The sequence below is a fragment of the Nelumbo nucifera genome, chromosome 2 (genome assembly GCF_055504915.1).
Source record: "Nelumbo nucifera cultivar China Antique chromosome 2, China Antique-T2T, whole genome shotgun sequence".
NCBI lineage: Eukaryota > Viridiplantae > Streptophyta > Magnoliopsida > Proteales > Nelumbonaceae > Nelumbo > Nelumbo nucifera.
In genome coordinates this window covers 89,828,315-89,972,493 of record NC_142650.1, presented here as the reverse complement: position 1 = coordinate 89,972,493, position 144,179 = coordinate 89,828,315, and the positions used below count along the sequence as shown (strand labels likewise).

Here is a 144,179-nt window from a genome sequence, read left to right as displayed (position 1 = left end):
AAGAAAATCTCTCCTAATTAGATTAGGAGGTTGATCCAAAGAAGACTATAAATAGGAGGTGAATTCCTTAGTTTTAAAAACAGTAATCTATAGAGTTCTCCCCTATTCTTTCTGCCCCTATCCAGTTCGATCTCTACTTGTGGAACTGATCAAGAAGTGTTCTTGATATTGCTTCTTAGTAGAAGAAGCAATCTGAAGTCGTGCTCACCAGCCTTTACTCAATTCTTGCTAAAGAATTCAGGTTCTTGCTAAAGAACCATCCTACTAATCCTGCTTCACTACACACTATGTCATCTTTAGTAGAGGCGGGTTTTGGTCTTCTCCTTGGGCATGAACACCTTCATTGGGAGTTACTGTTACTTGATATCAGATATATCCCTCACTTCTTATTGGTTTCAGATCTTGTCTAGTTTTGGATTCAAGAATGATCCTTGAAAATGCAATTTTCTAAAATAAGGAATGCGATTCCCAGCTGGGAGAGAGAAAAATTTTTGAAATTTGCCTAACCTTCCTGTAGGGTTTGGCCATCCATATGATGGATCTCTCATCCCTTCAAGTCTTAATGTAGAAGCGACACTCATTGGTGTGGCTCATTGTGACACTAGCAAGTGCACTAGCCGTTCAAGTAGTAAAGTAGTGAATAGAGTATCGTTCCCACGAGGATTTAGGAAACAATTACCAATACTAAATTGGGCACTTCTTATCTGATCAATAATAAATCAAAACTTTATTCAAGAGATAAAAATCCTAAAATAAAATCTATCTAAATTATTGACCCAATTTCCTTCAATTCAGGTTTTAAGAGTAAGCAATTAATGTTAATCTTAGAATTCAGCAATCAACCAAATTGAATCATTCGAATAGATTGTGATTGAGCCTTGGTTTGGTGAAACCCCAAGGTCATGAACAGCCTCTCTCAAGCGCATGTTCATCCTATGCATGAGTGACGGTTCTTCTATCTCTAGCAAGAATCTAATCACCATGCATGCATTTCTTCAAACACTTCTAAGGCATTAATTCAAATCTGAATTGATCACCAACTGAATTGTGCAAGTTATCTCTAACCTTGCATCCAATTCAGTTCTTGAATAGTAGATCTGAATTCCTAGAGTCTTTCTCAAGCACTCTTAAGAATTCCAAGCTTAGATCTATTCGGCCAATCTGAAAAATTGCAAATCTGAATTCTCTTTCAAGCAATTCAGATCTTGCAATCTCAGATCTGAGAATTCAGATATGAGTTTTGAAAGTTTAATTGGCTGAATTGATCTACAATTAACCCTTATTCAAGAAACTTCAAGAACAATTCACACCCATTCGAATGAATCAAAAAGAAATTGATTGTTGATCTGAAATTTTACAAACTTAATTATATCAAGAAAGAATGGAAGAGGGAGAAAGAAAAAAAAATTACAACAAAGAAGCTAAATTCGAATCAAAGGAAAATGAAACTAGAATGAAATTATTACAATAGATCTCTGAATCAAAAACCCCCAATTTCGAACTCACCTTCTCTTCTTGCTATCTTGACTCGAACTCCTTCAGCCCTTCTTCTTCTCCTCCTTGTGCCTAGCCCTTCTTCTCTTCTCTTCTCTTCAAGGTGTTCCAACCTCTAGGAGTGGGAGCACCTTGATCTCAAGCAATTGAACACCTTCCACCCTTCTATAGTTCTCCTTATATAGATTTTCAAGGGGGCTCTTGCCCCTTCTTGAAGCCTCTAGAATGGGGTGTATTACACCCCCTTCTTGAACTTTCTAGAGTTCTAAGAGTTGCCGCCCCTAGCTCTTTGGGCTGCTATTTGGGCTGCACTTAGGCTCCCTCTTAGCACATGATAACTACACTCTAGGCTGCTCTTTTGGCTTGAGAATGGGCTTTCTCTACTGAGCCAAATTTTACTCTTTGCTAGGCTTTCTTTTCTTGGGTTTTATCAAGGAATTAACTTGTTCTTGGGCCGAAGTGTGCTCTCTTGCTTCCATAACCGGGCTGGGCTGAAATTGGTCTTTTTGGACCTTCTTTTCTTAACTTTTGCCTTCTTTTTCTTAGATTAATTACCCCTGAAATCTTTTTTTAGCATTAAGCTAAATTAGGGCAAAATTAAATAAAATCGGCATAATAATCCATGCAAAGACCTCATAAATTATAGATAAATTGTATGTTCATCACTCATTTAATGATTTGTCTTTATTTCTACTTCTTTGGTTTTTCATCCTTCTTCTCAGACCTCTTATTGCCCTTACTTTTCTTCTTGTCAAATTTTTCCTCTTTCAACAAGCATGGCTACTGGCTTGTCCTTTCTAATCATTTTACTGGCCCAAATGTTCTCTGAAATCAACAACTTAATACCAAGATGTGATTCAATCCACTAAAATTTGAAAAATAATCTCTGATTATAGCAATAAAAGAAAACGGAGAAGAAGAAAGTAACAAAAAAGAAAGAAGAAGATGGAGAAGAAGGGAGAAGAAGAAGAGAGTTTGATGTTTTATCTCCTACCTTTCTAATCGTTTTATCAATCTCACTTAATTAGAACTAATTACAAGTCTTCCCTTAAGTGGGTGGCCATCTCATTAACACACTTAAAAGAAATAAAAAAATATTAATTGGCCTATAAAGAAAAAGGCCGATTATCAAACAAAACATGTAAGATGCACAAATAACAAGAAAATAATGACCAAGGCCCATTCGGCCTAGTCTCTCTACAATGATCATAAGGAGATCCTATGGTGCATAGGAGACTTCAACTTTACAAGGTTTGGGCATGAAAAATCCACTAATGGAAGATTAACCAGAAGTATGAGAGACTTCTCCAATTACGTTGCAAGGAACAATTTGTGTGACCTTCCTCTTAATAATGGGAGTTTCACCTTGATGCATCTTGGGTCATTGGCCTATTGCTTTACAAATGGAAGAAGTAAGAAGAAGTAAATCCCCTTTTCGATTGGAAAAGCAATGGAGTTTATACAAGGACTTCAAATAGAAGGTGGCTAATTGGTGGATGAATGCAAGGAGGAAGGCTGGGCGATTTCAGTTCCTCCAAAAATTAAAATTCTTAAAGAGGAAGCTAAAATATTGGGGTAGTGGGAATTTAAATCTCTAGAAGAAGAAAAGAGAAATTTTTTTGTTGGAATTAGAAGATCTAAACAACAAGGAGCAATCGAGTAAGCAACTAAAGAGGGAAGACTTATAAGGGAAACTTTAAGGAAAGGTTTTGAAAGTGTTGTCAGAAAAGAAAAGAAATATTAGAGGCAGAGATCTAGAATAAGATGGTTGAAAGAAGGGGATAATAAATCCAATTTTTTCCATTCCTGTGCATCTAGAGGTGCAGAAAAAAAAATCTGATTTCCAAGTTGAAGGTGGACTAGAGAGAAGTAGAGGATAACAGTATGATTTTTAAGACAATCATTAATTATTTTAAGACCTTGTACTAAAAATAAAGTCAAAGCAGTACTTTTTTGAGCAGTTGGGATAGAACCACCATGTCAATAGAGAAGAGAGACTAGATGGAAAGAGATTTCGAAGAGGAGGAAATTAAACAAGTGGTGTTCAGCTTTGATGGAGATCGGGCCCTAGGACTAGATGGTTTTCTCCTTTTTTTCTATCAAACCTACTAGAAAATAATTAAAGAATATTTATTGGAGGTTAATTTTTAAGGATTTTTACCATTAGGCCATTGTAAACAAAGGTAATAACTCGACTTTCCTTTTTCTTAATCCCCAAGAAAAATGGCAGCTTAGAAACCAAGGACTTTATACCCATTAGTTTGGTTGGTAGCTTGTGTAAGATTTTGGCGAAAGCCTTGGTTGGATAGAAGGATGTATTAGTTCAGCTTGGTTCTCGGTGTTAATAAATAGAGAACCTAAAGGTTATTTTAAAGTTAGTTGAGGTCTAAGACAACACTTCCTTCTTTTCCCCTTTTTTTGTTTACTCTAGTGGTGGACATTCTTAGCCATTTCCTTGAGAAGGCAAGGTCTTGAGATTGATAAAACGATTTGAAGTAGGAAGACAAACCACATATGTCTCCTACCTTCTTTTTTTTTATGACATTATTGTCTTGGAAGTTGATTTAGAGAATATTATTCACTTGAATAGGGTATTTCATTGTTTTCAAATGGTGTCTAGTCTACATGTCTCAAAGAACCATTCAACCTAAAAGCTTAAGCTGTTAGGTGAGGTCCTTGAATAGGTTGATATTCTCTAATACACCCCCTCACACGAAAGCTCATAGGGATTAAAGTGTGAACAAGCACAGGCCCACCCATACCTCGTGTTGAAACTTAATTAATTACAATGGGGTAATAAGGATTGAACACTAAACCACTTGGTCAAAGTGGCTCTGATACCATCTCAAATAACAATTCAACCTAGAAGCTTAAGCTGTTAGGTGAGGTCCTTAAATATGTTGATATTCTATAACAATGTGAACTTCTATAAAAGCAACTTGGTTGGGACCAACATTGATGATAGAGAATTGTTGACTAGATTCTAGGATGTCTTGGGTCGTAAAGTGGAGAAGTTGCTATAAATTATCTAGTTGCCTCTTGGAGGAAATCCAAGGAACACTCAATTTTGGGATCCAATGATTGAGAAGTGCAAAAATCACTTAGCTACTTGGAAAAAGAGCTACTCTCAAAAGGGGGGAGACTTACCTTAATCAAGGAATCCCTAGCCAACATGCCTATTTACTTCCTCTCTATGTTTCTTATCCCCTCAAGGGTAGTAGATCAAATTGAATACAACAAGATTTTCTATGGAATGGTGGCAGAGGAAAAAGGTGTCATCTCATAGGCTAGAAGCAAGTTTGCAAGCCAAGGGAGGAAGGAGGCTTGGGTCTTAGGCATCTAAAGGAAAGAAATCAAGCTCTTCTTGGAAAATGCCTTTGGAGGTTCCCCTTAGAATCAAGCTCTCTCTGGACATTTGTTATCAAAAGCATATATGGATTAAATGCCAACGGTTGGGATAGAAAAGTCCACTTGATCCAAGAGAATGCAGCAAACCCCTGCAAAGGTATTTCTTCTTGATGAGCTATTTTTATTTCTTTTTAGGTATCAGGTGGGGCTGGGATAAAAAATTAAATTTTGGACTGAACTTTGGTGGGGAAACCAATCCTTAGCTGAAACCTTTCCTCGAGTGTTCATACTCACCCAATTTCAAGAAGCCATTATAGCTAACTAAACTAACCCCTCTCTATCCAAGATTACTTGGAATCTCAACCTTAGACATCCTCTAATGGATGTGGAGATGATTGAAGTCTCCTGCCTTCTTCACTCCCTAAAGGATGTCTATATTTTCCCCTTCCCTTCTTCAGATAGACGAATCTAGATCCCTCACCCAGCTAGAGAGTTCTCAACAAAGACCTTCTTCAAGGCTCTTATTGTAGTAGAGAAGAATCCCTCACTCCCTTGGAAAATGGTTTGTTGTACCCTATCCCCTGTGAGAGTATCTTTCTTTATGTGGGAAACGAGCTACAAAAAATAAACACTTGTTATGTAATTCGAAAGAAGAACAAAGGAAGGCTATGTATCACCCCACATGTTTGTATCTTGTGCCTAAATAATGGTGAGTCTATTGAGCACATCTTCATTCATTGTACTGATATGAGGAAAATTTGGAATCACTTTTTGAATATGATGGGGTATAACTACACTTCACCTTAACATGTGCTAGATCTCAATAGACAGTGGGAAGAAAGGGGATTAGGTCAGAGAGGGAAAGTGCATTGGAGTACTTTAGCCCATGCTATAATGTGGGGAGTATGTGAAGAGAGAAACAATGGAATCTTTAAGAATAAGAAGATAACAACAAATGATCTTATCTCCCAAATGTCTTTCTTATGCAATAGCTAGATGACAAGCTTAGAGACTTTCAAAGGTGCCTATATGACATATCTTCAAAGGTGTTTACTAGAAGTTCTTTTCTCCTCTCCCTTGACTCTTTTAACTTCGAGTATTCCTCGGGTGAGGGAGAAGATGGGGTTAAGACTGAACTTTGTTGGTAGCGCGATAGGCAATCTAGGAGAAGCTGGGATTGGAGTTGTGTTCAAGAAGGAAGATGAGAATATATGGTGGGCTTTCAGTGGACCCTTAGGGATTGTGAACTCTACAAAAGTTGAGGTTTTGGCTGCTTTAATAGGCCTTTGAATTGCTAAGAGGCTAGGCTTTTCATCCCTAATTACTGAAGGAAACTTTGCAAATACCATTAGAAGGTTAGAGGAGAAGGATAGTGACCCTTGGTGTCTAAAGCATTACCTAGATGAAGCAAGAGATAATATGGATCAGTCAAATGTAAGCCTTAGATGGATCCCTAGGGCCCTAAATTCTGTGGCTAACAATCTAGCAAAATCAGGGATTTATAGGGATTTTTGTTTAGTGATTGTATGATACCCTTGTAATCTCCTAGAGAAGTCTTTTCCTCTCTTGTACATCCTTATATACTCTTGTTTTATTCTAATAAAATGTAACTCTTTTCTTAAAAAAAACAATTAATGTTCTCACAGAGCCAATACATCAAGTATGTTTAATATTAAATGTATCTTTCAAGGATAGTATAAAAAGCATGTTCTTACAAGACTTGTATGAAAAGCATGCATGCCATTTAATGTGTCTTACAAGACTTGTACAAACAAACATGTAAGCATAAATGTCTTGACCTATTTCAAATAGCTAGTTAATTGACTAAGCAATAAAAGGGTATTTTGAACCATATGCAAATGAGGACTTTAAGAAATTTACATTATTTGAGAAAAATAAAAAAAGGCACATACAAGTTACCTTTTTGATAATATTATACATTTGATCAGAAAAGTAAAAAAATGTAATTGCCCTTTTCTATGAAAAGGTTAGATAAAGCAAAAACTTTTAAAATGAAAAGGTCCAATGGTCAATATTTCCTAATGGCTATATTGATAGGTTACATTACTTGGGAAAAATAAACTTCAGCCAAGAAAATTTAAGAGGAATTTTGTAAGTCAAAGAAAGAAAGGACAAATATCAATGTCTTAAAAGAGGCAATGGTGAAATTTGAATCACTTGTCCTTGATGAGAATGAGAGGGACGCTTGGAGCAAACATGTGGTAAGGAAATATCTCCTCTCCTAGGAAAGATTCCCTCCTAGAAGACGTCCCCTACTTTCAAGGCTTTGTTCTCTTTTCGGTAAGTTACTTACCCAAGTAAATGCAATTACCTGGGTAAGTTCTTCTGGGGAAACATTTATCTAGGTAAGTGTATTTACCCATTTTCTTTTATTTTTCAAGTAAGTAAGGCAATGACCATTTTAGTCCTAGAAATCTATTATTAAAAGGGGCATTTTTATCCCATTCAAGTGTTTATAACTTTTCCCCTATGTAAGAAAGTTATTTACCCACCTAGAAAATGGGTATCACTTTCCTGGGTAAGTGACACCCAGGAAAATAAACTTTTCCTGGTTCCCACATAAAGCTGAAAAAAGAACAATGGATTCTTGGTCAATGAGAACCAAAATCCCATTGACCAACATTCCCCGCTCTCCAAATCCAAAAAAAGAATGCCCCTCAAGAGTATCCTCTCTCATAAGGAGACTTCCCTTCCTCTTAGGAGACATCCCCTCTCCTAAGTAGTCGTTCCATAGTTATCCCTAAGCTCTTGTGCTTACATAGTTTGAATTTATCTTGATCTGAAATTAATTTGAGCTGTAAATGTTATAACTACTCAAGGAGGAGAATATGTGAGTAGGGGTGTCAATTGGACTGGATTTGGTCCAATCCGATGCAGTCGAATGTGAGTCCATTATAAATGGACCAGGTCCAATTCAATCCTGTGAATGTTTTGGATTAATTTGGACCGGTCCAATTCAATGTCTGGACCGTCCAATCTGTTCAAATTCATTTTGATTTAGATTGGTTTCAACCCAAACCTGGTCCCTTGACACATATATTCTTATCTTATATCAACGGACCAGATATTGGCTTAATCCAACCCAATCCATTATAAATTTGTTACGGATGGACCAAGTCCAATCCAATCTAATAAATATTTTGGACCGGATTGGTCCAATCCAATATGTCTTGTCGATCCGTCCAATCCGTCCAAATTGACTTTGGACTGGGCAGGACCCAATCCAAAACCGGTCCATTGACACCCTTATATGTGAGCTCCTTTGTAATATTTAATCTGTGAAGAATTTAAGTTAGTCACAAGCTCTAGAGAAAGTTTGTAATGATGTGTTAGCTCCTTGTCAACCAGTAATATGGTGTCAAGTCCGAAAGGGAAAAGGCACTAGTGTAAAGTCCTGTGGGGCAGAGGTGTGGTTAGGTTTGGGTGACACCCAGTCAAGACCATCTAGGTTTGGGTAGGACCCATAAGACTACCTGGTGTTAGGTCTGGGTGACACCTAGTCAAACTCGTCTGGGTTTGAGTAGGACCTGTAAGATTGCTTGTGTAATGGTGTAAAGGTGACACCTTGAGGAGGCCAAACATGTATAAATCCTGTGTACTCTTCTTGGTTGTTTGTCTCTCTTTATTATCTCATCACCTACTCAAACTTGATCTTAGACAGTCATCAATACTCGGATTCAGAATTGTTTAGTCTAAAGAAATTAAGAGACATCTCTTGATAATTAGGAGTTATCTCTTGAACACCAAGAGATATCCCCTTCATCTCCGTAGGAGAGTCGACGCAAAAGAGTTATCCTCTAGTCTAGTCTCATTAAAGGTTCCTCACATAAAGGGCCAATTGGTTTAACACGTGAGATATCCCCTACAACCCAAGAGTTGTCTCTTGCTTTATGATAGTTAAAACCTCAATGATATATACCTGTAAGAGCTTGAACCATTCATTTAGAGAGAGAGAAATTATGAGGGATGAAATTGAGACTATAGCATATTGTATGGAACCCAATTTACCACTCAATTGGGTTGCAACCTAGCCCAACAGCAGGAGAAGTTTGGTTGTGGAGTCTACTCTAGGCATTTCATCGAACAAGCCACATGCATAGTGGATACTAGGGTAGGCATTGTTTAACTGACCCCCATCAAATGGGGTTGTCTTGTTGTATGGACTGATTTGAACACATCTACTCTATTAATTAGTATTTTTGGATTCATTGTTGTGTTAGCATTGTTTTCCCTCACACGCTTTGTCAAGCAACCTGCCTTGGTTCGGTTTTGTTGGCTTGCAAACCAGATTCAGTCAGCCCAAGTTATGACATTTTACAAAAGGGACCAATTATTAAAAGGGCATTATTGACTATAAAAGCTTAGAATTAGGTTTACAAAATTTTAAAACAAGCACATAATGTTACAAGTGAACGGAATGTGACAAACCACTAAATGAGGGGAAATTTATGTCCTATTATGTCATTTTATGTACAAGGATATTTTAAGTCATTTCATAAACTAGAGGGGTGGTTTAAGTATTTGTTAACGACCACAAGGATAGTTTAAATAACCCTATAAAATATAGAATGTGCAACACAAAAAAAATAGTAATATTTAAAAACTTCATACTTTTTTTGGACTAAAATTACACAAATAAAAGTGTAACTACAATGTGGAACTTTTTTTGGACTAGAATTACCCTTTATTTCCTTGTTTGAGAAAGGGTATAACAGTCATTTTAGTATAGCTTTAATGGCTAATATAGTGGCCATATTTGTGTAATTAATCCATTTCTAATTGTAAGGTTTGAAAATGCAACTTTAATTATTACTTTCCAGCACATTTTCACTAATAAATGTTACTAATTAGATCTATGTCAATATATTAACAATATAAACCCATAATTTTAAAACTGATTCAAAAACAAAATCATTCTTTATCCAAGTGGTGGCTAAGCAATTCAATAATCTGAATCAAATTGATCAACCTATGAAGTCATAGTTAGATAATAAAATTTTAAAATAGGAAAAAAATATAGAAAATTATAAAAAATTAGACACATTTATGATATTTTTATTAATCAAATTAAAAAAAATAAGTGTAGTAAACAAGAACTATTTTTATTGAAAATGAAAATGAACACATAATTTAGACTAACCAAAAATGAAATATAAAAACTAATAGTACATAGTTTATCTTTTAGGTTAAATGTGTTAACCTTTAATGTCAAAAAAATATAAGTAATAAAATTTAAAAAATACAAAAATAAGAAATACATAAATTTTGCAAAAAAAAACCATTTAGGCATATGTATAATATCATGTATTTATCAAAATTATTTTTACACACAAAAATACAAAAAACAAATTATAGAAAAAAATTGAACACATCTATAATTCTATATTTACACTATTATTAAAAATATGAATAAGATTGTTGAACTTTCTTTTGAGAAAAATCAAGGTTTTAAAAACCGTCCCAGAAACGAAACCACTTTGGCTTTCGATTGACAGTGGTTCAACCGTCCAGTTTGAGCGGGTCAGAGTCCACCGTACATATACATTATTATGAGAGGGGAGTGTGAGACTTTGAGAAAGAGGTGGCTAGTTAAAGCTGAGAATTGAGAAAAAAGAAAGAAAATAAAAAGAAGAACAAGAACAAGAACAATAACAAGAAGAAGAAGAGAAGGAAGCATCGCTGGAGGTGGTTGTCACCATGTTCACTATTGTTGTTGCAGAACCATTTGCCCAGAGAAGAAGAAGAAGAAGAAGGAACCACCACTAGCGGTTATCTCCATGTTCATCATCACCGCCGCTACAACACCATTTGCTCTCTTCCTACATCTCTCTCATCTCTCTAAATTTCTATCAAATACAAGATCATTTACTTCATAGGTGTATCTCAGATTTTAATATAAGATCGATGTTTAATCTCTCATCTCATGCATCGATTTTTTGATTTCTTCATTGGAGTCACAATTTTCTTTTTGTTATAACTTAAAAAGAATCAAAGAAATGAAAAAACTCAAAATCAAAATGGAAAACTAAAAGCCCTCACTAGTTTTGACCATTGGGAATAATCAAACAAGATTATGAGATATGAAATCTTCATTTTTCAATTTTTTAATTTCTATTTTAAAGCAACCTAAGAACTATTAACTGGGTCAAACATTTTAATGGTTAAACCGATCGAGTCAATGGTTTTCTAACCATTTCAGCAGACTTTTTTTAAATAGCAATCCAGGGCAAAAACGAAAGCAGTGACCTAACCAGTTCCTGAGCCAAATGGTTCAACCATTCGTTTTGGTTTGGTTTTTAATACAATGACTACAATACTCATTTTTAATTTAGTCCCTATTTAATTGTAAGGTTTAAATTGTAAATTGAACTACTACTTTTCACCTCATTCAATTCCATCTATTTAAATTTTACTTTTTTTGATAAATGAATAAAAGAAAAAAGATACACCGAAAAGATAAAAGCACTACAAAAAGAGGAGCCTAGCCAAGCAGGTAGGCCTGTCAAAGATACTTGAAACTTTACAATTTGATCTGTTTATCACATATTTGGATGAGGTGTTTATGCAATCAGATTTGGATTTTGCAATTTGCAACTAATTAATAATAAAAAAAAACAAAATATATAAAATATATAAAGTTTATAAAAATTTTGGATATTATTATTATAATTATCATCATCTAGAATTGTCATGTGTTAAGCACGTGCATACTTACTAGTATTCAAAAAATATGTAAGAATAAAATTTATTTTAAGAGAGGAAAGAAGAGTTTATCAAAACAATCCATTATTGCACAGTCACTATTTAGACCGAAATGATTTTCAAAAGTTCAAACCCAACTGGCAAGGCACATTTCAAAAGGTCAAACACAACCATGTCACTAGAAGATCCTGACATATTTAATTTAGGGTTAAATGGAAACATGTCATTTACTAGAACACACCACTTTATAGATTCATTAATTTAATAAAACCTACCATATTATTTGAATTTTACTCAAACCTCCCATAGTTTGTAATGGATTTATTAGTTAATCGAGCAACTAGCTATGAGAAAGTTTTTTTTTTTTTTAGGGGGGGGGATATAAAGGCATAACAAAGTTCATTGGCCAAACCGATTTACTTAATTGAGAAAACACAGGGGTACCCCCACAAGGGTACTTCCTCCTTAGACTAGCCCAAAGCTCATGAAGGAATTTTTTTGTGATAAGTATCATTGGCCTAAACTTAAAAGACCAAAGAAGAAACTATCTATTTCAAAGAAAAAGGTGTACTCTTTCAGCACAAAAGATGGCACTACATATGATTCAAGTAAAAGATCAAAGCCAATAACCTCACAATTAATAAGAGTAGAATGCATGCAAAACTTTCAACTAAGAGAACCAACAACCTTATTAGAAGTACCAAGTTTGTGGTTTAAAACAAAGCTGAACTTCTCTAGAAAGGATACTCAACCAGCATGTCGTGAGTTGAGCTTCTTTTGTGCTTTGAGGAATCTTAATTAATGCATCATGGTTAGAATAAAGTACAGATTCAACTCTAATGAGAGAATACTCCCAATGCTTCAAGGCTCTCAGCAAAGCATATAATTCCTTGTCATAAATTGAGTAGTTTAATTTTGCATCATTGAGCTTCTCATTGAAATAAGCAATTGTTCTCCCTTCTGGCACTAGTAGCTCTAGTGCCCACTTTAGAGGCATTACATTCCACCTAAAATGTCTTTGTGAAGTTGGGCAATACTAGCACATAGACTTGTTCATGGGTCTGCCTTGGGCTTGACTTTTTCCAAAATTTGAATGGGCCTAACGCGAGGCAGTATAAAGTTGAGCCCAAAGCCCAGTCTATGAACAAGTCTACTAGCACAAGAACTTCAACCAGTGTAGTCATCAAGAGTTGGAAAATTTCTTCAGCTTTCATGTTCCATTTGAGCTCCTTTTGCTTCAATACATCCATTAAATCTTCTAACTGCGAATCTGTTTGGGCTAAGCCAATTAAGAACAGCCTATATCTTCTCCTCGTCCACATGAATACCATATGCAGAGACCACATATCCTAAAAACACCACTTTATCATTCATAAAATAACATCTCTTTAACTTTACATAAAGTTGGTTGATATGGAGAGCTATGAACACTTTATGCAAGTGCTAAAGATGTTGCTTTGCATCATTGTTGTAGATCAAAATACACCACAACGAATTTGCCTATAAATTTCTTTAGGACCTGGTTCATTAGTCTCATGATGATGTTTAGTGCATTAGAGAGACCAAATGGCATAACAAATAATTCATAGAGACCATCTTTAGTTTTGAAAGTTGTTTTACATTCATCACTCTCCTTAATTTGGATTTGGTAATAACCACCACAAATGTCAATTTTAGATAAGACTTTAGCTCTAGAAAGTTTATCAAGCATATCTTCAAGCCAAGGAATACAGAATCTATACTTGATAATTATCTTGTTCATAACCCTGCTATCAATGCACATCCTCCAAGTTACATATTCCATTGGAGTTCAGAGAATACCACATGGTCTTAAAAACTCTCTAATTAGGCTTAGTCAACAATTCATTCACTTGTCTTTGCAACTCAGCATGTTCACTTAGGAACATTCTATAATGAGGTAAGTCAGGAAGTGTAGCACTTAGAATGAAGTCAATTTAAAGTTAAATGTCTTGAAGAGGAAGCAAATCATGTGGTAGTTCTTTTGGGGCTAAGATTTCAAACATGCCTAGAAGGATGGAATATCCTTTGCACCTCCCATAGTTTCCTTAACAACCACCAAAGCATAACCTATATCTTTCTCCTTGCAAGATCATGAAAACTTTTTATATGATAACAAGCTTACTTGGTAGGTAGAGATTGCACACTAGTGGGAGCATCCTTGAGAGGATTTAGCACATACTTCACCCTATTCTTCATAACAGAGTAAGTATTCTTCCTTTCATCTGAAGGGATGAGAGATCCATCATATGGATGGCCGAATCCTACAGGTAGGTTGGGCAAAATTTCAAAAATTTTTCTCTCTCCCATGTGGAAATCGCATTCCCTATTTTAGAAAACTACATTTTCAATGATCAATCTTGAACCCTAAACCATACCAGATCTGAAACTAAAAGATAGGAGAGGGATATACCTGATATAGAGTAGTAATAACTCCCAATGAAGGTGTTCACACCCAAGGAGATCTCCAAAGACTGCTCCCACTAAAGATGACACACTGTAGGGTGGAGCAAAATCAGCAAGGTGGTTCTTCAACAAGAACCTGATTCTTCACCAAGAATCTGATGGAGGGCGAGTGAGCACGACTTCATATCAGTTTTTCTCCAAAAACTGATATCAAGAACCTTTCTTAATCGCTCCTACAGGTGGAGATCGAACTGGCAATGGCGGCAGCAACAGGAGAAGGCAAGAGCAGAAGATGGCATTAGTCCAACTGCAGCTGTCTTCTCTCTTGTATCAGTAATCTGATTGGGTGAATGGGGTCCGCCATCCTCCTCTATTTATAGCCTTAAGGAGAGGTTCTTCTAATCCCATTAGGAGTTTCCTAATACAAATCTTGTATTTTGATATGAACTCTCTTTAAGAGATAAGGATAATCCCTTATCTTATCTGCAAATAAGGATAATCCCTCCTAATCCCATTATTTGGATCTGGACTCTCTGAGTGGATAGGGACAATCCCTTATCCTATCTACTGATCTAAATCCCAGAACCGCCCCTCTTTAATTAATCATATTAAACCAGTTCGAATTTGGCTTTAGGCCCATTAAGTCCTTGTGCTCTCTTATCCTCCAAATTGTTGCCCAGTTGGATATCCTTGTATGGTGTGGGACCCAAACATTGATCTACACATCAGCCACAGGGGTTCAGCCCAGCCTCTGTTACAAGGCCTGGCCGAATTCACTGTAGGAAATAGTGAACCCCTGAGTCCATCACCATGGGCTCTTAATGGGCCCAACATTTACACTAAATGGTCCCTGGGTCAAGCCACCTTATAAAATCCCAATGACTGTGGGCAGATGCAAGATTAGCCCATCAGGTATTATCCCCAATGGTCTTACACTTAACCTCTCAACCCATAATGATCAAACACTGCCCGACAAGAGAGGACCTCTCCCTCGGCTGCAAGGAACAATGCTGCACTCTCTACTCACATGGATCCAGGGAATTAAAACATTTTCTAAACATTTTGAAACCATAATATATATATATATATGTATGTATATCTCTATATAAATATATTTTGCAAAACAAATTTCAACGGTTGAAATCGGCCGTCGGCAGCTTTGGTTTCCATCAGAGAGAGTGAATCCCTGATCATTCACTTTGTCCAACAAAGGGACTGATCCTGTCACTATGATCACCCACTCAGATGAATTCTTGGACCGTCCCAACATACCCAAGTTTTGACCCCCTCTAAGGATCTCACTGATTGGCTTATCAAAGACAGCCCAATCCAACACCTAGTGCAGTATCATAATCGAGTCTAGGGGTCAGGTGTAACATTCCAGTTTTGCCCATCAATCTCCAAGGTCCAGGGCAATACTGGAATTCTGGTCCAGTTTAGGGTTTCAAGAAAACCCACACTGCATGCACCTCAGGTCTCACCCTAGCAGCTGAGACAAGCCACCCCAACCAACTTGGTGGCACATCAGTGTCAGCCTTGGTAGGATAAATCTCCCCAGATCTATCCAACGGTTGTGAAGATTCTAAACTAACACAAGTCTCATATGTGTCCAGTTTAAGGGTATTACACAGAAACACACCACAATAACATGAATCAAATATGTACTTTATTCATTTACATTAAATGTCCTAAGGTACATCATTCTGATTGGAGTTAAGGGCATACACTGTCTAACAGCTCCCACTTTTACTTAGGTCCAATCTGGTATAAGCTGGAGTCTCATACTTTTCACGTGTTTCTCAAACACTTTCTGTGTTAGTGGCTTAGTCAATGGGTCTGCTACATTTTCCGCTGATGCTACCTTTTGAATTAGAACGTCCCCTCTTCCAACTATCTCCCGCAATACATGGTACTTCCTCTCCATGTGCTTCGACTTCGAGTGGGCTCGTGGCTCCTTAGCCTGAGTGATAGCTCCAGTGTTGTCACACAACACTAGAATGGGTGATGTGCTTGATGGAACTACTCCCAATTCATGAATGAACTTCTTCATCCATACGGCTTCTTTGGCAGCTTCACTTGCAGCAATGTATTCGGCTTCAGTTGTGGAGTCCGCCGTGGACCCCTGTTTACTGCTTTTCCAGCAAACAGCACACGATCCTATCATGAAAACATACCCAGATGTAGACTTTCTATCATCTGGATCTGACTGGAAGTCGGCATCAGTATACCCTTGGATCTGTAGTGAGCTACCATCGAATGCCAGACAAAACTCTTTTGTCCTTTGAAGGTACTTAAGTATGTTTTCCACAGCAGTCTAATGCTCCTGCCCTGGGTTGGCCTGGAATCTGCTTACCACACTCACTACCTGAGCAATGTCAGGATGAGTGCACAGCATGGCATACATGATGCGACCTACGGCTGAGGCATAGGGAATGTCCTTCATGCCCTCAATCTCCTCGGGTGTCTTGGGAGACATGGCCTTGGAGAGAGTGACTCCATGCCTGAAAGAAACATTTCCTTTCTTGGAATTCTCCATACTATATCTTTTTGACTATCTTGTCAATGTAAGCAGATTGAGATAATCCTATTATCCTCTTCGATCTATCTCTATAGAGTCGAAGACCCAGTATATAGGAGGCTTGTCCAAGATCTTTCATGGAGAATTGCTATGAAAGCCATACTTTCACCGTAGTCAACATTCCTACATCATTCCCAATGAGTAGAATGTCATCTACATACAGAACCAAGAACGTAACCTTATCCCCACTGGATTTCCTGTAAACACAAGGTTCATCCGGATTTTGCTCAAAGTCAAACCTTTTGACGGTAGAGTCAAACCAGATGTTCCAACTCATAGAAGCTTGCTTAAGTCCATATATGGATCTATTTAATTTACATACCATGTGTTCCTGACCTGCAGCTATGAAACCTTGTGGTTGCTGCATGTAGATATCTTCACTAAGATCTCCATTCAGGAGTGCAGTTTTGACATCCATTTGCCAAATCTCATAATCATGGTTAAGGTTGTTCATAAGAAGGCCCAACCCGACCAAACCGACCAATCTGGACCGACCCAACCTGAGTCAGCCGGGTTTTCATCAGCACGGGTCGGTTTCAGGTTGTGCAAATTCCTAAACCGATGATTCGGGTCAGTTTTGGTTTTCACACAAGAAAACCAAAACCAACCCGAACTGAACCGACTTAATTCCTAGTTCAAACATGAAGTTCCAAAGCCCATTAGGCCACCTAGTTTTTGAATGGTTGCAAGAAACTTTGGATTAGTGAATAGTGATTAATGAACAACTTTTGTGATTAACTTTTCATTTAAATTTTATCATAGGAGATGGCTGAAATGATGTTCAATTTATGACTGTTTTTAAAATTAGCCAAGATTTTATCACAGGGATGAACTTAGAACCGAAACCGACCCAAACCAACCCAACTTGACTCAAACCGACCAGGTCAGTTTTGCTTAACACTAGGTCGGTTTCGGTTTCTATGTCAAGTAACCCGACCAGGTCGGGTCGGTTGGAAAAACCGCAATAAACCGACCCAACCCGACCCGTGAACAGTCCTAATCATGGTATGTTGCTACAGCTAGCAAGATCCTAATGGATTTAAGCATGACCACCAATGAAAAGGTTTCCTCATAATCGATTCCCTCTTTCTAAGTGTACCCTTTCACCACAAGACGAGCCTTGTAGGTCTCAACCTTACCATCGGGGCCCTTCTTCCTCTTATAGATCCATTTGCAACCAATTGCTTTTACTCCAGGGAGCAGATCTACTAGAGTTTAGACTCCATTGGTCTCCATTGAGTCCATCTCAGCTCTCATGGCATCTACCCACTTCAAGGAATCTATGTCCAACACAGCTTCTGTATAAGTCACAGGATCCTCCTCACTAGTCGTGGCTTCCACCAAATAGCTATCCTGGTCATAGCCGAAAACCCGGGTAGATCTTCTAGGTTGGTCATTACCTGGAACTTGTAGGACACCTCCCACTACCCCTGAGCTCTCCTCATCAAGAACAACTTCCTGACGATGATTATTCAGGATGTACTCATCCTCCAAGAAATGGGCATTTCGACTACAGAACACCTTCTGCTCTCTTGGGTCATAGAATAGGTAACCCACAGAGGCTTTAGGGTAGCCTACAAATAGGCAATGACTGGTCTTGGATTCCAATTTGTCCGCACTCATTCTTTTAACATGTGCTAGACAACCCCAAATCTTCAATGTCTTACACTTGGTTTCTTACCGGTCCAAAGCTCATAGGGAGTCTTCGGAACTAATTTGGTTAGAACCCGGTTCAGCACATATATCACAATCTCCAATGCATAACCCCAAAAGGATGTGGGTAACTCTGAGTGTACAAGAAGTGATTGGACCATATCCAATAAAGTCTGGTTCCTCCTCTCTGAAACACCGTTTAGTTGTGGTGTAGCAGGATGAGCTAGTTGTGATACTATCCCGTTGACCTTTAAATAGTCCCTGAATTCGTCAGAGAGATACTCGCCACCTTAATCCGATCAAAGGGTCTTAATTTTTCTCCCTAACTGTTTCTCAACCTCTTGTCTGAACTCTAAACTTTTCAAAGGATTCTGACTTGTGTCTCATTAGGTACACATAACTATACCGAGAGTAATCATCAGTGAATGTTATGAAAAAAACGTGCTGGTTATGTGTTCTAACACTCATGGGACCACATACATCAGTATGTATAAGGTCAAGCATGCCTATACATCTTTCAGGCTTACCGTTAAATGGTCGTTTTGTCATCTTACCCTGAAGGCAAGGTTCACAGGTTGGAAGATCTTCTACAGTTAGAAAATCCAAAGGACCATCATTTACCAACCTTGTGATATGATCTATGTTGATGTGGCCAAGTCAGTAATGCCACAGGCACGTGGGATTAACTATATCACAGGTTCTTTTCTTGGGGATGTCATCCGACGTAGTTTTGGCTATGCTAATTTCCAGAGAAGGATGAAGAACATAGAGACCATTCTCAAGTTCTCCGTATGCGAGGAATTTGTTATTTCTTTTGATAGTAATCGTACTACTAAAAAGAACAGAATATCCATTCGTACACAGTTTTGAAACAGAAATCAAATTTCTTCTCAAATTCTATATATAAAGACAATCTTTTAGTACAATAGTTCCTTCTCTGAAAATTAACTCTATAGGTTCCTATAGTTGTAGCTGCAACACTTGCAGAAGTCCCCAAGTAAAGAGTCACCTCTCCGTCACTCAGCCTTCTGCTTATCTTGAACCCCTGTAGTGAGTTATACGCATGAGTCGAAGCCCCAGAGTCAATACACCAGGAAGTAGAAGTTACTAACAAATTGGTTTCAATGACACAAGATTCGAAATTACCTTGTCTCTTGGATTCCAGGTACTGAGGACAGTTCCTCTTCTAGTGGTCGGCCTACTTGTAGAAATGACAAGCATCTGATGCTCTGTCTTTCTTCTGCACTTAGTAGCTTTCTTCTGAAACTTTCTCTTTGCCTTCCTCTTCTTCTTGCCCAACTTGTCGGCTTCAACAAGCATAGCAATGGGTTCATCCTTCCTTATCAGTTCTTCGGCCCTCTACAACATATTGCTGAGTTCCTAAATGCTAACATTTAGCTTATTCATGTTATAGTTCATGATGAATTGATTGAAAGAAGGAGGCAAAGAATTCATGATGGCATCCACTTTCGTGACATGGTCAAGCCGGATCCAAGAGCCTCAAGTTCATTAATATAATCCATCATCCGAAGGCAGTGGTCATGAACCTGTTGGTTCTTGGACATCTACGCGATCATGAACTGCTTCAAGACCTTCTGCCGAGTAGAACGATTCTGCTCTTCGTACATCATCCTCAGACTATCCAAGATATCCTTGGACAATTCGATCTGATTGAACTATCGTTGTATCAGATTATCCAAGGAAGCTATGATGTAGCATCGGGCTAGGGTATTTTTCTCTTCCCATTCCTGGTAGCCCCTCCTTCGGGCCTCAGAAACCCTATCACACGGATGTTCTGGGGCAGGATTTTTAGCTACTTTGTCCAACTTCTCTGAAGTGAGGACCAGCATAAGGTAACGGTACTAGTCAGCATAGTTTAGGCCCTTAAGTTTGTTGTCGTCCAACAGTTTAGCGAACTGTCCATTTGCCATTTCTGATAAAAAGCAAACATTAGTCCACAACCTAATTTGATTCATGTTATCCACATAGATATGGCTTTTAATCTATGTTCCATTCCCATTTGTTCATCTCTGAGATTTCCCTCCTATCTTAGTGACAGAGACTATGAATTATGTCTCTGGAAATGTGGGAAATCACATAGGGTGCATGGAGCCAACTGTTTCAGCTGCATAACCCCACCACCTTTCTGTGAACGATCAGATCCACTCATCATATGAGCTTTCCCTTTGGCCTATGTTAGACAAGGTTCATTACCATTTTAGGTTAAACCTTTCTGTCCAGTGAATGCTTACCCATCACATTCGTGCACACCAAGGTACCATGAGAGATTCTTCCATTTTAGGATAGGCCCCTCCCACATCAGTCTATGACGCCCCTATCATCTTATGAAACATTCCAACAGATCCAGCAACAAATGGATAGCCCAATTTTATGATGTGTTTCCTCATTACTGAATTCTCCATCTTCATGCTAATGATGGAAGGCCTTTAAAGAGTTCATCATATGAATCTCCCTATCACATCCCACATCAGTCTACGACGCCCCTATCATCTTATGAAACATTCCAACAGATCCAGCAACAAATGGATAGCCCAATTTTGTGTGTTTCCTCATTACTGAAGGACCCATCTTCATGCTAATGATGGAAGGCCTTTAAAGAGTTCATCATATGAATCTCCCTATCACATGCACCCATATTTCAAGAGGGAACAAAATTACGCCCTAATTTGATTTAGGTCAAACCAAAGTGGCTCCCACTGACTTTCATAAAGCCATATTTCGGTGGGCCCTAAACGGATAGGGTTCCGCACGATTCCTCTTGGGGAGGTGTGGGGCCCACCATGAAAGGAGATCATCCAATGATCTCAAGGACACCATGGCAATGATGTGCATTCAGCCATGGTGTGCGCAAGAGCCACTATCGTATCAGCATGGGCCAAGTACTTATAGCCCATGAACGTTGCACATCACACATCCATACATCACATGCAGGGATAAAATTGATCCAATCAATTAATATCTTTAAAACCCATTATAAAAACCCATAATTATCCACAATATTACTGATTAATATTATCTAGGTATATGGACTGAATTGCAAAGAGCAGTTCGGCCCATATAGCTTTTATGCAGTTAATGGGCTGAACCAATTTTAACACATTAAAACTGAGTTTTATAAGTGTGCGCCGAATTAGGTCTTGCAATTAACTATCAATCCCTTGACCCAAGAGTGAAAAATTAGGGCTGAGAACAGCCCCATCGAACCACAGATTCGGTCCAACCAGTTTGGTCAAATCTGGTTCGAATGGGTCTAGGGTTTGATTTTTAATTCAAGAATTAATTCAATATTATGATCTGAAATTAAATTACAAATAAAAGACAATCAAGAATCAAAACAAGGGTTGTTCGTAGATCTACTACCCCGCAAAACAAAGGTTAGTTCGCAGCTTGCAGTTTCTCAAACTGCAAATCGTAGATGGGCGAACCCTAATATGCAAAAATCCTTCCTTCTGCGCAATCAGCTTCGATCTTGATTGAAATAAAATAGAAAAACCCTAATTTTCTATTAATATTACATCAAATTGAATTCCTATACATTCAGTCTCGAAAATAAAAAAAAAAATTAATTACAGACCAGAATGTAAAAGAACTACAAAGCGCAGATTTCTTGCGCCATTAAAGAATTCACTCTTCACCGTACGAACAGCCTATAAATCAAGAAAAAGTACAAAGAACCATTCTAAATATAATTCAGATTTATAAAGATTTAATTTCAGATCAATAGCCCTTAATCTGGGAACCGATTTCCCAGAAAATCTTTTATCTACGCAAATCGGGTAGAACACCTTCTGCCCATTTGCACAGTTTCAGATCTGATCAGTTTTGGTTCAAGATTTGAACCTAGATCTGATACCACTGAAGGGATGAGAAATCCATCATATGGATGGCCGAACCCTGTAGGTAGGTTGGGCGAAATTTCAAAAATTTCTCTCTCTTCCATGTTAAATGTCATAAGGTACATCATTCTGATCGGAGCTAAGGGCATACACTGTCTAACACCATCATGTTAAACATTCCTGCCGAATTCCCATGGCTTGCAAAAAAGAAGATGTCCAGCATCCATAAGGAGTGCATCAAAGTAAAGTTCATCTTCATACCTTCCAATAGAGAATTTGGTCTTGCATCTTTCATCGACCAAGACTTTTCCATCTTTCTTGAACCAAGAAACCATGCAAGGGTTAGCATGGAACTCACAAGACAGGTTCTACTTCTCAATCATCGTTTTAGAGACCATATTCTCACAACCTCAAGAATCTATCATAAGAGAACACACTTCTTGTCATAGAACAAGCAATAGGTTTTGGAAATGTTATGCCTAAGCCACTCCCATATTCATGGACAATAAGCATATGAAGAAGCTTGAGTGGGTGTACAAAAGGATTGAGACAATTATGCTTTTCCATTCACCATGAGATTAAGATTAATTGGATATCTATCAAGAAGGTTCTCGACTTTGTCAAAATGGTATACCATTTTTATCTTTATCCTATATCACCAGCCTGGAAGTGTTTTTTAGTGAGAAGCAATGGAGGTATTTTTGGGTCAATTAGGGTTTAAGAGAAAATGGGCAAGAAAAAGAAAATAAAGCATTTTAGTGCCTTTTGTCAATTGACTTAACGGTTGGGGGGGTTTGTCTCATGGTTAAAATTCAGGGGGGTCTTTGTCACTAACCCCATAGTACAGGGGGTCTTTGCAATTTTCCCTTCTTATTATCATTACTATTGTTGTTGTTGTGGTCGTTGCTACATTTCTTTTACGTTTTTGTGTATGTGATTCAAAAGTTTTGTAGGGGTATTTTTGTTTTTTATTTTTTTCACATGCTTGGAAATTCTAAAAAATATGTAATTTACCCAAAATTCTTTTAAATATTTTTTATTTAAATTTTAAGTAACTTTTCTTATTTTAAATAACTTTTCAATTTAAAAGTTTCTTTTCATTTAAAGCTTCTCTAAATATGTCTTTTAATTTAAATTAGTGACCTTTCATTGAAGTGCCTCTTCATTTAAAAGTGTCTTTTAAATATGTCTTGCTTTTTCTCACAAGGTGTCGTTGGTTCTATATATACCCAAAGACATTTGAGACTCAACACACACAAGGAAGAATATCCTTCTCTCCTACTTGTTTTTAGCATTTTCCCATTCTCATACATTGCATCAACCCAATTGAAAGATTGTTGTAGTTCATGTGATCCAGTATTTCCAAGTGCACAATCACTAGAAGCCACAGGATGCCTATATAGTTGTAATTGTATGCACCAAGCTTAATCTGGAGGAGGCGAAATTCCACTTAAGGATAGAGTCATAAACACACCTCAACCAATAAGTCCATTTTTCTACTTTTTCTTTTACTTCTCTAACTTTTTTCTTGTTGTTAGTGGTTTTCTACTCTATTTTTTTTTCGACTAAATTATTTTCTTTCAAATCTCTTTGATTTCTTACAATAAAATTATTTTTTCTTATATTTTATATTTCTATGTTCACTTTGTTATTAATAGTTTGTATATAGACTTCCTACAAATTTCTTTTTTTTAACTGACACTTCCTACAAATATTTCAATTTAATATTAATTAATTCATTTGGCCTAGCTATGATCCATAAACCATTTTGATACTGCTCGATCCTAGGCAGTGCAAGAACCGAGGTCACAATCAGATGATCCTTGCCAACTGAGCAGAGCCGAGGTGGAAGGGTGAAGCTGCACAATTAGATCTGCGAACAAGAAACAAGTCAGATGCCCGAGGAGTTATCCCCAGGTAGGTACTCCGATGCTGAAGTCAGTAGAAGGCAGTGGGCAGTCAAGCCGAGCAGTTAGAGAACAGTGCTGGTCTGAGCAAAGTAACAGCATGAGAGTCAGAAGTTGGATCCCTTACCTTGAGTGGGAGATACCTTTTTATAACTGAAGATCCATGTCTTCATCGGATTAGGCTTCCAGGGTTGTCGGAATGAGGTTAACCGCCAAGGTCTTCGGAATAAGACCTAATCCCCAACAGAGTTGTCCCCATCTACTCTCGTGTCTAGGTCCTGTCTATCCACATGACGTGGAGTCATTGTGGCTAAGAAGGTGTAGTGGGGCCACGAAGGTAACGCGATGTTGACGTGGCTAAGGAGATAAGGTAGGCAGCGGACGTGGGGTAGTGTTGACGTGGCCAAGGAGATGGGACGGCCATGTAGGTGCCACATGGTGTTTCGAGCTAGCTTAACCATGACCCAAACACCACTCCCCCAGTTTCAAAGTCAAGGAGTAAAGTGCTCAACCGAGGTGTAGTGCGGAAGAGGTCTTTAGTCCTTGGCTGAGGAACTCAAAGTTGAAGTTTATTTGATCTTTTGGTCTGGCTCACGTGGCCCGAGGTTAGACCGATTTGTTTGGGCTGGTCCGGTCGGGTCGATTGTTGTATTGTCTTTGAAATGGGTTGTTAGAAGTGTCATTTCACTTCTCGAGGTTATGCGCATGCGAAGGACGGAGGCGCCAATTGGTCTTCTCGAGCTTGTCAGAGCGGCACTTTATCTTCGTCGTCGATCTTGCTTTGATCCAAACCATGAGAAGTTCTAAATAGGGAGGGAAGAGCATTTCTCCTTCGTCATTTGCGAGAGGAATCGCTTAGAGAGCTCGGCATGGGGTGGTTTGCAATGCTCAGTGTTTGCTTCAGTTCAACGGTTCTAAGTTCAGTAAAATGTCTTCCTCGTCCTTTTGTTCTTCCTATTCCTCTGATTCTTCTTCTAGTTTTAGTGCTTCCCATTATGAGTCTGAGCCAGGGTTTTTCACTGACGTCGGGGGTCAGGGGACCGCGGTCGAGGTCTTCGACGGGGCAGATTCTGGGAGAGTCACCGAGGCCAAAGAGGCTGAGGCTGGGCCGTCAAGTGTGGAGGTAGAGCTTCCTGCGCGGCTAGCCATTGATTTGGGACCACCCCTTGTTATTTAAATCCCGGGGATATGGCTCAGATCCGAGCTCTGTATTGCATTCCCAACGATCACGAGTTGAGGTGTCCGCAAGCGGATGGGAGGCCCACAAATTCTTGGCCAGGTGAGCTCTGTGTGTATGAGAAGAGTCTGGAATTTGAGCTGAGGTTCCCTCTACACGAAGGAGTGGTCGAAGTGTTTGAATGGTACCGGGTATTGTCGGTGAAGCTGATGCCAAACTCCTTCAGGTTTCTGATCAGCCTTATGTTGTATTACTTTGCCCACGATGTTGAGCTTACCCTAGGGATGGTGAGTTATTTCCTCTAATTGAAGCATCACCAGCAAGGCTACTACTATTTCTCGACCAGGCAGCACATCAAGGTGCTGGTCGAAGCCCCATCCTTGGTGAAGCACTGGAAGGAGGGGTTCTTCTTCATGTGCTGCCCCGAGGGTTTGCCCCTTCCAGCCGTGCTCCAGGTACAGAGGACTAAGGTGCCACAGCCCAAGTGGTCCTGGCTCACCGGGGAGGATAAGGCAGCCATAAACATGATTGAGGAGATCAACGTAGTGTTGTTAACATCCTCTCGATGTTGATCCGTGTTGGGCTAATGCATAGAGAGGCTGGTCCATCTTGTTGCTTCAATTCACTTATTGGTTCTCTTTCCAGAGCTTATAACTTATCCTACTAATTTCTCACTTTTGGTGCAGGTGTCATTATGGCAAGCGAAGAGGAGATTCTTCGTAGGATGATGGCTAAGCAACAAAGGCGCAGCCGAGTAGGTGTGAGGGCCCAGCCCCATTCTAAAGAAATTCCGCTGAGGTCCTTAGAGAGGGCATCCCGATAGCAGAAGAGAGCTAGGCAGCGGGGTGGCGACAAGGAATTCATGGTGGTTGACCCAGAGGAGGGTTATTAGGTTACCAATCAGCCATTCCCCCTTCTCTGCGGACGGACGTGCCTGGGAGTAGTAGCTCGGCTCTTCATATGACGCCATGGAATGTCCGTTCTGAGGATGGGCTCAAGATGGAGGGCGTGCCCGAGCAACTTCTCCACGGGATTATGACACAGGCCACTCGGCGAGAGGTTGCGCAAACAACTAGCGGTACGCTGTAGTGCTCACTCCTTCACCCAGATGCTTAGGTATGTCCGTGCTCATTTTTTATTTCCTATTTAGTTGAAGTTAATTGTGCTGACACAGTTTCTTTTGTAGAGTGCTTGTTTGGTGGTTATGGTGGTCGACCACCTCTGGGCTCTGTGCTGCCTCTATGATGAGGAGGACACCGAGCTTGTGGGTCTGAGAGCTTGGTTAGCCGAGTTCAAGGCAGCCGGTGAACGGACAACCGTGATGGAGGGGGAGATAGTTGAGCTGAAGTGCCAAGTTAATGAGCAGTCGAACACCATCCACCACATGAAGAAGCGCATCAACGATCTGAAGGCAAAGTGGGAGAAGATGTAGGAGGTTGCTGATAGGGAGGCTCAAGCAGTTGCTCGGTTCTGGAGCTCAAAGGAGTATCAGCATGAGATGGACAACTTCGCCGCAAGCTCCTTTGAGATGGGGTTCAACCATTTCTGGAGAATGGTGTTGTGCCATTATCCTAACATTGCTGAGGTTGTGCAGACCTAGGGCCCTTATGACACTACTACCCTGCCCGTCGAGGATTATGTCGCCATGGACGTGCCCGAAGAGAATGTTGGGGCCGAAGAAAACGATGAGGTTGTGGACCCCCTACCGAGGATTGAGTTGTTGTTTGCTACTGCTGCCACCTGAGTTTTTGTCTTGCTTTGTTCTGCTACCATTGTTGGGATGTTGACATTTTTCTGTTTTTTTGAAAACGGCTCAGTATGTCGAGCTTAAAATGATGTACAGACTTTAGCTATTTAATGGAAGTATGCTTTTTTGCTCCGAGCTTGTGTACTGCCCTTCTTCCTTCTTTTTTTTTTGTCATGGGCCTTGATCTTCTTACGGCCAAGGTTAAGTGTGGCCGAGATCTTTGGTCATCGGTCTTTGGCCAAGGTGTTATCCGAGTTGTCGTCTCCTGGAGGGATTCTCAGTTGTAGGTCTCGGGAGCTTTCGGCTCTTCGTGGGCTAGTTGTTCCTCATCTAGCTCTGCTCTTATGCTTCGTCAATAGTGTACAAAGTTCAATGACCGCCCTCTAGCCTCGGAAGGCAGGAGTGATCTCCATTTTAGGCTCTGGCCATCAGTCAGCCTTGTCAACTGGTCAGCTATATGCTGTCGGGCTACCTAAGGGCTATGCATTGCAGGCTCGAGCCATTACAGATCACCCAAGCCAATGCGTGGGAAGTCTAGTTGTTAGGAGTTCGGTTGGAAGCTACATGTTGCGTGGTATGTTGTGCAGTGTGTGTGTGTGTGTGCGGTGTGCGTCGTGCATTGGACAATCCACTTTGTAGGGAAAACATCTTCATTAATGTAGAATTACTGATAGTACATTCAGAGGTTGTTGGTGTTCCAGCTCCTCTATATAGGCCTTCCATCGAGGTCTTCTAGCCTATAGGTGTCGGGTCCAATCACTCTAGTGACTCGGTAGGGCCGTTCCCAGTTTTGTCCGAGCTTCCCTTCTCCTGGCGCGGGTACTATGACCTTCCGAAGAACTAGGCTGCCGGTCTTGAACTCTCTTCTTTGGACTTTGGTATTGTAGTACTTTACATCCTTTGTTGTTCTGCGACCATCCTGAGATGTGGTTGGTCACTTGCTTCTTTTACCAAGTCGAGCTCTGCATGGAGGTCCTCATTGTTTTGTTCTTCATCATAGAGCTAGGCCCGGAGAGTTGGTGAGCTTATTTCCATAGGGATCATGGCTTCATCCCCGTAGGTTAAGCTGAAGGGTGTCTCTTTGGTTGTTGTCCATGGCGTGGTCTTGTATGCCTAGAGAATGCTCGGCAACTCCTCAACCCACCTTTCCCTTGGCCTGGTCAAGTCTGGTTTTTAGGCCGTGCAGTAGGGTTTAGTTGGACACTTCAGTTTGCCCATTTCTCTGAGGTCGATGTACGGCCATAGTCCGATGATCGATCTTTAGGTCAGTGTAGAGTGCTTCGAACTTCCGATCAGTGAATTGTGTGCCATTGTCAGTGATGAGAACCCATGGAATGCCGAAGTGGTAGACAACACTTTGCTAGAAGAAATTTTGGGCATTATGTGCGGTGGTGCGTGCCAAAGCTTCGGCCACCACACACTTAGTGAAGTAGTCCATAGCAACTAAGAGAAACTTCTTCTACCTGAACACGGTAGGGAAAGGTCCAAGGATGTCCATTCCTCACTGTCCAAAGGGTTATGGACTAGTGATTGATCTTAGGGGGACTGCTAGCTGGTGATCGAGATTCGCATGTCTTTGGCACCGATCACATTTCCTGACGAGCTAGGCTACATCTTGCTTCATGGTCGGCCAGTAGTAACCTTGCCAGAGTGCCTTGTGAGCCTGGGTTCGGGCACCAGGATGATCCCTGCATATTCCTTTGTGTATCTCCCTGAGGACGTAGTCGGCCTTGGAAGGGGGAGACACATCAACCCGAGTTGTTGCATCGAGGTCAGTCCTCAGCAAACTAGCCAGCTTTGAGAGTGCATCGGCTCGGACGTTCTCAGCTCGAGGGATCTGCTGGAAAGTGAAATGATCAAGCCATTAAACAAGCTCTTGCACCTTTTTCAAGTAGCTTGCCATTGTCGGGGTCCGTGTCTCGAACTGGTCATGGAACTGATTGACCACCAACTAGGAGTTGCTAAAGGCTTCAATGTGTCGAGCACTAAGGTCTATGGCAAGTCGGAGTCCAAAAATCAAAGCCTTGTACTTGGCTTCATTGTTGGAGGCCTTGAACTTGAACCTTAGGGTTGGTCCGAGGAGGATAAGGTCAGCCCCACTGCCTTGCTTATTGGATGAACCATCCACATGGAGAGTCCATATTTGCGGTGCTGGGGCCGGGTCTTAAACTACGAACATACACTCCGCCAGAAAGTCAACCAAGGCTTGGGCCTTGATGGCAGGCCAGGGAGCATACTCTATATCGAACTCACTCAATTCCACACTCCACTTGATTAAGCAGCCAAATGCTTCCAGCCTTTGTAACACTTACCTGAGAGGTTGGTTGGTAAGCACACGAACATTGTGGGCATGGAAGTATGGCTTCAGTTTCCTTGCTGCAGTGGTCAGGGCCAGAGCTACCTTTTCTGGGTTTGAATACTGAGTCTCTGTGTTGTTGAGAACTTTGCTAGTGTAGTAAATCGGCCTCTGTGTTCAGTCCTCTTCCTTGACTAGCACCGAGTTGACTGCCTCGTCTCCGGCCGAGAGGTAGAGCAGGAGCTCGTCTCTAGGGCTCGGTTTAGTGAGGAAAGGTGCCAAGCTTAGGTATCTCTTCAGCTCTTAGAAGGATTGTTCATATTCTTTGGTCCACTGGAAGTCCTTGACCTTTTTCAAGGCCTTGAAGAAGGGCAGGCACTGGTCCGCGGATTTGGACATAAACTTGCTAAGGGCGGCTACTCGTTCGGTGAGGCATTGCACTTCTTTATGGGTCCGGGGCGACTGCATGTCAAGGATGGCCTGGATTTTTTCTGAACCGATGCCGAAGGCGCACTTGGTCGGATTCAGATTCATCTTTTACGTCCTAAGGGTGCCAAAGACTTCCCTAAGATCAGCTAAGTGGTGCTCAGCCTCTTTGCTTTTCACGAGCTTGTCATCGACATACGCTTCAATGTTGTGGCCACGTTGGTTCCTGAAGACCTCGTTTACTAGCTGCTGATAAGTAGCGCTGGCATTCTTGAGGCCAAGGTCATTGCTTTGTAACAATACAATCCATGGTCAATGATGAAGGTGGTCTTCTCCTGATCATTAGCATGCATCCAGATCTGGTTGTAGCCTAAGAATGCATCCATGAAGCTCAGGAGTTCGTGCCCTACCGTTGCATCGACAAGCTGGTATATCCTCGGCAGGGGGAAGTTGTCTTTGGGACAAACTTTGTTCAGGTCCATGAAATCAACACAGATCCTCCACTTCCCATTCACCTTCTTCACCATCACCATGTTAGCTAGCCAGTCCGAGTACTTTACTTCCCTGATAAAGCCATCGTCGAGTAGCTTCTGGACCTCCTCGTTGATGATCTTCCACCATTCTATGGCGAAGCTCCTCTTCTTCTGCTTGATTGGTCGGTAGCTTGGGTCGGCGTTGAGATGATGGGTGATGACCTCGGGGTCGATCCCCGGCATACCTATCACCGACCATGCAAATACATCAGCTTGGTCCCTAAGAAGTTGGATGAGATCCTCGCGCAGACAGTTGTCTAGGAGATACCAGACCTGGACCATCTTCTCGGGATCTTCCTCGGAGAGCGGCACCTGGATGAGGTCTTCAATAGGCTAGCCGCACTGTGTTCTTAGCTCATCGCACAGATCTATGTTCTCGGTTGTAAGGGTTTTTGCGGTAGGCTTTTATCCTCGGTAAGACGTTAGGTAACACTACCGTGCTACCCTCTGGTCCCCATGGGCCACTCCCACTCCACGTGGGGTCGGGAACTTCATGGCCAAGTGGAAGGTAGACATAGAGGCTTGCAAATCGTTCAGGGTCGGTTGGTAGAGGATGGCGTTATAGGAAGATAGGCATCACACAACAGTAAAACATCATGGTTGTAGAAGTGATCTCACCATCTCTGATCAGCAGGGGCAGGGTGATCCTTCCTGTTGGCATAAGTGACTCCCCGGAGAAGCCCATCAAGGGAGTGTTGACCGGTGTGAGATGATCTTTGTCGATGCTGAGCAGATCAAAGGCGTCTTCGAACAGGACATTGGCTAAGCTCCTAGTGTCTACTAGGATGCATCGAACTTCATAGTTTGCAATCTCGGCGGTAATCACCAGGGCATCATCATGCAGGGTTTGGACCCCCCTAAGGTCATCTTCGGTGAATGTGATCGGTTCCTCTTGTCGCTTTTTCTGCCCCCTATTGTTGATCTCCATCAAGCATGCGTATTTCTTCCGGACCGAGCTGCTCTCCCCTCCAAAATCCATTCCTCTGAAGATCACTGCTATGACTCCGATTGAGGGAGCTCGGCCTGTGGTCCGGGGTGCAGCTGCTCCTTGGGGGGTGTCTTCTTTTATGTCGATGAAGCCCACTAAGTAGCCACGCCTGATTAGGTCTTCGAGATGGTGCTTGAGGTCGAGACAGTTGTCAGTCTCATGGTCGTGGTCCCAATGAAAATCACAATACTTGTCACAGTTTCTTTTGTTGGCTTGGGTTTTCATCTTTTCGGGCCACTAGACATACTTATTGTCTTGCATCTACATCAGGATTTAAGACCGCAGAGCAGTCAACAATGTGAAATTCCTGAAGGTCGGAGGCGATGTGCGTGACCTCCTATCTTGTTGGTGGTCCTGTCATTTTCTTTCTCAGTCCACCCTCTCTATCTTTCATTCCTCGGTATCCCTTCTCTTCCTGTCAGGTCGTTTCTCCTCATCTCTTAGTTGTGCCTAAGCTTCCTCTGCATTGATGTATTTTTGGGTGTGGCTCATCAATGCGGTTAATGTCTGAGGAGGATTCTTGGATATGGAGAAGTTGAACGGCGAAGGGCGGAGTCCATGCTGAATTTCTGTGACAGCCACCTATTGGTTCAGGTTCCGGACCTGTGGTGCTTCAGTGTTTAACCTCGCCAGGTAGTCCCTGAGAGACTCTCCCTTCCTCTGCTGCACCTGCATGAGGCTGGCCAAAGTCTTCCGGTGCTTCTGGCTTGCTGTGAATTGCGCCAGAAACTGGCTCTCCAACTGCTCCCAAGATGCTATGGAGCACAGGGGAAGGGACGAGTACCATGTCAAGGTCGGGCCCTTGAGGGAGTGACGAGAGCTTTGCACATCAAGCCCTCAAATAAACCATATAGCATCATCTAGGCTTTGAATGCTTCAAGGTGGTCGTTGGCATCGGTATTCTCATCATACTTGTCAAATTGCGGTGCCCACCACCCTGTAACAGGAAGCTCATCCACGATTTCTTGAACGAAGGGCGGCTCCTTGACAGGCTGGCTACTTGGTTGAATGGACTAATCTACGGGTATCATCGCGCTCTTTTGGGCTTGGCTGCGCTCCAACTCGGTCAAACATTGTCGGAGCTCTCGAATCTTCGCATTCCCGTCATTTGGAGCGGCGACGTGTGTGGCTCTTTCCTTCTTGGGCTGCGTTGGGCGGTCCTTGGCTGAACTAGATTCGGCAATAGAGACCACCTAGGGCAGCGTTCGTTTGCCGAGCCTCTCCTTGGTTGGGATCCGATTAGTCTGGTGCGTCCTTCTATGGTTGTCGGGTTCACAAGACCAGGCAAAGGAGATGGATCTTCTTGCTCTGTCTTGCTTTTCATGGTCAGACCATGCTCCCTACTTGTCTGACCGACGCATTTTGGTGTCCTTGGGGTGTGAATCAGCCTTTGTACTCGTCGAGGCAATAGGGGGATGGTTTGAGTGGGTGGTGCCGCAAACCCCAGTGACTACATCATCACCAAGATTTAGTCAACCTTTTCTTGCGTTGCTTGGAATTGGATAGGGTCGAACACGTTTGGTTGTGGTTGATGGGTTTCTTGGCATCGGGGGCTGTGATAGTGGGATTCCCGAGATGGGGATCAGGCTATCGAATGCTCTGAGTGGTTTCTTGGCATCTTGATCACTTCTTGACGGCATAGCAAGAGAGATTTAGGGAAGGCTTTTTGTGTATTTTTCACAAACGACACCAATCTGATGCTGCTCGATCCTAGGTAGCGCAAGAACTGAGGTCACAATCAAATGATCCTTGCCAATTGGGCAGAGCCGAGGTGGAAGAGTGAAGCCATCCAATGAGATCTGCGAACAAGAAACAAGTCATAGGCCTGATGAGTTATCCTCGGGTAGGTACTCCGATGCTTAAGTCAGTAGAAGGCAATGGGCAGTCAGGCCGAGCAGTTAGAGAACAGTGCTGGTTCGAGTAGAGTAACAGTATGAGAGTTAGAAGTTGGATCCCTTACTTGAGTGGGAGGTACCTTTTTATATTTGATGGTCCGTGTCCTGATCGGATTAGGCTTCTGGGGTTGTCGGGATGAGGTTAACCGCCGAGGTCTTTGGGACAAGACCTAATCCCCAATGGAGTTATTCCCATCTACTCTCTTGTCTTGGTCGTGTCTATCCACATGACGTATATCGTTGTAGCTAAGAAGGTGGAGTGGGGCCATGGAGGTAACGCAGTGCTGACGTGGCCGAGGAGATAAGGTAGGTCGCAGATGTGGCGTGGTGTTGACGTGACCAAGGAGATGGGACGGCCTCAACCATAACCCGAACACATTTGAATGGTTCACCTTTTTAACCATCCACATCATCAGGTTTTGACCAAAACTAATGTGCCGGTTTGTACCTATTTTCAGTTGGGGATAAAGAGTTCAAATCAGCTTCCCACAAGATTGCCCCCCACAACGTCCCACATCACATCCCCGCCGTGTATTGGAAACATCTCCCAGTGATGACATCACCATTTTTGGTATTTTCATAGGGAGATGTTTCCAATACACAGTGGGGATGTGCTGTGAGACATTATGGGGGGCAATCTTGTGGGGAGCTGATTTGTCCTCTGGATAAAATAGACGTGGAATCCTGATTGTGTGACAAGTTGAAGAGGCTGCCGCCATGGAACTTGGCTATGGGGCCTTGGGTGCATTACCATGCAACCACGATCCGCATTGCAAAGAACAGAACATGGAGAATGCCAACCCATATCAGAGAAGCAATGAAAAATCAACAGAGTGTCGGGGTAAGGGTTCTGGTGAGGAAGGTCCACGTCCACTAATTAAGGGGGTGCCAATTCATTAATTAATAAGAAGAGAAATTTGGGCAACAGAAGTAGAAGTGGGAGGGAGATGATACTGCAGTGTCTGACCTCTCAAACTCAAACTGAATAACAATAGCGCCAGGATTTGTTCTCTGGTTCCTTTATTTTCCTTCTTGTTTTATTATCTCACAACTCCTTGCTTTCTTGTTCTCTCTCCATGGTGAGAAATGATTTTATATATCTGTTCTCTCTATAAAACCAGGAATCAACTTATACCCCTATCTAAAATTGCATGTATAAAGATGTCAATACATACTACGTGGACAATTTTTACTGTGCCAAAAAGGTATGGTACCTACAAAACTTTAACCAATCACAAACCTGACATGAATTTTGATGAATAGCTCATTTGATTGTCTAATGGATGAATGATGATTATGAATTGATTGAAATTTGTTTTTTTTTTCGCAGGTACCGTACTTTTCGGTACCGTAGTGAAACACAATACACATATGTATTGTAATTAATTTGAAGGTGAATCTAGGATGCGGGATATGAATGATATCCCACATATTACTTTTATATTACTTTTTCCGATATTTGTGTTTGACCCTTATTTTAGGCACTTCTTATAATTTCACGTATTCATTAAAACCTAACCCTAGTTTGGTTATAAGGCTCAATTTGTTTCTTAAAAAAAAAAAATCAGTTTGGAAGGGGTGAAAATACAAATGTGTAGCGTAAAACCTTAATTTTGTATTATTTGTATCTATTTGTACTATACATATTTGTATTTGTATTCTTTACAAACTGAGTTCAAGTTTTTTTCTTGCAGGGATATTTGTGTTTCTGTTTGTGAATGATCATGTAAGATGTAATCTTTTAAAATTAAGTCAAATATGTCAAAATGCATTGATTCCGACTTTTCTTTATTCCAAAAATATCTTTAACACACCTTTCTTTAGGGGTGTAAATGGATCGAATTTGAATTGAATCAGGCAATTAATATTGGAATTCAAATCCGATTAGAAAATCTAATGTCTGATGGATATTGAAAATCAATTTTCGAATTTGAATTCGATTAAATATTCAAATATTCGATTCGATACAAATTCGACCGAGTAATTCCTTTAGGTAATTAATAAATATATAAAATGAATATTTTATTTGTATAAATATATAACTTATTTATATAATTTAATTATTATATATAAATTATATAAAATATTTAAATATTTTATATATTATATATAAGACTTAAATAATCGGTCGAATTTAAATATTTATCAAATCAAATCAAGTCATATCCGAATTCAATTCAATTACGTAGAACCTCAAATTTAAAATCAGACTTTTGAATACCAATGACACCCCAACCTTTCTTTATACAAGGTTATGTTTAATGTTGTGTTTTTGTACTTTTTTTGCCCCCAATACTCTCCATGAAAGGGTGGCCACCATGAATTTTATTGATGTGAACAAAAAGAGGCCCAAGAAAGGAGGGGGATGTAAATACCTTTCCCATCATTGCAAAAAATAAGAGATTTGTACAGTCATAAACACAAATAAAACCATGCTTTCTTCCCACACCATTAAAAATCACTTGACTTTAAGACAAGGAAGATGAGTGGCTCCTTCTCTAATAGCAATTTAGGCATTAAAATTTTCATGGGCTTTTAAATGGGCTCTACCTCCATAAATTTGAATCTACTCATGGACCTTAATGTGGGTCCCTTCTACTTGGTCTCCAGCACCGTACTCTTAAATATGTACATGAGCCCTAACATTTGGGCTTTGCTTTTGCAAATCCACTAGCATGATAGAAGGGTCCATCTAGGACCCACTTTGAACTAAAATTCAAATTCAAATTTAAATTCAAATTGCAAGTATTAATTGTTTATGGAAATAATCCAATTAGAGATCATTTAAAGTCCTAAAAATGGAAATTCAGTCAATGATTGAAGAGACCAGAGCAGATGGTAAGCTTATTGATGGCTGAGGTTGACTGGCTCATTTCACAGACCGGGACAAACCGATTTCCCCCACACCTAGCACTGCCATTGCTTCAGGGCCCGGCATCCTCCACACCACCTCCCTAAGTAACACCCTCACCATCCAACAAGTCACCATCCTTAATGCCTCCACCACAGGTGCCACCACCTCAAACATTAGCAACATCTTCAACCCAGATAGCGCCACATGATAAACTATCTACAAAAGAAAAGGTTTTCACCCCACTACCATGTCCTCCTTCCCAGTTGTGCTAATCTTCCTTCAAAAGCGCTACATCCAACTACAGACTTGGAGGCCACCACCAGAGCCAAAGCCTAAGTATTATGATGAGAATTCCATTTGCATTTACCATCAAGGATTCAGACACGATATTGACGACTGTTGGCAATTGAAGTTCACGATACAACACCTCATTGATGATTTAAAATTCAAGCCTAATTTGGGGATTCGGGATGTTGTGCCACCTTTTCCAAAGGGGCTTCTTCATTAGAACCTTTTGTTATCATTTCCTACTTTGTTTTGTCTTTTTGCTTATGCTACCATTGTAATCACTCTTTTGAATGTATGAAAGTATTAACTTCGATCATTTTACTCTCTTTCAACCTTAAAACTTATTCATGATGAATCAGTGGGTTAATTAGGCTACACTAACCTCAAAGGAAAATGAGTGCTAACCTCCTTCCATGATGGTTATACAATTAAAGCCCTAGCTAGACCACGGACTTGCAGTAAGTCCTAGGGGTATGCCCTCGTAAAGTGTTGGCTATAAATCATGGACCTACATGCAAAAACTATTCAATATGAAGGGGATAACCTTATTGTGTTGAAATTTCCAATTTCTATTGAAAGCATCAAACCTCTATTGAAAGCACCTTCAACAACCTAAGCTGGTGTAGTCACAAGTCCGAGCCTATCAAGAGAAAACCTGTTCCAAGTTAGCACAGAATGAGACATTGTTAAATCTTGGTACCCTACTAATTAATCAAAAGAAAGGATTGGAAGCCATATTCAGCTGTTCAATTTCTCACTTGACCTCATCATCTCTCTTATTGTTAGTCAGCCCGTTGGTCCAATCAATTAAACCTTTTCTTTGATAAAATGACCTGATTTCTGCAAGATGAACTTTTCAATGCCTAAGAAAATAATTAAAAAATGAGAGTGAGAGAGAGAGAGAGAGAAATAGTATCTCCTAAAGCCAATCTATCATCAAGCAAACACGTATATAGCTCAACATGTATTCCCTTTATATGTGTTATTTGATCAGTAATGAAATGAAAGGAAGTCATCGTTGGCTATTTGCCTTGTTTAATACCTTTAACCTCATAATGTTGCAAAGTATTTCCGTTGGTTCCCTTTTCTGAGCCTTCCACATCAACTTTTGCTCAACCAAACATCTTCGAGTGGGTGAATGTCAAATGTTGGGGTATCCATGCAGTTGAAAGGACTAGGAAACCTAAACTTGGCTCATAGAAATTAAGATAGGATGAAAAGATTAGGAGGAATTAAAAGAAGAATTTGTTGGAAAATTTTGGGTTATACTTGATGGTCTCACCATCCCTCATCAATGACATTCACTCATCAGCTCCAACTTCCTGGCCCCCATATACATTTTGTCATAACTGAAAGTCCTCCTCGATCAGTAAAAGAGCACGACAAATATTGATGGAAGATGTGGATAGTACGTTCCATCACTATGCCTGCAAAAGGAGATAAAACAAGAAATAAAAAAAATGAGGAAAAGAGGAGAAAAAAGAAGGAAATGAGAGTGCTTCTTCCTATAAAGTCCTAATTAGCAATTCAATCAGTCAAATTAAGAAGCTTTTGGGCTTATTTACCCTTCATTTCTGAGTCTCGTCCCAAACCATGCTTCCTCCCAAATGAATAAGTCCTCAATCTTTGAGAAATCAATATTCGGTACCAAACAAACCATTATTTTTTTAGTGACGAGCGAAATCAATTAGAAAAGAGTATTAAAAACTTTGATTCCCTTACTTAGATCAATCCATGACCGTCTCCATTAGAAATGCCAATTCACCAACCCAAACTAGGGTAACCCTCCATCAAGGTATCACTTCTGCCAACCACATCCACTTACCATTTCAAACTGGGGTAGACCCCTTTACTAAAACAGTGCTCCTATCAATCTCATCTGCTTCCTAACCCAAATTGGGGTAGGCCCTCTATTACCACAGCAATGATTCCATCGACCTTAATCATTCTGCCTATCAGAACCAAGGTAACCCCTTTTACTTGAATGATCTCTAGCTTAATGAACAAACATTTCAGAAGCCTACATTTGATGCTCTCAAAGCATTGATTGTCACCTACCGAAAGGATTTAGTCACTCTTATTACATCTAGGTTCAGTGTAATGTCTATAGACTTATTTGCTCCATCTTGAGTTAGTATTGGTGGCATCTTAACCACTTCTTCTCCCGTCCATTACCCCTTGCCTGTTGCTTCTTTGTTCAACCTTGAGATTAAGAAAAGCAAAAAATAATAAAAGAATAAAGCAAAGAGAATAAAATCAAAAAAAAAGAAAATGAAGAAATAAAAAATCCTTTGTGACATGCATTGCATAATTCTCAAGCACAAAAGGGAAAGAGAAATTTTCAATCATTCATCACTATTACGAAAAAGAGGTTTTTGATCACCCATGTTTTAGGCATCAATCACAAAAGGAAAAGTTTTCCAAAGTCCCCCTGGGGCACTCGGCCATGATGAAAAAATTTTCAATCAAGCACATTATCGATCATTTTCTTAAGTCCCCCAGGGCAGTTAGCCACGTAGAGAAAATCTCATTTGGCATAGATTTTTCATTCACTTAGAAAAGTTTTACTCAGATAACACAAATTTGAATTCAGCATAATTGATCAATTTCCAAAGTCCCCCAAGGCACTCAGCCACACTGAGAAAGTTTTATTAAAGTATAGATTCCAAAGTCCCCCTGGCTACTCAACCATGTTAAGAAAAGTTTTATCTGACTTAGATTTCACTCATACAATTTTTACTCAAATAGAACAAATTTAAATTCAGCATAATCGATCATTTTCCAAAGTTCCCCTGGGCACTTGGCCACGCTGAGAAAGTTTTATTCAAGCACAAATTCCAATGTCCCCCTGGGCACTCAACCATGCTGAGAAAAATTTTATTTGACTCAGATTTCACTCAAACAAATTTACTCAAATTGCACAAAATTTTCATTTAGTACGGATTTTACTCATGCACCTTTACTCAGAAGGCATAGATTTTTACTCAGGCAGCCTTATTGGATTCATTAAGATAACACAAATTTTTACTTAAATAGTCATACTCAGATTTACTCAGACAACACAAATTTTTATTTAGGACAAATTTTACTCAGGCACCTCTACTCAGAAGGCATAGATTTTTACTGAGACAATCATACTCAGATTTACTCAAACAACAAAGATTTTTATTCAGCACAGTCTCCCATAGATAGATTTACTTAGATAGTACAAAATTTTCATCTAGCATAGATTTTACTCAGACACCTTTACTCATAAGGCATAGATTTTTACTCAAACATCATAGATTTTACTTAGGTAGCACAACGTTTCATCTAGCACAAATTTTTACTTTGGCACTTTTGCTCAAAAAGCACATATTATTTAGCATAGTCTTGCTCAGATTTACTCAAATAACATAGAATTTTCATTCAACACAGATTTTACCTAGGTAGTTTCACTTAGATAGCACCGATTTTACCCAATTTTACCTAGATAGCATAAATTTAACTTGAGCAAATCAATCATTTTATATTCATCAAACAAGTTAATTTGACCTTGTCAAACACTACATTCATTGAATAGAGCAACTCGACCATATCGATCTCTTCATTCATCAAACAAAGTGGCTCAACCATGTCGGGCTCTTCATTAATCAAACAAAGCGACTCGACACTGTCAAGCTCTTCATTCAACAAACAAAGTGAGTCAACCTTGTCGAGCTCTACATTCAACAAACAAAGTGACTCGACCATCTGAAGGAAGCAGTTAGGATCCATCATATGGATGGCCGAACCATGCTAAATGGCTAGGCGAAATTTCAAAAATTTTCTAATCCTTCTGGGAATCAAATTCCCTATGTCTTGTCGAGCTCTGCATTTTTCAAGATTAGTCTTGCACTGAACCAAACCAGATTTGAAACCAAACAAAGAGGGAGATGTATACCTGATACATATACCACAAATTCAAATCCCAAGGTGGAAGTTCATGCCTAAATCAGTCCTAAAACCAGCCTCCACTGAAGATGGCACAGTGTATTCCTAAAGCCGGTTCATCAATACAATTTTCAGCAAAATTGTAATAATCCAACTGCTTGAATCGAACTGGGGAGGTGAGCACGAAATTCCTCTGGATTTTTCTTGCAAAAATCAATAGAAAACTGATCTTTATCAGTCCCAAAATAGTTGTGGTCAAACGAGGGTTTATAGGAAGACAAAAACAAGAAGAGAGCAAGTCTATTCTAGTTCACCCTTTTCTTTTTTTATCTCTTTATAGAGCACTTCTCCAAATCAAATTAGGAGATTATCCACATCTAATTTAGATTTGTAATATATCAAGAGATAAGCCTTATCCTCTTAGGATGATGGGTGCTCCATACCCATTTCTAAACCCAGATTTGCTCCATGTCATAAGTTGTCATGTGACAGCTTAATTAATCATATTAATTATGGGCCATCAGCTATAAGCTCACGACCCAAGGCTATTGCATGGCCAACTTAGGCCTAATTTATATGGTGTGGGACCCCACAATGACCTCACATAAGGCCACATCTATTGTTCAGCCTCTGTGAAAAGGCCCTACCAAATTCACTACTAAATGCAGTCAACCCCTAAGCACATCGCTATGGGCTCAAAACGAGCCCAACATTTACACTTAAATGATCATTGAATTCAGTCATCCTATGAAGACCCAAGGATAATAGACTTAAGTAAGATAAAGCCCATTAGGTAATCAGCCCTGTAATGGTCTCTTTCACTTAACCTCTCGGCCCATAATGATCAAACACTGCCCGACAAGGAAGGACCTCTCCCCTGGCTGCAAGGTGCAGTGTAACACTCTCTGCTCGAATGGATTCTAGGAATTAAAACCTTTTACGAACATTTTTTATAAAGCATAATTTATATCATATAAATGTATTTTGCAAAACCAAATCTCAAACACAATTGAAATCCACTACCGGCAATTTAGGTTTCCATCAAAGAGAGTGTAAGTCCTATCAATCACTTTGTCCGACAAAGGGGTCGGTCCTATCACTATGATCACCCACTCAGATGAATTCTCAGACTGCCCCAACATACTTAAGTTTTGACCCTCAATGGATCTCACTGATTGGCATATCAAAGACAGCCTAATCTGACAACTAGTGCAGTATCATAATCAAGTCTAGGGGTTATGTGTAACTTTCCAGTTTTGCCCATCAATCTGCAAGGTCTAGGGCATAACTGGAAAATGGTCTGGGTTCAATATTTCAACCAAACACACACTACATGTGCTTTGGGTCTAACCCTAGCAGTTGAGATAAGCTACCGCAACTTCTTTTGCAGCACATCAGTGTCAACCTTGGCAGGTGGCGTGCTGTCGTAGGCTCCCAAAAATAAAACCTATACACCTAAAACCACATGCAGTAGTGCAAGTAAGGATCGTTCCCACAGAGAGTACCTAGCCTAGTTTTTGTGCTGCGTGAACAATGATTGAGGGGGGGTTTGAGTATAACGAAAAACAGATTAAAAAAAGAAAGAAAATCAAATGAGGAGCAATGCAAATCAAAGTACCAAAATTAATCAAAAGAACAAATCTTTGTCTAAGTCAACATCCACCATCAGAATTTCACTACTGATCATCAATGCAAAAATATATCAATTCACACTTTGAATATTCACCGTAGGAATTATTTACCTATCTCTCCTTAGTTGCAGTTAATTTGAAAACAAGCGATCTACTTAACCCTTACTACTAAATAACCCAAAACAAGTGTTCAAGATTTAATCCAGTAGCAGCCTTAAGAATTGGAGATCAATGAAGCTAAACAACACAAGCACAAGCGGTTGCATTTAATTTAGTTGAGTGTTCTTCCTAAGATCTAACAATTTCTAATGTAGCAAATCATTAAATACTAGTTGCTTCTCATTTAACGGGATCAAACAATTACGGATCTGATATCTAACCAACCCAGCAGTAGATTGCAATGAATAATAAACTAGTAGGCCTCCTAGCGATTAGATGAGACAGTCATGAACATAAGCATAAAAAAACATTCGTTATTCAAAGCATATATCAAACAGTAAAAATTAAATTAGATCTCACAGTTTTGTTGATTCTAAGGTTTCTGTTTCCTTCGACCAAGTATCAGAATTTAGTCACGCATGGTCATGATGAAGACTCAAGGAAGAATTGGAGAAGAGAGGAGGTGCGGCAGCCTAAGTCTGACTGTCTTCTTTCTTGTTTTCCTTCTCTTCTTTTCTTATCTCTCTCTTTCCATTCCACAAGAGAAGCCTACAAAATCTCCTAGAATTTCTCTCTAAATAACAGTCTCCAAGTCTGACTTATCAAGAAAAATATTAAAAATAAGATAAAATAAAATTCTAATGCAAGTGGAAGAGTGGTGATTTCCACGTATGAATTCTAAAGAACGTTTCTAGCACGTCAGCAATGCAGTGGCAGATACTTCGAGCCCGATTTCTACCTTGATGCATTCAATATCTCTCAAAACTCAAAACATGAAACTTGTAGAGTTTTTCCTTGTTGTTCCAAAGCATCTTGAATCATCTCAATTGGAGCTTGGATGAAAGAGTTATTTACAAAGTGATGCCGAAACTATCCAAAATTGCCCAATTAGCTTCATTTTTCACTTAACGCCTCCATTTGTGCCCTAAATCAAAATATAATAATAATGAGTCCATTTAGGCACTAAATAAGTATAAAAGATTAAACATTAAGGGAGAAAAATATGATATTTTGCATTCTCATCAGCAGGATAAACTCCCAAAGTCCATCCAACGGCTGAGAACATTCTAAATTAACACAAGTCTCATAAGTGTCTAGTTTAAGGGGTAATTTCACAGAAACATATCAATATCAACATGAGACAATAATGTACATACTTTTATTCATTTACAATAAATAACATCAATCTGATTGGAGTTAAGGGCATACACTGTCTAACAATTGGACTCTTCGTTAATCAAATAGAGCAACTTGACCATGTCGAGCTCTTCATTCATCAAATAGAGCAACTCGACCTTATCGAGCTATTCTTTCATCAAATAGAGTGACTCGACCCTATCAAACCCTACACATTCATTAAACAGGTCAACTTGACCTTATTTAACACTACATTCATCAAACAGGGCAACTTGACCTTTTCGATCCTTGCATCAATCATCAAACTGAGCAACTCAACCATGTTGAGCTCTTCATTCATCAAATAGGGTGACCCAAGCTTGTCGAGCCCTACATCTGACATTAAATTGAGCGACTCAACTATGTTAAGCCTTACATCATCAAATAGGGCAACTCGACCTTTTCGATCCTTGCATCAATCATCAAACTGAGCAACTCAACCATGTCGAGCTCTTCATTCATCAAATAGGGCGACCCAAGCTTGTCGAGCCCTACATCTGACATTAAATTGAGCAACTCAACTATGTTAAGCCTTACATCATCAAATAGGGCAACTCGACTTTGTCAAACCCTACATCTATCATCAAACAAGGTGAGTTGACCTTATCGAGCCCTGCATTCGTCAAATAGAACGGATCAACCCTACTAAGCTATGCGCCTTCCAAAAAGGCAATACGACCCTATCAAGCCTTAAAATTCATCAAATAGAATGACTTGACCCTATCAAGCTCTATATTCATCAAACAAAGTGACCTGATTATGTCATGCCCCACATCTTCCAAAAAAACGGTTTGATCCTCGTTGAGCTCTTACATCCTTTGCATCAATCATTCAAACATAATAATAAATCAACTAATCAAGTGAAAGTAATCTTGGGTTGCTAATCTTTTTCAAGTTTTTAAAGTGCTTTTACCTAAATTCGAATGTGCTTTGTCATGTCCCCTATGGATTCACTATTTTATAGAGGTTAGATAGGTACAAAAAAATAAACCTGGCTTTTCAATTAATGTTACCTTTAAAAGTATGCTTCCCATAGTCCCTCACAAAAATCCTCTTATGCTTCTTTTTGTCTTTGTGTTCTCTAACTTGCTACCTCACAACAAAGAGGGGAAGTTGTCAGCACCCAATTCTTTCTCAATCCCCTCTCCAACCCACCTCACACTCCAAATGCCCGATCAGACCTTACCAACATCTTTAGAATATGCCAAAACCCCAAGAAACCAAATTTCAGCCCAAATACCCTCAAATCCACTGTTAAATCTAAATGATTCCCTTCTGAACATCATGATTCTACCACATCTCCACACCCGCCACACCATCAGACTTCATCACATGAAACAAAACATTTAAACAAGTAATCATACTAAATTTCAGCCCTAAATGCCTTTGTTTTGTTGTTTATCAATCCTTCATCAACCCCCTGATAAACTCTTCATCGAAATGCATCATCTAGGACCATCAAATGCTACCAAAACCTTCATCAACCCCCTTATTCATCCCCTATAAGATTTCAGACCAAAAAAATCTGATCTTACTCTTGGTATAAAAAGATTCTAAACTGATCACTCTCATCGTCTGCTACTATCAAAATCCAAGATTTACATCGCCACACACCATCTGATATCTCCAAACTATATCAAAACCCTCATCAACTTCATGATTGACCACCCGACAAATTTCAAACCTCAAAATGACCATTTTGCCCTTCATTTAAAAAGAATCCAAATCGAGTCTTCTCATTAACTGATCACTCTCATCGTCTGCTACTATCAAAATCCAAGATTTACATCGCGACACACCATCTGATATCTCCAAACTATATCAAAACCCTCATCAACTTCATGATTGACTACCCGACAAATTCCAAACCTCAAAATGACCATTTTGCCCTTCATTTAAAAAGAATCCAAATTGAGCCATCTCATTAACTGTAATTATCTAAGTCCAAAATTTCCATCACGACACACTCAAAGCCATATAAAAACCCTCGCCAACCTTCTGTTCGACCACCCGTCAAATTCTAAACCTCAAAATGACTGTTTTACCCTTTATTTAAAAATATTCCAAATTAAGCCCTCTTATTAACCACAATTATCCAAATCCAAGATTCCCATCATAACACACTATTTGAGACCTTAAAGTTATATCAAAACCCTCATTAACCTCCCAATTGACCACCTGTCAAATTCCATACCTCAAAATGTTTGCTTTACCCTTCATTTAAAAAGATTCTTAATCGAGCACTCTCATTAACTATAATTATCCAAATCCAAAAGATTCCTAATCCATTGGATTCTCACCTGTGGGTTATTCCTTTCTTAGCTGCCGTGAGTCTTACCGCCGGGTCTAAGTCTGGGATCTACAGGCAGGTGTTGTTGAAGCACTTGATGTAGCTTCTACTTGACTCTCCTTCTCTCTGAACCATGTTAAGAAGGCTTTCTTGTGACCTTGGGCACTTCTTGCTGGTGATGAAGTGTGAGGTAAATAGATCTGCGAACTATGACCAGCTCTTGATCGATCCTGGCGCGAGGTTCCAATACCAAGTCCGAACTACCCCTTTAAAAGTGGTGGAGAAGGCCACACACATACAAGACTCGTCAACACTAGCTAGGTGCATCTGGGACTGAAAGGAGTCCACATGATCATTAGGATCGAAGGACCCGTCGTACTTGTCCAAGGGAGGCATCTTGAAACCTTTGGGCATCGGGGTCGCCAAGAGCTCGGGAGACAAAGGAGACGACTTGGAAAGTAGGGGAGGAGCGGCCTTTGTAGCCACCAAGCCTGCTTCTTCCTTACCCTTAGCTTGCCCTTCTTGTTGGTTCGGTCTCGCTGACTGGCTGTTTTGAGCTGAAGTACAGCGTGCCTTGCGACGCCTTCGCTGCTGATTTTAGTATGCTCTGGTACCGTTCTACCGCGAGGTAGCTCCTGGTTCCTCATGGGATTCTGAGGATGGCTATCATGGACAGGGAGGCCTATCTTGAGTTCGCGCCCCGAACCCCGAACTGGTTACCTACAAGCAAACTGTCATTTTCCTGCTGCGAACACCGAGGAAGATTGGCCTCGTTAGGTTGAGTATCCTCGGATCTGTTTCCAAGGTTCCCTTGTGAGGCAGGTGGAGTAATCTGACCATCTCTCCTCCCACGGGGTGAGACCTGACTCCTGGGAGGAACTGGGACTTGGGAAGTCTCTCGATCTCGATGGGGAGATCGGATGATGTCCTGGTCGTCAACGTGAGGTTGGTTCTGATTCTGCTGGGTCGGTTGTTGGTTCTGCGACAGTGAAGGGAACTGTTGGAATTGCTGAACCTGCTGCATTTGGACCTGGATGGCCCGAACACACTGCACCAGGTCGTTAAACTGGGACTGTCCAACTCTTGGGGGAATTACAGAAGGCTCAGAAAAGGTTGCGCCTACCACTAGGGGAAGTGGGGCGTTCACCTGTGTAGTGCTCGGTGGCACGGTCAGCGTTGGAACCCCAGCCGTAGTAAGAGGGATGGTGAACTGACCGATGCACACTGAAGGGAGTTGGGGTTGTCCCCCAAAGACGTTCATCTCGCTGCTTTGTCCGGTGTGACTGGAAGATGCCATTAATGTAGAAGAAGGTTGATAACTTGTAAGAGGGATGACTTTTCGGTCATTTCCCACAGACGGCGCCAATTGATGGTGAACGATCTAACTACTCCCTACTGGAGGATGATCTGGCTTCCAATCAAGCAGCGAGCTAGGTGAATCTGCAAGACAGCGGATCAAAGAACCCGGGGTGGCTAACCCGGGGAGGTCACTCCGATGCTTAAGTTAGTATACTATGGTGCGAGCTGAAAGATTTGAGAGCAAGAGAGCTAGAGAGTAGAAAAAGCACGCGTACCTTGTGTCATTAGGGTTGGTGCCTTTATATAGTTGATCTCTCGTGGGTTTTGCAGAACGGTTATGGGATTTTCATCCTAAGGGGATCCGTTTCTGCTTTAATTGGGGAGTAACGTATCAATTAATAAATATTATCAATTCCGCCTGATCCGGGCGGGGAGAAGATTTGGCCCTCCGTTACGCGGCATGATCTCGTGAGGTTCGGAGTCTGTTGGAGAAACTTCTGGAATCGTTACGTGGTGGTTCGGGTCGGTAGCCCCGAGCTGATACTTTGGTTCTTTAGTTCCGAACTGGATTGAATGCCGAGGTGCCTCGATGCCAAGGTGACCCTATGCCGAGGTGATTCTGTGCCAAGGTAGTTGAATACCTGATCTCAATTGTTGCGAACTAGGCTTACCAGGATGAGCTGTCATCCCTTAATCAGGTCATGTCCACGTGTCCCCTTTTCGCTAGGTCGGGCCAAATCACCCTTCATCACTTTTGTTTTGTCTTTAGATCTAGTTAGTTATCTGTTTATTTCTTTATTCACATGAGTTATTTTTATTTTTTTTTTTCGTTTCAAAATTAATTATTCCTGTATTTTTTTGTCTTTAATTTTTCTTGCTTGGTGCGATTTTAGTTTTAAGAATAGTGATTTATGTTGTCTTTTATTTCTGATTTCAGCAGGTGCGATCTCATTTTTAGGATTGATAGCCATGTTTTTCCGTTAATCCATTTAAGGACAATCCAATTTAAATAAGATAAGGTGGGGATTTCATCACCCTTCCTTGGCCCAAAAACCACCTCCCTTTGATGTGTGGTTCACCCTAAACCTTAATTTAAAATTTGGATAGCAAGATCCTTTAGGAGGCCACACACATTTGGTTCAAAAGTGTGCTAAATTTTAGGGAAGCTTGTAATTACTTTCCATAACTGGCGGTTGGTGTCTAAGGAAAAAGGTTAACTGGCTAAGCCTAAGCGGGTTTTGTGGTTACTTAATTAGGTCCTTGCAAGAGCAAGGGGAGCCTCCCACATCCCCACCTCTTACCTAGCTAACCAAAGGAAGTGGTGTACTTCCAAGTGAACCTAAGAGGATTCACATTGGTTAAACCACTAGTTTAGGAAACCTTAGGTCAACCCCTAGGCCGTGTGTGAAATGGTTGCATTTTTTTAATTTAAAAATTCAAATTTGAATTTAAATTTCAGGAATTTAAATTTCAAAATCTAAATTTGAATTTAAATTTCAAATTTTAACAAAGAAGAAAAAGGGACTTCTGAGTTGTATGTTAGGAAGGAGATCTCTGACGAGAGAAATAGTAGAACCCATACCTGAGATAGAGAGATACCTCCATCAGCAGCAATGTAACCAAATGGTCGGGATCGTTGATGAGCAGCCCAGAAAGCTGAAGGAGTATTTCACTCTGACCTAGTATAATCCTTCATCCTGCATATAGTTGTCAGATACCCAAGCCTTGCAGTATGAGATTAAATCAAGCACAATCCAGATGCTCCCCTCTTTCTACGAGAACCCGAGTAAGGACCCATACAAACACATAGACGAGTTTATGGAAATTTGTTCCACTGTAAGGATCCAAAACTTTAATGACGATGCCCTTAGATTAACTCTTTTCCCCTTCTCCTTGAAAGACAAGGCCAAGCATTGGTTGGGAACTATAGGGAGACCTATTAGAACTTGGGCAGAAATGCAGCAAGAATTCCTTAGAAAGTTCTACCCTATAGGATGAACCAACACCATGAGAAGAGCCATCATTGGATTCACCCAAACATCGGGTGAACAAATTCATGATTCTTGGGAGAGAATGAAAGAGTTGTTGAGAAAGTGTCCAAACCATGGCCAGTCCAAGTGGCAAATTGTCCAAGCCTTCTATGAAGGTTTGACTGAACAATACAGGAAAATGGTAGATGCATCCTGTGGGTGGAAATTTATGAGTAAAAGTGATGATGAAGCATATGCTCTTTTCGAAACATTGAGTGAAAATTTCATCAACAATGCATCATTATATTCCTATGAGAGGTCGGTGGGACCCTCAAAGACGGCAGGGCTCTACGAAGTCAGGAACAGTATAGAGCTTGAGGCAAGAATGGACCTGAATGCAATATCTAAAAAATTGGACAAGGTGGATCTTCTAGCCCAAAAGCTTGATCAATTCTTCACCTATAACCAGCAACCAGGCCTATCTACACCTTACCCTGAAGTTTGTTCCATTTGTGCCAGCCTAGCCCACCAAGTTGATGATTGTCCAATGGCGGCGCATCTTCCATCGTTTATCCAAGAACAGGTTCAGGCAGCCCAGAGTTTCTCAAGGCCTAATAATGACCCATTTTCAAATACTTACAACCCTGGGTGGAGAAATCACCCTAACTTTTCTTGGAGGACACACTAACCTAACATACATTCCTAGGAGTACCATCCATCTAACTCCATGGCCCAGCAATTTCAGAGGCCACAAATGCAAAGCCATTTCCAGTAGACTTACCCTAGGAACCAGCCAGTCCAACCTTATCAGGTTTACCCACAACCTCCTCAGACCAGTACAGTTGATGACAAATTCATGCAGCTTCAGCAGCTGATTCTAACTCAACAATAGTCCATCGCTAGATTATAGAGCCAAATAGGACAGCTAGCCGAAACCAATGCAAGGAGAGAAGTAGGACAACTACCGAGTCAACCGGTTGTGAATCGTAGAAATCTTCTAAGCATTGTCGGAGCTATGCCAACAATGTAGTTGAGGGGCTAGGATGAGGGGCCACAATAATAGCATAGCTCGATCAAGCTATGCCGACGTGGTCGGGCTGGCAATGGCTGGGCGGCCACGTGTCTTCTAGGACCAGTTTAACCATGACCCAAACAATATATATATATATATATATATAATATAAAGAGGAAAGAGGGGAGGTGAGGGTCCTCTCACCACAAAGCTCACACGTACCTCCTCCTCTCCTTTCTCACACATGTGCATCTTTATTTTTATATTAAATTATTAAAAACAACATAGGTCTTTATTGTCTCTCATAAAATCCATATTTACTCTCTAATAAATCTCTCTCTCTCTCTCACCTTAATAGTGAATGTTTGTAACATCTCCTTGCCAATTAACTCCTTATTTTCCTCTTAAATATCTCTTAATCCCTTTTGGCTCTCTCTAATAAAGTAGGTGTGAATTAGATGAGTTAGGTTAGGTTAAGGGTCAACTTAAATATGACCTTAGCTTAGACCCAAATTAATGTCTAAAAACCCAAATTTTCCCACCATTACATGGGGTGAACCAATCTAAACAAATCACCGCTCATTTCTTTGGGTTATTAGGTTTTTCCCTCTATTTTGCTCCTTTCCTTAGGCTTAGGTTTTTCCCTTTGTTTTTATTAATTTATTTTAATGTAGATTTGTTTAATGGATTGTTTTGGTTCAATAATAAAATGAAGTAAGAAAGAACTTAATATGAGTTTTTGGTTATCTTCATCGGTTCAATTTTGAAATTGTTTTATTTTTTTTTAATTTGGTTATTAATCTCATGCCAAGCATAATTTTTGGCTTTGTAGGGCTACACAATAGGAGGTAACCCATTGCCCCAACCCAGGTCTCTTACTACAACTAATTAGATAACATATCAACTAAGCCACCCGTTGGATGAGTTAAAAATCAGATTGGACATGATTAAACTAGATCAAGTGGCTGGTTAAATTTTTAAAAAATTTTCTAACCCAACCTAGGAATCGGTTTCCTAGTGATTTTGAAATATAAAATTTTGGGATCGATCTTGCATTGAACCAAACCATATTTGAAATTCAAATTAACTTCTGATTATACTTGATACAAAGTCCACAAATGCAGCTCCTAAATGGTACTCATATAAAGCACTTTCCTAGTCCTAATAGGAGTTAAATTAAAATTAGATTTGAATTAGGATTTATCCTTATGGATAAACTCTATCTTATTAGAAGAATGGGTGCTCCATACCCATATTCATGACCCATATTTGCCCCATGTCACATGACAACTTGCCTATTTAACTAATCATATTAGTAATGGGCCTTAGGTCCATTTTCTTTAATGGCTAACTTTTGTATGTGTTGCAAGGCTATGTAGGCTTGAATATTGTATAGAGTGTGACCCACAAAGGTCTAACACAAGTCCATAAGGGTTTGACCCAACCTTTGGAAGATGTTAAGCTATATTCACTACCTAAGCATAATGAACCTTTGACCCAATCAGCTTGAGTTTAGTTGGGCCCAACATTTACATATAAATGATCATTGGATTCAACCACCTTATGAAAACTCAAGGATAATAGATTTATGTTAGATGAAGCCCATCAAATAATCAGCCTTGTAATGGTCTCTTACACTTAACCTTTTAGCCCATAATCATCAAAGTACTGCTAAAAGGGAAAGACCTCTTCCTTAACTACAAAGTACCATGTCACACTCTACTCAAATGGATACTGCGATTAAAACATTTTGCAAATATGGATGCCCCCAGGAAATTCGCCACCAGGGAGTTCGCCACTAGGGAGCACCACCAGGTAGTTGTTACATGTAAAAAATTTTTCTAACCTTTGAAGCTTGATAACTAAATTTTTTTTTTTTACTATTTTGCATGTAAAAAATTAGAAATACAACATTCAATAAAAATATTCAAAAAAGATTCTTATGCGGTTGTTACATGCTTGTTAAATATTTCTAATCTCCAAATTATTACTTCCTTAATTTGTGCGACCATTTTGTCCTTTCTCTTACATGCCAAATATTATCCTCTGGATGACAATCTCGGAAGTCGATAACAAAGAGGGGACAAAGTGTTACCATTTGAAAATTGAGGGAGTTTTAATTGCAAGTGAAAGTTTGGGGCTAAAGTATCACTGCCTCAAGATAAGGGTAGTAATATGAAATCTATCCTCAGTTTTATTCCCAAAGTCGAAACTCAAAATAATTAGCCTTGCAGTTCACACTAAGGAGACGGGTTCGGTTGCACACATATCGCGTCACACTGGCAGCCCACTATCCACTCTTTCCGGCACAAGAAAATGGTGAGATATTCCCAATGCACGGAGGGAATTGGCGGTAAGGCGAACTCACAGAGTGTTCTCATAACCTGTACTGACCGCACATTGGGAACATCTCCCGTTGTTGAATTTATTATTCACGGGGATGTCTGTGAGGTCGGTGTGAAGAACGCTCGGTGAGGAACAATCCCAATTTCCGATAAGGATCTCTAGAGGTCGCCCGTGGCCCTCCCAAGGAGTCTTCGGTGCTGCTGCCCGCCCGTCCGCCCGCCCGTCCGCCCGCCCGCTCGTCCATCTCTGTGAATCGAGGAACAAAATCTCCAAAACCTTGTAGGCTTGTATTATTCTCCAAGGCACTGAGCTTGTTGAATTGAACCACAATTCTTGGGAATTGGGATGGAATTTCTTCTTCCTTGGCGGTCCCTGAGATAGAATGATTTGACATGTTCGATCCAGAGGCAGAATGCGCAAGGTCGCCGGAAATAATCAAAATCACCTCCGCTTCCCCGTCGGCCGTCACTCCGGTGGATCTCTGTCGCTGTGTACTCTTCCGACTTCGGTCGCTCGAGAAGAGAATCAAGAGATGGCGGGGATAAGTTGTTCTCGTTCGCACCTACTTTTAGTATAGATTAGATTCCTGATCCCTCTCATCAATGAATTGGATCTACTTCAATGAATGTGATCGGACATGTTTAATAACCGTTGATCGTGAATCTCAATTCTCATAGAAGTGCCTTTACAGCTTTACTGTGATGGATGGGTCCCACCCACCCGATCCATTTTATTGGAAATAGACGATTACACCTCCCGGCTCCCGGGCTCCCACCGTTATCGCTTTTTTTTTCTCTGCAATTTGGTCACCTCTCTCTCTCTCTCTCCATCTGTTTTGGATGGATTAGAAGAACAACTTCGAATCCTGAGTACTAGGTTTCCAGTTCGACAATGGAAGGCTCTCCAGAAGAAGAGGTTCTTCAGCAGCACAAGCTCTGTGGTTTCGTCTGTGCTGTTCTTTCTGTGAATTCACCTAACCAGCATGAACAGAACGACCAATCCAAAGAGCTAGCTATTGGGACGCGTTGCTACATCTTCGGAGAAGGGTCCGCTGTGGGTTTTCGCTGCGAAGATGGTACAGTGTTATCGTTAATTCAATGCGGTGGAAATCCGGCATTGGATATAGTAGATTCGAAAGAGAATTCTGAGATCAATTGTGGGATTTTGACCCCCGATTCTGGGAAGCGCAAGGTTATTGCGAGTGAGTGTGGGTCTTCAAGGAAGAAGAGGCGGGTAATTGGACTTGTTCATGGTAGCATGAGCGTGGTCCGTCAGCTTCACGCTTTGACAGTGAATAAGTGTTTGGAAATTGTCGCCAGAGTAGTTAAGAGTGTGGTTCGTAACAGTGGGGAAGCAAGGGCTGTTGTGTTGCTTGATGTGTATTTGCCAATAGCGTTATGGTCAGGTTGGCAGTTCCCCAGATCAGGGTCAACGGCAGCTGCTCTGTTCAGGCACTTGAGGTATAAAACTTCATCCTTTTGTTATAAATTGATGCTTTTGGACATAGAGTTTGTTGTTTGCGGGTTAGGTTATTTCCATTTGTGTCTTGTACATTGTATTTATTCTGGCGGTTCTACATATGGAGGGAAAACCCCCACCTTTACCTCTTTTATTCTTTCAGATTGAGATGGAGCTTCTATGTCCTGTACTGGAACTTGGTAATGTTTCCATATGGTAGAAAATAAGTTGACATTTTGGTTAATTTCTTAGTGCTATCCTAGAAAATGGAGGTTGCCTAAACACTTGGGGCAACCTTATTATTTGCTGGATTTAATTGACTTCTTTTGCCAATAATAGATATAAAGTTATAGGGGGTGCATATAAAACACTTTGGCATTATTGCACTAGAGCAGATATAGATTCATGATTTTAGAAATATGTAAACAGAGCTTCTCCCATTTTAAGAATGAATTGACATTTATCAAAAAAAAAAAAAAAAACAAAAAAGAATTAGCTCTCCTATTTTCTGTCAAACCAGAGGGTGGGCCTTGGCAGCTTAGCGCAACAGTTGGGTTGCTCCATTGCGACCTGGGTGACCAGGGTTTAAATCTTGGAAATAGCCTCTCTATATGTGCAGGGGTAAGGCTGCGTACATCTGTCCCCCCCCAGAACCCACATTGGCAGGAGCCTCATGCACTGGGCTGCCCTTTTATTTTCTTTCAAACCTGGCACAGTCTAAAGGAAAGTTGCCTAAGTTGACTACATAATTTTCTAATCCAGTGGTGTAGAACCAAATAAGACCAAGTAGATAGGATGGGATTGGTTGGAACTAATATAGTTAAATATGGTTAAAAAGAGGGAACAAGGAACTATGCTATTTCTGGTAATTAGAGAAAATGGCTGGCAATCAAGGGGTGATTAGGGACTCTTTGTTTTGGGCTCATTCCTAATATTGTAATTTGTTTTGTTGATTGCAGGGGTGTTAAGATAGCTTACCTCCCTCTGTTTGTATGTATGCTTCTTCTTTAATCTTAATGAAATTCATTGCTATTTATCAAAAAAAAAAAAAAACTGAGAATTCACAAAAAATTAAATACGGAAGTGGAAATGATATTGTAATTAGTACTGTAAATGTTGTATTAGAGGGAGATTGAGGGCTGTGCCCACTATTCCATTCAGTTAACTCCTTTGTAAACTATAGGGCTTGAAGACAAGGGGGTCCATTGTCTCAACTCTTATTTATTTTGATTGAAAAGGTTCTTAGCTATAGGTGTCCAAGACTGATGGGAGGCTCCTGTTTTTTGATTGGTAACCGAAACGGATTTATTAATTGAATAAAAGAATAGATAAGAGATACAATGTACAAGAAAATTATGCATATTCAAACTGAATAGAAAGAGAAAATAAAGAGAGAAAAGAGAGCAGAAATCAGTCCTCTAAATCTCAGTCTCGAAAAGAAAGAATTGGGAGAGAGTGTAGAAGAACTAGGGCTGACACAGTAAAGATCAAGAGTCTTTTTTTGATCTCTAAACTGCCACCCAGTTATAAATTCAATAGATAACATATAAGATAATTTTGGTTAAAAACACTTGATTATGTCAGTATAATTGGGTCAGACCTGATTATCCCAATTAATAATCGGGATGGTTCTGGGTTTATGATTTTGTTCCAATTAGTAATTGGTTCGGGACTGGTACACCTGTCCTGAAGCAGACTCGACCCATTGACAGACCTGATCTACCCTTATATATTTCCAGTGTCCCTACAAGCATATATCCCACCCCAGTGCAATTGATTTCTGTGGACTCCTTGCCTAGCTGAAGTGTCTCTAGGCTGTTTATCCAGTGAAAATTGATTCTCATTCCTCCTATTGGTTGCAGTATTTTTCTCATAACGTGTCTATACCACCATGAACCATCCTTGTTGAGCTTTAACTATCCCACAGCCACTTTGGAATCTCCTCCAAAACTAGATCAGTGTTGTATGGACTCAAACATGGGAATCATAATCCAACATGTTTTTTTTTATAATTTTTGAAGAGGTAAAGTAAAATTTTATTAAACAAAAGATGGATACAGAAGGAGTTCACTGTACAAAGGCTGTACAAAAGAACAACCTTAGAAACCCTAAAAAAAATTAACCATTAAACAAGCACGGGACACATCCCCTTTGTACAGCATATTTGTACTCGGCCACCCTCTGAGATCATCTACAACTGAATTTATCACCTTTTCTACTTGGAGCTGCTTTTGATCAAAGATCCTTCTATTTCTCTCCCACCAAATGGACCACTGGACTGCCAAAGGAATTGCATTCCACAAGATCCTACCCTTTTTGCTCATACCTTTAACTTTCCAGCTCTCAAGAAGGGACTTGACAGAAGGCATGCAGGAGAAAGAGTAAATGGCCTTTACAAAATGTCCAGGAGTCTGACTTGGCAAGTCTAAAAAGGTAGGACTTGTGGACATGTCTCATACAAATAATATTTTGTTGTATATTAAATATTATGATTTTTAATTATTCATCATTATGGAACTGTATAACCATGGCAACTTAAATAGTTAGTTACAATTTACAATTGACAATTTTCTTTAGTATATTGAAACTTGAAAGTGAAAAACAAAAATTTATATCCTTAATTTCTTATTACAAAATCTAATGGGCAGAAATTATTGAGAAAGACATGGATGATGATGGTGATTATTTTATTTATCTTAAAAGTGAGAAAGAGGTATCAGCTGTCAGCATTTGGTTGAAATGAACAATCAAGTTTAACTAGTTGGGCGTGCAAGTTGACATTCAAGGTCCCACATTAATGAATTATGAAAATGAAAACTTTGCATTCATCCATTTAACAATAGAGTACTGAGGAAAATAAGCTAGGAACAGTCAAACCTTAAAATAAAGGTTTTCAAAGTTACGATTCATATTATTTATCCAAAAAAAAGTTATGTTTCATATTTTTAACAAGTCAATGTGGTGGGCATTTCAGTAAATTCGTTAGATTTGTACAGCCATTGAGTTGGACATGGATTTTGGCGAGCAACACTGAGTCGATGTGTTGATCTGTAAGCCTTTTTCAGACTGGGGTGTCCAAGCAACACTGAACTAGATTTCTGTAATTGAGTGTTTGGCTATTCTTAGCCCTTGTAAGACTGCAAGTGACTCAGCTCTTGTAGAGGCACCATTACCCTATTGGTTCTAAAAATAAAGCCAATTCATTGCCTTGGCAGTTCTTAAACATTCTACCTATTCCTAATTTGCCTGAATTGCTTAATTAGAAACCATCAAAGTTCAACTTGATGAAATCATAACCTGGTGGAGTCCATTCCAAATGAACCGCAGTCCTTGCCAATGATGAACTTTCCATACCTTGCTATTTCCTGATTATGTCATTAGTGCAATAGAGATTGAATACTGCCTAAGTTTTTGCCCAATGTGCAACTTTATGGATATATTCGTAATGAGTGCTTCTTTTGTCCATTGCTTGTCTAGAAAGATTCTAACGTTTTTTCATTCCCAGACAGTCTAGATCACAGCTTCCCTAGTGCGTCTCTAGAAAAACTTTCCCCTCCTCTTGGGTGGAGGAAGAAAAAGTGTCCTTGAACAGGTCTCCCACTACTCAAGGATGGTACCACCTGCAGCCAAAAAGTGAGAAGATAATGCTAGTAATTAACTTCAGCATACTGTCACTCTATGTTTCAAACTGTACTTCAATCATTTCTTGATTTATATATATTGGACCTCATAATTCTTTGCCTGCCTTAATGAAAACATATATATGTCTCTGCAGTTGTGACTGGGAACAGAGAAACTTCATGCTCGCCAGTGATGGAAATCAGTGTAAATTTACTTATGTGGATGATGGGAGAATTTGGAACCTTTCAGATTGTCATGTTTTCGGATGTAATATGCATTATGATGAGCTTGGATCTTCTAAGAAAAGGAGGTTTGAGCTTCATGAAATTTTTAAGAGCTTACCCGGTATAACAAAGGAGGGAAAGGTTTATTCAACAAGAATAAAACCGGCAGATGCATCTCCTAGTTCAGGCATTTGGGATGTCTCAGATGATGTGTTGATTAATATCCTAACTGCACTTGGACCAATGGATCTTGTTAGGATTGCAGCCACTTGCCGACATCTAAGGTCCTTAGCTGCTTCAATCATGCCATGTATGAAGCTCAAACTTTTTCCTCATCAGCAGGCAGCAGTTGAATGGATGTTACAACGTGAACACAATGCTGAAGTCTTGGCACATCCTTTGTATATGGATTTCTCAACTGATGATGGATTCCATTTTTATGTGAATGCTGTTACTGGTGAAATAGCAACTGGAGTTGCTCCAACCATCAGGGATTTCCGTGGGGGTATGTTTTGTGATGAACCAGGCTTAGGTAAGACTATAACTGCTCTTTCACTAATTCTGAAGACACAAAGAACACTAGCAGACCCACCAGATGGGGTAGAAGTAACATGGTGTATGCATAATCCTGACCTGAAATGTGGCTATTATGAGCTTAGTTCTGGTCATTTCTCACCTGGTAATTTCATGTCATCATGGAAAAGGATTGTAGGTCAGAATGGACGAAGAGGACAAATCTGTACAGATAAGTTTATTTCAGCAACAAATTCCAAATCCTCATCAAAGAGATCAAGATTACCGGTCTCTGATGCGCTGTATGGAAGGTCTACTGTTTCCTGTCCTAGCAAATTGGAAATTACATCTTCCACAGCTGCACACTCTTTGCCAGCGGCACATGTCCTTAGATGCACAAGGAGTTTGAGTCGTGTAAAGAGAAATCTTCTAAATCAATATGAAGGAGCTTCAGGCCTTCCAAAACACAGCAGGGTTAGAAATGATGGAATAAAAAGGAGACATGCTTCCATTGGCTCAAGAAATATCTCTCTGGAAAAGCGAGCTATGCCATCCAAATTGTCAAACCGTTCTAAGAATCTTAAGAAAGCTAGTATTGAACACTCTGAGTATAGTGAAACTTGGGTTCAGTGTGATGTGTGTCACAAGTGGCGAAAACTTTCAGACAAAAGTATACCAGATGCTACTGCAGCATGGTTTTGTAGCATGAACACTGATCCACTACATCAAAGTTGTGCCATTCCAGAGGAATCTCATGACTATAACCGGTCTATAACATATTTACCAGGGTTTTACACTAAAGGAACCCGAGGAGGAAAGGAGCAAAATGTGTTGTTTTTCACAAGTGTGCTTAAAGATCATTATCCATTGATAAATTCTGAGACAAGAAAGGCTTTAACTTGGTTATCTAAACTTTCTCAGGACAAACTCTTAGAAATGGAAACAACTGGCTTGATGCGTCCTGTCTTGGATACACGTATGGTTTCTGACGTTGATGCCAATGGATACCATAAAATATTTCAATCCTTTGGTCTGATAAAGAGAGTTGAAAAGGGTATTGTTCGATGGTATTACCCATGCAGGCTTGTCAATTTGGCTTTTGATTTGGCAGCACTTCGAATTGCTCTCACCAAACCATTAGATATATTCAGGTTATATTTGTCAAGAGCAACTCTTATTGTTGTCCCAGCAAATTTAGTAGATCATTGGAAGGCACAAATCCAAAAGCATGTCAAACCAGGACATCTGCGCATCTATGTCTGGACTGATCAGAGAAAGCCCAGTGCACATAGTCTGGCATGGGACTATGATATTGTCATAACCACCTTTAATCGCTTAAGTGCAGAATGGGGTCCCCGTAAGAAGAGTGTATTAGTGCAAGTGCATTGGCTTAGAATAATGCTAGATGAAGGACACACCCTTGGTTCAAGTCTTAGCTTGACAAACAAATTGCAAATGGCTATTTCATTAACAGCTTCAAATCGATGGATATTAACTGGAACACCAACTCCAAATACACCCAACAGTCAAGTATCACATCTTCAACCCATGCTTAAGTTTCTCCATGAGGAAGCATATGGACAGAACCAGAAGTCATGGGAGGCTGGCATTCTTAGGCCATTTGAGGCAGAAATGGAAGAAGGCCGTTTGCATCTGCTGCAGCTACTTCAAAGGTGCATGATTAGTGCCAGAAAGAAAGATTTGCAAACAATTCCTCCTTGCATCAAGAAAGTGACTTTTGTTGATTTCACTGAGCAACATGCAAGAAGTTACAATGAATTGGTAGTCACTGTTCGCCGCAATATTTTAATGGCTGATTGGAATGATCCTTCTCATGTGGAGAGCCTCTTGAACCCAAAACAGTGGAAGTTCCGCAGCACCACAATCAGAAACGTGAGGCTATCATGCTGTGTGGCTGGACATATTAAAGTAACAGATGCCGGTCAGGATATTCAGGAAACCATGGATATTTTAGTGGAACAGGGTCTTGATCGTGATTCAGAAGAGTATGTTGTGATTAGAAATTATCTCCTTAATGGTGGTAACTGTTTCAGGTATCATTTGGCATTTGTGTTTCATGTTCATATGTATCCTGTCATATGATATGAAAGTTAATTATTGCTTTCTTTTCCTTATATATATCTTTAGGTGCAAAGAGTGGTGCCGCCTTCCTATTATTACACCTTGTAGGCATCTTCTATGCCTTGACTGTATCGCATTGGATAGTGAAAGGTGCACTTCCCCCGGTTGTGGTTACTCTTATGAGATGCAGAGTCCTGAAATATTAACTCGTCCTGAAAATCCTAATCCAAAATGGCCTGTTCCCAAAGATCTTATTGAGTTACAACCTTCTTACAAACAGGCAGGATTTTTTTCCCCTCTAAAGATCCATTAAGTTTCATCTATCCCTTCCTCTTCCTTTGTGTCTTTAACTTTCATCCACATATTACTTGCTGAAATATACAGGATAACTGGGATCCTGATTGGCACGCAACATCAAGCAGCAAAGTTGCTTATCTTGTGGAAAGGTTGAAAGAATTGCAGGAGGCCAATAAAAAAATAGGATGCTCTACAGATAAGGAGGAAGATGTAGAGCTCTCTCATTCACTTCCTTTGCTCCCTCAGAAAAGACGCTGGAATGTGTTCCTTAATCAAGAGGATTACAGCAAAACAAATGTTGAGTCTTACAAGTTACTTCCTGAGAAAGTGATAATATTTTCTCAGTTCCTTGAACATATACATGTCATTGAACAGCAGGTAGCCATGAAATATATTTTTGGATATTCAAGTCTATCCACTTTCAATTTTTTTTCCATTTTCTTCTTATTTTGTCCAGAGTCTTTGCATCCTTATATTTTCTCCATATTCATATCTTATTCATGTGTATTTCCTTGAGTTGTTCTGTATTACTATTACATTTGTCTTCCAACATTATCTGGATTGTTTGCATCCTTAAAGCCCAAAGAAAACCTGTTTTCTTTGATTTAAGCCTGCAAATGATCAAACAATTTTATCAGGGCATGACTATGACACAATAATGAATAGCTAGAGGGTATTTTGGTCACTTGTAGTCTTATGTAAAGCCACAGTGATGTAGGACAGCCTTAGTCTTCAAAGATATGGTGCAGAAATTAAAATCAAACTATAGAGATCAATATAAAAAAATTGGAATGAAGGAAATTTGGTCTGCATTTGATCAAAAAAAAATTTTGGTGTGCATTTGAACCTACTTCAGATCTTGTGCTTTTTGGAGTAAAAGATGATGCAGATGGTTATAGGAAGACATTATCAAAGTTGGCCAAGAAGAAACTGGAGAGAAAAACCAAGAGTAGATTCAGATCTGCAGGTTAGCTAGATAGCCAACTTTGGCTAGCCTGTTTGGCCTAGTTTTTGAGTGGTTTAATTCTGATGAAATTTTTGTATACCTTTCAGCCATTAAGGATCTCACAACCTCTTTTAATAACTTTTTCAAAGGCAAAGCAATACGTTATTCAGTCCAGTCACTTCAGTTGTTATCAAATGGTCCCTTAATCTTCTACTAGTTTTCAGTTTGGAGAAACCTGGTTGCATCAAAAGAGCAAAAGCACTTTTGCACACACAGCTTTCATCCCCAGCCATATCTTCGAGCAACACAATTTGTGGCTAGAGCTGAAGTTCAAAGCATCCTTTCCTTTATTTTTGCTTCTGAATTTTGGTCCAATTTTGGCTTTATTGTTTCAAAAAATTACTTAGGGGTGGCAATAGGCAACCTGGCTGTAGGGCCAATCATGTCCAGACTGGGTTATTTGGGCCTGACATTTCAAGGCTTGGTTAGACATGCCTATCCCAATAAAATGTAACATTTATCATCTTTTGTCAGGCATCAGGTTTTTTGGGCTCAATTATAAAAGAATCTATTGCGGTGAGTGATAGCAGGGGCTATGCTCTCATGAAGTGTAATGATATGTACAACACAATCTTATAATGTACTTTGTTATGTTTCGTACTTTCATTAATAAAATTTCTGTTATCTATCCAAAAAACATGTTTCTTCTTTTGTTAATTTGTCTGTGAAATTGAGCAAGTCAGACTGAACCAATCAACCCATCACCTGGCCAGGTTTCCAGGTTCATTTAGCCCTATAACCGTTTTCTTGCAAAAAAGAAAAAAAAAAACTCTGTCAATGACTTAGAGATCTACCCAATTGAACCGCTGAACCATTTGACCCAAGCCACCTTGCCACCGGTTAGACAAGTCCTTTTTATTTGGTTTTTTTTTGTATTTTTAACTATTTCCATCACTAATAACAGTTCTCATTTATAGCACTTATTTTTGTTTAATATTATGAATATATGATATTAGAGGCACTCATTTTTCTGCATTATTTGATTTATGATGTCATGGGTTGACCTGTTGACCAATTTGACCTGGATGCTTGAACTACTGATCCACCACCTGAAGAGAAAAGCAGTTCCATTTCCAGGTTGTTTTTTAAAAAACATTGTTTTTCTCATATATCACTTCATAAAAATTAGGGAAATTTATGGTTTGCTCCCCTTCGCAAATTTTTATTGGTTTTCTGAATGTATTATCCCAAACCCCCACCTATGCTACAGTACCCTTGTATTGTGATAGATTCCCCCACCTGTCACTGTTCCCAGCTGTACATAGCTATAAAAATTTATGAGGTGGAGGAATCTATAAAGACCCCTAAAAATTATATGAAACACAAAGTTATATAATTATGATAAAACGAATTTCTCTGGTCAGCCAGCAGGCTGCTGGTTGAGTCCTACCTTAGGGTTGTGATGGGTCTGTATGTTGGGGCTGGTGAGTAGGTTGGGGCAGCTCAATACCCTTTGTATCCTATGCTTATGCTAGGCCTAATTTACCCAAGAAAGTTGCTTTCTTGTACTGGATATCATATGGCACTCTTATAGCTTTTTTCTGCTGCTTCCCATGACAAGGTTGCTGCAGGAAGCTTATCCAAATTCATCCTTCAAATATTCATAAAAACATCACCTTTGGAATTTAATTGAAGATTGAAGAAACCTCATGTAGGAGGATTTCTAGAATTTCAAAAAATCTGAAAAAAAAGGTGATTCCTATGAACTTGCAAGAAAAAGTGAATCTATAGTGAAATGCATTTCAGAAATGAAATTTTGATGGAAATGAATGATAAAGAAAGAGATGAGTAGAAGATCAACTCAAGAAGTTGAATGATTTTAGGGCTAAAGTTTCACACTTTCAGTTTAACTTGTGGACATTACTTGAACATAAAGAAACTATAACTAGAAACTAGATTTCAAATTAATTAACTAAAATCAATGGAACTAACTATGAAAGTTAGTTGTAATAGATTGATTTGCTTTTCTAATTCAAGAAGAAATTCAAGCTGCAAGAACAAGGAAAAAAAATAAAAGAATAAAGTGCAAGAGATTCAGAATATAGAAGAGAGAGTGTAGAAGAGGTAAGGAAGATTGATGAAAGAATATTAGATCTGAGTGCCTGCCCTTTCATTCATATGTATACTGGTCATAACCAGACCTGTTCATGGGCCAGGTAGCCCAACGGGCTGGCCTGGTCCGATCCACTCTTAGTCAGGCTTGGACATGAACTTAGGCCCACAGTCTTGGGCCCAAAACACCAGGCCCAACTTTTTTTGGGTCGGGCTTGGGCTTTCTCAATAAGCTGAAGAGTCCCAGAGACTTGACACGCAATTTGCAGACTCACAGCAGAATCCACACCACTAGAATATCAACAGGGAACTGGTAGTCATTCAGAAGAAAAGAAGATCACTTACAGTGGGTCGGTTCTTCGAGAGACCACCGGCTCTCCCAAGCATTCACAGAATTCTTTACTCAGCAAAAGTCCGTCTCCTCCATCCCCCAAAGCCCCTTCTTATACACATCTTACAGCATAACTGCCTTCCATAATACATGCCCAGCTGGCCGAATTATAAATGCCCCACACTCTTCTTATTCCCAACTAACAAGCTATAAATGCTAAATGCCCCACACTCTTCTTATTCTCAACTGACAAGCTATAAATGCCACAAAACTCTCCTTATTCCCTCCAGCCATAAGTTCCCCCATGTTCAATTATTTCCCCCCCTTGGCCGAAAGCTGACCTTTCCCCTTCCTAGCATACGTAAAATTAATTGGGGGCCTACTATTACCCGCCGCCCAAAGTTTAACCTTGTCCTCAAGGTTGAAATGAGGAAATTGATCGCGAAGTAAGTCAAAAGGCTCCCATGAATCTTCAAAATCAGGCAGGTCCTGCCAATGGATAAGAACTTCCGAACCAATAACTCCAGGCATAGTGGATGGACGCACCCCCCGAACAGCTGCAGGTTCCACCAGCATTTCCATATCAGCTGACAGAGTGGAAGGAATCACGGGAGAAGAGATATGATTGCCAATTGCCTTCTTGAGTTGCGAGATGTGAAAAACAGGGTGAATCCTTGCCTTTGGAGGAAGTTGAAGTTTATAAGCGACAGCGCCAATACTTTCCACAATGGAAAATGGTCCATAAAATCGAGGGGCAAGCTTGTCATTGGCTCGGCGAGCTAGAGACTGCTGGCGATAAGTTCGCACTCGCACATACACCGAATCCCCAACCTCAAAATTAACATCACGGTGGTGCACATCAGCCGAGTCTTTCATCTTTTGTTGTGAACAGTGTAGATGAGCACATAGCTCCCTAAGTATAGCATCTCGCTGAAGGAGAATAGCTTCAACATCAGCATTAGCCGTAGAGCCAAGCTCATAGCGGATTAATGGAGGAGGATCGCGCCCATAAACCACCTTGAAAGGTGTCATGCCAGCAGTAATGTGAAAAGAGGTATTATAGCTGTATTCTGCCCACGATATTCAAGAAGACCAGCGGGAGGGGGAATCAGCTGCAAAGCACCTCAAATAAGTCTCCAAACAACGATTAACCACCTCCGACTGTCCATCTATCTGAGGATGGTAAGCTGAACTATGACGCAATTCTGAACCCTGCAGGGTAAAAAGCTCGCGCCAGAAGAAGCTCATAAAGACTTTATCACGATCAGATACAATTGAGCGGGGAATGCCATGTAAGCGAACTATGTTGTGCAGGAAGGCCTGAGCAACCGTGAGAGCTGAGAAAGGATGACTGAGAGGGATAAAATGGGCATACTTGGAGAGACGATCGACCACCACCATAATTGTATCAAACACTCTTGATTTAGGAAGAGCCTCAATAAAGTCCATAGAAATATCCTCCCAGATCTATTCAGGTACGGGTAAAGGTTGTAAAAGGCCAACAGGGGACATGGCTTCATATTTACTGCGTTGACACACATCGCAGGCCTGTACAAACTCCTGGACATTACGCTTTATCCCCCGCCAGTAAAATTCAGCTGCTATGCGCCTATATGTTCGGCGGATACCCGCGTGACCTCCCACAACTCCTGAATGAAACTCCTTAAGTAAGAGGGGAATAAATGGAGAAGCCGGCAGAACCAGTTTACCATGATAACGTAGGTGTTCTCCAACTAAAGAATAGGCGGGATAGGCAGCCGGATCATGCTGTATGGCATGCTTGATGTGGGTCAGAAAAGGATCAACATCAACTTGCTCCTTAAGGTCATCAAAATCAAGACAAATAGGTACTGTAAGAGAGCTTAAGTGCATTTTAGCAGGAACCCTAGATAGGGTGTCAACCATGGTATTATCGGCACCCGGTTTGTACTGAATCTCAAAGTCATAATTCATAAGCTTAAGAAGCCACTTATGATGCTCACCTTCGACAATCCGCTGCTCCAACAGATACTTGAGACTACGCTGGTCGGTTCGAACAATAAAGCGTCTTCTAAGAAGATAGGGGCGCCATTTTTTAATGGCAAAGACAATGGCCATTAATTCCCACTCGTAGACAGATTTCGATTGTGTAGACGGGCTAAGCTTGTGGCTATAAAAAGCTATAGGCCGATTATTCTGCATTAATACCACCAGAAGACCTACACCGGATGCATCTGTCTCGATCAAGAAGGGCTGGGAAAAATCTGGAAGGGCCAACTCTGGTACGGTCGTCATAGCCCGTTTCAACTCCTGAAATGCATTCTCAGCCTCCGCATTCCATGAGAAAGCATCCTTTTTAAGCTGCTACGTCAATGGCCATGCTATTTTACTATAGTTACGCACAAAACGGCGATAATAGCCTGTCAGTCCCAGAAAACCGCGAAGAGCTTTAAGTGAAGATGTTTGAGGCCAGTCAATCATGGCCTGGATTTTAGAAGGATCGGCAGAAACACCAGTCGTGCTAATAATATGACCCAGGTACTCAATGCTAGGCTGAGCAAAGATGCATTTCTTTGAGTTGGCAAAGAGACGGTGGGCACACAACACAGAGAAGACCTGTCGAAGGTGATCCAAATGGGCAGCTTCGGAAGCACTGTAGACCAGAATATCATAAAAAAATACCAGAATAAAGCGACGGAGGAAATCATGGAATACAATATTCATTAATGACTGGAAGGTCGAGGGCGCATTGGTGAGACCAAAGGGCATTACAAGGAATTCGTAATGGCCCTCGTGGGTGAGAAATGCAGTCTTGGGAATGCCCTCACTGCGGACCCGAATCTGGTGGTAGCCCGATTTAAGATCAATTTTGCTGAAAATAGAAGCACCATGGAGCTCATCGAGAAGTTCTTCAATAACCGGAATGGGGAATTTATCCGGAACCGTAGCACGGTTAAGGGCTCTGTAATCCACACAAAAACGCCAACTTGCATCTTTCTTCTTGACTAAAAGGACCAGGCTCGAGAGGGGCTTGTACTCGGCTGAATAATACCTGTAGCCAGCATCTCAGAGACAAGACGTTCATTTTCATCTTTCTGGAATTGAGGATATCTGTAAGGATGAACAGAGATAGGAGAAGTGCTCTCCTGCAAGACAATAGCATGCTCCGTAGCCCATGTAGGGGGTAAGCCCGTAGGCATGTCAAAAACATCTTTGTACTCATCTAGTAACGCAGAAATGGGCGGGGATGTAGGCAAGACAGAGTTCAACGGAGACTCCACTATCTGTAATTGTTTTAATTCTAACAATACCCCTTGTCCCTCATGTTGTAAGTTACGCATCATAGCATGCAAAGATACCTGAGAAGAACAGAGAGAAGGGTCGCCCTGCAACTTCACCCGGACACCTCCCAAATTGAGCTTCATAGACATGTTGCCCCAATTCATCACCGAGTCCCCAAGGGATGCTAACCAAGGAAAACCAAGAATGACATCTGTAGAGCCCAACTTTAAAGGAAAGAAATCAGCGATTACATCTAATTCGGGTAAGTTGAGGCAAACCTGACGGCAGACTCCTGAGGTTCTTACCTCATCACCATTTCCCATCTGAACCCCGAATTCGTGTGTAGGGGTGCGGGGTAATTTCAATTCTTCAACAAAGGTTTCGGAGATAAAGTTGTGAGATGCACCCGAGTCTACCAATATGACCACCTCGCGTGAAAAAATGCGTCCACACACCTTAAGGGAATTTGCCGCACACAACCCAACAAGAGATGAAACACAAAGCGTGGCTGATTCTGGAGCCAGAACAATTTCAGTGTCCCCGGAAGTGCAGTCCAAATTAGACGCATCAGAAGTGACTTCCTCCACATCATCTTGAACCCATAAAACCTGAAGTGATTTCTGAGCACAACGGTGTCCCGGGCTGTATTTCTCGTCGCAACGGAAGCATAGACACTTCGCTCGTTTCTGCTGCATCTCTTTGTCGGTCATCTTTTTGAAAGCAGGAGGTGGGGCCTTAATAATGGGGGCTGATGAAGGAGGGATTGCGCCTCGTGCAGGTCGGGTGACAGCAGAAGTAGTCACTTGCGAAACCCGTGAGTTAAAGTTGTTGAATGGGCCGATTTGTGTTTAGTTTATTTTCTTTTAAATTAAGAAGTTGTTGGGCCTTGGGCCCATTAGTTTTTATTTTTAAAAGAGTTGTAACTATTTAGTTTGAGTTGCCGCCCTACTAAGGGCATCTTTGTAATATCTCATATTTAAGTTAAATATAAATAGAATGAGGGGCTGGCGGCTAGGGTTATGATACACAATCCTAGTTGACCTTCTTCTCCTTTTCTTCCTCTTTCTCTTCCTATTGCTGAAGTCTACAACTTTCCCCTCTTCCTTTCACAAGAAGCTTGACCGAATCAGTAGATAGTGGTTTCTACTTGGTATCAGAGCAGGTTGAAGGTTCTGGAAGTGATTCTCTCATGCAGCCCTAGATCGGCCGATTGCATGGAGATTTAAGAGGCTGATCGAAGCTCTCAGGTAAGCCCAGTTTTTGGATTTTCTTGATGGATCTGTATGCCCTGTAGCTGGTCTAGGGTTTCTCATCAGAATCAGGAAAAACTAGAGAAAGGGGAAGAGTCCTGTTTTTGTTGGACTCTTCAATTTTGACATAGGTAGTGGCACCCTATTTTTTTAGGGTTCCTTGGAGTTTTTTATAAGGGGTGATTCAAGTCCCACGTGGTTTGGAGGCTCCTAGAGAGGGTGGTTGTTTTTTCTCTCTTTTCTCCCATCCCACAGAAAAGGAATCTTTCGTGGGAAGAAAGTTCAAGACACCAAAAGAGTGTCGTTGGTTCCAGAAGGTGTCTTGTTTGTTCTTGCTGCATTTTTTATTTGTTTCTATACCCTTTTGAAGAAGCATGGAGGGACACAGAGTTGAATATAAGCCCGGGAATGAAATGGGACCTGTGGGAGGAGGTGCTGGAGACCCCTTCGGAGCTGGGACCATTACTACAGTTAGGTTGGATGGTACAAACTACTTGGAATGGTCCCAATCTGCAAAGATGGCCATTGGGGCTCATGGAAAATTGGGATATATTACTGGTGAAGAGGTGAAACCTGAAACTGGCAACTCCCGGTGGGTGCAGGAAAATTATATGGTAATGACATGGTTGTGTAATTCCATGTTGCCACATATAAGTAAAAATTTTTTATGGGCAAATACTGCTAAGGAGATATGGGATGGGGTTGCAGAAACCTATTCACAAAGGGAGAATGTTGCTAGGGCTTATCAACTGAGGAATCAGATTATTGCTCCAAGGCAGGGAGAGAGATTTGTTGCAGCCTATTTTTCAGTCCTTAAGACCATGTGGCAGGAGATCGACCATCTAGAGACTTTTGCTTGGGAAACCACCAAGGATGCAACTACCTATCAAAGACACTTAGAGAAGTATAGGGTGTTCGAATTCCTTGCTGGCCTTAACCCTGAGTATGACATTGCACGACATCATCTTCTTTCCAGAGACAGTGTCACTCTCTCCCAAGCATATGCCTTTGTGTCAGGAGAGGAGTGCAGGAGGGATGTAATGATGAAGAATCTCATTTCTGATCAGTCCACTATGGTAAGTGTTGTGAAATCTAAACAGAATGGCAATGAAAACAAGAAGGAAGACAAAAGGGACTTGGTCTGTGACTACTGTAAGAAGCCTAAGCATACAAGAGATACTTGTTGGAAGCTTCACCCACATCTTGTGCCGACCAGATTGAAGAATAAGAAAGGAAATGCGCACATGGCAGTTACTGGTGACACTCCGACCCCCCTACTATAGCTGCTTTGGAGTCCGTTGCAGCTGTTGCAGTAAGGGCCGAGCTTGAAAGGTTTGGGTTTACTTTTGAATCAAAGGGATACAGCTAGTTCCAGTTCAGCCGCAAGCGGACAACAAGGTACAGGTAGCACAGGTGGAGCTCACTCTACCTCCTTTGCCCACACAAGTAGTTCACATGTCACTACAAACTATGTTTCTGCTTCAGGTAAGGAGAGATCTCCTTGGATTATAGACTCTGGAGCCTCAGAGCACATGATCCATTGCTCCACTATTTTCTCCTCTCACCAGCTCTGTTCTGGCAGAGATAGGGTCTCCACAGCTGATGGATCCCATGTTCCTATTGCTGGGAAGGGATCTGTCAAGATTAATGATTCCATTTGTTTACCCTCTGTCCTCCATGTTCCTAGATTGAGCACCAATTTATTATCTGTTAGTAGTTTGACTAAGAATTTGAACTACTCAGTAATTTTTTCTCCTGGACGTTGTATTTTGCAGGATCTGGATTCAAGAGGACGATTGGGAGTGGTCGTGAAGTTAATGGAATCTACCTCCTAGATGCTCTCCCTCTTCACCAAAGTAATCATGTTTGCGGGGACAGTGAGTCAAAATCTGTGGATCAGATTATGCTTTGGCATAATCGTCTGGGTCATTTGTCTTTTTCTTCTTTGAGTTCTTTGTTTCCAAAACTGTTTGTCTACGAGTCTGTCAAGTTTGAATTGTGAAGGTTGTGAACTTGGAAAGCATTGTAGACACTCTTTTAAACCTAGTAATAAAAGATGTTATTCTCCTTTTAATGTTATTCATTCGGATGTGTGGGGCCCTTATCATGTTCCCTCTATGGGCGGCTATCGCTATTTTCTCCTATTTGTGGATGATTTCTCTCGATATTCCTGGATTTACCTGATGAAATCCCGTGATGAAGTACCATCCTTGGTGAGGCAATTCCACCAGATGGTACTAACACAGTTTGGAACGAGAATAAAGATGTTCAAATCTAACAATGCTAGGGAATATTTTAAGAGGCATCTTACCTCATATCTTTTGGAGTATGGTGTTGTCCATCAGAGTAGTTGCTCCTACAATCCACAGCAAAATGGTGTTGCAGAGAGGAAGAACAGACACATTGTTGAGACGACAAGAAGCATGATGATCACAACTACAGTTCCGGTTCGTTTTTGGGGTGATGCAGTTCTCACGGCAATATATCATATTAACAGGGTGCCTTCTCGTATACTTGGATTTAGCACTCCATTCAGCCTTCTTTTTCCTCGGGGGGAGATGTTTCATATTCCTCTAAGGGTGTTTGGGTGTGTCTGCTTTGCGCATAGCCTTGGTTCTTACCGTTCGGAGCTTGATCCCAAGGCAAAAAAATGTGTCTTCCTTGGATATGCAGAGAATCAGAAAGGGTATTGTTGTTATGATCCAGTCTCTGGGAACCGGTATGTTACTATGGACATTACCTTTTTTGAATCTACGTACTTCTTCTCAAGGAATCCTTCTCAGGGGGAGTGTTTTGGGGAAGTAAGTCAGCAGTCTATCCCTCTCCCAGTTCCAGTCCCTGTGTCTACTCCTGTGCTTGACCACCACCCGATATCACCTACCTTGCCACCTCCTTTGCGTTCCGTCTCACAGCATTACTCACGGTAGAGACTTCATAAGGCGGTTGATTCTACTACAGCAGAACTCACACCACTTCCTGTCGATCCCTTGGAGACTCCAGATTCAGTTGATACGGATTCAGGTATTCCTCTTGATCCCACTACTATTTCAGGTCTCATTGGTCCTACTAACACTGTTACAGATAACCTTGATCTCCCTATTGCTCTTAGAAAAGGGAAGAGAAAGTGCACTGCTCATTGTATTTTACAGTACTTATCCTACAGTGGACTTTCTCCTTGCTACCGTGCTTTTCTCTCTTCTCTTGATTTAGTGTCTATACCCAAGGGTGTTAGTGAGGTTCTCTCCAAACCTGAGTGGAAGACAGCTATACAGGAAGAGATGGAGGCTTTGATTAAGAATCAGACATGGGAGATTGTGGACCTACCAAAAGGCAAGGAGACAGTTGGATGCAGATGGGTTAACAGTAAAGTATAAGGCAGATGGAAGTATAGAGAGGTACAAGGCAAGACTTGTTGCGAAAGGGTACACACAGACCTATGGCATTGATTATCTAGTGACATTTGCGCTAGTTGCAAAGATGACGTCTGTTCGGATACTCTTTTCTCTTGCTGCCTTATACTCTTGGCCCTTGTTTCAACTAGATGTGAAGAATGCTTTCCTAAATGGGGATCTGCAAGAAGTGGTGTATATGGATCTTCCAGCGGGTTTTTATGATAATGCTGAAAAGGGAAAGGTATGCAAGCTGAAGAAGTCACTATATGGCTTAAAACAATCTCCTAGAGCATGGTTTGACAGATTCAGAAAGGCCCTGATTGTTTTTGGCTACACTCTAACTCAATCTGATCACACCTTCTTTGTGAAGCGCAGGGGATCTTTGGTGTCAATCCTGATTGTTATGTGGATGATATTGTTGTCACTGGGAATGATCTGAGTGAGATTGATAGTCTGAAGAGGAACCTGCATAAGGAATTTGAGATTAAGGATCTTGGAGAACTGAGATACTTCTTAGGCATCGAAGTTGCGAGATCGAAAAATGGAATTTTTATCTCTCAAAGGAAGTATGTCTTGGACCTTCTCCAAGAGACAGGGAAGCTTGGAACAAAGGCAGCTAGCATCCCCATTGATCAGAACCATAGAATCAGTGCATCAGAAGGTGAGTTGGTAAAGGACCTTGGGAGATACCAAAGACTTGTGGGTCGGCTACTATACTTGTATATGACAAGACCGGACATCTCCTATGCAGTAAGTGTAGTGAGTCAATACATGCATGCTCCACGAGACCAGCATTGGAAGGCATTTGACAGGATCCTTGCTTATTTGAAGGGACATCTAGGCAGAGGCATATTGTTTACTGATCATGGACAGTTGAAGCTAGAGGCTTATACAAATGCGGATTGGGCAGGATGCCTTGATGACAGAAGATCAACTTCAGGAGTGTGCACCCTAGTTGGGGGTAACCTAGTCTCATGGAAGAGTAAAAAACAAATAGTTGTGGCAAGATCAAGTGTAGAAGCCGAATATAGGGCCATGGCACATGGAGTTTCAGAACTTCTCTGTATCCGTTCTCTGTTAGAAGAAATCGGTGTACAGGCAGAAGAACCTATGATGCTATACTGCAATAACCAGGCATCAATTAATATTGCCCATAATCCAGTCCAGCATGGCCGAACTAAGCACATTGAAGTAGATAGACATTTTATCAGAGAAAGGGTAACTTTTGGAGAAGTTTGTCTTCCATACATTTCTTCTTATCTGCAGCTTGCTGATGTTCTCACAAAAGGCGTTGCAAAGAATAAGCTGGAGCATGATCTACGCAAGTTGGGAATGTGTGACATCTACTCCCAACTTGAGGGGGAGTGTTGAATGGGCCGATTTGTGTTTAGTTTATTTTCTTTTAAATTAAGAAGTTGTTGGGCCTTGGGCCCATTAGTTTTTATTTTTAAAAGAGTTGTAACTATTTAGTTTGAGTTGCCGCCCTACTAAGGGCATCTTTGTAATATCTCATATTTAAGTTAAATATAAATAGAATGAGGGGCTGGCGGCTAGGGTTATGATACACAATCCTAGTTGACCTTCTTCTCCTTTTCTTCCTCTTTCTCTTCCTATTGCTGAAGTCTACAACTTTCCCCTCTTCCTTTCACAAGAAGCTTGACCGAATCAACAGATAGTGGTTTCTACTAAAGTGGGTTCCAGAAAGGGACGTTGTAGGCTCATGAGGAAATGATCTTGATTGATAAGCCCATAAGGCTTGATTCTTCTCCTCAATTTTCTAGGCTGCAACCATTTTTCTTATCAGCCCAACGGGTTCCATCTATCGGAGTTCGGCCTGTATATCTGGGCGCAACCCATTAACAAAGGCTGCTTCAAGGATTGATTCTGGCAGGTCACGTAAGGGGGCGGAGAGCACCTCGAATTGGCGACAATATTCCTTAACAGTAGTGGATTGACGTAATGATAGAAGCTGCTCCTGCAAGTTTCCCTCCTGAGTTGATCGAAAACGTTCAAGGAGGAGTTCCTTGAATTCTGCCCAACTACGAAAAGGTCGCCGACCATCCTCCCAATAATACCACGCCAATGCATCACCCTCTAAACAGACCACTGCCGCCCGCAGACGTTCTGCCGGAAGCAAGCCATTAATCTCAAAATAGTGCCCCGCGTGAAAAATCCAGCCGTCTGGATTGTCCCCATCAAAAATAGGCAACTCCAACTTTCGAGGAAATGAATCAGAAGTATGTTCCGGGACTGACATTGAAGGAGACATCGGGAAAGCTGCACTCTTCCCTTTGTCAGCCGCACGGCTTGATGCGGATACAGGAGGAGCATTGTCAGTTGTAGACAAAGGAGCTGAGAAGGTCTGTTGCTGAAGCAACAGATCAAAACGTCTTACAAAGTCTTGAACGCCTCCTTCCAGGGATGTGATCTTCGAAAGTCCAGCTATTATCTCATCACGTAAACCATCCACCTCAGAATGCAGAGAAGTCAAGCGTTCTTCGAAACCCTCCACCTGCGATGCCACTTCCTTAGCTGTCACCATGGCCGAGGAAAGACGCGCTCTGATACCACTAATAAGTCCCAGAGACTTGACACGCAATTTGCAGACTCACAGCAGAATCCACACCACTAGAATATCAACAGGGAACTGGTAGTCATTCAGAAGAAAAGAAGATCACTTACAGTGGGTTGGTTCTTCGAGAGATCGTCGGCTCTCCCAAGCATTCACAGAATTCTTTACTCAGCAAAAGTTTGTCTCCTCCATCCCCCAAAGCCCCTTCTTATACACATCTTACAGCATAACTGCCTTCCATAATAAATGCCCAGCTGGCCGAATTATAAATGCCCCACACTCTTCTTATTCCCAACTAACAAGCTATAAATGCTAAATGCCCCACACTCTTCTCATTCTCAACTGACAAGCTATAAATGCCACAAAACTCTCCTTATTCCCTCCAGCCATAAGTTCCCCCATGTTCAATTATTTCCCCCCCTTGGCCGAAAGCTGACCTTTCCCCTTCCTAGCATACGTAAAATTAATTGGGGGCCTACCATAAGCCCAGCCAAGTCTAAGCCCAACCTGATAATATATTTTATAACAAAAAATATAGTTTATATAATAAGAGGGTGGGCATTGGCGCAACGATTGGGTTGCTCCTTTGCGACCTAGGTGTTTTGGGTTTTGAGGCCTTTTAATATAATAAACAAATCAGTTTCGTTATTGAGTAAAAGAAGAAAAAATCTTTTTTTCCCAATTTCCTGTCAAGCTTCGGGCTTCGGGCTTGAGCCCAGGCTTTGGACTTTATAGGAGGGCCGGGCTTGGGCTCAAGATCTAGGTCCAATGGTTGGGCTGGGTTCAGGCTTGGGCCTGAATGTGTTCTTTTAATATAGAGACAAATCCTGGCCCGACCCGTGAACAGGTCTAGTCATAACAAAATGGAAAAGACATTTTCATCCCTACTGTCAGGCTTGATAAATAGCTCTATAAAACATAAATAAATAATAAAAAAAAGAAAACAGAAAACAGAAACTAACGAGCACCTAAACTAAACTTGAATATTAGATATAAGGTTCTCAACAGATTGAAATGAGTACGATTAATGGAAAAGAAAAGTAATGGTAGATGGACAAGTGGTTTGAAGTTGAAGGGTTGCACCTATCTTCCTGAGTAAAGCATGGACTTTGGAGTCACCAAGCTCATTATGAGGTCTAAAATGAAGTCCTACCAAATAAGTTCTTTGGAGTTAAACCCTACCAAAGTGGAAAGACTCGGTGTCATTTAATTCCCAATATGACTTCTTCCAAGTACAAAGGGTGCCCCTATATTTATATATTTCTTGGTTGCAAACCTTTTCCTTAACCCACAATGAAATGAAGAAACTGACTACAACTTCTACTTACTTTCTGTATCCCAAACAACTCATATTTTATTATAATTTCAAAAAGAACTTTTAAATATTAAATCTAATTAGCTAAGCAAAACCTAAAAGACTTCCTGAAAATTAAGCTCCTAAACACTTACTGAAAATTAAGTTCCTAAATTAGTTAATTCCAGCATTTGGTTGTATATCCACTATAGATCAGCTATAACTCAATTCATGTCCGAATGTCATGATCTTGATAGCTGTCAAATGGCATCTCAAGTGTACTCAGTCATGCCAAGAACCGACTCCAAGAAAGCTATGGTTTTTTTTTTTTTTTCTTTCCTATGTATCTACTGATCCTATCTTTGTTTCTTACTACTGTAAAATATTTACTTGCTTGCTTCCTACTTATCATGGTTTGTACCACATGGGTTTGGATTAAAAAATAACGACTTGGACAATACAGGGGGATGGATATGAAATACAAAAAAGTGCTCAATACTTTATTATTGCTTCCCCACCTTTTACCATTGGAATGATATCTGCTTTCTTTTCCCAGTTAACAGGTGCTGGCATAAAATTTGCTGGAATGTATAGTCCAATGCATTCTTCAAACAAGGTACTTATTATGTACTTTTTTTGTGACTAATAGTTCTTTTATCTATAGAAGTGCAACGATAACTGTAGTAGTTAATGATGGAATTATTTATTTCTATTTCATGTTATTATCTTTTGGATTTAATTCATTTTTACTTTGTTTAGATGAAGTCATTGGCAATTTTCCAGCATGATGCAAATTGTATGGCTCTTTTGATGGATGGAAGTGCAGCTCTGGGTCTTGATTTGAGCTTTGTCACTTGTGTATTTTTGATGGAACCTATCTGGGACAGAAGGTAAAACTTCTGTTTTCCTCAGAGAGCTCTTGTTGTATAGAGAGTGAGGGTTCCTTTGGGGCCTGTGGTTCTTCTCTGTATATAGTGGTTTAATTTCCTTTTATTTGCTTTCTCTCATGTGCCCTTGCCAATGGTTGAATTTAATATGCAAGTCCTTCCTTTTGTTCTGGCCTGCCATATTATCGTTGTATTTTTTTCCTTTTATTGTATACATGCAGCCTCCTCTATTATTATCAGTGACAAACTCGTGCATGCATGCATGCATTTTTTATACAAACACTAGGGAGCCCATTACCATTGAGACTTTTTTTTTATTGGTAGTGCTTATTTCATTTTTACTAATTGTATTTGTCTTGATCATAGTTCACAATTTTGATATTGATGGAGTTTTTCTCTACATAAAGATGGGGAAAATTAGGGGATATTTCACTAATTTTGCCAAGATAAATTGTGAAAACTAGAAAAACAAGAAAATATTTCTAAAATAATGGAATAATTAATCAACTTTCAGGGAATCATTAGAAGTTAGATTTTTTTTTTTAAAGATGGTAAAGTGCAATATTATATTAAAAGAAACAGAAATCTCATGTACAACAAGTTGCTGCACCCAGGGGCTATACAAAAGCTGCCCCTGCAGCACCATACTCCTAATCCCTGCTTTACAAAAAGATTTTCTTGTGCAAAAAGGAATCATGACCTATACTTTTAAACAACTTGTGTGTAGCCAGCAAAACATCTTTCCCAAAACCTTCTGATAAATAGTGTCAACAGAACTGCTTATACTCTTGAGTATTCTTGCATTTCTCTCCTGTTAAATGCACCAAAAACCACAACAGGGACTAAATTTCACACCAGTTTGCCCCTTTTAGATGGACCTCCCACGGTCCTACCTAGCAACCCTTTACAAACTCTGCTGATCCTGGGAAGCATCCCTTCACCTAGACCATACTTCATAGGAAAATTTACAATGAAGCAATAAGTGGTTCACTGGTTCCAAGTTCCCTTCACACAATATACAATTGGCTAAATTCATCACCATTCCCTTTCTCAAGAGGTTGCCCATAGTAAGATTCTGTTTAAGTAAGCAGTCCACACAAAAAAAAGGCTACTTTTGTGGGAACATTCTTACACCAAATGTTTGACAGGGACTGCCTACTCTTCTGAATTGACAAGGGCATTGGGTAAAAGAATTCACTGTGAAGTTTACTGTCTTCTTCCACAGCAAAATTCTAATATCCAAACTCCCAATATCCACTCGAGTACTGTCTAGCATATGTACCATTTCTACCATGGCATCCAACTCCCAATCATTCAAGCTTCTTTAGAACTGAGAGGACCACACTGCATTTCCTTCTTGCAACTGCAAGAAGTCCACTACTCTAGCTTCTTTGTCAATAGCCAGTTCAAACAGGACAGGATAAGCTTCTGATAGAAGCCTATCTCTACACCATACATCCTTGCAAAACTTCACATGTAACCCATTCCCAATCTTAAACTTCACACCTTTTGTAAACAGATCATATGCTTTCTCAATTCCCTTCCAAACTGAGCTAAGCATCCATAGAAGAAGTATAAATGCACAGTTAAAGGCTAAAAAATTCATAAAATAAATTGTATAAATAAAATGAGAGAAGACTAAGAGACTTAAACATGCATCTTTTCTCTGTCTCTTTTTAGTCTCTTAGCCATCTTTTCTTCATTACATTTGTAATTTACTTTCCATTTTGACTATGGTCCTTTGTTATTATATGTTATGATTAGATTGAGAATCCTTATTTGTAGTTGTGTGCCTTTTTTCTTTTTCTTTTGAATTATGGTGACTTGCCAAACAATCGATCACCAAATCTACATTTGTTCTTTTAGGAAAAGTTGTTTAAAAAACTATAACAATTTTAATGAAATGTCTGACAGTTTTAATAATATTATTAAACTTTAAACTTTAAATATATAGTCTATCAAAAATTTGAAAGATCACACTGACATATTGACAATATATTGGAGACATTAGGAAAAAATATTCCTAAAGAATTTCGCATCACCCCAAAGAAAAATGGGGAGATTTCAGGGAAATCTCACCAAATCTCTCCAATATTGGAAACCATAGTCTTCATTATCTACATATGCTATTTTTTGATCAATTATCTAGCTATGTTATTCAAAAATTCTATTCAATAATAGAGACAAAATGTTAGAGCTGGTTCAATGTTTTAATTATTTCATATGCTAGTATACATTTTATTTCATGCAAGAACCAATTTATTTTATTTGTGGCGTCAGTGTGGAGGAACAAGTCATTAGTCGAGCACATCGAATGGGTGCTACTCGCCCTATTCATGTGGAAACTTTGGCCATGCGTGGCACCATTGAAGAGCAAATGCTTGAATTCTTACAGGTATGACTTTAACAATTTTATCCTCTTGTTACCTATAGAAAACTTTATTGTCTTGTATGTGTGTTTATTATTTATTTGATTGGTAACAGTTAAACAGTTTTATTGTTTTCAATAAAGTTTAGTACAAGGATTAAGTGCCTTGTACCCCTTTTGGGTTGTTAGCCTTTGCTAATCCCCCAGTAATTACAAATTTCCCCCATTTGGTATTGGTAATCTGGAACATATGATTTCTGTTAACCACAGATTTTACCAAGCCATTGGCTAAGGAGTTAGCTAACGTGGAGTCTAATTCTATGTGTTGACTACTGTTTATTAGGTCATAACTATCTTTCTTTACAATTATAAGTCATGCCTTTTTTTTATCAGATGTAGTCTGTGCACCAACTTTAATATCTCTCCAATTAATATAATAACTTTGTTATTGCCATCTGCCTATTCCAATAAGTTACCATGGAATCGAGAGCTCCAAGTGATTTTCCAATAAGTTGCCATCATCAATTGGAGACCTATTAAAGTCTGTATGCATGGTACCACACTAAAAATAAGTTACTATATCGATTTGAGACCTGCTTTTGTTTATATATATGGTGGGAGAGAGGATTTTGTGATTCTCCTTATTTAAGCCTAGTCAGATTAGTTGTTCTAAGCATGCTTGCTCAAAAATAAGGGAAAAGTTGTGAGCTGGAGTTCTAGTGAAAGTGAAATCATCATTGATTTTCTCCTCTTTTTGTAATTTTTCATTCCTTTTTTCTGGAATTATGGTCCTCCATGGCAATTATACTTGATGCTTTTGTTATTCACATGAATGGAGAAAGCTACCCAAACCTAACAAAATATTTCTATTTTTGTGTTGTTTCTTATGATTAGATTCTTGAATGGAATAAGTGATTCTTCTATAAATCATGCACTTGAATTTTTTATGCATGAAGTACCTTTAAGATGCATCAAAATGAATTTCTTTCTGAGGCACATAGATTTAACTATAACCCATATGGAGTTGTTTCTTTCTTGGAATTCTGCACTATGGCTTCTCAGTATAAAATGAATATGCCGAATATTTTGCCCTAATATTATCCTACCAAAATAAAAGAGAAAGGAATTGCATGTTATGATAGACAAAATAGCATGCTCTATAAATATCCAGCTGTGATCCTTAATGGTTGGTGCCATACCTTGATTTCATGGCTAGTCACGTTCCATTGGTTTTGTTCCCCTTTTGGGTGATCTGTTATACTGAATTTCAGATTTTCACTTTTCCCTATACTTCTCTATATGTATTTCTAATTAGCTGTATGGCATGTATATATTCTTTCAGGATGCTAATGGATGTAGAAAAATCATGAAGGAAGAGATTGGACGAACTGATTGTGTAGGTGCAAGAGCACATCGTACATTGCATGATTTTGCTGAGAGCAATTACTTGGCCCAGCTTAGCTTTGTGCGGACAAGTGCTAACATTTAAAGGTATGGTATTTTCATTTTGTATTATCCTTATGTTGTAACTATGTTACATAGACTTTTTGAAACCCCAGATAGGTTGGAAGTTGGAAAATGTGAATACTAATCCTGATAGCCCCTTTATGGGAGTCTTTTCTTTTCTAAGCTTGTGATATGCAACTATACATTAGACTTAAGTTTCAAATGAAGTTTATAATTTCTAACCTAATAAGTTTAGATTATCAATTTGAGATGTTTTGATATTGCACTGATTTATGCTTCACTTTGATTGTTTTCCTTTTGATCAATTATTGAAATACTTATAAAATGGTTTAGTATAATACTTTTATTAAGATTAAAAGTATTACCACAATCCCCAAATCCCTGCCTCCCAAGTCTACCTTGTGTCATTACACACTCGAGTCTCAGATGTTCAAACCTGCATCAATGTAACATAGGTTGTATGTTATTACCATCTTTGTTCATTATTTTATGTTGCTTTCTTTGTTAGCTTCTAACACTATGTACTTTGAATTAGTTTGGGCATAAAGTTATTTTTCTGCCTTTGATGTGTTAAATTTTCTTCCCCAACCTATGTGTAACATAGGTTGTAAGTTATTACCTCCCTTTTTTTATAATCTAAGTCACTTTTTACTAAAAAAGGGCTAATGATGGTTGATCTTGGATTGTTCTCATTTTGAGTTGCAGTTAGTTGTGGAGCATAGAGGTTTGGCTGTCCCAAGAGGTTACATATTACATACATACATATATACATAGCCAACTCAGAAGTTCCTCTCTATCCTCCTTGACCCATCTAAACTTTGTGATTTATTTTGATTTTTTTTTTTTTTTGCTCTGAAAATTTTAAAGGGAACAGAGTAGCAGCATGGCAGCTTGCCCAGACATAACAAAATGTCTGGTGGTGGTAGTGTCAGAAGTTTCCAACTCCTTTGTGTGTGGCATTTTTTTTTCAAATTATGTTTACAAATCCTACCTACCCTACTATTTCTTCTTCCCTTTTCTCTATCTTACCCTACCCCTCTCACTCTCTCACCTATATCTCACCATTGCTACCACCACCTTGCCTCTATCTCACTCACTCAAGTTGTTGCCATCATCACCAAGCTGTGTGGCTTTTGTCATATAAAAAATTATTATAGGCTTTATAGCAACCATTTCTTTTTTTATCAATAGCAGAACCTTTTATTAAGAAATTAAAAGAGTACAAAGGAAACTAGGGGAAAGATAAACTCTCTTAACCCTCCCCAAGAAGAAAGCAAAACTCAAAATTACAACATAGCCCAAAACATTTGTTCCCTTCCTACCCCTTGTTTAACAAGGGTATCCACAAAGGAGTTAGCACTATCTCCAAACCCTGTGCTAATTAATTGTATATTTTGTTTTTCATTAGCAGACTTCCAGAGTCCATTCTCCTCTGTGCAGCCATCTTATAACCAATTTTGAGTCACCTTCAATAATAAGTTTATGACAATTCTGTTCCTTGGCCTTCTTCAATCCTTCCATCACCGCAGAAACCTCAGCTCTAAGTGAATCACCAACACCAGTAGGATCAGAAAATAAAGCAATAACTTTCCCGTCCTCATCTCTGAAGGTTCTTCCAATACCAGAAGACCTTGGGTTACCTTCACTGCTTCCATCAGAGTTCAATTTAATAAATCCAGAAGCTAGTGGAGACCAAAGGGGATTGATCTTGGTTTTGATAGGGGCTGAATTAGCCACTTCCTTCCAATTTCTTATCATCATATCTATAGAAATATCCTCAAACATTTCTAGAGATTTCACCCAATGCACCACTCTAGTAGTAACTGCTTCAATAATGGCATCCCTGTTCCTTTCCTTTTCAGTAAAAACCCTCAAGTTCCTTTCTTCCCAAATTGTCCAACAAATAGCAGCTCTTACACATCTCCAAAGAATTATACCCATCTTCTTTGACCACCTAATAAAAGAAGAAGCAAACAAGATTTGTACATCTGGTGGGGGGTCCACCATAGTTGTTAAGGTGACGCCTAGGCGACAAGGCGCCCTTGGAGGCTTGCCTCGCCTAATCACCAAGCAGTTTTCTATAGCATGCTATAAAAAAAAATTTATATTCTTAATTTTTTGAGGTTATAATTATAAAATAGACATTTTTAAACTAAAATATTCATTTTGTGTTTATATACTAATTTCTTTTTATTATTTTCTTATTTGTTAGGGTTTAATCAACACAAGCATTGCTAAATGCTGTATTAAACCCTCAAAGACTTCAAAACCTGAACCAATAAGTAAGGAAGAACTTAAAATGTTGTCCAATCAACACATTTTCTTCTTTTTCTTTACTAATTTTGTGTCTTTTTCTTCTTCCACCTATTGCTTTTCTTCTTTTCCTATAACAAAAATAGGGGTTCAGCCCCTATATTTTTTGAATTTTCTTTTCTTTCTTCTTTTTCTTCTCATGAATATGTTGTAATATGTTGATTTTCTATACTTAAACATAAAGTTTATACTTTTCTTATGAAAAATATAGATATTTATTAAGGAAATATGATTATTGAACCTAGGGAACTACCCTAGAATACATGTTTTTACTTAAAAAAATCCATCGCCTAGCGACTAGGCGACAAGGTGCCCCCCTATCTCCTAGCCTCGCCTATGTGCCTTGAAAACTATGGGGTCCACTTGCAACCAAACAAAGAGAGAAAACAATCCCAAATAACTAAAACAAAGGAGCATGAGATTAATAAGTGATAGCAACTCTCACCATTAGCCTTACAAAGGATATACCAATTAGGGGATAAGCACCAATTAGGTCTTTTTTCTTTGGAGCAAATCATAAGTTCTACACCTTCCCAAAAAGGCTACCCACTATCCCTGCTTCTGTTTACTTTGGAAACAGATTTACTGGACTTTCTCCTTAAATCTGCTTCAAATAGCAATCTGTTGAAAGGCTTTATAGTAGGTAGAAACAGGATTCAGATTTCTCACTTGTTTTATGCTGATGACATAATTCTTTTCCTAGAAAGTGAGATTAACTACTTCAGAAATTTGAAGAAAATTCTCAAATACTTTGAAGCTGTGATGGGTTTAAGAGCCAATTTAGCTAAGAGCAACACTGTAGGCATTCATGTCCCTCAAGATAAGTAGATCACCTTTAAAGAAATTCTTGGATGTAAGGTTGAGAAGTGACCTATAAATTATTCAGCCTTCCTTTGGGGGGAAATCCTTCTTCTACTGCCTTTTGGGCTCTGGTGATTGAAAAATGCGAGAAAAGGTTGGATTCTTAGAAAAGAAATTACCTCTCGAAAGGGGGCAGACTTATTCTCATCAAGTATTCCCCATCCATCCTGCCAATCTACTTCCTTTCCGTCTTTAAAGTGCCAGCCAAAGTGAGATCTCTTCTAGAAAGATTGCATCATGACTTCCTTTGGGAGGGGGGGGGGGGGGGGATGGGAAGGAACACCTAGTTAACTGGGAGATAGTTTGCAAACCGAAGAAGGATGGAGAATCGGGTCTTGGACATTTGGAAGAAAGAAATGTTGCTCTTCTTAGGAAATGGTTGTGGCGCTTCCCCCTGGAACAAGATAGTCTCTGGGCTTCCAAAATAAGAAGTAAATATGGAAGGAACAATAACAGGTGGGACAGCAAAATTATGACAAACAGATATTCCTTCGCCAACCATTGGAAAGGTATTATGCAAATCTTTCCTTCCTTCTCCCCCTTATTAAGACTCAGAATTGGAACTGATAATTGTATCAGATTTTGGACTGATACTTGGTGGGGTCCCCAACCTCTCTCTGTCACTTCAGTCGCTTTGGACAAGGAAATCTTAGTTTCTGATGTTCTCATCAGAGATAATCAAGGTTTGTCCTATAATTTCAACTTTTGTAGAGCTTTAACTGATTTTGAAGCCCAAGAAGTTTCCTCCCTTCTCTCCTTGAGTGAAGTTTTCCTCTCTAATAATCTCCCTGACAAATGTATTTGGTCTTTATCTCCCAATGGCATATTTTCCACTAAGTCCTTTTTCATACACCTTACTTCAGGAACCCCTCCTACCTCCTTGGTCAACAGAATTTGGCCAAGACCCGATTAAAATTCTGTTCTTAATCGGGAGCAACATTTCTTTGGATCAGATTCACCATCCTTCTGTTCTTTATTTGGGAGGCAGTTTGGGAGCGCACTAACACATGTGATCTGATCCAAAGAAAAAGATTAGGATATCATTATCTTTCTCTTCACATCTGTGTTATGTGCATGAAGGATGGTGAATCAGCTAGTCACTTGCTAATTAATTGTGAGGTGGCTTGTTATCTGTTGCAATTCTTCCTTGATTTGGTGTTTGGATCTAGCTTTTATTGGGTTCCTCCGAATAAGGTTGCAAATTTTTTTAATCAGTGGCCTTCTTGCAATCTGGGTTCTAGAGGTAAAGCTTTTTGGAGAGCCTTAATTCATGCCGTTATGTAGTGTATCTGGAATGAACGAAGCAGGTGAATTTTTTATAACAAGTTTGTGAGGACAGAAAGCCATTAGAGAAAGAATTTTTGCGTGCACCTTCTTTCCTCTGATAATTTCAAAGGTTTCAGATATGCTGATCTTGAAAGGAATTTATTAGAGATTATCCAGTCTTCCATTGTTAGCAATCAACCAAGGCACCTCCTCACTCCCAGGCCTGAGTTAGATTATTTACTGAAGTTCGATGGCAGCTGTAGAGCAATCTCTGACCAGATTCCAGCGGCTGGCATCGGGGGAGTTATTCTAAACAGAGAGAGCTCAGTGATTCGGGCTTACAGTGGTCCCACTGGTGCAGTAGATACTTCTGAAGGGACACCTTCATTTCTGTGCTAATTACTAGGGGTGGAGCTGAGATCTCCCTTAGTTGCTGAGGTGCCGAGTTGAGGTCTCCCTCAGTTGTCGAGGTGCTGAGCTGAGGTCACCTTTAGTGGCTGAGGTGCCGAGCCGAGGTCTCCTTTAGTAGCTGAGGTGTCGAGCCAAGGTGACAGGGTTGCGAGCCTCACGAGCTGAGCTTTATTAAGCTCAAGCTTGGCTTGATTATCAAATGAGCCTATATATTAGGCTTGAGTTTGTCTGGAAGCTCGGTTTAGACTGAGCCGAGCTGAGCTCGAACAGCTCATGAGCAGCTTGGCTCGTGGCTACCCCTACTAATTACAAAAAAAGAGTATCCTATCAAAAAAGGTACTATGCTTGACATTCCCAAACAATTTGTATAGCCCCAATCATGAGAATGGATTGCCTTTTAGTCCAATAGCTACTAAGTCCTCTAAGATGATCCTATTGTCAAATATTTGGTCATTTCTCTCTGTCTGAAGGGAAGACCAAAACACATCCAAAGTAATCACACCCAAAACTGCCTTTCTCTTCCTATTTAGGCCTTTCATCATAGTTGTCAAGGCAATGCCTAGGCGATCGCCTAGGTGTTGCCTAGGCGACTAGGCACTTTTCAAAGAACACCTCGCCCAAATGCCAGGAAAAAATATGTTAGGCACATGCTTAGGGGGCTGAAGCAAATATATAATATATAAAAATTTATTAAATAAAACTAAATATAAAATATATAATATTTTATTGGTTGTTTTAGTTTTTATAATAGAACCTGTAGAACCTGTTATATGTTATCAAGTGTTTTTTGTGAGGAAAGTAAAAAACAAAATTAATCTTCGAGGGTTTCACTTTGACAAAAGAATCGAACTGAGGAAGAGGAGAGAACAACAGCCCTCCATCGTTCCCACACAGTCCTCTAAAGTCAAGGTGAGTTAATCAGCCTTCTTCTTCCTGGTTTAAAACAGTGGTTACGCCCCATTTTTCTCCTCTTCCTTTTTGTATCTTTTCATCAAGTTGTTTGAATCATTTTATTGGACCAAAACAGGGGCTCCGCCCCCTTCTTTTGTTCTTAAATTTCTTGCATGTTTTCAGCTTTTTTTTTCTCATTATTGGTGTCTGAAACAGGGACAGAACAGGGGTTCCACCCCTTCTTTTATTCTTCATATTCTTCTTTTATTTTAGTATTTTTTAACCAGCTTTTCTGGGTCTAGAACAGGGGCTCCGCCTCCTTTTGTTCTTAGTTTCTTGCAGTTTTTCAGCTTTTTTTTGTTCTCATCATTGGTGTCTGAAACAGGGGCTCTGCCCCTTCTTTTCTTCTTCATATTTCTGCTTTTATTTTAATATTTTTTACCAGCTTTTCTGGGTCTAGAACACAGGCTCCCCCCCCCCCCCTACTTCATTTTCTTCTTTAATTTTAGTATTTGTTCCCTATGTATTGTTGATCTAAAATAGGGGCTCCACCCCCTTCAGTTCTTTCAAGTTCTAACTTCTAACATTTAACTTGTAAGTTGCACAACTCTGATATATTGTTTTGCCTACTTGAAGCAACACTGCAAGAAATACAAGCACAAAAGTGCAGAATACATTAAACAAAAAAAAAAAAAAAAAAACTAGTTCAGAAGGGGTAGAAATCCATCGGCAAGCCTTATTTTTCAACTCCATCACCTTAGGTGAGGGCTAGGCACCCGCCTAGGTGCCTGGGTGCCTCATGGTCGCCTAGCTCGCCTTGGCACCTTGAAAACTATGCCTTTCATCTGTGCAGGCCATAAAAACTCTTGTATGGTTGTAGGAAAACAGCCTTGGATTTCAAAAATACTATTACTATACTCTTTAGTATTGATACTTATAAAATCATGTAAACTATTTTAACAAATCATACTATAAAAATCTGTACATGTTAAAGTTTAACCAACTTTTCCAAGATATGTCTTAAAAAGTGAAATTTGGCAGAAAAAACTAATTACTGTATCATATGGGATACTGGGTTTTTTGAAATGGATAGTTTTATCCCCATTTCTTCTATCCATGTTTGGATATCATAGGTCAATTATTGCTCATTCCAGTGTAAAAGAGTATCACTGATGGCTTATGGAATTTCTAAGTAATTGTTGTGGAGATTTTGTTTGGTATGTTAGGCATTTTAGTTACAAGCCTTAAGTAGTTGTATTGTGATGATCAGGCTGTGAAAAATGTAGCTTATAATTTCTTGAAGTCTGTTGGTCTGGTAAAACATTCCTCCCCCTTGCCTCTTCTAAACCTGAGGCTCAATCCCTATTCATTATTTTCATGAAGTTTCCCCCCTACAACTGTTCAGCAGTCTCATTAATACTACCTTGCTTTTATTAACAAATGAAACAGAAAGTGAAGTAGAGGAGAATTGTATCCTTCCTTCAATAGTGTTAGAAAATTATCGAGTGTTATCATCAGGTAGTTGCAAGGGGAACCAATGCTGAAGTTGTTTAAAACAACAAAAGGGTGGTGTACGTGCTCAGATAAAAATCAATGATTATACATGCAGTATGACTTTCTGCAGAATGTATAGTAAAAGCTGTAAATCTGTAATTTGAAAAGGAACTTGGCCTACTTCCAATCTGTTCATTGACGTAGCATATTTCATTAGTACGCCCTCTACTTCTTTGTCAGCTATCAGATATGGCATTGTTACAGTCTCATTCACTTATATATTTACTTAAAGCTTTCTCATCCATTTGTTTGGATTGCACGCTTCTCTGACCAGTGTCTGATTGATGATGATTTTTATTTATTCAGGTAAGTGGCTGACTTGTATTCAATTATACTTCAAGGAGTCAGTTTGACAAATGTAACTTTGTGTATGATACGTTTAGGGATAGTTCAACATTATTAACAATGCCAATTCATTCACTGTTGTATGTGTATCTAGGCAGACAGTTCAGGTGGCTGAACATGTACATGGATAGATGTGGTTTATATTGAAAAAACAAAAAAAAAACAAATAATATGACCTCAGAGCAGAATGGAGGTACAGATTTGTGCTTCCGACTATATTTAGGTAGCTGGTTGACACAGGTGATGATGATGAATTTGTATCCTTGTATTCATTAAACACTGTCTTGTTATACTATCATGTACCAATACGGGTAGGAGAATCCCATTATTTCAGTCGTTCTTGTACTGTGTTATCAATCAAAATACTGTGTATTATTCCTTTCTATCCTTGTCCGTTATCTCGTAGCTTACTGTAAATCAAAATGTACTTCAATGGCTAACCAAACCTAGGTAAAAATATTTACCAAAAAATGCATGTATTCATTGTCAGTTCCTGCTGAATCCATTGGGCAGTGAACATTTTTACAATTTTCTTTCCTCTAGGTTCTTTGTTTGGACTCATTGGGATATCTTCTTTATCAATAGGGATGGTGTAAACCAGGGTCACTCTCTCTCTAATGAATACGAAAATGTGATTCCCTATCTATTTTCTATATGATAATGAATAAAACAGCTCTGATGAGGCTAAAAAACAAATGGAGCAGTGCATGGGTTTAACAGAACATTAATCTTTAAAATAATAGTTTCTTGATACATGGTGACTGCACTAAAAATTTAAAAGCAACTAAATAAAGCAGCCCAATAAATAAAAAGTATAAAACTAGTTAATATATCATCACTGTATGAATCTGTGATGTTTAACAATAGATAAACTGACGTGTACTTTCATGTAGACACATGCACGCGAGCTTGGTAAGCGTTGACCTTGTAATATTTTAGGTTTTCACTCTGGCCTCCATCTTAGGAACTGGGGCTCTGTTTCATTTAACCGCTTGAACCACATAAAATAATTCTGGTACGAGTTTTCTAGTCGAGTCGTCTAGAGAAGATTTCTATAGACCCAGGAAATTTTCACACGGTTGGAACATTGGGGGCCCAAATGGGCCCAATTGGGGTTTCCTCTACTGATCTCCACCTTACCGTAGTGGTTTAGCTTCAGCCCAACTTAGGCATTTTCCTTGGCTAGCACCACTTGCATGGATTATGGGATTGGAGATTTAAGACATCCAGAGAGCCCCTAGTTGTATGATGATTGGTTTGAATTAACCACGTCAGCTCTCAACATGGAAGAAAGAGCATAAGTCTTATGGAGAAGAATAACCTTTTATCTGAAACTGGGAATTAATCTTTTCACTAATTTTCTTCTCTTTGGATGGACCACTGTGCCTAGCATTAAACCAAGAACAGTGCTGGTCTAAGGATCATGGCTGGAATCCCCAGAGGTTCCAAGGGAATCACAAATGGACAACACTAAACGCAAAAGGTTGCTTGGTATCATTGTTGTTTGTATCTGAAACGTTTTACAATGATCAATACAAATAAATGGCAAGAAATGTATTGTATTTGTCACATCATATATATATGAGAGTCACTTCAGCTAAAATGATTAGATTTTCAAGCATCAATTTGATGTTTCAACCATAAATATCAATGACCAGTCACATGCATTTTTAAAAGGTATTACCTGTTTCAATTATAAACAACTTCAAATAACAAATAACACTTGTATACTTGTATGTCAATTTGCATCAAGAAACAACAATGATACCAAGCACAACCTCTGCAATCCTGTGCTTTTGCACTATGGCACTTCCAAACTTTTCAAACTTACTTTACAATAAGGGGGCGTTCTTTTTTTTTGGATTTTGATAGGGGGAAAATCTGGTCAATGGGATTTTGGTTTCCATTGATCAAGAATCCCATGTTCTTTTTTTAGATTAATGTGGAAACTAGGGAAAGTTTATTTTTCTGGCTATCACTTACCATCTCCTAGGTGAATAAATAACTTTCCCATTCCAATACTTGAATTGAACAAAAATGTCCTTTTTAATAATGAATTTTTTATGGTTAAAATGGTCATTTCCTTTTTTACTTGGGAAATAAAAGAACATGGGTAAATACACTTACTTGGGTAAGTGTTTCCCAGGAAAAACATACCTAGATAATTGCATTTACTCGGGTAAGTAATTTACCGAAAAGCGAACGGGGCCTAAGGGTTATTGAATGTAAACTCTCTACTACTTCCAAGTTCATACTTCTCTACCCTCTACCAGACCACGTCAATAATCAAAAAGCAACAAAGCAAAATCTGCCATGAATTATTGAATAATGATAAAGTCATTTTCATCATTTCTTCACGTATAAAAACTGTCTGACATGATGTATACAGCCAAGGTTCAAAATTTTGATACGACATGCCAATTTAAAGGGGTTTCGGGAACCACTCTTTTTCTTATAAAAATATGGTTAAAAATATGCCCAAAAACTAAATTTTGAAAAAAAAAACTAAAAAATATATAAAAGAGCGCTATTTTAAGTACCAGTACGCAAGGTTCAAAATATCGATACGCCTGATTCGCTGGTAGGGGCGTATCGGGCGAATTGATACTTTTTTTTTTACTTTTTTTTTCTGAAACCGGTTCAGGGGGGCCGGTTTAGGGCTCCTCCACCCCCTGAACCGGTCAGACCCCTGATACACCCACTATAGGGGCGTATCAGAGGGGTCCCGGAATGATACGTATCGGCCGATATGAATCGATACATGTCAATACTTTGAACCTTGCCAGTACACCCCTGCTGATACATGGAGGCATATCAATATTTTGAACCTTTTATACAGTCTTCAACATTAGGGTTCTTTTCTGCATTGCTCATCATGTCACAAGCGGAGTTCGGATCTGCTCCTCACAGCAAGGTTTAAAGTATCGACACGTATCAACCCTATCAACCAATACGTATCGCTTCGGGACCCCTCCGATATGCCCCTATAGTGGGTGTATCGGGGGTCTGACCGGTTCAGGGGGTGGAGGAGCCCTAAACCGGCCCCCCTGAACTGATTTCAGAAAAAAAATTAAAAAAAAGTATTGATTTACCTAATATGCCCTGTATCGAGCATATCGATATTTTGAACCTTGCCTCACAGAGCATGCCTCACAGCTCGTATCAGTTGTGCATCTGGAATATCTCGTACTTGTAAACTTTTAATTCATGGAGAGATGTTCCAGATGCATGACTAAAACATGTTGGAGGTCAATGTGAAGAGCAGATCCGAACTCCCATAAGCATCCTTCGCTCTGGCCTAATACTTCTAGCTTCTTCATGTGGTCCTAAATATTGAATTGTTCTCATTCTGTTTGTTCAGGGCTGTGTTTGGTTGCATTGCAATTTTATTTGCACTAGTATAAATATATGGGAGTACAAATGAAAAGAATACAAATTTTCATTTAATTTTGTTTTGGGTTTTACTTTATTCTGTTTCAGGTCTTAATTTACTTCATTTGTACTACAATCAAACAAAGTAAGCTAAAATTTAAAACAAAAATAGATCAGAATTTACACTCAAATCTTAGTTTTGCATCAGTGCAAATTTATCTGCATTACAACTGAACACAACCTGAAAACAGAAATTTGTAAGACAAATTTGCAGCACCTGCAATGCAACGCGCTAAAGACATAGTGGGCCCATAAAGACAGTATTCAGGGACATGGGTCCCACTATGTCTGTAGTGCCATTGCATGGTATAACTCAAAAAAGAAAATGATGCAAAAAGGCTTATGTGCCTCCCAGAGTTATTTAAGACTTTGCCAGATGAACCTGATCGAAGTGCCCTCACCCGAGGTTTTATTTCTTAACAGTGCAATTTCATTTGCACTAGTATAAATTGAAAGTGCAAATGAGAATAATACAAGTTATGGTCCACTTTGTCTTTGGTTTTTACTTTGCTTCAGGTTCAGGTTTTGTTTTACTTCATCTATGTTGCAACCAAACAAAGTGAAGGAAAAAATTGAAACAAAAAAAATCAGAACTTCAAAAGTTGCACTCAAATCATTTGTACTACCATAATTTTGCATCAGTGCAAATTTATTTACATTGCAACCAAACGCAGCCTAAGGATTCAATAGAACTAAACGTGAGAGCCCATTGTTATAAACGTTTAACCCAAAGGCCCAAATATGTCCCTCGATTCAATAGAACCCTCAGTGGACCACATAACCCCAGGCTCTAAACATGATTCAGGACTGTAATCCAATGGGCTTTATAGTAGGCCTACTGTATACCTCTAAAAGCCCAATACGTGGATGTCAAACATGATTCAGGAACACCCTCAAAACTTTTGTTGAGTGCGTAACAAGAAAACAGACATGGGTTGGGACTCCGGACTCCCAGCTCTGACTTCTGCATTTACAACTAAATTTATTGATAGTTGAACCTGACTGTGCTGCCACTTGCCAACTTTCATACAACAGCCAACAGGTGGGAATAGCACTCCCTCTATCAATATTTTTTTCTGCATGACAGATTTACCCCTCACATCTTGGGAAATTCTTAGACCATCCACATTACCTTAGTAGTACTTCATTTTTTTTAGCCCTACTCAGTGGCAAGGTTCATAATTTTGAAATGTATTAGTTCGTACCGATCGATATGTATTGGGAGCCACCTGATACACCCTTGCAGGAGGTGTTTCGGGGTTTAACCTGGTTTAAGGGGTAGAAAAGACCTTAAACCAACTCTTCTGAATCAGGTTCACAAAAAAAAAGAGGAGCGAGGGCCGATATAGCCTGACATGCCCCTACCGGCATATCGAGCTGTATCAATATTTTGAACCGAGGAGAAGGAGCACAGTGGCGCTGCAGCAAAGGAGAAGCTCAACCAAGGCAGCATGTCACCAAAATAATGGGGAGAAACAGGGTTGGGCTATGTGGCTGTAATCTGTAGAAGAATTTCCACCAGAACTAGTTTAGGTTGTTTATTTTGCCATGGTTTCTAAGAAAGAAATGGGGAAAAAAATTTTGGGGTGGAATGGGGACCAGATAACAAATAATCATGGTGGAGAAATTTTGCACTCTCAAACTTCTGCACCAGTGCAAACAAAATTGCACTGCAAATAAACGAGGCCTAGAGATAAGTAATCACTTGTTACTAGATATCATTAAAGCAAAGAAAGTATTGGACTAAGAACAATCTATCTTGATAGCAGTCTCAATGTTAGAGGTGGGTGTAGATAAAAAATTAACAAACTTTGGTTTCACTTTGATTTACTTTGGATGCTCAAAACAAGGTTTTTAGGAGAGATGAGTTGTATCTTCGATTTCTTTTATTATTATTATTTTCTTTTCTAATGTAAATTTTTCAAGAATAGAGGGTAAAATGGTCTTTTAAATAGAAAATTAATTAAATTGGCATTTCTCAAGAAATTTCTTTGCACCTACATATGATGTTGTTATGTGATGCAAATATAGACAAAAATATTCAAATCATATGCACTATATACATATTATAAATACATTTTAATATTTAATAATTTACAGTTTTTTCCTAAAGAAACCAATTAACAAAAATTAAAAAATGCAACCAAGTCATTTTTCCCCCTTTGGTTGAATCTCAAACTCTCACTTTCCACTTATAACCTTTATTTCTTTTTTCTATCTAATTATGTCCTCCACCTCTCTTTCTCTCTTATCTCTCTTACTGGTTACTGCACATGGATGATGGAATGCATCCATCACTATAAAAGGCATGAACAAAGCTGAAAATGGCCAACAAATTGAAGTTTGGGTGCAAATTCTTGCCACGTGGCAACAAATGATTCGGCTGGAGGCTGGAGCAGGATAATTAAATAACAAACAATTCTCCTTCTGCATTCTAATTTTCACCTAAGTTGCCAGCTGGACAGATCTCTAGTTTTTTGCAAATTTATTCCTGCACGAGACGTGCTGCTCTGTAGCTTAACTCTAAGTCAAAACATGGAGAAGGGCTGTTTAGTAAATTCCTCTCGAAATATTCTACTACGTCACTCAGAACATGGAGAAGGCCTGCAACCTCCAACCTCCAACCTCTGAACTTAACCAATTGCCTGCTTCTTCATCACAAATCATACAACTACTACCTCTTCTTCCTCTCTCTCTCTCTCTCTCTCTCTGTGCCGTCGGTTTGTTTGGCTGAACACAATGCAAGGAGGTCAAATGGTGGTGGAAGAGCCGGTGCAACTTGCTTCAGTTCTCACGTCTACTAAGCCTGTAATTTCTTCTTTCTCCCTAATGAATCCATTTCTGCAAGAGCTAGACTTGTTTTTTGCTTGTCTTTTACGTATCTCAGGAATGAACGCCTTATAATTTCTTTGTTTGGTGTCATTCTATTGAAACTCCATTTTTTTTTTTACTTTTTTTTTTGGTCTAGTACTCTAGTTTGGGTTCGTTTTCTTTTAATTCTTGATAATTTGTTTCTCTTCTTCTGTTGTTAAAGATTCTTTCACCTGCTCTGTTTTAAGATTTTGTTTATATTCGTCGTTGCTGCACATATTTGCATCCTTGAATGTTTCTGTTCTATTATTGTCGTTGTCCTTGCTTTATTGATTTTTTTATTGAGTTTGTTTCTCACTCATTTGAGTGTTTGTGATCATTCACACGATGAATTGCCAAACTCTACTTGTAGAGTTCTACAGTTAGATTTTGGTTTCATAGGTTCTACTTTCCAAAGTTCTCTGTTCGTTTATATGACCATGGCACTTCCGTTAGTTCGATAAGACGAATAGGATAAGTCTTTGGTTGTGGATATGGCTCGAAATCTGTCTTCATTATTCGCCATGAGCTCTCTTGCTCATCCCTCCCAAATAAAAATAAAAAAGGAAAAAAAGAAAGCTCTCCTCGGGAAAGCAGATAAAAGGGGGGAATTCAGTACTTGATTGTGGTTATACATTTTTCTCTTCAGGAATGGGTGAAATGTCCTTTTCTTTTTCTTATTGCTCATCTTAAGAAACATTAGTATTTGGGGTTTCCCTAACATTTCCCTGGTCTTTTGCAATGAAGAATATCTGCTAATGGTTTGTGTGAAATCTGCAGAGCTACATACCATCACTAACCAAAATAATTGGGACCCTTGGACCGAAGTCACGCTCTGTTGAGGTGATTGAAGCATGTCTACAGGCAGGAATGTCAGGTGGTTTTCATGGATTCTTCTTGGTATGCATATCTGAGTTGTAAGATAACTCCATTCTGATGTAGACTTTACATTCTTTGTTTTTGGCAGTTGCCCGGTTCGATTTCTCTTGGTTAAGTGCAGAGTACCACCAGGAAACCCTTGACAATTTGAGGACAGCTATGAAGAATGTTAAGAGGCTATGTGCTGTATGTTATAAATTTTTGATTGTTCAGTCTTTCTGCTTCATCTTTTAGCTACCATTTCATGGAAGCTCAAATGGAGTAAATATACTTCTGGCAATAGATGCGGATACTCACTTTCACTATTATAGTCCGAATGCATGTTCATGCACTACATGTAACTTCTTTTTTTTTTTTTTTTCTGTATGAGCATTTGCTTTTCCAACAATACAAGACCCTACTTTTCGAATGAATGCTATTTTTTTTCATTTTTTTCCTTCTTTTCAGAGAGTTGTTTCTCCTGTAATCAGGTTTACTTTATACTTTTTACTATTTTACCTGGACACCCTTAAAAGGGTTCAAGGGGTGCGAAACAAACAAAAGAGGGGTTTACACAATGGTTTGAAAGAGAAAGGGCGATTTTAGAGTAATATAAAGAGTAGTATCCTGTACTATACTTGTTTTATTATATTTAGTTGTTTTATTTATATTCTTAATTTATTTATAATTTTATATATCTATATCTCCATGTGTTAGCATTTTAGATATTGTTGTGTCAGACACGTCTTAACACCCATTTCAATTGTCTTGGTAACACTGATTTTTGAACCCTGAGTTTTCTTTTCTGTTTATATTTGTGGAGGAATGTAAGATTTAAAATATGAATTATTTAAGAACTTTAATTTTAGTTACAATTACTCATCAGAAAATTACAGGTGTGTATACTGTATTATTGGCACTCTTATCCATGAAATCTTAAAGCATACTAGGAAAGTGAGAAAAATGCAATACAACTTCATCATTTACAATATGAAAAGTAGTTTGAGGCTTGAATTGGTCTCTCTCCAATGATAAGTTATGGTATTATTTCCAAAGGAAGGACAAAAGGTGAGTAACCTTACTGACATTGTACAGTCCTTCCAAGAGTAAATGGCTCCCAAGATTACCACCTTAGCTACATTTTGGAATGAGTTATGATGATTAAGGTAGGAATCCATTTCCGGTGATGAGCTACCAGATACCCTCTTAACATGAATTTCTTCTTGAGTGAGCTACCAAATACACTCTTAACATGAATTTTACAAAAGTTGATATTATTAATAAAGAGAATGGCTATTTTTTTTTTCAGTTTATATGCATGTTGGTTGGTATATAGAACTAGGGAAGTATCCTAGAATTTAGTTTTTTTTTTTTTTTTTTTTTCTTTTCGTTTGTGAAATTCTAACACCTAGGTGACTAGGTGCTCCACTGTAGCCTAGAATCCCCTATACACCCTAACAGATATGCTAGAATAGAATATAAAATAAAATCTAGAATTAAAATTCAGATTTATCTCCCAATGCCCTTCTCTAGTCAAGATACTTTCTATTCCCCAAATCTGCCAGATTTAGTAACTTCATAAAGGGAATTGTAGCATCTGGGATGATTCAATCTTGGGGCTGAACAGCATTGACCTTTTACCATGCTGTTTAATGTTTGCTCTAGTTCTGTCGTACTCATAAGGGTAGGACAGTCTTTTCAGTTGTAAATGAGAACATATAAGTAGCAGCTGCCTGGGGTGAGAGACTGATTCTTTTTTCTTCCATCATTCTCTCTTATTTTCTGGTTCTTCTCTGTTTTGCACATAGCCCTACTTGGTCTTCAGAACACTCTCCATCCATATTCTATTGGGAAAATCTTGTGTAGGCTTATCCAAGTGATTCCTTTCTCACGATGCTTTGATTTAGGCTTCACTATCACCCAATTAAATTGGACTTAATGGAGCTAAGCTTTAAAAGTGCTACTTCTATTAGTGCATCCCTGTTCCTTCAGAGTTTCATTTGTGAAATTGGCAAAAGAAGCTACTGTAGGGCATATATTTTGTTTTTCCTTTAACGCAGTTTATCATTTTCAGGTTATGCTAGACACTGCAGGGCCAGAACTTCAAGTTTGCAATACAACTGGGAACCCGATTGAGCTGAAGGCTGATGCTCATGTTACCATTACTCCAGATGTTTCTAAGGAACCATCAGCTGACATCTTAACTGTTAATTATGCTGGACTTGCTGAGGTTGTATCCAAGTCTGTCTAGAACTTTTAGTTTGCCTCCATTATTATTTTTAATATTTTCTGAAGAGGTCATACTGTTTATTACTTGATGTTTTTTTCTTTACCAATAAAGTCTCCAATGGAACTGCAGGCAGTTAAGAAAGGTGATACTATTTTTCTCGGACAATATCTTTTCACAGGAAGTGAAACAACCTCTGTGTGGCTAGAGGTGAAAATTTAACATGCAGATTCTCTATTGCTTGTCTATGAGAAGAAAATGATTATCTACATAATCTTAAGCTAAACTTCTATTCTGATGGTACATTTTTGCAGGTAGTGGAGACAAAGGGTTCAGATGTCATTTGTTTGGTGAAGAATAGTGCCACTCTTGCAGGATTTATTTTCACCATGCATGTTTCCCAAGTCCATATCAATTTGCCTACTTTAACTGAAACTGATAAACAAGTAAGATAGATTTCATTCAGTCTAATTACTACAATAAATTGTATGATTTTTTTTATATCATTCTCACTGATTGTGTTTTCTTGGGGAGTTAGATATACTATTTAACAGTAAATAGAAAGTTTCATTAAATAAAAAGTATACAATTTTATTAAATAATAAAAAGGAGAATACGAGACCATGTAATAAGATATCACCCAAGAAGAAGAGAAAAGAGAAGCCATAGAAACTGCTTCCTAATAACAAAAACCACCCTCAAAATGCCAAAAACAAGTCATATTCATCATATCATCAAACAACCTGGAATCTATGGTGTTGTTTTGAGCTGATTCGTATGTTATACAACCTAGAATCAAGGCCATTCTTTAAAAACTTGGCAGTGATAGATAACATAAAATTCTGATCATGTTAGTGGATAGCACATTTGTTTGCTGAAATGGTGAAGAAGAAGAGCAAGAAGAGATGAGAAGAGAAGAGAAGAGAGGTGTGTATGGGTGAAAATCTTAGTCCATCCGGCCCTAGAAACTAATACATCACTATCTATATATATATATTAATATTAGAATGATACAATGAATGGACTAGAATGCCCCTGATTAGTGATGGAACACCTAGACAGTACAATAATAAAACCAGTTCAGGCCCAATAATTAAATGCCCATAACAGAATATAAAACTGAAACATGGAATATAAAACTAAAACTAAAGGCCCATACCAGGATAATTTTCTGTATTTTTCTGTATCTGTTCTTCTCCCCCTTCCCCTCTTGCTAGATTACTGTTACCTTAGCTCAAGTTCTCTTTCTGCTATTGTGTTCCTGATTTTTTTCTTTGGGAAGCCTCTTCTCGTGCTGGTCTTTTCATTAATGCTAAGTTAGAAAAGGGTCATCGCTCAATGTTGATCCTGGCTATTTGGTACCTTGAGAGGGATGGACTGGTTGCAGATCTAACATTTGAAATTTTCTTTCTTAAGTGGATGCTCTCAGTCTTGAACCCTTTGTCTTATGCTTGTCAGACCAAGGTTTTACCATTGCACCAAGTGATGGCCCTTTGTACTACTGATTGTCTAAGTGATAGAAACAACTTGGGATTGATTTATCTGCAACAGGTAGTATACATATAGAATTATAGATAACTAGATTTTAAGAAAACCATCCCCCTTAAACAAAATATAAGAGATAAAGAGGAACAGACAATAATTTATTATAGACTTAAGGGAAAATTCCTGATTAGTACCCTGTACTTTGGGTCTAGTGCCACTTTGGTCCCCAAAATGTGCCAATCCAGTACCTGCCATCAATCAGCTATTAAGTGTCATTTGAAAAGACACAAATGCCCTTTGAGTGTCATCTAATCTTCTTTATCAACCATCTAATTCACATCAAAATCAGTAGATTATTCTTTTGAATGCCATTAACCAGCCATTAAGTGGGATTTGAAAAGACACAAATGCCCTTCGAGTGTCATCTGATTTTCTTTATCAACCATCTAACTCACATCAAAATCAGTAGAGTATTCTGTCAAATAGAGATAAAAAAGTGCAAAAGTAAAGAGAGAGAAACCAACTTAGGCAATCTAATCATCATGAGTAGCATTTAATAGAACAGGCGAAGGTGAATGGTACAATCTGAGAACTAAAAGCATTAGTAGAAAACTAATGGTACAGTCTGTCAACAGCAGTAACAGAGAACTGTTTCAGCAGTGCTCTATCTCTCTCTCTCTCTCTCTCCACTGAACAGCTAGTCTAGTACACCATAAAGACGCTTTCTGTAACACTGGTCTGGTATTTTTATCCAGTTCAATTCCTTATTCCATGGCAATCCTTCAAAAAATTCCTAGTTCCAAATTAAGTCATAAGGGAAAGAGAGATCAAGTGAGAGAATCATAGACATAGAAGTTAGTGTCTCAATCTCACTTCCATGCAGTTGTGATTTTTGAAGTTCAAAGTACAAATGGCAACCAGGTCATTCTTTTTCTCAAATTATCAACTCCACTACAATAATACTCCCAGAAGTAAATTTATTCAGGATTTATCCTCGTGTAGGTAGATTTTACAGGCAAGGTTTGAGGATCATTTCCCTGCATTCTGACTGTAATGAAATCCTTTCATTTCAGTTCATAGTAATGGAACGTATGCTTCATAAAAAAGGCGAGTCAACAGGCAATCAATGAAGTATGATCCAGGAGTTCACTGAACCAACCTGCTTTATGGAATCGGCAACTTCAGGCCTGATACTGTCACCAGGAAATAGAGCCGCTTGGATCAACACAGTTGAAATCTGCTCAACTGAATGGCTACGAAGAACACATCTGAAGATTTGGGAAGTGTTTGAGAAAGAACTTGGGCAGGAAATCAGATGGGATTACACCTCTGTTTCATCTTCTCGAGGAAGAAGATGATGAACAGTGTTTTATTTCCAAGGGTAATTTTAACAATTTCAAAAGTTTCAAGTCACACATGATGTCATGTGATACACATAATTGATGGCTGGTTAATGGTAGGTACTAAATTGGCACGTTTTGAAAGTTCGGGTACTGAATTGTCGCGTTTTAAATTTCAGGGACCAAAGTGGCACTAGACCCAAAGTACAGGGTACTAATCAGGAATTTTCCCTAGATTTAATGCTATATTGATACATATATTTATATGCAATGAAGTTTGGATCTAACTTGAAAGCTTGAGTTTACGCTTGAACATTTTTTATTCTGTATATTTTGATTTCTTATTCAACATTTATATTTTCAAGATCAATAATCAGAAAACATTAGATCATCAAGTGCTTATACAATCTACATCTATAGCAGCCAAAGAGACTTATCCAATCAAACTGTAGGCCAAATTTCTATAATGTTTGGTCAAATTTCAGTAAGTTTTGATTGTTTCAATTGAAATATTATACCAATAGCATAAATTTCATGATTTCCGTTGGAATATGGAATCATGTCAACTACAACTCAAGAAATGCATAATAGAGAAAAGAAGGATCTTTACATTAAAAATAGTAAAAAGGGATAGTTTTTTTCTAAAACTTAAGAAAGCAATAGACTGAAACAAAAATATTTGAAACTCTAAAATGAGCATGAATAAATGTTTGTTGTATCTTTGTGATAATGCATACCTTATCGTCATGGTTATGAATTATTTATGCATGTATAGCTTGGATTCTAGGGGTACTAGACATGGGTAATGGCATATGTCACTTACTATAGTTTATGTTTCCTATTTTAAATAGTTTTTTTTGGTTGTATAATGAGTGTGTAGTTATTCTTATTCTTTCTTTAAAGGTTTGTTGAAGATCTCTAATATTTTCAGTCTTTTCATCGTTTCTATAAATTTACAATGTTTCTTTGAGTTGTGAGCACTACTTTACCCATTTCTTTTCTTTCAAAATGTAACAGGTGATATCTACCTGGGGTTCCCATAATAATGTTGATTTAATTTCTCTTTCATACACCCGCCATGTGGAAGATGTCCGAGCGGTTTGTATTTTTTGGTGTTTAGATAGCATTGTTATTGCTATAGAGGAAATATGTGCAGTCTTGCCCTTTGTTACATAAATTTATTCTTTTAATTGTGATCACTGAACTATATCATTTAGTAGAATGGATGTTTTAACTGCGATCACATTATTATATACAAAAGCATTTGCAAGCTAGAGGACTTGAATCTATACTGAAAGTTACAATTATAAAACCATATAAAAGTTGTTTCTTCATTAAAGTATCATATTTTGAAACAGTTTTACCATCTCCTGGTTACTATACCGAGATTTTTGAAACTAGTCTTTCTGGAATGTTGGCATGAATTTTTTTGGTTGGTAATTTGTCATAATTGAGTTACAAAGATTGAAACATACAGGATGAATATTAGAACTATTAGAGCAGTTCAAACAACACAGAATTGCTTCAGAGTGTGTTAGATTCATGCACGCAGAAAATAATAAATTATATTAACTTAAAAAGAAGTGTGAAAGGACAGTTGTGCCCCTCACATACAAGAGAAACTGAGAAAGACAAATACAAGAAATAAAGGAAAAAGGAATTACAACAAGGCACAAACAATGTACAATATAAACATGGTCCCACTCACAAGGGGAGTCACCCCATATCTCTACACCCCCCTCAAACTAATGTCAAGAAATAAGCATCGGTTTGTCACTGAGACATTGATGGTGAACACTTGTCAAAGCTTTGGTAAAGAGATCTATTAGTTGAAGACCAGAAGACACGTGATAAAGGGTGACATGGCCTGCAAGATATTGATCCTTGATAAAGTGACAATCAACCTCAACAAGTTTTGTTCTATCATGGAATACTGGATTTGAAGCAATCTTGATTGCACTAACATTGACTGCGTAGAGAGGGGTGGGGGAAGAATAAGAAAGACCAATGTCCTCCAAGAGAGCATAAAGCAACATCAATTTGCTACAGGCAGAGGACATTGCACGGTACTCTAATTCAATGGAGGATATAGAAACAATTTGTTCTTTCTTACACTACCATGATACCAAGGAGTCTCCAAGAAAGACACACCATCCTATATTAGAGTGTCTAGGGCACCCAGCCAAATCAGCATCAGCATAGACCTTAAGAGTAAATAGGGAGGAAGAAGAAAAAAAAGAGGCCATGAGACGGATATCTCCCCACATCCTTTACCAATTCACCATCGACATCATTAATTCTGTGATTTGGATCAATAGAAGTGTCTACTGGTTTGGTCCCCAACTTCCCAGTCTCTCGCAGTAGGTCAAGTACATACTTTCTCTGTGAAATAAAGATCCCATACTTGGATCTTGCAACTTCAATCCCTAAGAAGTATTTGAGCTCACCAAGATCTTTGATCTCAAATTCTTACTGCAATGATTTTTTGAAATCATCAATCTCCTCCAGATCATTTTCTGTCACCACTATGCCATCCACATACACAATCAGAATTGACACCAAAGCATCTCTCCTCTTCACAAAGAGGGTGTGATCAGACTGTGTCTGTGTGTATCTAAAATGGATGAGTGCCCCTCTGAACCTGTCAAGCCAAGCCCTAGGTCACTGTTTCAGTCCATAGACTCCATACAGAGATTTTCTGAGTCTGCACACCTTTCCTTTACCAACATTTTCATAAAAGCCTACTGGAATGTCCATATATACCTCCTCCTGTAAGTCACCATTGAGGAAAGAATTTTTGACATCAAGCTGGAACAAGGGCCATGAATAGGTGGCTGCTAGAGATAAAAGGATACGAACTGAACTCGTCTTAGCTACTGGTGCAAAGGTTTCCAGATAATCAACACCATAGGTCTGAGTATACCCTTTTGCTACCAACCTTGCCTTGTACCTCTCTATCTTGCCATCGGCCTTATACTGCATTGTGAATACCCATCGACATAGAATCCAGGGAAGAAAAAAAAGCACGGTAGGAGGGTGATAAGGCACTGTAGGAAAGATGGTGTGAAATGCAGTGGGTTGTACACTTTCTCTTCCCCTTACGAAGCGCAATGAGAAGATCAAGGTTAGTGGGATCAGCTGCAACAATGGTGTTAGGGACAAAAACATTATCATTAGAAAACATAACAGGCTCAGGCTCAAGAGGAATACCTGGAACTGTATTTGCCGAATCTGGAGTTTCAGAAGGACTGACAGAGAGTGGTGTGGGTCGAGGATGTGTGGAGTCAACCATCATCTGTTGGCGCTGATATTGCTGTGAGGCTGCATGTAGTGGCTCAGGTAATGAAACTGGAGGTGCAGGTGCTGGCTGAACTGATGCTACAGGTGGTGGCTGAACTGATGTAGATGCTGGCTGAACTGATGGAGGCACCACAGAAACAGGAAGAGGAACAGATTGTGAGTTATCCTCCCCAAAACTCTACCCCTGAGGAGAACCACTCGAGAAAAAGAATGTGGATTCAAAAAAGGTAACATCCATAGTGACAAATCTGCTCCTCGACACTGGGTTATAACAGCAATACCCCTTTTGGTTCTGAGCATACCCAAGAGAAACACATTTCTTGGCCTTAGGATCCAATTTCTTGCGATGAGGGCCAAGAATGTGAACAAAAGAAACACAACCAAAAACCCTCAGAGGTATATGAAATATCTCTCCATCTGGAAAAAGAAGGCTAAATGGCACCTTAAACCCCAAAGTCCGTGAAGGAACACGGTTAATCACATGTACGGCTGTAAGAACTGCATCTCCCCAGAACTGCACAGGAACTGAAGCACACACCATAAGACTCCTTGCCACCTCCACAATGTGTCTGTTTTTCCTCTCAGCAACTCCATTCTGTTGCGGTGTATATGCACAACTGCTCTGATGAACTACACCATGTTCTAAGAGATATGTGGTTAGGTCTTCTCAAAGTACTCTCTGGCATTATCTGATCTAAAAGCCTTAGTTCTCACTCCAAATTGTGGGAGAACCATCTAGTGGAATTGTCGTATTAAGTTAGGAACCTCATCATGTGATCTCATCAAATATATTCAAGAATATTGTGTATAATCATCCACAAACAAGAGAAAGTAACGGAATCCTCCCATGGAAGGGATTTGATATGGCCCCCATACATCAGTGTGAACAATATTAAAAGTAGAAGTACTTCTTTTATTACTTGGTTTAAAAGACTGTCTACAATGCTTTCCTAACTGACAACTTTCATACTCCAAAGTAGATAATTGAACAGACTCAAACAACTTTGGGAAAAGACATTTCAAAGAACTAAAAGAAAGATGTCCCAAGCGATTGTGCCAAAGCATAATCTGGTTCATTGACTCTGACCCACTACTATTGATGCTGCTAACATGATGGCCCTGATGTCTCGGAATCTCATCCAGAAGGTAGACTCCATTCACCTCACGACCACTCCCAATCATCTTCTTTGACTCTAGATCCTGCAAAACACAATTACCAGGAAGAAAGGTTACAGAACAATTCAAATTTTTTGTCAAAGAACTAACAGACAGTAGGTTGGTATGAAGTCTAGGGACATGTAAAACAGAAGACAGAGTTATATCATTGGTCACTCTAACTGTCCCCTTCCCAACAATGGGCATATGTGAACCCTCTGTTGTAGAGACTCTGTCTCTACCATAGCACAACTGATAGGAACTGAAAATGGTAGGGGCATTAGTCATATGCTCAGATGCTCCTGAGTTTATAATCCAGGAAGGTCCCTCCTTACCTGAAGTGGATGCAAGATTTGCAGTTGCATATGAACTACCTATATGTGCAAAGGAAGTGGTGTAGTTGGTTCCTGCATTCTACTGTCCATCTGGAAGGCTAGAGCTGGGTGAATCTTTTTTACTCATAAGCTGTCCAAACCTCTCCAATTCTGTTATCACTGCTGCTACTGCAATGGATTCCCAATCAATTTGGGAGAGAGGGGCTAAAGAGTCTCCTGTAGTGGCTACATTTGCATTTCCCTTCTTGTTTCTTATCCGAGCAGGCATAAGATTTGGATGAAGCTTCCAACAAGTGTCCCTAGTATGCTTAGGCTTCTTGCAATAATCACACACCAAGTCCTTCTTATCTTCCTTTCTAGTCTAACTACTCCCCCTGACTCCATTCGACTTAGGTTTTGTTGTACCAACCATAGCCGACTGGTCAATCCCAGGCTGTCTCAGCATTACATTCCTCCTACTCTCCTCTCCAAAGATAAAAGAATAGGCCTGAGAGAGTGTCACACCCTCCCTAGAAAGTATGCTGCCTAGCAATGTCAAATTCAGGGTTCAGCACTGCCAATAACTCAAAAACCCTATTCCTCTCTACCAGTTTGTGATAAGTTGTTGCATCATTTACACTTTCCCATACCACAGTTTCTAAGTGATTTATTTCCTGCCATAGGGTTTTTAACATGGAGAAATACACAACAAGAGGTTTTTCTCCCTGTTTCATACTTATCACCTGATTTCTTAATTGATGGGCTCTGGCTTCATTTTGCTTCTGAGAGTAGGTTTCAGTCACTCCATCCCAAATCTCCTTAGCAGTATTAGCCCATAGGAAATTTTTTGCAATATGAGGTTGTTAACAGTTGTTTATGTTCTCAGGTTTAGTACCGCAAGGGTACTGTTGTAATTTTCTCTTGTCTTTATGTTGTACGACTGGGCCAGTATAAATAATAATACTAACTCTCACCCACTGAGTTAAGGAGGGCTCTCAGTCCACTCGAGTCTCCTCTCTTCTCTCCCTCTCTATTCTCCTCTCCTCTCCTCTCTTCTCTAGTTCTTGCTCAACATGGTATCAAAGCAAGTCGTCCAGGCCTAAAGGGTGGTGTCAAGCAAACCTGTTGTTCAATGTCAAGCAAATGGTCTTCTTAATCTTCTAGTCCAGAAGTTATAGAGACTCTTCATCTCCCAGAGCTGGCTCCATCGAACTGCTAATCTGGAGTACTCAGTTCGACCCAGAAGTCATAGAGACCTTTCATCTTCCCGAGCTGGCTCCATCGAACTGCTAATCTGGTGTACTCAATTCGACCCAGAAGTCATAGAGACCTTTCATCTTCCAGCCCAGAAGTTGCATCCACCGTCTGTTTGACTGTAGAGAGGCGATCTCTTGAGGTTCGTAGAGGGAGTTCTAGCTTACAGAGAAGCTATCTTCTGAAGTTAAAAGAGGTACTGGTCATCTACCATTCAGCTGCCCTACTGATTGACTGGTTATTGATTGAATGTTGAGCCGATTGATGGACTGTTGATTGACTGTATTCCTTAACAAGCTGCTGTATTCAACTGAGTTTTTTTTTATTCCTTCAACCCTATGATGGACTGTTGATGCCCTGAAGCTGATGTTGTATTGATCTTATTGATTGACTGTTCGGCTACCTTGTTAATCTTAGTGACTGTTTGGCTATCAGGCCTGTCGATTGTGTGGTGAACTCCACCATCTTTTTCATTCTGTTGGGAGGTCATATGACCTCGGTTCATTTGTAGGTCATTTAGACCTGGTGATGTACTGCAACTGTAGTATTTTTTTTTTAGTTTCCTAAAAGGATTGTAGGTCGTACAGACCTGTTCCAGTGTTGCATCAACAGGGTTCAGCCTTTACTCCCAGTGAAACCATAGGTCAGAAGGACCTCTTTTCAGCAATAGCCTTGTATGGCAGTATTCATTAGGTTCCTCTTTTTTTAATCCCGATATCACGAGTAGTGAAGATTCAGCCACATCTGGAGTTTCCTCAATGCTGAATGGAATGGGTGGGGGTGACCTATCCTTTCCTATGGCTGTTGTCCCTCTTGATGGTTTAAATTACCTAGAGTGGTCAAGAGGGATCAAATTATACATCACTGCAAGGGGGAAAATAGGCTGTATAAATGGAAGAATCAAAGAACCACCCTCTGGGAATGCTGAATATGATAGATGGGCTCAGGAGAACAGTATGGTTATGTTGTGGCTCTTGATCTCCATGCAACCACAAATAAGAAAAAACTTTATGTGGGCTGAAACTGCAAATGAGATCTGGGAACAAGCAAAATCTACTTATTCAGAATTGCGACACTATGCCAAAATTTATCAACTGCAGGTAGCATCATCCACTTGTAGATAGGGGGAGAGATCTTTATCTGCATATTACTCTGACTTGACCTCTGTCTGGAAAGAGTTGGACCATTACCAGAGTGTGGATTGGAAGTGTGATGAGGATGCAAAAATGTACAAGCAACTTGTCTCCCAACAAAGGGTGTTTGCCTTCTTACATGGTCTGAATCCTATGTATGAATCTATCAGAGTTCAGATTCTCAGCTCTAAGGATCTCCCATCAGTTCAAGAAGTCTATGCCCTTGTACAATCTGAAGAGAGCAAAAGAAATTTGATGAACAGCCCTGGTGGGGATGTAGTTGTGTTGGTAGCAAAAGGGGGTGCTTCTACTAGTGTGGGATCTTCTTCTAGGAAAGGAGATCTCCAGAAAAAAAAAAAAAAAAACAAAAGATAAGGATAAATTGTGGTGCACTCATTGCCAGAAATCCCAACACACCAAAGATACCTGTTGGGATTTTCATGGGAAACCAAAATGGGCTCAAGATCTGACTAAGAAGCAAGGTTCAGAGGTGAATAAGAGGCCCGGACAGCAAGGTACAAAGAAACATCACATGGCCAACATGGTTACTCGGGAGAATCAGCCCTCCACTTCTACTGTGACTCAGACACATCTCACTGGATCTAACCCGAGGGAGGATATTATAAATTCCTTCCATGACTATTTAGAGCTCTATGGTAGAGCACTTCGTCAGATGGGTGCTCCTCCCTCAACCTCATTTGCATCTACGTCAGGTAACCCTGCCATAGCTTTCCATGTTACTTCTCACACCCCTGACTCTCCATGGATCATTGATTCTGGAGCGTCAAAACACATGACTGGTACGTCCTCTTATTTTTAAACCTATCACCTTCTTTCTAGAAGAGACAAGGTGAGACTAGCCGATGGATCATATACTTCCATAGCTGGTCAAGGAACCCTATCTCTTCCTCTTGGTCTTACCCTTTCTGATGTCCTTCATACTCCAAAATTTTCCATTAATTTGTTCTCTCTTAGTAGTGTTACTAATTCCTTGAATTGCTCAGTGACCTTTTTCCCTTTTCATTGTGTGATTCAGGATCTGGCCTCGGGGAGGACGATTGGTAGGGGACGTATGGTTGATGGACTTTACATGCTGGAGAATAAGGCTGATTTTCATGTTATAGAGTCTATGAGTCAGTCCTGCAAGAAGAGAGTCTATTTATGGCATTGTCGTCTAGGTCATTTGTCTTTTCAGTCTTTGAAAGTTGTATTCCCAGAACTGTTTAAGTCAATGTCTGTTTCTGATTTTTCTTGTCAAACGTGTTAGTTAAGTAAACATTGTAGAACTTAGTTTCTTCAAAGAAATAGTAAATTTGAATCTCCTTTTCACATTGTTCATTCTGATGTATGGGGCCCTGTTACTTTACCATTTGAGAGTGGCTACAAGTATTTCATTACCCTCATTGATGATTATTCTAGATATACTTGGGTATACCCGATGCGAACCAGGGAGGAAGTACCAAAAATCATTCAAAATTTCCAGCGGATGGTCTTTACTCAATTTCAGATTGAAATTCAAATTTTTCAATCAGATAATGCCAAAGAATTTTTTCATAGTGACCTTACAGAATTTTTTGCTTCGTGTGGTTCTCTTCACCGTAGCTCTTGTGCCCGCACACCACAACAAAATGGTGTGGCCGAACGGAAGAACCGACATCTCCTTGAAGTGGCTCGGGGTTTACTACTTCATATGAATGTCCCCAAACATTTTTGGCTTGAAGCTGTTCTTTGTTCCGCTTACCTTATAAATCGTATGCCCTCTCGTTGGTTAGAGTACAAAGCCCCACATCAACTTCTCTTACCTAAGGCTCCCCTTCTTTGTATTCCTCCTCGTGTCTTTGGTTGTCGGTGTTTTGTCCAAAATCTATCTCCCACCTGTGGGAAATTGGATTCTCGTACTATCCCTTGCATATTTCTTGTTTACTCCTTTACTCAGAAGGGATACCGTTGTTTTGGTCCTGTTTCTCGAAAATTCTCTGTCTCCATGCATGTTTCTTTCTTTGAAGATGAGCCTTTCTTTCCTGTTTCTCCTCAAGGGGAGTGTAGACATGAGGAGAAACTGGTTCTGCTCCCTCCTCTTCCTAATTCTTTGCCATTGGCTCAGTCTCCTCTTCCTAATCCTTCTTCCCCTTCTCTTCCTGACCCTCCGCCTTTTCGTGTTTTTTCTCGTCATCGCAAAGGCCAACCAAATTCAAGAGCTATGGAAAATCCGGAAGCTGTACCTCCAGTGCCACTAGACTCCTCGGGGGAGGATCATATTCACTCAGGTATTTTGGCTCCCAATGATGTCCTTGAATCTATTGAAAATGATCCCTCTGCTGCTAATGACCTTGACCGTCCTATTGCTCACAGGAAGGATGTTAGATTGTGCACCACTAAACACCCCATTTCCAACTTTGTTTCCTATGAGAACATTTCACCCTCATTCCGTGCTTTTCTTACTTCCATTGACAATGTTCCTATCCCTAAGAATGTGGCAGAAGCTCTTTCAGTTCCCGAATGGACAAATGCCATGAAGGAAGAAATTAATGCCCTTCATAAGAATGGCACATGGGATCTTGTTGATCTTCCTAAGGGAAAGGTTCTAGTTGGATGTAAATGGGTGTTCACTGTCAAACATAGGGCTGATGGAACAGTGGAGAGGTACAAAGCTAGCTTAGTGGCAAAGGGGTTTACTCAAGTTTATGGAGTTGATTATGCTGAAACTTTTGCTCCTGTTGCCAAGATGAACTCCATTAGAGTACTTTTCTCCCTTGCTGCTAATTTGGACTGGGATTTACATCAGCTTGACATCAAGAATGCTTTCCTGAATGGTGACCTTGAAGAGGAAGTTTACATGATTCAACCCCCTGGGTTTTTGGCTCAAGGCAATGAACAGAAAGTGTGCAAGTTGAAGAAGTCTTTATACAGGCGAAAACAATCACCAAGAGCTTGGTTCAGCAAATTCCATGTGGCAGTTCAGCAGAAAGGATACAAGCAATGTCAATCAGATCACACATTGTTTGTGAAAAGAGGAGAAGGTAAAATTGCTGCCCTAATTGTATATGTAGATGACATAATTGTTACTGGTGACTGGGAGGATGAAATTCAGAGGTTGAAGTTCTTTCTTGCCACTCAGTTTGAAATGAAGGATCTAGGACCTACAAGATACTTCCTTGGAATTGAAGTTGCCCAATCAAAGAAGGGTATCTTCATCTCTCAAAGGAAATATGTCCTAGATTTACTTCAAGACACAGGGAAGATGGGGGTGAAGTCAGTTGACTCTCCCATTGACCCCAACCATAAATTAGGTGACAGTCGAGGTGAACATCTCAAGGATGTGAAACAGTTTCAGAGGCTTGTAGGGAGGTTGTTATACCTTTCTATGACTCGCCCAGACATTGCATATGCTGTTGGTGTCCTCAGTCAGTTCATGCATGCTTCTAGGTCCTCTCATCTTGAAGCAGCAGAGAGAATCCTTCGATATCTAAAGAAGTATCCGGGTGCTGGTTTGTTATTTCAAAAGCACGGACATTTAAAAGTTGAGGTTTATACAAATGCAGATTGGGCTGGATCCCAAAGTGACAGAAAGTCTTCCAGTGGCTACTGCACATTTATAGGAGGGAACCTTGTTACATGGAGGAGTAAAAAGCAAAATGTGGTGGCTAGATCCAGTGCTGAAGCTGAATATCGTGCAATGGCCCACAGGGTAGCTGAAGGCATGTGGATAAAGAATTTGTTGAGTGAGTTGGGCTTCTTAGTGGACAAACCTATGTCTCTATTCAGTGATAACAAAGCAGCTATAAACATTGCTGCCAATCCGGTGCTACAAGATAGAACAAAACACATTGAAGTTGACAAGCATTTTATTAGAGAGAAAGTCATCACAGGCGAAGTGTGTACTCCCTATGTTAATTCTGAGAATCAACTTGCAGACATCTTTACAAAGGGTCTAAACCATTCCAGACATCATGATCTGTGTGACAAGTTGGGTATGATTGATATCTATGCTCCAACTTGAGGGGGAGTGTTAACAATTGTTTATGTTCTCAGGTTTAGTACCGCAAGGGTACTATTGTAATTTTCTCTTGTCTTTATGTTGTACGACTGGGCCAGTATAAATAATAATACTAACTCTCGCCCACTGAGTTAAGGAGGGCTCTCAGTCCACTCGAGTCTCCTCTCTTCTCTCCCTCTCTATTCTCCTCTCCTCTCCTCTCTTCTCTAGTTCTTGCTCAACAGAGGTAACATAGAATTACACAGCCAGGACATTACCATGTAACTCTCTTGCACCCATCGGGAAGAGTCTGTATCTGGTTTCTTCTCCTCCCCAGTGAGATACCCTAATTTTCCATGGGCCCCAATAGCCATCTTAGCCGATTGTGCTCACTCCAAATAATTTGTACCATCAAGTTTTACTGTAGTAATGATCCCAGACCCAAAAATATCACTACTACCTCTAACACCCAGTCCCACAGTACCGGTAGATTTCATCTCGGTATTCCAACTCTCCATTTTATTTTAAATAGTTCAACAGTAAGAAAAAATAGATTGGAGACCTTCAAAAAATAATTTAATTCCACACACACAGAAACCAACCCTTCCGGAAGAAGAAAACCCTAGCTGGAGGGAAATCTCTCTCCTCCCCATGCCTCCCAACAGAGAGAAAAGTGAATCGATCAGTCTGGGAGGCCTAGAAAATTTCAGAAACCAAACCGCCCTCTTCAGAAAATCAAAAGAAAACTAACAATACCTGGGCGCCCAAGATCATATCAAAAACAAAGAGTCCAACTTTTCTGGGACTCTTCCCCGTACTCCAATTCTTCCTGATTTTGATGCCGAACAGTAGATCACCTTCCTAATGTCTAGATCCCACCAAAAACTCCAAGAACTGGGCAATCTATAGCAGATCGATCAGCCCTTTACTACTTCATGCAGTTGGCTGATCTAGGGCTGCATGAGAATGCTTCAAGAAACCCTAGCCGATGCTCTGATACCAAGTAGGAATCTGCTGAATTAAAAAATATGAAAGAAAGTAGTTTCTTGAAGAGAGAAGGAAGAGAGAAGGAGAAGAGAAGTTGGAAAGAAAAGAGAGCAATAATTTGGCCGCCCCCTTCACTTATTATTTATACTAAGTACAAAGACAACTATGCCCTTATAGGGCAGCAAAACATAAAACAGCATATATAACACTCAAAAAACATAATAAAATTTGGACTCACATAACTACTGTGGTCCCCACCTCCTATCTAACAACTAATGTAAAACATCTACTCAGAAAAACATCATAAAACTAATTAATCTTCAACGGCATTGATTACTATCCCTTGGATAAGTTACTGGAAATCATCACTTTCTCATCAATGCTGTTCTCCTAGTTCTATCATTTGCATCTCTTACATAATAGTCAAACACTCACACTTCTCTTCCCAAATTATGCATGGAGTCACATAAAGCTTCAGTATGATGCCTTCAATGCAGTAAGAACAAAGAGGAAAGGTTACTTCTCCCGAGCATCATATCTAAGCAAAAGCAAAACAAAGCTTCATTCAATTCCCAATTATTAATTGGATCAATTACAAAGAATGTTCCCATATTTATAGATCAGTATATCGCATTGGACATTTTCCTTTAACACCCCAAAAATTAAACTTTGACTTATTTCCTTATTTGTAGACAATCCTATAGATCTTCTAAAAATGAACTTTTGATCAATAGAAATTTTATCTGAATTTCTAATAAAAATCAGTGCATTCCAAAATAAATATTCTCTAATTTTAAATTTATAAAATAAAAAAAATAGATAGTCTGGACTCAGCATGGTAAGTGCAACATTAAGCTTGTTTGGTATGCCAAAATCAAGTAGAATGATGGATTTGACATAGTCTTCTCTTCAACTTGGATTGAGACCAAATAATGGACAAATAACTTTTAAGTATTATCTTTTTTGTGTTCGATTAAGGGAATAAAGAAGTCCTTGAGTTTTGATTAGGGAATTAAGAAACCACAAACATATTGAATAAAAGAACAGGAAGTATTCTTACTAGAATGGGCAAATTCAATCCAATTTGCATTCTGAACTAGACATGCTGAAATCTATAGGGCTCATCTTTGTTACTGCATTCTAAGGAACAATTTGACAATATATGGCATGGACATCACCTTCACTGATTCACCGGTTCTGTGCATCAGACTCAACAACCAGCTCATCTTGGGGCTCTGTCAATGGCCTTGGCTGAATATTACCAGGATCAATGTTAATTTGTTAAGTGTTTAACACAGAATTACAGATTGAATCTTCAACTTGTCTAATAATATTTTAGGCTTCTCATTTTTCTTGTTAGGCAGCCAACCCCTTAAAGGTGGAACAAGGCTTAGATTATGATGATTCTGTCACTAGGACTAAAATTCTGTTCTAGAATTTCTTTCACAATGTCCAGATTTTCTGTAGACATTCTTCAATCTATTTGTCCATGGATCCCATACATCAATCATCAGCTTTCCAAGGAGGGGAGGAAGACCAAGCTGTAAATGAAGAGTAAGGGGAATTGTACTGAGTAGGAAGAGAAGAGGGAGGGAGGGGGGAAGAATGAAAATGCTAAGATGGGATGTTTAGGATTGAGGGAAAGGAGCCAGAGGTCTTCGGTGAGTAATGTGATTTGAAATCAGAAGCTTGACGTAGTACTCCTGCAACCCTGTCAACCTCCATTTTATATAGTGAAGCTGATCATCTCTACTGTAATAGCATATATGTTATTCCCAAATCTTCCTTACATTGCTAGAAGTTTCTTGTGCTACATGATATATTGCAGTCCAGGATAGAAAATAATATCAGAATGCTATAATCTTTAATTCAATTCTTGAACTAGTCTCAGAGGTCATTGTTTTCTGCAGTTTAGAGCTTTTCTTCAAGCACAGAATCTTCAAGAAACTCAAATCTTTGCCAAAATTGAAAATGTGGAGGTGAGCAATTGCATTTGAAATGGAAATTCTATTCTTTGAAGAAAGCTTGCAAATTTCTGATTTATTGCTTTATTTAATTTTCTTCATTGAGAGTTTGAGGGTATACTATGGTGTCAAACTAAAATGAATCAACTATCGACCTATTATTTTGCTAGGGTCTCAAGCATTTTGATGACATCCTTCAAGAAGCAGATGGTATTATACTTTCTCGTGGAAATTTAGGAATAGATCTACCCCCTGAAAAGGTTAGATGGTCCAGTTTCCCTTTATTCACTAATCCATCATGTTGGTCTGTATTTTTACAATTTATAAACATTTCATGTAGTTGTTGTTGGTTTAAGGGTTAACAATCTACTATTATTGTTCAAATTGCTGCTGTTGTTATTATCTTTTTTAATGCTTGGTAACAAAGATAATTGAAAGGATTACAGTGAGGGTAGCGCATTGGTGAAGACAATGGAATTGTTCTCAGACTTCACAATTGATGATTTCTTCAGAAATTGGGGGGCAGTTGAAGGATCGTCATCTAAAAAACCAAAAGTAAAAGGGATTGGACACCACCAGTTAGGGGGTATTGAAGCTGAATTTTGATGGAGGTAGTTTGGGTAATCTAGGGCTTTGGACTGTACTTGAATCACAAAACTGTAATTCTGAAAGTTTCTCTTGACATTTCTCCCTCAGTGTTTCTTCAACACCCGAGTGATTGTAATCATCTTTTTTTTTTTATTTTCATGATTTTTTTTCTGTTTACTATTGATATAATTCAGGTATAGTGTTCTTATAATTCCAAATAATAATAAGAAGAACCTGTAGAAACAGTAGGGAGAAGAGAAGAGAAAACTGTTCTGGTCGAACTAGAGAAGAAAGAATTACTGTTATGCCTATATAACTTAAAGATCTACTTGTAATTACATCCAACATATAACTTAATATAAAATGCCTATACTACCCCTCTACAACTGACTCCAACACTCCCCCTCAGGCTGGTGAGTATATGTCATATAGTCCTAGCTTGTTACATATGTAGTCCACTCTTCCCCGGCTCAACCCTTTGGTAAACAGATCTGCCCATTGATTTCCTGTGTTCACATATGTTGTACTTATCACTCCATTAAGCACCTTCTCACGTACAAAGTTGCAATCAACTTCTATATTCTTTGTTCTTTCATGAAACACTGGATTAGAGGAGATATGAACTGCAACTTGATTGTCACAATATAGCTTCATAAGAGTGTCAATCGAGTACCCCATTTCCTCTAGGAGATGCTTCAACCACACTAGTTCACATGTTCTGTGTGCCATGACTCTATATTCAGCCTCTGTACTGCTTCTTGCTACCACTGTCTGCTTCTTACTCTTCCATGTCACTATATTGCCACCAAGTGCAATACCCTGTAGTGGACCTTCTGTTAGATATGGAACAGGCCTAGTCAACATCCTTGTATCCCTCTATCTCAAGACTTCCTCCACTCTTATATAACAAACCACGACCTAGAGCTCCCTTCAAGTATCGTACAGTCCTTAAAACCACCTCCCAATGTGGAATTCGAGGATTCTTTATAAACTAACTCACTACACTAACTACAAATGAGATATCAGGCCAAGTGATGGTTAGGTAATTCAACTTACCTACCAACCTTCTATACCTTCCAGGATCTTCAAACTCCTCACCTGCATCACTGCTCAACTTGACATTTGGTTCCATGGGTGTTTCAGCTGGTCTAGCACCTAACAACCCTGTTTCCTCTAGCAAATGAAGAACATATTTCCTCTGGCACAGATTAATACCATTCTTGGACCCCACTACTTCTATCCCTAAGAAATATCTTAATTTGCCAAGATCTTTTGTCTGGAAGTGATCATGCAAGTAAGTCTTCAACCTATCAATCCTTGGTCTATCATTGCCAGCGATAACAATATCATCTACATATACCACCAATAAAATCTTCCCAGCACTGGACTCATAGCTGAATACGGAATGGTCAACCTATCACTGTTTCATGCCAAATTTCTTCACCACTTCACTGAATTTGCCAAACCATGCATGGGGGGATTGTTTAAGCCCATAAATAGCCCTCTTAAGTCTACATACCTTATCACCCTCACCCTAAGCAACAAGCCCTAGTGGTTGCTCCATGTACACTTCTTCAAGGAGATCACCATGTAAAAAGGCGTTCTTGATGTCAAGCAGAAATAAGGGCAAATCATACATAGCAACAAGGGAGATCAGAACACAAATGAAAACAATTTTGGCATCAGGGGAGAAGGTGTCTGTGTGTTATGGGCCCGGGCGTAGGATCTCGTCACGGGTCGGTCCACAGGGAAAAGCTCCTGTTTTCCCTTGTTCCTCCCCTTCCTAGCTGAACCTATCTTGGCGTCCTAGAGGGTGATTTGTTCAAGAGATCACCAAACTCTCCTTTTACTCTCTTTCTTGACTGGAAATTTGATATCCTCATTCAATAATGGGGTCTCCTTAAATAGGAGATTACAAGAGTCCTAATCAAAGGGAGTCTCCTTGCTAAATAGGGAGACTTCCAATTCTATCTTGCTAAGGATAAGATAAGATAATCCTAATCTGATAAGCTACTAACAAGATAAGATAAGAGCAATAGAATAAGATAAGAACAAGCAAGATGATCTAATCTAATCTAGATAAGGTTGTTGTTGCCGAACTGGGTAGGATGAGAATCATTGAATCATTGCTGCTGCTGGCGGTGGGTCAGGTGCCTGTTGCTGCCGGTGGCGACGGTACGTCTTCCCGAGGAATGCGTCCATAACATTACTCCCCTCCTGGACTACGAGCTTGTCCTCAAGCTCGAACTCTGGATATGTGGCGTGGACCTCTGCCAATGGGAGCCATGTGACTTCGGCCAATGGTAAATTACACCATTCTACCAAGACTTCAACAGCAGCACCAACAAAGAGCTTAGTTGACTGATGGGAAAGCTCAGTACCAGTATCATCAGGAAACAAGTTGCATAAGATGTTGTTCTGAGGTCCTTCTTGAGAGCCATCAATCCCAACACATACAACATTCAACTTCAATAAGTATTCAAACCTCAGAGTAACCAGTTTTGCAAGCTTGGGATTTGAAACCTCATCATCATGTATATGAAGGATGATTTTAAGAGGATGAGATCTATAGATTCCTGATTGGTCAAGGTTCTCTTTTCCAGTAACCTTCTTTGGCCGCTTTCTCCTTCTTTGGCCCTCCTCTTCCTCATCAGGCGCATCATCCTCCAACTTATTCATTTCTGTATTTGTAGAAACACCATTGTCCTTAATTGCTTGCTTGCTGGTGGGCAAAGGCTTGAGCATCCTTCATGCTTCCTATAAATTCCAATTCAATACTCTCCCCAAATGCCTCCTTCTGAGCCAACAATTGTGAGTAAATCACATAGAGTGGAGATGGCAGTAATTCTGCTAAATTATGCTGCTTTAATTTCTTTGTATGCAGAACCCCTAGTTGGTGTTGGACAGGCAAGGATGGTTTCTTCAGAGATTTCGGGAGACTTGAAAGGAACTTCTTTTGGTGTGCAATGGTCTCCATAAGGATTTTCTTGTGTTGCTCCAGTTTCTCATGAAGTTTGTAGAGTTCTTTTCACCGGAAAAGCTCAAAATTAAGCCGCTTTAGCATCAGGTCATGTGCACTGTCTTTTGATAGTACAGATCCTTTAATATCTTGAGGGGCTGAAGTGAAAAACTCTTCCTCAGGCACAAGTTCAATATCCGGATACTTTGACTTGAAATCTTTGCGCACCTTTATGGCTTTCACAAAATGAATTTTCTCATACATCAAATTGTGAAGCTTTAATGTAGTGAAATCTATTGGTGCCTTAGCACGTTCTATTTCTACTTTAACATGATCCTCTTCTAGCAATATAGAATGATTTACCTTATCCCGGTCATCTGTCTGTTGATTTCGAAAAACTGCTCGCAGCGATACAGCCAGCCTAAGGGGTCTCCATTGCCGTTGTACGACGGGAATTCCAGCCTGCTGTACTTGGGGATGACTGCGGCTACCGGGGCGACGACCTGCTGTTCGTTGGACGACTCCGTCAAGTCTGGTCGGCGGCTGTTTGTGGTTACAGCTCCTTCTGGATTCCTCTCCTTGTTAGAGAAATACGATTCCAGCAAGCATCGCAGCTCCTGGACATCGTCTTTGACCTCACGAACCTCCACACTGGTTTCCACGAGCCTATGCTCCAGTTCGTGGACTCTGGATGATAGTTGCTCCAGATCTCCCATGACGGTTGGCTCTGATACCAAGTTGTTATGGGCCCGGGCGTAGGATCTCGTCACGGGTCGGTCCACGGGGAAAAGCTCTTGTTTTCCCTTGTTCCTCCCCTTCCTAGCTGAACCTATCTTGGCGTCCTAGAGGGTGATTTGTCCAAGAGATCACCGAACTCTCCTTTTACTCTCTTTCTTGACTGGAAATTTGATATCCTCATTCAATAATGGGGTCTCCTTAAATAGGAGATTACAAAAGTCCTAATCAAAGGGAGTCTCCTTGCTGAATAGGGAGACTTCTAGTTCTATCTTGCTAAGGATAAGATAAGATAATCCTAATCTGATAAGCTACTAACAAGATAAGATAAGAGCAATAGAATAAGATAAGAACAATAAGATAAGAACAAGCAAGATGATATAATCTAATCTAGATAAGGCTGTTGTTGCCGAATTGGGTAGGATGAGAATCATTGAATCACTGCTGCTGCTGGCGGTGGGTCAGGTGCCTGTTGCTGCCGGTGGCGACGGTACGTCTTCCCGAGGAATGCGTCCATAACACTATGTAATCGATACCATACAGTTGTGATTAACCGTTGGCATCAATCGAGTTTTCAACCGCTCAACACTCCCATCAGGTAAATACTGAACAGTGTACACCCACTTACAGCCTACAACATGCTTACTAGGCGGAAGAGTGGTGAGGCCCCACGTATGAGTACGAGTCAGGGCCAAGAGTTCTTCCTCCATTGCTTGGAGCCACCCTGGAGAAGAGCTTCCTGGACATCCTTGGGAATAGAGACATATGATAACATAGAAACAAACTGGCGATGGGAAGCTGAAAGGTGAGATAAAAAACATAATTGGAAATGGAGTGAAGAGTGCAATTGCGTTTACCTTTTCGCAAATAAATAGGAAGATCAAGGTCAGAAACAGGGGGTGGGGTTGAGGTGGGAACAACTGTCGGATCTATTGAAAGTGACGAAGTTGGGGGAGGAGCCGGTACCTGACGATGTGCATACACTTGTCAAATGGGTGGTCGTTCAGCAAGAAGTTGCACTGGAGGCAAAGACTTGGTCACAACTGATACAAGAGGAATGGGGTCCTCAATAAGAACTAGAAGAGGAGGTGATGGAAGAGAAGAAACATCCAACCCGGAGAAAAAGGAACAGACTCAAAGAACGTAACATCGGGACACATAAAAGAACGCCGGGAACTGGGGTTATAACACTCATACCCTTTTTGAGTCCTGGAATAGCCAAGGAAGATACACTTAGTAGATCAAGCATCTAACTTGTCCATTCCAGACCCAAGATTATGAACAAAATACACACATCCAAAAACCCTGGGAGTAAGAGGAAAAGGAGACAAAGTAGGAAACAAAACCGAGAATGGAGAATGACCTTCAAGGATAGACATGGGCATGCGGTTAATAAGGAAGCAAGATGTAAGCACACCATCACTCCAAAAGTGTTTGGGAACATTCATATGATGTAAGAGGGACCGAGTAGTTTCCAAAAGATGATAGTTCTTTCTCTTAGCCACCCCATTTTGTTGAGGGGTGTAGGAACACGAGGTTTAATGGATAATGCCATGTTGTTCCAAATATTCTTGAAATGGTGTGCAAAAATACTGCCATTATCAGAGCGAAGAATTTTAATGTGTACACCAAATTGGTTGTGAGTCTCAACATAAAATTTTTGGAAGATAGAAAACACTTCACTCCTTTCTTTCATAAGGTAAACGCATGTCATCCTTGAATAATCATCAACAAAAATTACAAAGTACTTGTAACCATTACAAGACACTACTCTGTTTGGACCCAAGATGTCTGAATGGATTAAAGAAAAAGGACTCGACATACGACTATCAACTCTAGGACTAAAGGGAACACGATGATGTTTCCCAAACTGACACGACTCACTTTTCAAAGTAGAAAGATGACTCAACAACGAAACAAGTAACTGAAGAGCTTTAAGAGACAGATAGTTGCACTAAAGAGGAGAAAGAGATGTCTGAGGGGCTGTTGTCGAACCACCTCCATCAAGATAATACAGTCCACCAACTTCATGCTCTCTACCAATCTTCATCCCCATCTTGAGATCTTGAAACACACAAGAAGGGTAAAAAATGATAGAGCAATTAAGAAACTTAGTCAAATTACCAACAGACATCAGGTTAAAGGGAAACTTGGGAACATATAAAATTGAGGATAGGGATAATGAGTCTGTGTCAACATTACCAACACCACATATGAAGATGTAGAACTATTGGCAAGAGTAACAGATTGTGATGTGGAGGTAGAGGTGTAAAGTGGGCTGCGTCGGGCCAACACGACACGGCCCATGCAAAATGCGAGTCGTGCCGCCCTCCCCGGTGAAAAATTTAGTGGTCCGCTCGGCACGGCCCATGGCCCAGGCTCGTGTAGGCCCGTGTCGTGCCGTAGGCCGAGCTGGCCCATGGGCCGAGCCTTGGGCCAAGTCGGGTCGTGCATCAGGCCAAAGCTATTTATTTAAAAACAAATTGATAAAAAACTTAAAATTTTAATTTTATATGAATTTTGTGTATACAATTGCTTATATATACAATAATTAAATAAATTAGTATAATAAAATTTAAAAAATTATTTATTTTATTAATATATTGTATACTATATATTATTATATAATTATAATTTATATAATATTATATAAAATATATATAAATATATATAATATATATACATATACATATACATATACGTATACATATACATATACGTATACATATATATATATGTACATATATATATGGGCCGTGTTAGGCCGGGCTGTGCCGGTCCACTTGGTCGTGCCATGCCATGCCAGCCCGCGGACCTAAAACCCCAGGCCCAGCACGGCCTGCATGATTGTGCCGGGCTGCGGGTAGCACGGCCCGATCTACATCTCTATGTGGAGGACAGGGAAAGGGATGAAAACACACCTGGAGTCTCAGTAATATGATCGGAAGCTCCAGAATCGATAATCCAATGGGAAGGTTTGGATGCCAGACAAGCCATACCTAAGTGTGCAAGGGTAGTCGTGTTCTGCTGAGATGTACCCTGAATGAACCGCTCATACTCATCTCGTGGAACACTCATCATCTCCTTTCTAGAGGCATTTGTAGATGTTGAAGGTATTTGATCAGTTTGATGATATTGTTGTCTTAAACCACCACCAGTTACAACTGCCTGATTTACCCAGGTCGAAGGTGGGCCATGTAGATCATAGCAAAAGTTGATAGTATGTCCCTCCATACCACAATGTATACACCTCCTCTGACCATTACTACGTCCTCCACCACGGGCTCCCCCTGAGTTTCTACCTCCAACACGACCACCACCACGACTAGGCTGACCTTCACAAGCTCCTCTAACTCCACGGCCTCCCCCTCTCGTTACTGCAAATGCAGACCTATCTAATATAGTGGAGTTCTTTGTGGGTCCAACTGAGATCCTCCGGAGACGGGCAAACACTTCCTCAAGAGAGGGAAGAGCAGACCACCTAGTATCTATGCTCTTACTGGTTCCTATTCAGACTTCAACCCTACTAAAAATCTGGTCACATCCAACTGTTCTCTCTGTTATTGTTGAATTTTGACATCAGGTGTAAGAGGATGATACACATTGAACTCATTTCGCAGATTTCTCATACTAGCATAATAGTCCTCAAGACTTTGATTCCCCTGTTGCAGATTGAAATACTCTTGGTACAATTGGTAAACTCTAGTAGTGTTGTCTTGTCCAGAATAAAGCTTCTTTGCATGATCCCAAGCCTCCTTGGTTGTATCTAAAAACATGAAGTTCACTTTGATTTTGGGTTCCATACTATTCCATAGCCATGTCATAATTTGTGCATCATCTTGCTCCCACTCATCATATCCTTGAGAATCAGTTGGGGGTTTATATTCCCTCACATGCTTCACTTTCTTCTTAGCTTTCAGAAAAACTTCAACAAATTTGGCCCAAGGCACATAATTCTCACCATTCAGTTTGATAGATGTCATCTGCACATTCAGATAATCAGAAGGGACCATCACACTACACTTTCATTCACTGCTGTCTCCATTGACTGCACAAGGAAAAGAAAGAAATTCTACCACTAGTTTGTCACTCCACTTCACTAATTAGTCACTACACTACACACCAATGACTGATTATTACTAGGGTACCTACTATCATAGGTTTCAGCAACAACACTCACCATTGTTCCCCACTTTCAGCAACAACACCATTGCTGTCTTCCACTTTCAGCACCATAATCCATGACAGTACACCTCACAAACAGGGAATTTGGTTCTGCAACACATCACAATCTGTTCCTCACTTCTACACCCATGTAATCTACCTATCTGAGCCCCCACAAGACAAACTTGCACTGTCACTCAACTTCACACCTGGAACCAGCCCTCTTCGAACTGCCGAGTAGAGAGTTTTCTACCAACCACACACAACAGCAACAACTCTACCCATTAGAAGCATGAAAACCTCCAGAACAAGAAAACGATCAGTCCGTTTTAGCCCTTCTGTGAAACTCCTATCTACCAATGAGAAATCTGCAAAACGCTAGGAAAGTATGTGCTGAATAGAGGGAGAAAGAAAAGATTAATCTGAACTAGCTATCGTGACTCTGATACCATGATAGAATTCAGGTATAGTGTTCTTATAATTCCAAATAATAGGAATAAGAAGAAACTGTAGAAACAGTAGGGAGAAGAGAAGAGAAAACTGTTCTGGTCGAACTAGAGAAGAAAGAATTAACTCTCTAGTCGACCAGGCTTTATTTATACCTTTCTAAACAAATCAGAATTACTGTTATGCCCTCACTTAAGTGAGAGACACATCAGCTAACTTAAGATCTACTTGTAATTACATCCAACATATAACTTAATATAAACTGCCTATACTACCCCTCTACAGCCGACTCCAATAGGTGAAGGATATTTAATTGGGGCAGAACTTATGGCAGCAGTTTTTAGGGTGCAAAAAGACAAGGAAATGGGAGCTGAAAGATTGATTATTGCAGGTGACTCCAAAGTGGCTATCAGTTGGTTAATGAAGGGTAGTAGAGATGTTTGGATCTACAAAAATGAAATCAGACACTTTAGATGGTTTTCAAGAGATATGCAGCTTGAAATACAATTGGTACAAAAAAAGGGGCTAGTAGGCAACAGTTATTTTGGGCTCAAAAAAATTGTATGTGGTGGGGGTGAGATTGTAGAGATTATGGTCACAAAATATCTTTGAATTGTAAATTCACAACCTCTTTTTCTACTTGTTTGTGTTTCTTAATTAATGAAATTCATAATCTTTGTTGTTGATGAAAAAAAAGTATAGAAGCAATAGCTGAATATTCTAAGAAAATTCAAGCTCGGCTCATGAAAAGCTCAATTTAGCTCTGCCTAAACCGAGCTTCAAGACAAGATCGAGAACAATGAAGCTCGGCTCGTGAATCTTGCAAGCCTACTTGAGATTTTATTATATATAATTTTTAATTTTTATATGCATAATTATATATAATTTTTTTACATGTACACAAGGATCAAAATTTCGCAACATATTGGACTGTATTGGCCGGTCATTGATATGGTGTTTTAAGTTTTTTAAAGAAAATGTTTTAAACATTAATTAACATCATTTTCACCCATCCCTAATTTTGAAAAAATTAAAAAAAAAAAAATACAAGGCATTAGGTTCAAAGTACTGATATACCTCTTCTGCAGTATCAGGGTGTATCAATATTTTGAACCTTGCATGTACTGATGTACATAATTTTTTTTTATTTTTATTTGAAGATTGGCTCACTGTCAATCTCAAACATAATGAACTTCTGAGTCGAGCCGAATTCGAGCTCAGGTCTCCAGCTCAAACTTGAACCTCATGTTTTTCTACTGAGCCAAGCTCACATAGCCAGATATTCTGCTTGGCTCGGCTCAAATCTACCCCTAGGTACATTGATGCAAGTCTAATTTGTATATAGTAGCCATAGACTAATACTTGATTGCTTGTGAGCAGAAAATCAATCGAACAACTTAGGCCTTCTATTGGTAAGGTGGATTAAAAAATCAGCATTTCTTTTTTTGATAAGTAACAGGATATACTTCATTAAAATCCAAACTACAATATGCAACTGGTTGAAAGGTACAGCACACTCCAGGTAGAGCATGAAACCAGAAGCTAACACATGAAATTTCCTGTGGTACATAGATTTTTCTTTTTAATTCTTGTGTGTGTTGGGGGGGTGGGGGGGTTGGCAATGGCCCCCCTGGTTCCGCCCCTTCATGAAACAATAATATGTAAGGGTGGTCTTTGGTGGGGCAGATGGACACAAGGACAATATGGATTTTTTCACATTTTTATTGAAATGCTTGAGAACCAATTTTCTCTGTGCTCTACTATTTCGTTCTTTCCTTTAAAGTGCCATTACACAATACTGATCCCAGCTATCCAGGGTCTCGGGAGGGTGGGCTGGAGGCAGACCTAACATTTGACATTTTTTACACCAAGTGGCTGCTCTCAGACTAAAACTTACTTGCTCATGATTGTAAGCCTGAGATTTTTCCATTTCAATCAGAAATGACCCTTTTATTCTTTCCTTTAAAATTACTTGATCAGTTACTGATAAAAAAAAGTTCCTACTGGTACTGGAAATAGCAATAAAATTGATTCACGTTGATACACATGCATTCATGCCTGCACATGTAATGTGCACATGACCATATTCATATGTTTATGCACCCTGGATTTTGTTCATTTTCTTCTACACAGCACACACAGATTTCTACATGAATGCATGTGTGACACATGAGCATGAACAGATGGTCACATGTAAGCATATGCATATTCATATAGGCATATCTTTTTGTCTGTGTGTTTGTGCCTTCTATGTGCCTGTTCAATGTTAGTACTAGTGCCTAACTGGTTGATTTATTGAGTTTCTTTAGCAATCAAATTTGCTACATGATACCCTTATTAGTGAACTATGTCATGTAGACTCTTTGAAACCCCAAATTGATCGACTTAGCACCTGCGTATAAAGGTTCTGACAAAGTACTTGAGGGGACTTATATTTTTGATTCTGATGTGAAACTATAGCAACTTGGATTCATATCCAAAGATTAGGAAATGAACTGTATATCTGAAGTACTTGATAGATTTGCTGTAATCAATTATAAAGTTTTAGCTGTCAAGAGGATTTGCATTATTTGTGCTTCTACATTTAACCTGTTCTCTATTTCATCAGTTGGTCCATTGATTACATAAAAATTGGAAATAAAATATACCTATCATGTCCTGGAGTTGATACTTTTATAGAGCAACACTTCATATCTATGTCAGGTTCCAATTTGAATTCCCACATTCATGCAACACATGCAACATAGCTGGTAAACTTCCTTTATTATGAAATAGTTTCATTGCATGTAGAAGCATATCATGGTCAACTCTGATTTTCTACTATTTGGTAATAAATGTGATTACATTTTTTTATCAGCAATAAATATGATTACAATTGATAAGGAAGTTTTTCTTAGAATGCCTTTTTGACATTACTGGATTGTAGCCATTTCTTTGAAACATTTCACAGTACTTATGCTTGTGAAAATGTGTTTTCTACAATTGTAGGTCTTCTTATTTCAGAAATCTGCTGTTCATAGGTGCAACATGGCTGGGAAGCCTGCCATAATTACTCGAGTGGTGGATAGCATGATCAACAATCTACGGCCAACTCGTGCAGAAGCGACTGATGTTGCAAATGCCGTGCTTGATGGTTCATAACTAATTACATTAAAATGGCACATATTTGTAGTTTGTTCAAAACCAATGTCTTAATGTTTACGTATTCATCTCAGGAACGGATGGTATTTTATTAGGTGCAGAGACACTTCGAGGACTCTATCCTGTTGAATCAATAAAAACTGTTGGAAGAATCTGTGCTGAAGTAAGTATGTGCATCTGCCAATTCAGAGTTTATTCTAATAAATATGCAGGAAGATAATTGTCCTTGTTCCAATAACTAATTGACTGAAGCACTACAGGAATGAAAGTATTCAGAACAAATTAAAAAAAAATTTTGCAGAGAACTGTAGGGAAATCAGATTCACTATAAGAGGTATTTGGGAGACAAAACCTTTACCTACCTTAGGGTATATTTTTATTAATAATAAATTAGTATATTTACTAGTGATATAAAGAGTAAATAAATATAAGCCTCTGAGAATGACAAAATAACTCAAACTTAACTAAACCTAGTCTCATATATACAGGGTTGGCTAGATGAGTCCTCTTCTGCCATTCAACTCTGTTCATTGTCATATAAAAAGGCCATTACCAAATACTGGTCCTATCTATCCGGGGTCTTGGGAGGGGTAGACTAGATACAGTCCTAAACCTGTCATTTTTTGCATAAAGTGTCTGCTCTCAGAATCAAACATTCTTTCTCGCACGTTTCAATCCAAGACTTCACCATTATACCAAGAAAACTGTGTTAATTGTCATATCCATTGTTAAATCAGTCACTCAAATCATTTCTCACTACTTCAACCTGTGTCATTTTTGGCCTAGCCCTATCTCTTCTGGACCCTTGAACTTTCTATGTGCAAACAGATCACTCCTTCCTCTCTTAGTGAATGCTCCTGCATGAGCACAAAGTGACAATTCTGGAGCCATGCTCATAAATTTAATAAGGGTTTGGCAAAAAGTTTTAATGCTGGCTTCCAACCTACACAACCCTCTATTTGGGCCCAGGACTCGCAGTGTATCTCTATAGTGGTATAATACTTAATATATCCCTAGCATACTGATACTTTTCCATGTGAAATCTGTGGGGAATGCTTACTAGCTTTGTATCATAAAGTATGATCCTTTACAAGATATAATATATGACTATGAGTATGCTTTTAACCAAAAGAAAGGCTCACCATTTTGTAGGCTGAAAGTGTTTGCAACCAGTATCTTCAGTACAAGAGAATAGTAAAACATGTTGGGGAGCCAATGTCTCATGCAGAATCTGTTGCTTCATCAGCGGTATCTAACTCTTCCCTATCATTACTGCTTTCACTTTTTAACTTCTCTTCAACTGCATTCATGATGGTCCTCCCATTTAAAAGGTGCGTGCTGCAACTAAAGTAAAGGCAGCGATGATTGTTGTCTTTACATCATCTGGGAGAGCAGCAAGGTACTCTTCTATGTGCCAACACTCCACAAATTAATAATTTATTTTGAAAGTTAAAATTTTGAGTTCCTAACTAGGTGACTCTATTGATAGGTTGGTTGCAAAATATAGGCCTTCTGTCCCTGTATTTTCCATAGTAGTACCACGACTTAGGACAAATTCATTGAAATGGACTTTGTCTGGAACTTCACAGGTATCAATATGTGTCAGTTATTTAGAGGCCTCAATGTTTGCTATCAGTTTCAGAAGTTCTTATTTCTTATGACATTTTTTGTGATATTATCTGTTTATTTCCTATGTGCAGGCCAGGCAATTGCTTGCTGTCAGAGGGGTCTATCCTATTTTGGCCAGTCCTAATGTGGTAAGGCCTTTGCTCTTGATTACCTGATTATTAAGGAGATGGAAGACATATGCTGTCCTTTTCCCCATAAAATAATAAGTAGAACCACTGAAAGAAGGGGCAGACTCCATAAGTATAGGAACACCATCATACACGAGAAAAACTTTAGAACTCATACACAAGTTATTTACAGAGGATTGTTGAAAACACACTAATTGTCGATATGGAATGTGGAATTCCGACTAGTGATGTTGCTAACACTTTCTTAAATTCTTTGGAGAATAGAATACAAGTGAAATATGAACTTAGTTTTTCTATCAACTTCACATTAAAACATAGAGCTGCCTGCCTTGGGCTTGGACAGTGCCTGAAAGAAGCCTCTGAAAAAAACTGAAAGCTGTAATCTATGACTACTAAAACTAATAGGCTATGTTTTGGGATGGGAAATCCCTACCTTTGGTAATAGTAGGGGTGCAGCTTGGGTTAGATTGAACATTCATTAAATTTGAATGGGCTGAACGCTAACTCAAGCCTTACTGATAAAAAAAAAATGCTAACTCAAGCCTGATGTAATTGAAGTTCTAAAATAAGGCAACCCGACTTGCATCATCCCTAGGTAATAGATGGCTTATAAGAGTCAGACCCTTAGTTAATCTTGAAGGGATGGATCAAACCAAAGATGATCTCATGGTCTAGTCATCTAGAACCAACAGTAGTTGATATTAGCAGGGGGCAGGGGTCAGTCTGGGATGTTCCAAATGTCTTTGAAGCTTGTATCTAATGAAGTGCCATTGGATCAGACCCAAGAAATGCTAAGAATTACCCATCCATGAAGGGAGAAGTGTATTAATTGATATTAAAAACTTTCAATTTCAGCTTATTCAATTTGGTTCCCTTTTCTTTTCTGGGCGAGGGAAGTGATTTTCCTTGTATCACTATTAATATATTTTTTCTTTTGTTTAATTTTCATCATTCTCTTTCTTTTCATTTTGCTAACTATTACTTAATGTTCTCACATTCCAGGTTACTTCTGGCGTCTCTAGTGAAGAGTCTGGGTTGAAACTTGCATTTGATCATGGAAAATCGGTGGGATTACTAAAGCCTAATGACCAGGTTGTTGTATTTCAGAAGATAGGGGACTCCTCAGTTGTCAAGATTGTTGAGCTTCAAGCCTGATGTTTTTGGGTAGCCTTTTCCCAATTTTAGGGAGTAATAATACCAGCATTGCCAATAAATTTGCTCTGTTGTATAATTTCTACATTATTAAATTAATCCTATTCCCATCTAGTTTCTCTGAAAATATTTCAAGCAACCATAGCTGATTGTTTCTCTTGGCACTCAACGAAAGCAGCTGTGTCTGTTTTATTCTGAATTTTAAGGCGTAGTTCCCATCTTTCCTAAAGTGCTTTCTAGGACTCGGCATTATTGGGTAGAAAAGCCAACCTCATCTGGGTTACCTGAGAACAACCTGTGTCATTGACATTGAAATCCCAAAACCTTCAAAGTGAACATTTTGCAAACCCAGATCAACAGCTAATGCAATTACATGAAAAAGCTCAAATACTTGTACATACCAAGGAGAGAATTTGGAAAGTGGAATAGCACGAGAGAAGACATGGTTGCCATTGTGGTCTCGAAGAAATGATGCCTACACCTGAATTGGTCTTACTAACAGGCAAACCACCGAGAATTGTTGAAGATGGAACCTAAGCAAAAATAAACGCATATAGGAAAATAATGGCCGTTTCTAAAGTTACTTTAATATTGGAAACTTATGGGCTACCAATTCCCCACCACCTAGTTCCATTTTAAGAACCCCCAACCACCACTAAGGATAAAAGTATTGGTATCAGGCAAGGTTCTAAATATCGATATGCTTGAGACGCCGGTAGGGGTAGGCAGTATTGGTATTGTATTTTTAATTTTTTTAACTTTTTTCAAATCCGGTTCAGGGGGGGCGGTTTAAGGTTCCTCCACCCCCTGAACTGGTCAAAACCTTGAAACACCCTCTGTAGGGGCGTATCGGGGTGCTCCCGATACAATATGTATCGGTCGATACATAATGATTTTTTGAACTTTGGTATCAGGTATCGTATTGGACAATTCGGGTATAGATACGAATATGGATATAGATACACTTTGAAAATGCATGGATATACACGAAAAAATACGAAAACGCTTTGATACACTAGGGAAATGCTATAAATTCTATAAATATATTAATAAATATTAAATTTAATGTCAAAATAGCCACAAATAATGTATAAACACAGAGAAAATATATATTCTAATAATATATGTGGAAAAATGCATTACAATTAATATAGTAGGATGTATAAATATCATGCAATTTATTACAATTTTATTGACAATGCATCAATCAAGAGCCTAAGACACATAGTATATAGATTTTTAAAAATTAAAACATGCACAAAACCATTAGTATTTTATTTTCTATTAAAGTCCAAGGCACAAAACACATGCAATTATTATATTTGCAGTATTATATCAATTATTTTCTATTTTGTTATTTTTAATTTTAACATTAACATTAACATTAATAAAAAAAAGTCAACTAAAATATTAATACTCAAATGTTTGGTAAACAATATTTTTATTTTTATAAAAAATAAATATGTTATTATAAAATATAAATTAAAGTATCAATTAATAATTTATAAAAATATACATTCTTATCTTAATATTTTTAATTCTATAATTTTTCTAAATGAAAAAAAAATCAATTTTTGAAATAAATGTAGACAAGTGGATTTGATAGACTCAAATCATATTATGTTCTCAAATGTTTTGTAAGCAGTATTTTTATTTTTGAAACTAATATGTGTATTTATTTAATTAAAATGAAAATATTAATTAATATTTTATCAATATTTTAAGATACATATCATGTGCAAATTTATAAAATTTAAGTATTATAATAATTATTCTATCATTAATATTTTTATAGATATGAATTTCTTGAGATTAAAAATTATTTTTTGATATAAATATGTATTTGATAAATTATTTATTCCATTAGTTTATAAAATTCTAGTTTTGAATATTATTATTTTTAATTTGTAGTTGGAATTGTTGGATATAAATATAAGTTGTTTGTTTAAATTTTATGTGAAATGTGGACATTGAAGTTAATAAAGGTTATTTTATTTCAATTATAAATATAAAATGAAAGGTGGCATAGTGATTAAAGGCATTTTTAAGACTAAATACTGGACAACTTGGGTTTGAATAATGTCATCTCCTTTTATTAAATAGAGTAATGACAATTGTTAAATTAACTTCCAATACGCCTCCATATTAGTTTGTATTAGACCTTATCAATTGATATTGTGTGATACACACCGATATGGGTCCATATGGGACCAATATGCACAATTAGCAGGATACACCTCCAGACGTAGTGTATCCTATATCATTACCATGCGATACCAATACCCCGATACAAGGCATATTGTATTAATATTTTAAAACTTGACCACCATAAACAGGTTTATATGCAAGTGGATGACTAAGGGTGTAACTTTTGCTCATTAGGTTGGGTTGAGGGTTAATCCAAACCCAGGGTCAAACCTTGGTTTATCAATTTATGCCCAATTTGAGATGGGACTAAAGTTGGGTTGGGTTAGGTCAGACTTAGTTGAACTCGGACAAATTGGTTGGGTTTGAAAGAATTTACAAATATATTTTTGTATAGTCATCTCTTATTATGGCCTAATTGCAAAGTATAATTGATTGAAAATATTTATAAATTTTAATTACAAATTTAAATGTACATATTTTATACATATGAGGTAAACAATGAGTTAGAACATAGGCTACGCAACCAACGACATTGTAACATGTCTCACGTTTTTGATTAGTGGGTAAAAGTAAATGTAATGGGAGAGTGGGGGTGTTTGGGTACGGTGGCCTTATATTGCTTTGCATTTTGGGTATTCAATACCAATGGATCGAAACATTTCACCACGCTCCACAGTCCTGGTGCTCATGCAGGCTGGCTTTGCATTAGTCCCCCTAGTTCCAGCCAAACACTGCAATACCGATGTCATCACCTGTGCCGCATGATTGCAACTGGGAGGCGTAGTATAGGCTCTGATACCATCTATTATGTGCCTTAGGAGAATTCACCCCTAAAAGCTAGCTGTTAGAGAGAGGGAATCTAGACACATATACACCCCACAACAGCATCCCATACTACCAATGCGAAACCAATGGATCGTAACAGAAATACTTGCAGTCCCGTTTCTCTCCTTCATTTTCCTATATTTCCAGTTTAACTAAATTAACTAACAAAGTCTTTCTTCCTGTTTTTACAGGTCTGTGAGGGGCGTGCAGACCATACTGATGCCGTTGAATTGACATATGATACGCGAAATGTATCAAATAGATCTCTCTCCCTGATTTTTTCTGGGAAACCCATGATCCCACCAACAAAGAATATATACTTGATGGTTCCTTCTCCCTTTTTTACATTAACTATGGCTTTAATTCCCCTTCGATGTTTGGGATTAATACACATTGTTGCAGAATTTTGGGATTAATACACATTAATACACAAGGTCTCCGGTTCGAGTCCGGGCGATGCCAATTTTTATCATTTCTAATTTTTTACCCACTTGCCCAGCTGGCTATCAAAGTGCTAGTCCATAGATTCCTGGCTATGGTGGTGTCTGATAAAACTGAAATTTGAAAAGCAAATTTCTGCCGTTCTTTTGTTTTTTAAAATGTATTTAATATTAAAAGAAATGAAGAGATTAATCGTTGGTAGTGTCGGGTATCATCTGTCATTTTCTTACTTATCATATTTTTTTGTTTAATATGACAATCTAGAAATTTTAATAGAGGTGTAATGGACCGATTTTGGATTGGACCCCATCCAAATCAAAATTAAATTAGACGGATTGGATGGACCAATAAGACATATTGAATTGGACCAATCCAGACCTAATGGTCCGAAGTATTTATTGGATTGGATTGGACATGGTCCATCCATAATGAATTTATATTAGAAAAATTTATTTGATAAATTTTTGTGTTTTTATAATTTTTATTTCTCTCTATTTTTTGAGTTATTATTATAAAATCATGACATCATGCGTTGACCTTTCTGAGTACTTTAAAGATAAAAGAATCTCATTTTTAGGAAATTTTAAATTTTCTATGCCATTTCCATAATTAATTATAAAAATTATTATTATGCCACTTTGTTTAATATGACAAATCTATATTATATGAGATATGTTAAAATTTTTCATAAATTTTTATATATTGTTTATGCAATTCTATTTATTTATTTTTATTATTTAATTATGGCATCATTGTTTGACCCAATTTACCAAATGGTTGGATCATTAGGGTGCAAGTTGTGCAAGTTGGGCCAAGTTCATAATCAACCTAGGCCTAAGACTTACCCAAGGTCAAGGTTGACCTATCCAATTTGGGCCCAATCCACATTGAAATTTGATGCACTTGGGTTGGGCTCAAGCTTGGGTTGGTTATAGATGTCTGCAAATATGTGCCTATGTATGTATGTATGTATGTATGGTCAGAAGAAGCTACCTAAGGCTAAGCCTAGGCACACCTCAAAAAATATTAAAGTCCAAGCTTTTGGGCTAGGTCCAAGCCCAACCTAAGGACCAAAAAACACAAGCCAGTTTGTCTAAAATTGCAAGTTGGGTTGGTCTAGGCTCAAATTGAGTCCACCTAATCTGCACCTTTATGCATCACGAAATTAGTTTAAATTTGTATTCTATTTTCATCATTAATAAAAACAACTCTTATTTATTAAACTTTTGTTTAATATGATAAAATAAATAATACTAGAGATGTACCCAAATGTTCTCTGCATTTTTTTTTTGTGTTTTTAATAATTATGTCTCTTTCTTAAATTTATTGTTATTTAATTATAACAATGTGGGTTGATCACTGAAAGGTTGAACTATGGATCCATCACTTGAACAGGATAAAGGTTTCTATTTTTAGGTTACTTTTAATTTGTGTATTTCATTTCCATCATTAATAACAATATTTCTTATTTATCATTCTTATTTTTATTAAAATGATATATATGTGTGTGTGACTAATTTTTTTGTAATTTCTATATTTTTATTTATTTTTAAACCTTTATTATTTAACTATAAAACCACTGGTGACCCATTTGACCTAGATGGTTGAACTACATACTTGCCACACTAACAAAGGAACAACTTAATTTTCATGTTGGATTTAAGTACATAGCTTTTTAATTGTTAAAATTATTGGTAATAGATTTAATTAGTATAATTTATTGGTGAGAAGCAAAAATAAAAAAAATACTTCAAATAAAGAATTTAAGGAAGGAGAATGGAAATTAACCTCTTAATAAGAGAGAGTTAAATGAAGTGAAAAGTAATAGTTTAAATTACACTTTTTGTCTCAATTAGACAAAGACCAAATTCAAAAGTAAGGGTATTTTAGTCAAAATTTCTACAAAACTCATTTATTTAATTTAAAATAAATATATGATTTAATGAAAGGAGAAGGGAGTTAATACCTTAAATATAAGACTTAATAAGAAGAAATTGAATGGATATAATATAAAGATCATATTCAACAATGGAGAAATTTAGTTAAGAAAAATTTTAGAATCTATATACTATTCCCACTTTTAATAGTAATATAGATTATTACTAATTGGGACTCGTGCAATGCATGGGCTTTGTTAAAGGAATGTGAAGCAAATTGAACCTTATGATATTGCTAGCCCTATAATCTTTTATGACTTATTTTCACCTAAGTCAGGCCTACCCATAATCATCCCTAGTCTAACTACAATTTATTAGACAATGTATGCCCTTAGCTCCAATCATATTGTTGTACATAAGCATTTAAAAGTAATATAAGTATATCATTGTTTCATGATCAAATTTGGTGCATTTTTGTGAATTACCCCTTAGACTAGACACTTATGAGACTCCTGTTAGTTTAGAATATTCTCAGTCATTGGATAGATTTGGAGATTTTATCCTGACAAGGTTGACACTAATATACTGTCAAGTTGGTGGGGCAGCTTGTCTCAGTTGCAAGGGTTAAACCCCAAGCACAATTAGTGGGTGCTTGGAAGAAGCATTGAACTTGGATCAATTTCTAGTAATGCCTTGGTCCTTAGAGATAGATGGAAAAAAATAGAAAGTTACATTTAACCTTAGACTTGATTATGATACTACACTAGGTTTTGGATGAAACTACTTTTGATATGCCAACTACTGAGATCCATCAACGGTCAAATATCTAGGTTTGTTGGGGTAGTTTAGGATATTACCTGAATAGGTGATCATAGTGATAGGATCAGCCCCTTTGTTAGACAAAGTGAATATCAAAGTTTACACTTTCTCTGATGGAAACCCTAACTACCATCAGTGGATTTCAATTATATTTAAAATATTATTTGCAAAATATATTTATATGTTATATTACTATTTAATGAAAAATGTTTTAATCTCAGGATTTGAGTAAAGAGTATGATACTACATTTTGCAATCAAGGAAGAGGTCCTTACCTATGAGTAATGTTTTAATGATTGTGGGCTAAGAAGTTAGGTGTAAGAGACCATTACAGTGCTAATTATCTGATGGGCTTCATCTTACATATGTCCATTATCCTTGGGTTTTCATAGGGTGGTTGAGTTCAATGATCATTTATGTTTAAATGTTGGGCCCAAATAGAGCCCAAGCTGATTGTTAAGGGTTCACTACCCCTAGGTAGTGAATTCGACCTAACCTCTTCTAGAGGTGAGGCTAAACATTTATGAACTTATATATGAAACCTTTATGGGTACCACGCCATACAATGATCATACATATGTGGCCATGCGATGCCTAAGTTATTAAGCCATTAAAGAAAATGGCCTAAAACCCAATACTAATGTGATAACGTAAGTTGTCATGTGATTTGGCTTAAAAATGGGTGTGGATCTGGGTATGAAGTACTCATTCTCTTTAGAAGATAATGCTCATCCAATTAAAGTTAAAGACTTGATCAAAATCTGATTTGGATAAACTCCTAATAGGATTAGGAGAGTGCTTTAGGTAAGGGACTAAGAGGGGAGGAATAATTCACACTATTCTCTCCATCCTCTTCTCTCTTATCTTCTTCCTTCATTCCTAGAAACCCTAGTTCAAACCAATTGTGTTGGGGCTGAGAATTCTTCAACCCTCTGCTGTGTTTTGGGGAAAAACCTAAGACAAACTTAGGCTTACATTGCTGCAACATATCTAAGATAGTTTGGAAAATGGTTTTGTAGAAAGGAGCATTGCTGAATCGACTTCACATTGCAACTATGCCATCTTCAGTTAGAGGCCAGTTCGGGTCTGGTATTGAACGTGAACCACCACTTTGGAGCTGCTTTGGTGGACTTTGTAGGTATGATAAAAAATTAATTTGGGTTTCAAATATAGTCCAAGTCAGTGCAAGTTTGATCCTGAAATTTCAGATTTCAAATTATCAGGAATTAGTTTCTCAATTGGGTTAGAAAAATTAAAAAAATGGCCAGACAGTAGATCTGGTTTGGCCATGTCTCTAACCCTTCCAATACAATTAAAGTTGAACCCTAATTTGAATAACTATTGTTAATTGTAGAAAACTTGTAGTGACCCATGTGATGCACGCCCTACTTTGTAAAAATGTATTTTTAAGAGAAAAAATGAATTAACATTGATTCACCAAAGCTTTTATGTCCAAATGAGTTTAAAAAACTAATAAAAATTACAAGGACAACAATCACAATAAATAAATTGCAGCCCTTAAAAAAAGTTTTAGCATATACAAACAACTCTGACTTACACGATTGCAATCATTGTTGATACCACAATTGACAAGGCGAACTCATAAAACATGTTTGCAATGACAAGGATGATGTTGCCTTAGAAATATTAATTAATTTGTGTGACTCCAAAATTGACATCATGTGACTGAATCAAATGCTCCAATAGAAAAAGTTTGAACATCAAGTATGGGTTGGAAATGCCCTTACCTAGAAGAGCATATCACAATGAAGAAGAAAAAGAGATACCAACCTTGTTGTTGCACTAGCCTTCCCATTTTCAATATTCTTTAAAGGGTTATAAACGATTTGGGTCTACCCAACGGGCCCAAACAGGTCGATCCAATTATAAAGGTTTTGGTTTCACAATTATATTAGAATTAAAAATTGGGTAGGTTCCGGTTTTCACCCCTCCTGAACTGAGTCATACCCAAAAGCGACTATTTTGTTTGTTATATATAATATTTCCTTCATTTTCTTACATTATCAAATTTGATAGATAGATAGATAAAGGTGTTTAACATTTTAACATATAAATAATTTATAACTTTTCTATCATATTTATTAAAGTTATATGATCAAAATTTGAATTTTAGGTTACCATTCAAATAAGAAAAGTGGTTTTAAGTTTAATTGGTTCAGTTTTTAACCTATGTTATTGTTGAAACCTAAATTTTCAGTTTACCAGGACGGTTCTGGGTCTATGATTTTGGCCCAATTAATGATTGGTTTGGGATTGCTTCTACCTAGATTGGACCAAGAACCTACTCATTGACAACCCTATCCTGAATGATGGCCAACTTCCAATCAAGACACCTCTTAAAGCTTGATGAGAAATAATCAAAGTAGCAAGACCAAAAACAATGTTATTGAAAACCGAAGTCCATTAGGCATGGGATATCTCATATGCTTACATTGTTATTGAAAACTAAAAACAATAGTAAGGCGCATGAGTTGGCAAGCCCTTCCTCAAATTAGCAAGACCTTGAGTAATCCAAAACTACACATATAACCCAAGAAAATCAGTAACCCAAACAACCACAAGAGAACAACAAATGAAATAGTGAAATGAGAAGCTTACTACGAAGAGAGACACGACTTCTTTATAGCAATGCCATGAAAAGTTTCATAGCATACCCACATTTCGAGCATTCTTGGCACTTGCACCCATAAGACCTATGACCTCCTACACAATTGACAAAAAATGTATTCAAAAAATGATAAAAGCTTGAATTGCATACAATCTATAACAACCACATACAAGTGCCACTTCCAAACCTGTGTCACGTCTAAATCTCCTTTATATGGCCATGGCATTCACCAGTCAAGAATATCTTGTCAGAAATAGATAGAGAAAAAATAGTTCTAGAAGTGAATATAGAAGAAGTTGGTGATAGTGGTTCATTTTGGGCTCTAGCATATGCGAGGCCATGACTCATTAATGCTCTAAATCAAACGCTTGAATCATCTTCGTGTACCAATGCTTGAACATGTCCATATCAATTTAAAAGATTAAGAAAAGTTACAAGGACAACAACGACAATAAAGAAATTGTAGTCCTTAAAAAAGGCTTTAGCATATACAAACAACGTTAGTTTGCATGATCACATTCATTCTTGATACCACATTTGATAATGCAAATTCATAAGGACGTGCCTACAGTGACAAGGCTGAAATTGCTTTAGAACTATTTATTAATTTGTGTGAGTCCTAAATCAACCGTACATGACAGAATCATAGGCTTGAATAGAAAAAGTTTGAACATCGAGTATGCATTGCAAATGTCCTTACCTAGAATAACAAATCCCAATGGAGAACAAAAAGTGAAACCAATCTTATTGCAGCACTAGCCTTCCCATTTTCTGTATTCTTGAATGAGTTGTCAGCGATTCGAGTATACTTGGCGAGCCCGAACAGACTAAGACAATTATAAAGGTTCTGGTTACATGTTTATGTTAGAATTAATATTAATTGGGTTTGTTCCAGTTTTCACCTCTCCTGAACCGAATCACACCCAAAACTTATTATTTTGTTTGCTATATATATTGTTTCCTTCATTTTCTTATAATTTTTATCATATTATAGGTTTATAGTGTCAAATTTGATAGATAGATAGATAAAGGTGTTTAACTTTTTAACAAATAAATAATTTAGTATTTTTTATCAATTTCATTAACTTTATAAGATTAAAATTTGAATTTTAGGTTACCATATAAATAAGAAACGTTATTTAATATTTAACAGTTTCAGTTTTTAACCTACGTTATAGTTTAAACCTAAATTTTAAGTTAGCAAGGATGTTTCTAGGTCAATGATTTTGTCTTGATTGTTGATCAGTTTGGGATTATTTCCACCTAGACCAGACCTAAACCCCACCCACTAACAAACACATCTTGAATGGCAACCAAGTTCTAGTTGAGCCATCTCTTAAAGCTTAATGAGATACAACAAGCCACTTATCCTATAGAATAAAAAGAAAATGGAAGTATATTAAGCATGGGATGTACTTACATTGTCATAAAAAAATGGAAGTAATGGTCCGATGCAAGAATCAACAAACCCTTCCTCAAAGTAGAAGGACCACGGACAATTCAAAACTACACATAACCAAAGCAAATTAGTAAACCACACAACCATAATAGAACACCAAATGGAATAGATAAATGAGAAGCTAACAACAAAGAGTGGCCCAACTACTTTATAGTAATGCCATGAGAGGTTTTGTAGCATGCCCTCATTTCAAGCATTCTTTGTGCCTACACCCATAAGACCCAAGGATATTATGGCCGCCTCCTCAACCAACAAACATTGTCTTCCAAAAGTAATAAAATCTTGGATTGCAAACATTCTACAACAAGCACATAGTAATGCCACTTCTAAATCCGCATCACATCTGAGTCTCCTTAACACGCCCATGACATTCACTTGTCAAGAATATCCTGTCAAAATTAGATGGAGAAGAAATAGTTCTACAAGTGAATACAGAGGAAGATGGTTATAGTTGCTAATTTTGGGCTCTAGCGTATGCAAGGCCATGGCTCTTTTCTACTCCAATGCGAATGCTTGAATCATCTTTATGTGCCAATGCCTGAAGATGTCTATATAAGTTTAAAAACATAAGAAAGGTTACAAGGACAACAACGACAATAATATAATTGCAACCCTTAAACAAAGTTTCAGCAAATCCAAACAACGCTTGCTTACACGATTACAACCATTCTTGATATCACAGTTGAAAATGCGAATTCATAAGAACGTGCCTGCAATGACAAGGATGAAATTTCTTTAGAAGTATTTATTAATTTGTGTGTCCAAAATCAACACCGCATGATAGAATCATATGCTTCAATAGAAAAAGTTTGAACGCCGAGTATGGGTTGTAAATGTTCTTACCTAGAAGAACATATCCCAATGGAGAAGAAAAAGTGGTACCAACCTTGTTGTAGCACTAGCCTTCCCATTTTCTGTATTCTTGAATAGGTTGTAAATGATTCGGGTCTACTCGACGGGCCCAAACAGATCAAGCCAATTATAAAGGTTCTGGTTCCATGATTATGCTAGAATTTATAACTAGGTTTGTCCCAGTTTTCACCCCTCTCAAACCAAATCACACCCAAAACCGATTATTTTGTTTGTTATATATATTATTTCCTTCATTTTCTTATAATTTTTATAATATTATAGGTTTATATTGTCAAACTAGATAGATAGATTGATAAAGGTGTTTAACTTTTTAACAAATAAATAATTTAGTATTTTTATCAATTTTATTAACATTATAAGATTAAAATTTGAATTTTAGGTTATCATTTAAATAAGAAAAGTTATTCAATATTTATTGGTTTGGTTATTAACCTATGTTATTGTTTAAAGTTAAATTTTATGTTAACAAGGACGATTCTAGGTCAATAGTTTTGTCTTGATTGTTGATTGGTTTGGGATTGCTTCTACCTAGACCAAACCTAGACCCCACCCACTGACAACCATATCTTGAATGGCAACCAACTTCTAGTCGAGCCACTGCTTAAAACTTAATGAGAAACAATCAACCAGTTATCCTAGACAATAAAAAGAAAATGGAAGTCCATTAAACATGTGATGTGTCCTACATTGTTATCAAAAACCAGAAACAATGGTTAGACACAAGAGTCGGCAAGCCGCTCCTCAAAGTAGAGAGATCATGAACAATCCAAAACTACACATAACCCAAGAAAATTAGTAACCCACACAACCACTAGAGAAGAACAAATGAAGTAGAGAAATGAGAAGCTTACACAAAAAATTGGACTAGCTTCTTTATAGTAATGCCGTGAGAGATTTTGCAACAAGCCCACATTTCAAGCATTCTTTGTGCCTGCACCCATAAGAACTAGGGATATTATGGCCACCTCCACAACCAATGAACAATGTATTCCAAAAATGATAAAAGATTGGATGGTAGACATTCTACAATAAGCACAAAGCAGTGCCACTTTCGGATCTGCATTACATCTGAATCTCCTTTGTACGTCCAAGACATTCACCAGTCAAGAATATCCTATCAGAATCAGATGGAGAAGAGGTGGTTCTACAAGTGAATATAGAGGAAACTTGTTATAGTGGCTAATTTTGGGCTCTAGCACATGTAAGGCCATGGATCATTTATGCTCCAATTCAAATACTTAAATCATGTTCGCATGCCAATGCTTGAAGATGTCCATATGAGTTCAAAGAGCTAAGAAAGATTACAAGAACAATAATGACAATAATGGAATTGCAGCCCTTAAAAAAGTTTTAGCAAATACAAACAATGTTGGAATCATAGTCATTCCTAATACCTCAGTTGACAATGCGAATTCATAAGAGCATGCCTGCAATGACAAAGCTGAAATTGCTTTAGAACTATTTATTAATGGGTAAATTTCTTAAACTACCCTTATGGTTTAGCTAATTGACTAAGTGTACCCTTACTGTTTGAAAACTGACTAATGCTACCCCTATTGTTTCTGACAATTGACTAGTATTTCCCTTATCGTTAGCGCCCCTTAATATTCTATTAACAAAAAGACAAAAAAAGACTATTTTACCCTTTATTCTTCTTCAAATTTTCAAAATAAAACAAGGAAAAAGGGGTGAGAGAGAGAGAGAGAGAGTACACATCTAGATACCTCCTTCTTCAACGAGTTTGATCTTTGATGCTAGTGGATCAACTTCCGGCTGCCATTAAATTCTGGACGGAACTGGCATTGGCATGGAGGGCAGCAACGGTTTCCCTCCACCCAGTTATCTCTCTAGTGATCTCCTCTCTCTCTCCCCTTTTCTCTTTTCTTCTCCTTCTTCCCACCTTCCTACCGTTTCCAAAACCATTATTGGTGGTCTTCTCTTTCCCTCAATCTCTCGGTCATTTCTCTCTCTTCCTTCTTAAAATTAACTCACAAGAAGCAAAATTAGTTATCTGATCATTGATTCAAGACACCCATTAAATTTGGGTGCAAAATTTGTTATTTGACTTTTGTGTGTTTTGCAGTTTGATTGACAGGCTTAATGTTTTGAGAGGAAGAGGCATGCCTTCCGTGTACTCATGGTCTTGTAAGAGGTGAATGCTCAAGAGTAGTGGCATCGCAATTTCTCCTTTCTCACTTTAGAACTCCTTTTAGGATTCATGCTTATAAGTTTTCATCTCCCTTATGGGATTGGTGCAGGATCTACAAAAATGGTTTTGTTTGGCATGACCTTTCTAAGGATGACTTGATTCTTCTTGCACATGGGAATGAATATGTTCTTAAATGTTTTGAGCTCTTTGAAGAATCATTCCATTTAGGTAACCGCAAAACAGATGGGTTATTTCATTCCAAGGATGAATTGTCTATATCATGCCAGAAATAAGGAAAATCAAGGTCCTCAAGTTTGGATTTCTTTTCCCTAGGTTTCAATCTAAGAGGCATCTTCATCTTCTTCGAGCATGGCTAGGAAAGATATGAGGTGTCAAGAAGAGGAAATCTCCGCTCCTCTTCAATGACTAAGTCCTTCCAGTATGTCCCCAAATTATAGAGTTGGAAAGAATCCCCCTTGGGGTGGATCTTTGAGCTTGACAGAGTACAAGGTTTCTAAAGGTGATGGAGCAACTGATGCTTCAACATAGGCTGAGGAAAGTATAAGGAGACCTAATGGCCGAGAAACCTGTATCAGAGGTGTTTCCACAAATGACGACACACTGGAGCTTGAAGCTAACCTAAATCGTAAAACTAGGTTATGCAAGTGAAAGAGAACTCTGAACTTTGTAGGGAAGAGATTTCCCCACCTTCATCTCCTTCAAGCACATCATCTTCTTGTGGGAAGACAGAGACTTTGGAATCTCTAATCAGAATAGATGCTAGTAAGATCAATAGTTTCTGGATACTTGAAGGGAAACCGTTGCTGCCCTCTATGCCAATGCTAGTTCCGTCCAGAATTTAATGGCAACCGGAAGTTGATCCACCAACATCAAAGACCAGACTCATTGAAGAAGGCGGTATCTAGAGGTGTACTCTCTCTCTTTCTCTCTCTCTCTTTCCCCTTTTCCCTATTTTATTTTGAAAATATGAAGAAGAATAAAGGGTAAAATAGTCTTTTTGGGTTTTTTTGTTAACGGAATATTAAGGGACGCTAACGGTATGGGAAGTATTAGTCAATTGTTAGAAATAGTAGGGGTAGTGTTAGTCAATTATCAAACAGTAAGGGTACACTTAGTCATTTCGCTAAACCATAAGGGTTGTTTAAGAACCCTTTATTAATTTGTGTGAGTCCAAAATCAACATTCCATGACAAAATCATATACTTCATTAGCAAAAGTTTGAACATTGAGTATGGGTTGTAAATGTTTTACCTATAAGAACAGATCCCAATGGAGAAGAAAAGGAGATACCAACCATGTTGCAACACTAACCTTCCCATTTTTCATATTCTTGAATGAGCTGTCAATGACACAGGTTTTACTGATGGGACCAAATAGATTGAGCCGATTATAAAGATTTTGGTTGCATGATTATCTTAGAATTAACAATTGGGTTGGTTATGATTTTTACCCCTCTCGAACCGATTCATTCCCAAAATCGATTATTTTGTTTGGTATATTTAATATTTCCTTCCTTTCCTTATAAATTTTATCATATTTTAGATTTATAGTGTAAAATCTGATAGATAGTTAGATAAAGGTGATTAACTATTTAACATATAAATAATTTTGAATTTTTCTATCAATTTTATTAACGTTATAAGAACATAATTTAAATTTTAAGTTGCCATTTAAATTAGAAAAGTGCTTTAATGTTTCATTGGTTCGGTTTTTAACCTATGTTATTGTTTAAAGCTAAACTTTAAGTTAACAAGGACGGTTTTGGGTCAATGATTTCGTCTTGATTATTGATCGGTTTAGTATTGCATCTACCTAGACCAGACCTAGGCCCCACCCATTGACAGCCATATCTTGAAAGGCAACCAACTTCTAGTTGACCCACCTCTTAAAGCTTGATGAGAAACAGTTAGCCACTTATGCTATAGAAAAAAAAAGCATATGAAAGTCCATTAAGCATGGGATGTGTCTTATACTTACATTGTTATCAAAAACCGGAAACAATAGTATGGTGCATGACTCGA

General features: G+C 38.9%; 2 protein-coding genes across 4 annotated transcripts; both read left to right on the top strand.

Moving 5' to 3' along the window:
* The first annotated feature begins 51,625 nt into the window (after window positions 1-51,625).
* On the top strand, window positions 51,626-88,082 carry LOC104606027 (F-box protein At3g54460-like). Of its 3 annotated transcripts, XM_019199229.2 has the most exons (10): window positions 53,303-53,443; window positions 56,947-57,074; window positions 57,217-59,853; window positions 59,948-60,161; window positions 60,266-60,556; window positions 75,893-75,952; window positions 76,096-76,226; window positions 78,504-78,618; window positions 79,934-80,082; window positions 87,661-88,082. In XM_019199229.2, the coding sequence occupies exons 2-9, from the start codon at window positions 57,052-57,054 to the stop codon at window positions 80,078-80,080; spliced, it is 3,618 nt and encodes a 1,205-aa protein (XP_019054774.1). In that variant the 5' UTR covers window positions 53,303-53,443; window positions 56,947-57,051; the 3' UTR covers window positions 80,081-80,082; window positions 87,661-88,082. The 3 variants fall into 3 exon arrangements, with proteins under 3 accessions (XP_010269334.1, XP_019054774.1, XP_010269336.1); XM_010271032.3 differs by lacking the exon at window positions 56,947-57,074 and having other exon boundaries at window positions 51,626-53,443; XM_010271034.3 differs by lacking the exons at window positions 53,303-53,443; window positions 56,947-57,074 and adding an exon at window positions 53,924-55,874.
* Window positions 88,083-93,744: 5,662 nt separating this feature from the next.
* LOC104606028 (pyruvate kinase 2, cytosolic-like) lies at window positions 93,745-129,031 on the top strand. Its single transcript, XM_010271035.2, has 16 exons — window positions 93,745-93,939; window positions 94,762-94,858; window positions 94,949-95,046; window positions 96,914-97,069; window positions 97,199-97,276; window positions 97,381-97,512; window positions 100,909-100,989; window positions 113,921-113,989; window positions 114,145-114,234; window positions 125,856-126,000; window positions 126,083-126,171; window positions 127,161-127,256; window positions 127,340-127,407; window positions 127,498-127,597; window positions 127,709-127,765; window positions 128,768-129,031. The coding sequence occupies exons 1-16, from the start codon at window positions 93,871-93,873 to the stop codon at window positions 128,918-128,920; spliced, it is 1,578 nt and encodes a 525-aa protein (XP_010269337.1). The 5' UTR covers window positions 93,745-93,870; the 3' UTR covers window positions 128,921-129,031.
* The last annotated feature ends 15,148 nt before the right edge of the window (window positions 129,032-144,179 follow it).

Bases quoted from the DNA above. Each gene is read 5' to 3' on its own strand.
- LOC104606028 (XM_010271035.2), top strand. From the start codon at position 93,871: ATGCAAGGAGGTCAAATGGTGGTGGAAGAGCCGGTGCAACTTGCTTCA. The intron at 126,001-126,082 runs GTTCATAACTAA...TATTCATCTCAG, and splicing joins TGCAAATGCCGTGCTTGATG to GAACGGATGGTATTTTATTA. The intron at 127,598-127,708 runs GTATCAATATGT...TCCTATGTGCAG, and splicing joins CTTTGTCTGGAACTTCACAG to GCCAGGCAATTGCTTGCTGT.
- LOC104606027 (XM_010271032.3), top strand. From the start codon at position 52,875: ATGGAAGGCTCTCCAGAAGAAGAGGTTCTTCAGCAGCACAAGCTCTGT. The intron at 59,854-59,947 runs GTATCATTTGGC...ATATATCTTTAG, and splicing joins AATGGTGGTAACTGTTTCAG to GTGCAAAGAGTGGTGCCGCC. The intron at 75,953-76,095 runs GTACTTATTATG...TACTTTGTTTAG, and splicing joins CAATGCATTCTTCAAACAAG to ATGAAGTCATTGGCAATTTT.